At 37.0% G+C, this 144,179-nt stretch overlaps 5 protein-coding genes and 1 long non-coding RNA gene across 10 annotated transcripts; 5 read left to right on the top strand and 1 right to left on the bottom strand.

Moving 5' to 3' along the window:
- The first annotated feature begins 3,416 nt into the window (after positions 1-3,416).
- On the top strand, positions 3,417-20,645 carry LOC136252039 (uncharacterized). Of its 3 annotated transcripts, XM_066044380.1 has the most exons (11): positions 3,418-3,741; positions 3,784-3,852; positions 3,903-4,028; positions 5,334-5,374; positions 5,752-5,835; positions 5,895-5,954; positions 6,451-6,723; positions 8,415-8,633; positions 14,154-14,396; positions 18,703-18,768; positions 18,824-20,645. In XM_066044380.1, exons 5-11 carry the CDS (start codon positions 5,787-5,789, stop codon positions 19,600-19,602), a joined length of 1,689 nt encoding a protein of 562 aa, XP_065900452.1. In that variant the 5' UTR covers positions 3,418-3,741; positions 3,784-3,852; positions 3,903-4,028; positions 5,334-5,374; positions 5,752-5,786; the 3' UTR covers positions 19,603-20,645. The 3 variants fall into 3 exon arrangements, with proteins under 3 accessions (XP_065900453.1, XP_065900452.1, XP_065900451.1); XM_066044381.1 differs by having other exon boundaries at positions 3,417-3,852; positions 5,898-5,954; XM_066044379.1 differs by having other exon boundaries at positions 3,418-3,852.
- Positions 14,634-18,671, top strand: LOC136252040 (uncharacterized). Its single transcript, XR_010699325.1, has 4 exons — positions 14,634-16,047; positions 16,097-16,280; positions 16,330-16,420; positions 16,477-18,671. It is a non-coding gene; the product is annotated as an uncharacterized lncRNA (long non-coding RNA).
- A 6,915-nt stretch (positions 20,646-27,560) lies between the features above and the next one.
- On the top strand, positions 27,561-46,851 carry LOC136252036 (uncharacterized). Of its 2 annotated transcripts, none has more exons than XM_066044375.1 (18): positions 27,561-27,647; positions 30,580-30,648; positions 30,700-30,825; positions 31,283-31,337; positions 31,868-31,957; positions 32,027-32,086; positions 32,143-32,211; positions 32,600-32,872; positions 33,541-33,702; positions 35,978-36,052; positions 37,190-37,297; positions 38,943-39,005; positions 39,113-39,394; positions 42,413-42,466; positions 43,826-43,891; positions 44,186-44,275; positions 44,368-44,622; positions 44,686-46,851. In XM_066044375.1, exons 1-18 carry the CDS (start codon positions 27,585-27,587, stop codon positions 46,575-46,577), a joined length of 3,852 nt encoding a protein of 1,283 aa, XP_065900447.1. In that variant the 5' UTR covers positions 27,561-27,584; the 3' UTR covers positions 46,578-46,851. The 2 variants fall into 2 exon arrangements, with proteins under 2 accessions (XP_065900447.1, XP_065900446.1); XM_066044374.1 differs by having other exon boundaries at positions 32,024-32,086.
- A 23,013-nt stretch (positions 46,852-69,864) lies between these two features.
- On the bottom strand, positions 69,865-86,116 carry LOC136253430 (uncharacterized). Its single transcript, XM_066046099.1, has 4 exons — positions 85,776-86,116; positions 79,617-79,982; positions 73,232-73,675; positions 69,865-70,934 (listed from the first exon to the last, which is right to left on the bottom strand). The coding sequence occupies exons 1-4, from the start codon at positions 86,038-86,040 to the stop codon at positions 70,090-70,092; spliced, it is 1,920 nt and encodes a 639-aa protein (XP_065902171.1). The 5' UTR covers positions 86,041-86,116; the 3' UTR covers positions 69,865-70,089.
- Positions 86,117-87,144: 1,028 nt separating this feature from the next.
- LOC136252035 (uncharacterized) lies at positions 87,145-108,800 on the top strand. Its single transcript, XM_066044373.1, has 5 exons — positions 87,145-87,283; positions 89,523-89,796; positions 94,610-94,900; positions 106,733-106,807; positions 108,719-108,800. The coding sequence occupies exons 2-5, from the start codon at positions 89,778-89,780 to the stop codon at positions 108,721-108,723; spliced, it is 390 nt and encodes a 129-aa protein (XP_065900445.1). The 5' UTR covers positions 87,145-87,283; positions 89,523-89,777; the 3' UTR covers positions 108,724-108,800.
- A 2,684-nt stretch (positions 108,801-111,484) lies between these two features.
- LOC136252034 (ATP-dependent RNA helicase DHX58-like) lies at positions 111,485-141,100 on the top strand. Of its 2 annotated transcripts, none has more exons than XM_066044371.1 (7): positions 111,485-111,609; positions 117,519-117,784; positions 124,486-125,390; positions 133,456-133,638; positions 135,822-135,899; positions 137,066-137,135; positions 138,856-141,100. In XM_066044371.1, the coding sequence occupies exons 2-7, from the start codon at positions 117,592-117,594 to the stop codon at positions 140,886-140,888; spliced, it is 3,462 nt and encodes a 1,153-aa protein (XP_065900443.1). In that variant the 5' UTR covers positions 111,485-111,609; positions 117,519-117,591; the 3' UTR covers positions 140,889-141,100. The 2 variants fall into 2 exon arrangements, with proteins under 2 accessions (XP_065900443.1, XP_065900444.1); XM_066044372.1 differs by lacking the exon at positions 111,485-111,609 and adding an exon at positions 115,825-116,033.
- The last annotated feature ends 3,079 nt before the right edge of the window (positions 141,101-144,179 follow it).

The raw sequence follows: 144,179 nt of genomic DNA, 5'->3' as shown, positions 1-144,179 counted from the left end.
TAGTTCAGCTACAAACAAATCACCCTGTAGAAAGATCAGTTAGAAGAACTTACCTTGGAGAAAGTTCAGCTACAAAGAAACCATTTTGTAAAGAGCTCAGCTGCAAACAAATCACCTGTACAGAATTCAACTACGAACAAATCACCCTGTAGAGATCAGCTATAAGAAGTTACCTTGTAGATAGTTCAGCTACAAACAAATCTCCCTGTAGAGAGATCAGCTAGAAGAAATTACCTTGTAGAGAGTTCAGCTACAAAGAAACCACCATGTAGAGAGTTCAGCTGCAAAGAAATCACCCTGTAGAAAATTCTGCCAGAAACAAATTGCCCTGTAGAAAGATCAGTTAGAAGAAGTTACCTTTTAGAGAGTTCAGCTACAAAGAAACCATTCTGTAAAGAGCTCAGCTGCAAACAAATCACCTATACAAAATTCAGCTACAAACACATCACCTGTAGAGAGATCAGCTAGAAGAAGTTACCTTGTAGATCGTTCAGCTACAAACAATTCACCCTGTAGAGAGAGCAATTAGAAGAAGTCACCTTGTAGAGTGTTCAGTTACAAAGAAACCACCATGGAGATTTCTGTAATGAATATATGTGACCGGATTTGCGAAAAGGGGTCTTCCACACACATCCAATTCCGTAAATGTTGGAGACCATAACTCAGTGTTCAAGTAACATAATTATTAACCTGAACATTTCACCATGTATTCAGCTATAGTGGTGCTCACCACTGCCCAAATATCAAGGCAATAGCTCTTTCCAATCTGAAGTTATCAATTGTCAAAGTTGGCAAATTGGACCCCTTTTCGCAAATCCGGTCACATATGTATTATACAGTATATATAATTTGTACATTTACTGATAAAATATTTAAAGTACATCTACTTCATCTTTTCTTCTTCCTGTAGTAAAGAAAAAAACATAGGTTAAAAAAGTCCCAAAGCTGGCCATAGGCCGGCTTTGGGGTATACAAATACAAAAAGAAATGAAATCTAATCCAAAACAGCCAAGCTGTAAAAAAAGTGTGCGGCCCTCAGAAAGGCTATGGTGAAAAAAGATGTGAAATCCAAGGTGGCGGCCAAGAAATGGCTGTGATGGTAGGTTAGTGGTAAAAATTTTAATAACGACAATTCAGGTGAATTTTTGTGAAGCGGCACAAAAATTCACCTGAATTGTCATTATTAAAATTTTTACCACTAACCTACCATCACAGCCATTTCTTGGCCGCCACCTTGGATTTCACATCTTTTTTCACCATAGCCTTTCTGAGGGCCGCACACTTTTTTTACAGCTTGGCTGTTTTGGATTAGATAATATTATACTGGATAATGTTATAATAATAATAATAATATTATTATACTGGATAATGTTATAATAATAATAATAATAATATTATACTGGATAATGTTATAATAATAATAATAATAATATGATAATGTTATAATAATAATAATAATAATAATAATAATAATATTATACTGGATAATGTTATAATAATAATAATAATATTATTATACTGGATAATGTTATAATAATAATAATAATATTATTATACTGGATAATGTTATAATAATAATAATAATAATATTATACTGGATAATGTTATAATAATAATAATAATAATATTATACTGGATAATGTTATAATAATAATAATAATATTATTATACTGGATAATGTTATAATAATAATAATAATAATATTATACTGGATAATGTTATAATAATAATAATATTATTATACTGGATAATGTTATAATAATAATAATAATATTATTATACTGGATAATGTTATAATAATAATAATAATAATATTATTATACTGGATAATGTTATAATAATAATAATAATATTATTATACTGGATAATGTTATAATAATAATAATAATAATATTATACTGGATAATGTTATAATAATAATAATAATATTATTATACTGGATAATGCTGCTCATAAAGCCATCAGTTGCTCTCTCAGTGAATCTTTTTGGCATGATAGCACTGATTTGAGCACTTCGAGTATTTGGTTTGTCTTGTTCTTTTTTGTTTTTGCATGTGTGTTGTACTGATACAGTAGCTTATTTCATTTTTATAGCTTCCTTGCCATGCCTTTACTGTGCTTTTTGCATGTCAGTACAGTCACATGAGTCCAAGGTATATGTAATTGTATGTTATACTTTTGAATATCTTAATGATGGTTTACTCTCATAATATAAAACATTAAGTAGCTGCAATCACAATCAGAAGATCAGTATTGGGAGGTGTCTTGTAGCTGATCAGTAAAGTACGCACATACAAACATAAAGTGCTGGCCAAATAGCTATACTGTAACAGTGAAACCTCTGTAAACAAATTCCCAAATTATGGTCAAAAGACCTTGGGCAAACGGTTTGGTCCCAACATAACTCCATATTGTTTTCGCTCTGAAAGATCTAGATCTAGAGTCCATATTTTTTGCTCTGAAAGAGAGGCCTAAACTTCTATGTAAGCCCCAAAGTGTCTATTATAGAGAGGTTTCACTGTACTGATTTATGCATGCAGTTGATGGTAAAAATAAGGACCATAATTTATATACATTTTACTCTGGTTCCTTACAAGCGCAACAAGCTCAACAAGAATCTGTAAAACATAGCCTACGTATGTAGATATGCAAGAATTTGTTAGCTAGATATTATTCAGGGAACAAAAAAACAATTCAGTTATGTTTTAGCCGCAGGACCATATGTGGTAGAAATGGGGGTGCGTTAAAGGGTGACTATGGTCCACACTTTTATTGGAGCAAAAGATTGAGATACTCTAATAGAGCAGTCAACCACTCTAATAGAACAATCACATTTAAATCTGTAAGTGGCTATTTTAATTTTCCTGTAACTAAAGCGTAAAAACAGTCTACAAAATGCCATCTAAGCGCTGGAACATTTACTGGGGGCATACCCCAGACCCCTTAACGTGGCATTCTTGTCCATTGTATGGCTATGAAGCTATAATAATTGACAAAGCTGGCCCATGTCCATTGTGATTTACACTCCTTTGTACAAGTGCACATGCAGGCAGTGGAAGAGAAACAGGAAATCTGGGCTAGTATTGCTGCTGTTCTCGCAGATTATTTCACTAGTCTTATTCTACTGCATGACTGATACTGAAGCTAGAAACCACGTTATGTGACAACTGACTTATTACATTTCATTTTCTTTAAATACATCTGTGGTTGTATGCAGCTCTTTATACTCCAGCCTGATTCTTGAGATAATCATAATTAATTCAGCCACCGATTCATCTTGCACTGACTCCAAATAGTCTTGCCTGGCACAATTTTTCATCCATCACTTTAGGCAACTCATCCACAAAATATATATATATATATATATATATATATATATATATGTATATACAACCCGTGCTGTTACTCACAATTGAATAAATACACTTGATATATTATATCAAAACATGCTCATCTCAAAATTGCTTTTATTAGCACCTAAAAGTTTGATCACGTTTTGCTGTGGATTAAGGCTGACTACTTATGTATTTGATGAATGTTATTATCAGCTGTCACAATGAAATGTCACACTACAATGTATACATTTCTTGGATCTTGTTCATTACATTAGCACTGAAAATAATAATGTACGTAGCTACAAAGGTGACTTGGAACACCACAGCAATGGTGAAGAAGTACTTAATACAATTATGTATGTAATATGTTCAGTGAAGACATCTCACACCTTTACAAAAGCAAGAAGTCAGTCTCATATATTATAACTGAAGTGCACTGTATGTGTAGGGACCAATAGACTACCCTACTGTAACACAAGATCAGATGTTGAAGAATGATGTAGCTGCACTGCTTGAAGTGGGAAATGTTGTTGTGATTGTGAGCTATAATTGTAGCAATTATTTCAGGTTGAGAATCACAACATTTCTGAATTGAGATCCAAAGTGATGACACTAAGATATGATACTGGTGAATTGGAGAAGAAAGTAGTGCTGATATTACAAGAACTTGATAAGTACAGTAGAGAAGTAAAGGTATTATTGTATAACACTTATAGTCACTTGAAGTCATACACATTTGACGTGTTACCATATAGCCTAAATATTTCGAGGGGGGAAATTTTTGCTGATTTCACGGTTTTGAGGGTTATCAGCAAAAATCTTAGCCTTGAAACATTTAGGCCTCCATATAGTCTAATACATTGTTTACAAATCCACGAAAATTTTATTTTTAGCAACACTGGTCAACCTCGAAATATTTTCCCCTCAAAATATTTAGGCTATACGGTATATGCCGGACCTTAAGCAGTTTATAATAATAATTTTTAAAGTAACAGCAACATATATACCCATACTGTATTAGAGTACTGTATTCCTGACAGTCAAGCATTGTGCATTAAATTACATAACTCTACAGCCATTTCATGATGATACTGTACATCAGTTGAACTGGGTCAAGTGATCTTAATGAGTACTTAAGTCAACAGATTAGTATATGTAATCACACACATTTGAGTGCAATTAGGGAATACTTGTATGAGTAACAGTCAAAATTGCATGAGGTGAAGCTGAGTGCAATTTTGGCTGTCACGAGTACAATTATTCCATAATTGTACAAAAATGCGTGTGATTGCCTACTAATCACATAGTGACCACCCTTCATGGTTTGTAGTACACATCTATCCAGTTCTGTGTGGCCATTAACTTCTACCAGGTGATTGTATCATTCTTCTTTTTATTACATCATTTGTTGTTGCACTTAAAAGGCGAACATTTTGATTGGCTACTCAAAACGTCTACATTTATTGCATTTAAAAGGCTTCTGTTGTCAGCTTATTTGATTGGCTATTCATTATATCACTTTCTTGGTACACTTAAAAGGCTTCTGTGATTCTGCTATTTATTGGCTACTTTACAGTGCAATTACAGAAACAAGCCGTACGATTTGGGATTAATTGCATTCCTGCTATTGAGACTAATATATGGCAAACTAAATCACTATGTGATTATATGCAAAAATATGTAAGGTAGCTACCGTAGAGCTATACATACATGTACTTTATAATAGATAGGTTTACATTTAAATTGTCAGTCTCAATGCAGTTATTTCCCTGGGGGAGCATGCCCCTTGACCTCCTTAGTACATACATGCTTCACATGGTGATGAGTGTGCTTTACGCACTCACCTGCATGCCAATCCTTATATACATTTGAACTCCCTTTACAAATTACTAGATCTGCTACTGCCTCTACCAAGATACTGTACAATATAAGAACATGTGTGCATCACTAGCACTTTACTGCTGCACTTTACAGTCTTACATATTATTTTATCAACAGACAAAGAGCACTAGAGAATAAAGCAGCTCAATTTAAAGAAGGTATGCGTTCATACTATACTGAATGTTGGTAACGTGTAACACTAATAGTACACACAAATTCTAATAGAACAGTCATCTTGCCCTCAAAGTAAGGGGGTTAAATTTTTTTGCTGTAAACTTGTTAGTTGTTAATGTCAATGCATGTAGTATAGTTAGTGAAAGTTTTGTGGCTCTACGTAAGAGATTATGCTGAAATGCTTGTGAGAGTTCTTTTCGGAGGTTTTACATATGTGCACAGTTGTACACTTAATGTGTATGTAACTGCATTGGTTGGTATATGTATCACTTTAGTTCACAATTTTAATCTGTCCAGAAATACATCATGTACTCTTGTATATATGTAAAAGGTCTAATTCTCTATCAATATTATTTTTCAGAGAGAAAGGGACCACATCCCATTGGCAAAACAGATATGGGTGGTAGAGTACCTTTTACCATATCTAAACCTGTACTAGAACTAGGTAAGGATATGGACCTTTACTCTGTGTGTATGTGTACATACAATGTATATTACTTGCAGCAGCTAATGTTGATGATATTTCATCAAAGATATCCACAACTTCAGTGTCTAACCTTATAGGTATGTTATACTGTATTATGGTGTACATGATTTAAGATTATTGGTTGCATGCAGTGTATATCATATGGGTTAGTATGCCCTACTGTTGACAGTAGCCAGAGTTGAAACCAAGCTGGGTCATCCAGGTCATGAGTCACAGTTTGTCTTGGTCAACCAGATCTGACCTGGATTGGATCTTTAATATTAATTAGCTGGATGATATGAAAGTACATTATGGTCTAGCCTTGTAGCAGCCCAGCTTCTTTTGTGAGCCATGCTCACTAATCAGGGTTGCGCTCTGCATGGATTTAGTCGTAGCATTGCTTACAGTGAAAATAGAATAGTTTGGCAAAATATCTAGTGTAATACTTGCTCACTATCCTTGGTGAGTTACTTACGTACAATATAATGACTTGAAACTTGTAAAAGACTTTATGTACACTGAAGTGTAATTTGGATTGGTTTCTAAAATTTCAGTCATATGCTATTATAATGCACTGATAACAATCATCCACAGATTTGTCAGAGTTGAGGTCATGTTATGATGATATTATCAAGAACATGCCTGACAACTATTATGAGACTGTACAACTATTAGAAAGAGAATTGTGTGATACTCACATCTCATCAATATTTGAGTGTTCTCACTTTACTGCTGCTAATCAGATAATACTGGAGTGTCTTATGGAACAAGTGAATTGTAAAGAAGATATTTTAGATCTGTGTGAAAGATTATTGCGACTGAAAAATGCTTCCCAACTGACTACAATAACGGAAAATCTCAGGATGGGTGAGTGCAGCCTAGTGAATTTTTGTACATATATGCAACATGCATTCTACTGTTTACATGCCAGTTTTTGATTTACGTAAACTTAATTATCAGTGTAGGACTTTTTATAGTTTTGCGTTTAAGGATGTTATTATACTGGAGTGTCTTATGGAATGAGCGACTTGTAAAGGAGATATTGTACTTCAGATCTGTGACATTGTCACTATTCAAAAATGCTGTTCAGCTAGCTAGCATGGTAGATAGTCTTAATAAAATAAAGATCTTTTAAACCCGCACTATGCATACATGGTATGCAGTATGTAGTCTACTCTAAAACATCGCATCTATTTTTCTTAGACATAATATTTCTAAGAAGGTACCATAGAGTTGGGTTGCTAAGTGCATGCACTGATTTCCAGTACTTCCAGCTTTTCTTCCTATGTGTAGATTTGTGTCATGTTGAGCCCCATGTGCACTTATCATTGGACCATGTGCACTTATCAGCCATGGTTAATCATAAGAAATGTGTATGTACTTAAAATAATAGTAGACACATGCAAAACATATGAATAAATATACAGTATTTAATTTTTTTGCAATTTTAATTTTTAGTATGTAGTGTGTGCTGCATATGTGACCAGATTTTACAAAACCAATCTAAATCACACGTCAGGAAAAATCAAACTAATACCACCAGTGGATACGTAGCTACACCACCAGTCTATCGGTTTTGACCCTCAGCATTTCTCAAACTACTCAAGTTGGTTTTAACAGATGTGTTTTCTGGGTGGTGTAGCAAGCTTGAATAATGGCTTTTGGTCTTGTGAAGGACCTGGCTTCATGAGAACCTGTGGTGTACAGGTGGACGGATTCAAAGGATTGGACAAACATTTTCTGTGTGGTTTTTGCTGTATACGTACCAGCCAGGATCCAGCACAGCCCATGTATGGACTTCAATGGTGGTATACTTACCTCTATTTTGAAATCTAACATCTTGCTCACTGCTCTGCCCCCATCTCCCATCTCTTTGTGTGCACTTGTGACACTATACTTCGCTTGTACAAATGCTCAGATTTTCCCTTATTTGCTCTACAAGCAGCTATGACACTGTTCTTCCCAATTGCTTCATAGTTACAGTTACCATCTTCAAATTGATATATCAACTGCTGTTACATGTTGGTCTGACTCTCACTTGAATACAGCTGCAGTGGTAGTAAATTCCATTGCCTTGCCTTCTGGGGTAGAAATCAATCAAATGCAAAGCCCCATGTTGTGAAAAGTAGCCTTGGTCTCAATACTAGAGTTCAACCTTCCTCTCTGACCAAACCTTTACCTAAAAGTATTGGTGTTTGATCTTTACCTAAAAGTATTGGTAATTTGGTTGGTGAGGTGGGGTGGCTGTAACTGCATAGTCAAGTGAGAGCTAGACCAACATGTAACAGCACTTACAGTAGATGTCGTCAGGTATCCTTATCATACTCTACAGTTTCTTTGTCTAGTAGTTACCTCTTGCTGTTAATTTTCTGTACTTCTGTGTGAGTTCTCAGTTTGCTTTTGGTATGAATTTTGTCCTAAAAATTCTTAGGGTGCGTGTGTGAGTGTGAGGGGGTGCAGGATGCAAAAGAGAGGTTAATAGGATATAGAACAGAACAGTGTGTATGTCGGATAGTTGTATAGAAATGTGTGCACTTGCTCTTAACTTTCCTATGTAGCTGTAGTGCATAATCTGCAAACAGCACATCCACAACAGCAACAGCAGCAGCAGCACCACCACCACCACCACCACCACCACCACCACCAGAAACAACAGAAACAGCAGGAGAGCAAACCAAGTGGTCAAAATTCAGCAGGTCAAAGTCTGTTGTCTACCAGTAAAGATCTTGATAATAGAGTAAATACTATGAATCACAAGCTTAAAGGTGTTCACAGAGGTATGTATATGTATAGTATGTACATAAGTGTGTTATATTTGTGTGCATTACTATATGGTTCTTTGTTTTTATACATATCAGTAATGGACCCACAATAGTAGTACCAAAAAAACCAAGAACATGCATTTTTAGCTAGTTTTGGCCCTTTTTATAGCCCATGGTTTCGTGCTACTTATATGTAACAGCTTCAGTTTGAACATATCACCATGGTATCACCCTCACCTTTGAAGAAATAGTACTGTAGGTACTTCAAGCCTACAGTCAAAAAACAGTGCAGCTACTATTTAGGGGTACCGGTAGCCACTATTCTATGGCAACATTTATAGCATATACTCATCAAAATTGTGTCAACTATTCAGTAGCAATGTGTGAACAATTGAGTACATACGTAGCCTGAAATTATGGTCAAACATTTGCCATTTTCTGATCATTTCTGGCTAAATGTCTGACACATTAGAAAGTTTTTATACAGTACTATTGAATATGTCCGACCACATAACAGCATTTGTTGATCATTTCCAAAACATACTGTAATTTCAGGCCCTGCTAGTATGCATCCTTAAAGTTTGTCGGAATAGTGGTTTAAAGTATTGAGTAACTGTACCAGTAGTTTGTTACTGGTTTGTACTATATTATTACTGTATATTCCAACAAGATTTATGTCACACATAGAGCTATGTATGATGATATATACTAACTACAGAGTATAGCTAAGCATACTGTATGCAACAACTCACATTGCATTGCTCCTGCCATTTTAAGCAGTTTTATAAGTAGGCCAGGTTTGCTACAGTATATCACAAGCACTCCCATAGCGGTGAATGGGGGCGGTAGATGGGATATTGATAGCACACTAACATGTAGAAATAAAGTGGTGTATGATGTAACTGTCATAATGTGTCATTATCTCAGTTCAGTTGTGATGCAAAAATTACCAGGTTTTTGAGCCAGTCACATATTCAATAAGGACTGTTGTTATAAGAAAACTGTGTAGCTATTGTACTTACTTTGTATTTAGTAGCTCTAGTACATTTCACTATGATGTGTACTAAAAAAAACAGCAGATGAAAGGTATGGCTTCCATACGCATGTTGTAAAATTATTGCTTATTTTGTTACTGAGAATACTGTAACATACAGTCTATTTCATCTTTCTAGTGGTCTTCTACTAAGCGAGGGTTTTACTCTATACTAGGATACATTTATGTGATGATTTGACCATTCCTATTTTTCATTTCTGGCTTCCAATTCCACAGTTTCTGATTGCCCCTATGAGTTTGCCAATTTTGGCATTAAGTTAATGAAGACTATTCATCATTACATTACTTAGTAGAAGTAGTGTATGGCTGGCTCAATTGGTATCAATAAACCATGTGCACCTTGCCAAGTGCTCGTTCATATGAAACTGCCAACTAACCACAGTACATCTGCTCTTATACAATAACCTTGAGATACTCTAATAGAGCAGTCAGTCAAATACTCTAGTAGAACAGTTGTTAACCTATTATTGACTTATTAATGTATTTGTGACCCGGTCTGCGAAAAGGGCTCTTATAGCCTTTCCAATTGCATATATATGGTAACCCATAACTTGACTGGTGAATATGGTACAAGCCTACAATTTGGTCACTCAACAACCCTAACCTGGCAGTAGCTGTGGGTGTAATTACATGGTGATAGCTTTAGTAGATTAGGAGTTATGATTAGCCAAACATGGATAATTGAAAAGGCTATAAGAGCCCTTTTCGCAGACCGGGTCACATTTGTGCATAAAACTAAAATTTTTAGTCCTGAAACATATGAAATAGCTCTAGCTTCTGGGGGTACACCCCCAGACCCCCTGCTCCATATACCTACTACCTTGGTGCACCCCCTCTTTGCCAAACTCTGGATCTGCCCCTATAAGTACAGTACACAGCCTTCTTATAACAAAAGTCCTTGTGACTGGCTCCAAAACCTGGTTAGTTTTGCATCACAACTGAACTGAGATAATGACACATTCTGACAGCTACATCATACACCATTTTATCTCTACAGTCTGATTTATCCATCTTTACCTTCTAAGCCCAGTTCGTACAAGCCCATGGAAACCTGTAGTGCTGATCTGTTGACTTTGTATGACTGTTGACCAGTCCAGTGGGCACAACTGTCTGTGATTGTGTATTTTGAAACTAATTACCATATAGCCTAAATAATTCGAAGGGCAAATGTTTCGAGGTTGAGCAATGTTGCTAAAATAAAATTTTCGCGGATTTTCAAACACTCCCAAAATGTATTAGACTATATCTAAATATTTCAAGGCTAAAGTTTTTGCTGCTAGCCCCCAAAACCGTGAAATCAGTGAAAAGTTTCCCCCTCAAAATATTTAGGCTATTCGGTATACAGTGTACATGCATACCCTTGGGTCTTGTTACAGAGACCACTCTGTACAAAGACCACATTGTAATTTAATAATCCCAAAGATAGCTAAGACATATTTAGTGACCTTATTAATCAGATCATGTCATGGTCACCTCTTCACATAGACCACCTCTTTACATAGACCACCCCTTTTATTGTATATTTGTGATAAGTTCCAAACATGTATTTTATGACTCATAGAAAGATCAGTATCATCTCCCATATTTTGCTTCACACTTCACTTAAGTCATCTGTACCTTTATCACTTAGTTTGTACCAAAATATGTCATTTATTTATTATTTATTTATTTAAATGTTTTTCAACACACAGAAATTACAACAGTATGTAGCATTACGTGATTATTATATAGGTTGCACTATTTAGTGTGTTGAAGGTCAACCATACGTACACTGTAAATAGTGCATGGTTAAGGAGGTTTGCCCATGCAATGTATGTGTAGATATACTATAATAACCTACCTTATCAAAGAAAAATGAGGAGATGACCTTAAGAGGCTGACCTGGGTATTAATAATAAAGTTATGAAATACATGTTTGGAACTTAGGTATTATTACAATATGAAAAGTAGGGTTGGAACAAAACATTCAGAAGCTTCAAAACCTTTGTAACCTTTGAAGGTGATTTCACCCCTAAGCTTTGTAACCTTTGAAGGCGGTTTCACCCTTCCAAAGCTTTGTAACTATGGATACTGCCATGTCTAATCAGTCAAAAGTTATGTGCTTCTTGGAAGCACGCAAATACCAAATCATGGGATATTTGTAGTCTAAGCAGTTGTACTAGAACCTGTACTACAGCTGAAACAAAGTGTGAAATCATAATGGTGTACACACATCAATTATGATCATTACTTACTAACATGACATAAAGTATTGAAGATTCGGTGGCTTTCTTGCAAGAGGTTAAAATTTGGCCTTTTTTCCAGCCCTAGTGAAGAGGTAGACTTTGTACAAAGGTGGTCTTTAAAAGGTGACCACTAAGCAAGGATTTTACACTTACATGATGATTTGAATCATTTTCATTTGTTACCAATTTTTTTTTCGAAATCGTTGATCTACGCACACACCATTAAACTAGACTTTTCACTATGAATGGATAGCTACACCACCACACTACACATTCACATCATAGCCATGCCTCTGAGTTGCTTTGGCTGCTTTTTATGAGTGGATGTGTGCCAGTCACTGGGAATGCTCTGGCATCTTGGACTACCACTGGCCAGCTGGAACACATGGCTAGAGGCATGGACACCCTTTGACAGTTGCTTATCTGATTTCTATGTGTATTTTGTTCACTATGAGTAGCAGAGGTGGTCTTAACAGCCTGGTATTTAGGGTGAAGACTTCATACGTATGACTTGCTCAGCCATTTTCTGTTGTGTACCAATTGCTCATCCCTGTGTTGCAGATTCCACTGTGAAAAAGTTGCTGCTATATTAGTAGCTTGTTAAACAGTATGATTGGCTACATTTCAATTCACAGCTTTGGTCTTACTAAGCTATATATACTGGATTGAAATGTTTAAATTCACATATCTCACAATCTATTGATGTGCATAGATCAACGGTTTCCCAAAATTAGGTCACATTTTCTGTTTCCAGTTCCACTCTACTGTTTCTAATTGCCTTACTTTCATTATTCAGTACCATGTGCATTAACTAAATAATTTTACCAGATGAATTTTTTCCCCAAGATTGGAACAAATTGCCCTTGAAATCAATAGGTGTTTGCAATTAAGGCTGAACCTACATGACTGTACGTACAGTACATGATGTTATTATTTTTGTAGTTATAGTAACTACTGCAAATTACAATTAATTGTGTGGTATTTATAGTTTTCATTGGCACTGTGATGTTACGTACATCTATCTGGGATGATATCAGTAAAAAAATTTCTTTTCCAGTTACCACCAATCAATCAATCAAATAATCAATCAATCATTCATTCAATCAATCAATCAATCATTCTATCAATTTATTGCAACCATATGTGCCTCGGTATGTTTTCTCCTATTAATAATATGACAAAATAGGAATTGGAGTTGGAAGGTAAGATGAGAACAGCAATATCTTCACGGTGCCTTGGTAGTATTGGTTAGGTACATATCACCAAGCCCAATAATGCTTTTAGTGTGACCTGAAATGCTTCCAATAGGTTGCTACAAACTTTTAAAAGAAATTCTTCAGTGGAATTTTCTACTGACTGACTACCTGACCACTGACTGATGCCTTCAGACAGGGTATGGGCTTAAGCTTTCACTGTTTGATGTCGCTTCAGCCTGACAGGTGTCTTTTGGCATACCGCAGTACATACAATACATGCTTCATTAACTTACCAGTGTCCTTCTTTGTGTCCCATTTATCTTTACTGATAGCACAAGGTGTCGATTTGTAGTAGCGCCATATGATAACTTTCCAACTTTTGTAATGGGAATTATCAGAGTTTTCCATTGTGATTGGATTGATTGCAGAGATCCCTCTTGTAGTGTTCTTTGTTTGTACTGCTGTGTAATGGGCTGAACATAACAGAAAACAAAGCATAACAGCCACTTCGTTATTTCAGTAATTGATAATTGAGGCGTTTATTCATGACCATTCTTTTTTCTAGTGCGGTTTGTGCTGGTTCACCAATCATAATAACATTAAATAAAAATTTTAAGTTCAATTATGGGTCAAAGAAATAAAATTTAGTTAAACAAGGGCCACCTGATGATCTCAGTCATGTGTATATGGATTAAATGCCCACTAATAAATCTTCAGGTGTAGGTGACCTCCCTTGTTTCACTACTTTTTAATTCTTTGATCTAAATCAAACTTAAAATTCCTGATTTTCCTTGCACTTATAAAATTACTACCCTGCAATGCATTCATTCAAAAAATTTAATATTGGTATATGAGTACGGATTTTTCTTAATTTTAATGCTAGATTTGAGATTAGATACAATAAAACTTTTCCATGAGGATACTTCTCATATTGCATTGTTAAACAATGAGCATTTTTGAGGATGCCATTCACAATTTCTCTGGATTCCCTACTATACAGTACTATTATGGTATTTGCATTTATATAGTTTGTTTTCTGTGTGCATGTTTGTACCTGTAGGTCCTGAAGAAATAGTAACTCCTAAAGATTTGGTAAAATGTGCAAAGCAAATTGCAACTAAATGGAAAAACATTGGTTATGAGCTAGGTTTAGAGCCTCAAGATATTGATATTATAGCAGCTGATAATCCTACATCATGTGAAGAGGCCTGTAAATCTATGTTGTTCAAATGGTATAGAAAGAATGCTCAACCCACATTTGGAATGCTAGATAGGGCAATAAAAAGTTGCAAAAATATTTCAGGTACGTACGCAGCTGCAAATTGGGCATAGTGCAGTATGTATGTCTTATATGACTAGTATTATTAAAAATTATAAATTTAAAAATAAAGTAGGAATCCAAGTGATAAAAAGTAGTGAAACAAGAGAAGAACGATGGTAGCTATTAGTTTCGCGTGGCCAGACCCTTTCCGCGCAGCCGCTTATCGATTGGAAATTATAAGCGCCGCGCTACAAGGGTCTGGAATAGTTCACATACTTAAAAATATCTACAATCCCCAGTGGTTGGGGAGTGTAAATTGGCTCACGCGATCCCTTAATCGCCAAAGTAGTCTGATTACTGAAGTAAGAGCTGAAGAAGGTCCCTGGGGATGACGAGTATCGATCCGTGTGGGTTTTGCCTTCTACCTGCTACAGAATCTTCAAAAAGTACGGCTGAATAAAGACAAACAAGCTCAGTTCATCTCGAGGCCAGGAAAGTAGGCGAAAGGCTTTAAGCGGATTTGCCGATCAGAACAGACTAAAGATTCAAGGGAACACACGTTGTATTCTGTACCTTTGTATCTTAGGTGTTACCCAGTCAATCAATTGTCACCAATAACGTGTCGAAAAATTTCATGTTCACGAACTATTCCAGACCCTTGTAGCGCGGCGCTTATAATTTCCAATCGATAAGCGGCTGCGCGGAAAGGGTCTGGCCACGCGAGACTAGGTAGCTATTACAGCATAGCTTGGTGGGAAATCCCTACTTTGGCATGGTATAGCCATTAATTATTTTGTGTTGTTGTTGTTATTGTTATTATCTACTTTACCAGTTAGGCACTGGAGGGTGTACACAGAAGGCAGAGCCTGTTCGAGGTGTTCAATGCCAAAGTAGGAATTTCCCACCGAACTATGCTGTAATAGCTACCATCATTCTTCTCTTGTTTCACTACTTTTTATTGCTTGGATTCCTACTTTATTTTTAAATTTATAATTTTTAATATAGTAGTTTGTTTAGTTTTTTTGTTAAGGTATTATTATTATTATTATTGTTTACTGAGCAGTCAGCCCTGCTGGTGTGCTCAGGAATCACATAAACAAATACATTAGGTACAATAATATGATTGGAGTCTAGCTGTAAATAGATCAGTATCTGCAATTTCAATTGTGTCAGTTGGTAGTATGTTCCACTCGTTTATTGTTCTTGAGAAATAGCTGTTTTGGTATGCCGTGGTGGATGAGGTAGGTAAAATATAGTGAAGATGGTGGTATTGTCTTGTTGGTCGTGTTTTTGGTAAGTAATAATGAGGAATTTGGAGTGATAACTGTTGGTAGTGTATCTTATGCAATATTTGTAACCTAGATAATTTCCGACGAATTTGTAATGTAGGCCATTTCAGCTGATCCAACATTAGAGAAACTGAACTGAATCTGCCATAGTCATTCAACACCCAGCGCGCTGCTCTTCGTTGTACTTTCTCTAACTCTGAAATATCTCCAACGTGGTAGGGATCCCAGACAGCAGATGCATACTCTAGTTGTGGTCTCACCATTGTTAGGTAAGCTGATTCTTTAACTTGTTTTGAACATTTGTTTAGATTGCGTTTTAAGAAATTGAGTGTTCTAGATGCTTTATTGACAACATTTGATATGTGAGGTGACCAAGACAGTGATTTATGAATTAAGACTCCTAGGTACATATGTTGATCAGATATGTCTAGTATGTGACTGTGAAGTGTGTAGTCGTAAGTGAGTGGTGATAAGGATCTCATGCAACGTATAACTGTACATTTACTAATATTGAACTTAAGTTGCCAAGTATCGGCCCATTCTGACAGTTTATTTAAATCTTCTTGAAGTCTGTTGATGTCTTCTACACTATTGATAACTCTATAAAGCAAGCAATCATCAGCGAACAGGCGGAGTGGTGAGTTGATGTCTTTAGTTATGTCATTTATATACAATAAGAACATTAGAGGTCCAAGAACTGTGCCTTGTGGTACCCCAGACATTACCGACACTGGACTAGAGGATTCACTATTTAAAACAACACACTGAGTACGTTGGGTAAGCCAAGTTTGGATCCAGTTATAAGTACTGCCATTAATTCCATAATATCTTAGTTTGGTCATTAAGCGTTGGTGTGGTACTGTATCGAATGCTTTAGAAAAATCCAATAGGATGATATCTATTTGTTTCTGATGGTCTAGAGCAAAGGATATGTCTTCTGTAAGAGTAATTAGTTGAGTTATGCATGAATGATTAGATCTGAACCCATACAGCTAGCTATAAACATGTGACTGTTCTATTAGGATGACTGCTGTGTTAGAGTATCTCGAGGCAGCCTGCAAGATGTGTGCTTGCCCAAAAAGGGGCGTGGTTTCGATCGATTATAGAGTATGTCGAATCAGCCTTTCAAATTGAAGGTGTGTGGTCACTAAAATCCAGCTAGTGCCAAAAGGGGTGTGTCATCGTGGTTTCAATCGATAGATCGATAATGCGTACAATGAAGAATGGGCGTGACCTTGTGACCTATCGTGAAGCTATCTAGCTAGTACCAGTACCTCCATACAGTACCCTCCGTCATAGATCATATCAGTAAGGAATATAATCTATTCCTCTGTACAGTAACGTAGTCTATGCGCCTTAAATAATCTTGTGGCGTCTATTAGCTATGCTGCTTAAAGAAAGTGTTGATACGGAAAATTTACGCCTCGATATGGTTTCGTTGGATGAAGAAGACAAGCAGCCTGATTGAAGATAAAAGAAAAAGACAAGGCGCAGAGGGCACACACTCGTCGGAACCCCAAAAGGCACATCCCACTGGTGAGTTTGCTATTGTTGCGTAAAATGGTGGCCGTGCACTGCTTCGTTTGGCCTCTAGGCTTGCGACTGTGATCAGTCAGGCAGTCAGGCAGTCAGTCTAAAATTCAAAGTTTTGGCGATTTTTAAAATTCTGTATCCGGCCACCTGTAAGAGTTTTGTTTTATTTAATGCTGTTTTATGTATTATATGGACTAGTACTATTCTGTAAAGGTGATTTTCGTCTCGTAAGATATCTCTAGGATGATTTTTAAAGGCGCGATTTTGGGCGGCGCGCGAAAATTTCACATGGATTCCTACTTAAACGGTACGACCGTACCGTTTGATATTGAATAGTTTTGTGAATGACAGGTATACAGCTAAAAAATACAACAGCAGGTGTCTTATAGTCTGGAGCAGCTGCCCCTTCACTATTTGTGAAGGGGTGGCTGTACCAGACTAGGTGCCTTATTTGATTCCTTTGTACCGACTCAAGATACTCTAATACAGCAGTCACCCTAATAGAACATCCATGTGATATTCTGATAGAACAGTCATATGTGTAAAATAAATGTGTACCGATAATTGAATTGATTAAAATATCGGACACTGATATGGTAATTTTTACCAATATCGGTATCGGTACAGAACAGTAGGAGGACTGATATTGTTATACAGTAGCAATCTAAATGGATTATATAATTGTTTTCTACGTCATCCATATGGCTGTTTAGTGCCATATTATTTACTCTGTAACCAGCGCTATGCTATGAGAAGCCATACAAATACACACAATTCTCGTTTGCTGCTGGAAAGCTTATCACAGTCTTTTAGTAATATAACAAAGGAAACTTGTTGTACAAGCTTTCTCACAAGCCATTGAAATGCGGAATAATGCAGAAATATCTGTTTAAAACTTCAAGGAATTATACATAAAAATGTTTGTGGGCACCTAATTGTCTAAATTGCACAATAGAAACACAAGCTACCACCACAGGCAGAATATAGCAATGAATACATGCACATGTTACAGGTAAATGTGCATTTTTGTTTGCTTGAAACTGTGATGTAAATATCGAATCATTTATCAGTTATCGGCTTCTTTTGGTGGCATCAATATTGGATATCGGTACATGCCAAAATCCCATATCAGTACACCTCGAGTGTAAAGCTGTATGCTAGCCATAACAAAAAGAATTATTATACTTTAAAGTTAAAATAAACCAGGGATCCAAGCAATAAGTAGTAAAACAGGAGATGAACGGTGGTGGTATTACAGCATAGCTCAAAGGGAAAATCCCTACTTTGGCATTGGGCAAAATAATTGTTATAGCTAACATGTTAATGTAGGGATTTTCTCACAGAGCTATGTTGTGATACCATCATTCATCTTTTGTTTCATTACTCTTTATGGCCTGGATCCCTACTTCATTTTAAATTTAAATATATACAACAGATGCAGCATTAACTGATGATTGTATTGTTATTTATTTCAGCACTGCATGATTACATGTCAGTAATGCTGCATAATATATTCTATTTAAAAGGGTTTAATTTCCAACCACCTCCACTACTTCCACGGAATCATATTGAGCGACATGGACTTCTCAAACGTATGGTAGATGCACTTGTACAGAAGAAACATTAATGTGAACCTACTTATTACAGGAATGGCTGGTTATGGCAAATCAACCTTAGCAAAAGTTTTGTGTCATCAGTCGTCAATTAAGAATCACTTCTCTGGTAGAGTTGTATGGATTCAGTTAGGACCAATACCAAAAATGAGACCAGTTAGTATGTTGTTACTAATATATAGCAAGTTGACAGGAAAACAATGGACTCCCATTGCACCTAGTGTGCAAGCAACTCTGACAGATGAAGAAACTCTTGCTGGTTTATCAGAAGCATTGCAAACCCTTTGTAGCAGTGAAAATGTTTTAGTAATTGTAGATGATGTGTGGGAAGTAGAGGATGCATGTACATATATAGAGACTTTCTGTGGCTGCAAAATTGTGATTACTACACGTAGAAAAGATTTTACACAGTTTTTTGAATGCAAACATGAAATTCTTGTAGAAGGTATGACAACAACTGATGCTATTGACTTGTTAACTATAAAAGAATTTCAACCTGTAAATATTTCCATAATTGACCAACTCAGCCAGCTTGCAAAAAGGTTATATTACTGGCCACTACTATTAAATCTTGTGCATGGTCAATTTCAAATGCACTATCATAGAATTCCTAATATTTCCTCGGCTACTATCATAGAAAATACATCTCAAAAACTTTTTGATTATGGGCTGACAGCATTTGATCCAAGAGGAATACTGAAACATCAGAAGGAAATGGCGGCCACTGCATGTATTAAAGCAAGCCTGGATTGTTTAGAACAAACTGATTTGATTAGACTTGTCAAGCTAGTAACAAGCTATCACATTTGGTAATATTTTCCCAATATTACTTTTACGTGATCTATGGAATTTTAATTTAGAGTCAGTGAATGATTGTTGTGAAGCATTGTGGTCTGTGGGACTTTTGTCGTATGCTGAATTACCTTACATTACAGATGCAAAAAGCAATCATGGTATTGAAATTCATTCTATTATTATACAATACATATTTGACAATGAATCAGATAAAGCATTTACCAACCTTGATGATTTGGAGCATGCTATGAAACATGATGTATCATCATTTTACAAATACACAATGGATTATATGATACATTACATTATTGGTGATTCAAGTTTTAATGTTATGTCTTATATCAACTTCATTGATTCAATGACTATACTCAAAGGGATGGCACTGTATTTACAAATACTACCCAAAACTGTGGTAAAAGATTTTCCGTCAGAGAATTATACATATTTTATAAAGCTTAAGAGAAATACATTTATGAAGATTAGAGAAGTATACAAAAACATTGTTTCACTTTTAGACAGTGGCAAAACTGATGAGGCGACTGCAATAGTAAATAAAGAGGTAGATGATTTCCAGCAGCACATACAACAGTATGTCTCTGTTGCTTTTCACCAACCAATCAATTACAATTTTATGAAATCAGCTCTGAAAAACTATTTTAAACTCAGAAACAAATTGCTAGATTGTTTTATGGTCTACGAACAATACACAAGAACAAATAGTTAAATCGCTGGATGATTATTGCAGTCATATGATGTTAATTCCAGGTTGTAAAGAACTTGTTCAAGATATATCATGCTACATTGATGGAAATGCTGTTGTAAGAAGCCTGGATCAAAGACGAGATATTAGGGATGATGACTTAAGTACTGTGAGACAAAGTTTGAGAGAAGAGCGTAGTGCTGATTGCTGTATACTGTAAACAATGATATCACGTAATATGTTTTAAACAGTACTGTCAGTACTTTGTGTAATGTAGGCTATTTATGTACATTCTCTATACTGTACAGTGTAAAAAATCTTAATTAATCAACACATTAATAAATTAATAGTGATCATGAAAGCCTTCATTATCTGTCAGAAAATATTAACCGTTCATGACAATTTGGAAATATAAAGTCCAAAGATGTCTTCAGAGTGACCCAAAGCACTTTCAATGAGTTTCCTTGACCAAATTTTAGTTCAGCCAAGTTCAACTATGGCTAACATTATGCACTTTATTTCTTCAGTGTTGAAGGTCTGAAACATACCTATACACCTACTGCAGCTATGTACAGTGCATTCATTGTGGACTTACCTTCAGAGATGGAGGAAGCACATTATATAGTTCCAGTTCTAATCCTTTTATTAGTGCTCTATGTGAACTATTATTTATTTGGGATACCACACTACATAATCGGTTCTCATGCATTTGGAAAGGCTCTTCTTTTGTTAAGTTTTATACTTGCTGTAACCTATTTTTCTTTTGTCCCTTGCATTTATTTCTGTATGTATAATAACTTTGTGACTTTCTGCATTTGCACTCTTGTATATGCAAGCACAGCCTTTCAGGGAAACACTGTCTTCTTGACAAATTAGATGACAAATAAGGGAGATGAACTTGATGAAGCCTGAAAGTACAAAAATGTTTTGCTAGAGTGCACCACCAAGCAGTATAGACATGTGCTGAAGGAGCCACACAAGCTGAGATCTGGAATCCCAGACCTGTAGCTAGGAAGGTTCTGAAGAACACCTTCTTGGAAAAGAGGTCCACAGTTTCAGTAAAAAAGATCCACAATTTTAGTGTACAAGTCCAAATTTTCAGCAGCAAAAGTCCATTAGCTGCAGTTTACTATTACCAATAAGTAGCAATATCATGCTAAATTAAGTGCTTCAAGTAGCCTGTAACACAAGTTCGAGATACTCTAATAGAGCTAGCAGTCAACCACTCTAATAGAACAATCACTCTAATAGAACAGTCACAATTACATTTTCTTTTAAAAGCTGTATGTATAACCTATTATTAATTTACTAAAACATATCAAGGTCATCTAAACTAGAGCTTTCATTAAAATATAAAAAAAATGATTGGGTAAGCTCCCCCGATAGAGACCCCATGAATAGCATCCATGTTTCAACTCCATGAAATGTGTAAAATTTAAGGCACTCTTTGTTCTGCTCCACTGCCCCTGTTCATCATGAGAGAGCATTCAATCTTTCCCATTCTTATTCACTGTGACATTCCAATATTAGATACATGCATGTACAGATGGTATAGTTACAGTATACTCAGCAATAGAGATATTTTTCCAGATGACATTCATACAGCACATATCTAAAAAAATTGTTATTTATCTTCACTGAAATGCCACTAAATTCATCTTTTTAGTACCTATTTTTAAATAACTTCCTGGGGAGTGGCCATGCCCCCAGACCCCCCTAGTGTCAGCATGCTTCATATACTGGGTGTGCTTCACACATCATAATGTAATCTGCATCATACTATTGTGGTATTAAAAAGGTCCACTTTTGTTCTAAAAGAACCTACCATTATAAAAGTCTGGCTACGGCCTACGGCCCTGAATCCTCTTCTGCATTTAACCTGAAACAGTACAATGCAGGCAGTAACTGTGATGTTCAAAATGGACACCTGCAAATACATTGGAGAATGGAAGGTTTGGAGATTGAATATAGCACAATAGAAATCTTTTAGCTACATTAATATTCTCCTGCCACAGCTATATCATTACATGGTATAGGCACTACAAGAAGCCAGGAATAAATGCATGATATAGTGTTAACATTGTGTTATATAAATTCTCTTGATAATGACAAAATTCTTTGGAGTTGTTTAGTATTTAGTATGTGGCTAAGACAACAATGCAGTCCCACTATCATGTAACTATCGAATGTCAGCAAGTGTAAATGTTTGTCACTCCATTTGGTGAAATGGGAAGTGGCTAAGCAGTGGTCAAAAGCCTCATTCAGTATTCAGAAATTTGTAGGTAGCTAGATAGATTGTCAGTCATATAATTATATATAATATAGCTAATAGCTACATATATGCATAATCATTTCTGTATCTAAGTTAATATGGTATGGTGTTGATTTAGCTAGCTACATTCTACTCAGCAAAGTTATATATTACCAAACATGCTAGTGCCTGGGTTTGATCACATTGATCATTCCGAGTCTAGACCTGACATATAGGGGGAAGGCACATGCAGCATGAATGTTGTTGTATGGCTGTAGTGTAATAATTAAAGTAGTGGACCCTCAGAAGCTGCAGGATTTTTGTGATATAATGGCTGTAAAGTGGCTTAAAATTGATGTTTATACTAGCTAAAAAACATGAAATATGCAAGAACTATAACAATGCCACTCTATAATGCAACCTTTCCCCAATTGACAAATGTAATAGCTATACACATGCAATCAATGGAGGTCTAAATTTTGAGGCAAGGATAATCTTTTCACTGTTAGCCAAAAACCTTGAAATCAAACTCCCTTGAAATTTTAGGCCACTGGTACCACTTAATTTAGTCAAATTGACACAGGCTACTTTCACTTCCCTCGACCATCCTTATTGCTATAGCTATAATTATAGTACAATAGGGCACCAACTGAGATTTTTACCACCTCCCACCAGAATCAACTCCTACCACTACTCCTTTTTTCCTTCAACAATTCAATGATGGAACAATCTTCCGGAATCTTTAATTACAAGTGTAGAACCGGCATTTTAAAATCTTTAGCTACTATGAGTTGAGCAAGATAATATTTTCGAGGTTGAGAAATGTAGCTAATAGCGGAATTGCAAATGTAAATAGACTATCTAATCAAAAACAGCCAAGCTGTAAAAAAAGGTGCGGCCCCCATAAAGGCCATGGTGAAAAAAGATGTGAAATCCAAGGTGGTGGCCAAGAAATGGCTGTGATGGTAGGTTAATGGTTACATTTTAATAACAACAATTCAGGTGAATTTGGTGCCAAGACCAAGCGGCACAAAATTCACCTGAATTGCCGTTATTAAAATGTAACCATTAACCTACCATCACAGCCATTTCTTGGCCGCCACCTTGGATTTCACATCTTTTTTCACCATGGCCTTTATGGGGGCCGCACCTTTTTTTACAGCTTGGCTGTTGTTGATTAGATATCACTTCTTTTTGTATTAGTATACTGCAAAGCTGGCCTATGGCTGGCTTTGGGGCTTTTTTAACCCATGTGTTTTTTTTCTTTACTACAGGAAGAAGAAAAGAACTTAAAGAAGAATTTTAGTACTTCAATTATTTTTGATTTTATTAGTAATTATACAAATTATATACATATATTTATTACATGCTCATTATTCCCCACAGGATTTTTTTGCAGCTGATCTCTCTACTGGGTGACTTGAAATGTAGCTGAACTATATACAGGATAGTTTCTTTGTAGCTGAACTCTCTACAAGGTAACCTCTTCTAGCTGGTCTCTCTACAGGATATTTTGTTTCTAGCTGAACTCTCTACAGGTGATTTGTTTGCAGCTAAACTCTCTACATGGTGGTGTCTTTATAGCCGAACTCTCTACATGATGGTTTCTTTGTAGCTGAACTCTCTATAAGGTGACTTCGTCTAGCTGAACTCTCTATAGGGTGATTTTTTTGTAGCTGAACTCTCTGTAGGGTGATTTGTTTGCAGCTGAATTCTCTACATGATGGTTTCTTTGTAGCTGAACTCTCTACAAGGTGACTTCGTCCAGCTGATCTCTCTACGGGGTGATTTGTTTCTAGTTGAACTCTCTACAGGTGAATTGTTTGCAGCTAAACTCTCTACATGGTGGTTTCTTTGTAGCCAAACTCTCTACAAGGTAACTTATTCTCTACAGGGTTATTTGTTGTAGTTGAATTCTCTACAACATGGTTTGTATGAGGCTGAACTCTCCACATGGCGGTTTCTTTGTAGCTGAACTCTCTACAGAGTGATTTATTTGCAGCTGAACTCTCTACATGATGGTTTCTTTGTAACTGAACACTCTACAAGGTGACTTCTTCTAGCTGATCTTTCTACAGGGTGAATTGTTGTAGCTGAACTATCTACAAGGTAACTTCTTCTAGCTGATCTCTATACAGGGTGATTTGTTTGAAGTTGAATTCTGTACAGGTGGTTTCTTTGTAGCTGAACTCTGTACATGATGGTTTCTTTGTAGCTAAACTCTTTACAAGGTGACTTCTTCTAGCTGAACTCTCTACGGGGTAATTTCTTTGTAGCTGAACTCTCTATATGATGGTTTCTTTGTAACTGAACTCTGTACATGGTAACTTCTTCTAGCTGATCTTTCTACTGGGTGATTTGTTTGCAGCTGAACTCTCTACATGGTGGTTTCTTTGTTGCTGAACTCTCTACAAGGTGAATTCTTCTACCTGATCTCTCTACAGGGTGATTTGTTTGTAACTGAACTCTGTACAAGTGCGTTTTTGTGGGTGATCTCACTGCAGGTTGATTTATTTGTAGCTGAACTCACTAAAGGGTGATTCTGCTTGTAGCTGAACTCCTTGCATTGTATCTAGTTTCTAGCTGATCTCTCTACAGGGTGATTTGTTTGTAGCTGATCTCTCTACAAGTTGATTTGTGTGTAGCTGATCTCTCTGCAGGTTGATTAATTTGCAGCCGATCTCTCTACAAGGTAATTTGTTTGTAGCTGAACTGTCTATAAAGTGATTTATTTGTAGCTGATCTCTCCGCAGGTTGATTTGTTTTAGCTGAACTCTCTACAGGGTGATTTACTTGTAGCTGAACTCCTTACATTGTGACTAGTTTCTAGCTGATCTCTCTACAGGGTGATTTGTGTGTAGCTGATCTTTCTACTGGTTGATTTGTTTGTAGCTGATCTCTCTACAGGGTAATTTTTTTGTAGCTGAACTCTGTACAAGGTGCTTTTTTGTAGGTGATCTCACTGCAGGTTGATTTGTTTGTAGCTGAACTCACTAAAGGGTGATTTGCTTGTAGCTGAACTCCTTACATTGTGTCCAGTTTCTAACTGATCTCTCTACAGAGTGATTTGTTTGTAGCTGAACTCTCTATAAGGTGATTTATTTGTAGCTGAACTCCTTACATTGTGTGTAGTTTCTAGCTGATCTCTCTACAGGGTGATTTTTTGTAGCTTACCTCTCTTCAGGGTGATTTGTTTCTAGCTGATTGCTCTACAGGTTGATTTGTTTGTAGATGAACTCTCTACAGGGTAATTTGCTTGTAGCTGAACTCCTTACTTTGTGTCTAGTTTGTAGCTGATCTCTCTACAGGGTGATTTGTTTGTAGCTGAACTCCTTAAATTGTGTGTAGTTTGTAGCTGATCTCTCTACAGGGTGATTTGTTTGTAGTTGATCTCTGTAAAAGTTGATTTGTGTGTATATAGCTGATCTCTCTGCAGGTTGATTTGTTTGTAGCCGATCTCTCTACAGGTAATCTGTTTGTAGCTGAACTCTCTATAAGGTGATTTGTTTGTAGCTGATCTCTCTGCAGGTTGATTTGTTTTAGCTGAACTCTCTACAGGGTGATTGCTTGTAGCTGAACTCCTTACATTGTGTCTAGTTTCTAGCTGATGTCTCTATAGGGTGATTTTTTGTAGCTGAACTCTCTTCAGGGTGATTTGTTTCTAGCTGATCTCTCTACAGGTAGATTTGTGTTGATTTGTTCATTGCTGATCACTCTAAAGGTAATTGATTTGTTGCAGTTGAACACCCTGCAAAGTGTTTTGTTTGTAACTGATCACTCTAAAGGGTAATTTGTTTGTAGCTGAACTCTCTCCACAGTGACTTGTGTGTAGCTGAATTCTGTGTAACTGAATTCTCTAGAGAGTGACTTAATTGTAGCTGAATTCTCTACACAGTGCATGACTTGTTTATAGCTGAACTTTGTTCAGTGTGACTTGTAATGTTCTTAATCTCTATAGTGGTATATTTGCTTAACTCTCCACATGGTGACTGTCTTCTTGCTGAACTGTCTATAAGATTAACTGTTTGCAGCTGAACTCCCTACAGAATAACTTGTGATGTAATAAAATTCTATAATGGAGTAAATAAATTAGCCGAATGCTCTATTAGGGTGACTGTTCTATTAGAGTATCTCGATCTCGCATTTGCTACACGGAGTTGGCTTTCGAATCATAACTCAGTGGTTTGTAATCCGATTCTACTGTACTACTGCAAGGACTTTCTATGAAGATTATTCCAGCTATACACCGATTTTCAGCTCATTGCTCTAAGCGGTTTGCCTAGTAGGCGTGAAAACTAATACTTTTTTATTCATAAAAATCGATCGCGTAATTGTGACACAGGTTGGGTTTTGTGTCATATCTCCGTGGTCTTTATCTCGATTCCTTTCAAACCACCAAAAGGCACTCCTACGATGGTTACTCCATCTACATAGCAATTTTCAACTCATTCCATGAAGCGGTTTACCCTGTAGGCGTGACAACAAATCGATCTTGTTTTACGCGAATAATCGGTCATAACTCCTGAACCATTCATCGGATTTGTACCAAATTTGATGCTAGGATTCGCCTTTGGACTCCCTTACTGTGTGCCAAATTTCAAGGCGATCGGAGCACGCGTTTGCTTGTTACAGCAATTTTTGCAAGTGTGCGAAAAGACGAAGAAGAAAAAAAAACGAAGAAATAAAAACGAAACTTTGGCAGCTCGTATCTCGGAAATGGCTGGAGCGATTTCCTTCAAATTTGGAATGTAGACTCCCTTGGCTGGCGGGCAACTGTGTAGCAAATTTGGTCCCAATCAGATAAGTGATCACCGAGATACAAAGGTGTGAAAATGACGTTTTCGTTCTTCCTGTCAATATACTCACTGGTGTGGCGCGCCGGCTTCTTGGGCCGCACGACACACTACCGTGTGTCTTGATATATGGAGGTCAAAGATAAAATGTTTTTGCTGTTAACCCCCAAATCAGCGAAAAATTTCTCCTGCGGTAATCTTTTTTTCAGTAGGCGCTTATATAATTTAGGCGCCTAAAAAGTGTCAACTGCGCCAGATGGCCAGACCGATGGCGACTATGCAGAAAGTAGCTGTAATGGATTCAGATGTTACAGATAGTGTAAGCATACACACTTATGTTTCTAATGAATGGTCGCAGTTACGCAGCCACTACATTCCCATGATTGCTCGTCTCAGCAGTAATGGCCGGCGTAGCCTCGGACTAGTGATGAATCACAATATTCCGACTTAGGAACCAGAGAGTAGAGAATTTAGTGGTGTTCGAAATTTATTCTCACAAAAGTGATAATGATAAAGTGCTGAATAATGTTTTTGCTTCAAAGTTGCTGGGTGTGGCCACAATTAGAAAGATCATAGATATACGTATACTAACCCCAGGTACGTACTGTAGCGGATGCTCTCTACAGGATGCTCTACTGAATGAGCTACCTATTACTAAAGGAAACTTACAGGCCTTGTAATGTAAAGCAGACATGATTTGCAATACAGACAGTGAATGATATCACTGTTGATCAGACAAACAGCAGTGGTGAATATTCTGGATTCATGCTCGGCTCGGGTTCCATCCTTTGCATTACTAATTAATTTTCCCTTTTTTGTTTATCCAGTATGTATAGTTAATTACTGGCCGCGCAACTCGCTACTGTGAGTCTTGATGTTTTTTTCTACCAGCTTTATATCCTCTACCAGAGCCCGGAGTTTAGCAAGTTCCATCTTGCAAGACAGGAAGGTGTCATAGTGGCATATTAGCTATATGCTGAGTCAGGCCTTGTCAAAGATCCCAATTTTCGTTTTTGTGATTTTGCATTAACATTCAAATATGCCAAGAATCTGCTAAAGATACTTTATATAAGCAAGTCTAGTTGGAGGGGACATGATGTTGACCTGTAATGTACTTGTTTAAGAATGGTGTAATATAATGTCATGCAAGTTCTGTTTTTAGTTGACTTAGTTTATCTATTGGACTAAACATAGCTAACATCTGTGTTGATTTATTTCTGATGTATGGTGGTGTCCAAATGTCCTATGGCTATAAGTTACCGCTGTACATAATAAAGTGATCTTATTGAAGAAGTTTCACTATACATTAGTGCTGAAACGAATAACAATTTTTACTATTCAGTTAGTTGTGAACAAAACGACAGATTATTTGATTATTCCTTAAGCATAAATAAGCACTGATATCTTTGTTGGGCAGTAAGGTATAGCCTGAGAGCTATTTCTGTCTCTTCTAAAATGGTGATTTTTCAGTATGGGTATGTCACTTTGTTCATAATCTCAAACTTCTAGGTTGGCTTTATTCATCTGATTACAGCTTACTACAGTGCTAATGAATATTTGAATAGTGTGTTAACAAATCAGATAACGTCATGCCAACCGAATAGTCGAATATCCGAATAATCATTTTAGCACTACTGTATTATAGTTATAACACGGTTACGAGAGATATGACACACGAGGGCCTGAGTGCATATATTTTTGTCATATCCCAATTAATTGTGTTATAACTTATATTCTACACCCCAGTACATGAAACGTATAGATAACAATTTATAGTGAAACAGCACCTGTTGAAGATTTAGAAATTCTTGATGGATCAGACGTTTTAGACTCTTTAGCGGTGCCATGCCCATCTATCCGCGATTAGTGAAGGAGACAATAGTTCATTGAAAATCCTCCTTGCTCCGGTGAATGATTCTAGGTTGATTTAGGCACTTGTCATTAGAGACTTGAAATCTCAGATGTTTTAGACTCTTTAGTGGTGCACACCCATCTACTCGTGATTAGTAAAGGAGACAAGAGTTAGTGAAGGAGACAAGAGTTCATTGAAAATCCTTCTCCTTGCTCAGATGAATAATTCTTGGTTGATTTAGGTGCTTGTTATTAGAGACTTGTTTACCATTTAGATAAGGTTTCGTGGAATGTGTGAAGTTGCATCATATATGGTAAGCGTAGTCACAAAACGTGGTATATCACTTATATACCACAGTTTGCCATGGTATATCAGTTATATACCACAGTGCAGTGCTTTTGATCTCAACCACAGGTGTGATATATATCATTTATTGTGCTAATAATTAGCTACATAAGTGGAAGATGAATGGTGTATGTTTACCGAAGAAACTTTCACTGAGTGTTAACTATAATTATGTGACTGGATTTTGGATAATCCGTTGTAATGTCTATCAGTGTCACCATTACTGTATGCAAGGAAATTTTGACGTAAGAAAAATTTGACGAATTCAGAATTCAGCAGATTTGACGAATAAAATGTTGACGAAAATCAAGAAATTGTAGGCAAAACCTGTACTTTTAAGGGCGCTTATAAACATTGACGAATTTAAATTTGACAAATTAAACTGATTCGTCAAATTTTTTTGACGTTAAAATTTCCTTGTGTACGGTAAAGCACTTATATAACTGTTAAAATATTTCACATAATTTGTTGTAATTCAAGACTAGTGATTCTAATAATCACTGTAAAACTTATTGTTTAGTTTGGAATGTCTTATTTTGATCATAAAGAGTTGTAAAATGTGCTGATTTTCCAAAATCTGGTTATATATTGTCCTTGTTCAACAATTCTTTATCATCACTGAGATAATGAATAGACGTCTATGCCATTTGTACAGCACAATATAATAATCTGCCCTGCAAACATTTTCCTTGACAGTCCATTTGCTTGTCTGGCACATTTCCACTATCTTTCCCAGATGTAATGTACGTATATTAAAGAACTTTGGAGTGAAATATAGAATTTGCCATGCACAGCAGTTTATTATCAACCACATTTAAATCAGTTAAAGCAAGAGTGTATAATATAGTCTTGGTTAAAGCATTGCCTTGCTCATGTTATATGAATTATAGCACTCAAAGAGTGGTCTCAAGATGAAGTATAGCATTCTCCTCATGCTATATTTGTCTCTCTCCCACTCTTTTTCTGCTATGTTGTTTTGTATAGCACTCACAGCATTGCTTTAACTAATACGAAATATTTTTGTGTACTTGCATGCGTATCTCTTTTGTTTTAGGTGCCATCGAACTATCAAACTGTGGCACAACATCTGTCGTTGAAGAGTGACATAGCTGTAATGCTTGAAGTAAGAAATGTTGTGTGGCTTTGAATGCAGCCACGTATATGTATCTTATAGGTTGAGAACCACAACATTTCTGAACTAAGATCCAAGGTGATGATAATAAGACGTAACACAGATGAAGTGGAGAAGAAGTTGACATTAATACTTCAAGAACTGGATAAGTACAGCTCAGAAGTGAAGGTATTTTTGTGTACTGCATGCATAAGCTGCAATCTCACTAGAAAATTTCTCATACGTATGTCTGTTAAGGATTCTTATTTTTAGTCACGAAATTTTCTTAATTTCTCTGCAGGCTATATGAGTTAGACTGCTCTATATTGCTCAGTGGCATCTAAGTATACCACCATAATGTGTATACTTACCATATAGTAGTAATTCCCACGTAGCGGGGGCGGGGTGTACCGCAAGCTGGTTATTTGTAGATGTTTTACAGTTGGTCTTGTAGCCTACGTACGTACATATTCCTACCTTTATTTAACCTTACTCCTAATATTTTTGTGACTTTTTGTTGGTTACATTATGAAATACACTAAAATTATATACGTGATAAATGTAGCTGGCCATATACAGTATGTACGTATGTGTGTACATGACAACATAGTAGTTCTACACTTAACTGCTGTATAATTTTGTGTAGAGTTTTATCAGCAGAAAAAAAGCACTAGAAAACAAAGCAACTCAACTTAAAGAAGGTACAATACATATGCACTAGAGATGCAACAATATATCGATATATCGTGTATCGTATCATTTTAAGACAATATTGCTGTATTGATACAAAGTCAAACCGTATTGATATATCGCGTATCGTGATATATCGACATATTGTGGCTTGTTAACATGGCTTACAATCAAATAATTGTACATTGTGGTTGTATGTAGTGCTTTTCAAAGAAAAAAAACTCACTTATTTCCCTTAAAACAACATAGACCATTGTTTAGACTCCATTTTATATCGTGCAATATATTGCAGTATCGTGATACTTCAGAGGCAATATATCAATACATCTAAACACTGTATCGTTGCAACTCTAGTATGCACACATGCACTGTTCAATTGTTGTAATATTAGAATGTAAGCACCATGTACAGTTACACACTTAATGTATTGAATTGGTTGGTATCCTGGATGTAATATTTTTACATTTTCATTTTTGTGCAGAAGCACTTGTATACTCTTTGTAATTGGAAAGGAATTTAATTGTCTATCATTATTTTTTAGGGAAAAAGGTACTAGATCCTATTGGCAGAATAGATACTGCTGGTAGTGTACCTGTAACTACATCCACACCTATACAACTGAACAACCTATGTAAGGATAGTTTATGAATCTGAAATTGACTTGTAACTACTACATGTGTATTATACATGCATACAGCAGCTATTATTGACATTGCTCCATCGATGACTTCCACAACTTCAGTGTCGACTAGTCCTCGAGGTATGTACTAATACGTACCTCACCACAGTGTGTTCCCATGATGATACTCTGTTTAGTTACTAGTATTGGTGCTACATGTGGACCAGCTGGTATAAAAATGCCTCGAAAGTTACTTAACCATAAAGGTATGCATATGCATATTAATAGAGATTCACAACTAATAGATAGTTACATGGTGTAATTTTAATGTTAGCCACGCAACTGTTCACAGTAGTCATGTGTGTGTGTGTGTGTGTGTGTGTGTGTGTAGTGGTAATACAAATCTGATGAAGTCTGTTTGATGACTATGTACGAACATTCAGAACTTATAATTTTTGGTGGTACAGATTGTAACTTTGCTTCTTTCTCATACCTTCTTTATTGTCATTGTCTCATTCACATATTATTCAACCGCCTTTAGAGAACCAGGTGCATGTGTATAGTCAGTTCACTAGAGCATGTATATATCATACAGCAGTTTTGTTGATAATCATCTACTGTATACATACTACTGCTGTTAACAATCATCCACAGATCTGTCAGAGTTGAGATCATGTTACGATGATATTATCAAGAACATGCCTGACAACTATTATGAGACTGTACAACTATTAGAAAGAGAATTGTGTGATACTCACATCTCATCAATATTTGAGTGTTCTCACTTTACTGCTGCTAATCAGATAATAATGGAGTGTCTTATGGAACGAGTGAATTGTAAAGCAGATACTTTAGATCTTTGTGAAAGATTATCACTGCTGAAAAATGCTCCCCGGCTAACACAGATAATAGAAAACCTCAGGATGGGTGAGTACAATATGGCAAAGAGTTCTTGTGAATTCATACATACATATGGATGTGTGTATGTTAAGTTATACGTGTGTGTGTGTGCACTATCTGTACTGTGTGTGTGTGTGTGTTTGTGTGTGTGTGTGTGTGTGTGTGTGTGTGTGTGTGTGTGTGTGTGTGTGTGTGTGTGTGTGTGTGTGTGTGTGTGTGTGTGTGTGTACTGTGTGTGTGTACTGTGTACATGTACTGTGTGTTCACTTGTGTGCATACGTGCGTGCGTGTGTGTGTGTGTGGATGCCAGATTCACACACACGCACACGCAGATACACACACACACACACACACGCACACGCACACGCACACACACACCACACACACATCAAACTTTCTTTTTAACCTTAAATGGATTGCTGCGCTGATACATACAAAGCTTACCTATTGTTACCTTCAGCACTGACAGGCACTAAGTTTGTCAAGCCTCAGAGAGCTAGCTAGTCTCTTCATCTGTTGACAACGATTTAAGTTTTCATGTGGACCCCAAATTTCACTTCACTTGTTATTTTACTTGATTTTTCTCTTAGAAGTAGCATACATACCACCTTCCACTTATGAAGTGTTATATGTGTATGTGGATGCCTGGCTTTGTCATATTCAATCAGTTAAGTAGACTAGCTGTTGTTGTTTAGCTGTAGTGCAGAACCTACAAGAAGTACATCAACAAACCACTCCCCCATCAAGTGGACGTCAACATCCTCCACCTCAAGTTGTCACTAACACACGTTCTAGCCAACAGAGCAGTACCACTGTAACAAGTCCAGCTAGTCATTCCACTAAAAGTACTACTAGAGGTATGTGCACGTATATTGGAACTCAGCTATATTACGTACTGCTTCATAGTCTATTAGTCAAGAACAAAAGTCTGGTGCCGCCTGCCCCTTCACAAAAAGTAAGGGTCTGGTGAAATACAGATACCTAAATCATTTCTACCACCCAGATTTGGTGGTAGCCAATTAATGTATGCCAATGATGTTCACATATAAATCACCTTGGCAACACAATGCTTTTGTTCGAATTGAAGGGCAATTATCTGATGTAACAAGCAGTTATGTTGACCTGTCTAATTGAATTCCTTTTGAAATGATGTGGTATCTGTATTTCACCTGACCCTTATTTTTTTTCAAAGGGGCGGGTGGCGCCAGACTACAAGAACAGTTGAACATGTATGTTATTAAAGTGCCTTCATAATTCTTTAATATGTGCAATCTTATGCACAGCTGCTCCATTGTGTCATAAAATTATGTGTATAGTGTTTGCATAACTACACTTGTACTAGTACGGGTTCAAATTGCACATTCATTACAAAAGTGTTTTAAAACCATTCGCATTGCAAGCACATGCGGCTATGTACATAATATCATACGTACCTGTATTAAAGGTTCAAATACACGTACTTCTTCCCAAGATAAAATACATGCCTGGGTCTATTTAAACACCAGGGTGCTAAAATCAATCGTTCTAAAACATGCTGGACTTGCGTGCTGTACCAGAGTCTATATACCAATGCTTATTGTCCAAAGTAAAGAATCCGACGTGGGAGTCAAGTATATAATTGCTCTCACCACCACTTTAGCTATTATCATTTTGTGCCTGGTGCACATTAATCACCCAGGCCTGCATAAACAATGAGTACAAAATCACTCTTTGGAGATTAATATAATCAATACAATGTATTTCCATTGGTAGATCTATGAATTTCACTCTTTGGAAATAAATATAATCAATACAGTGAATTTCCATTGGTAGATCTATGAATTTCACTTTTTGGAAATAAATATAATCAATACAGTGTATTTCCATTGGTAGATCTATGAATTTATAAAATTTGTTCTATCAAACGGTACAGTAGTACTGAGGTGAAGTGCAGTGCATGTCTGAAAACCATCATATAAATATCACACTTGACAAAAACTACCTTTATGGAATAGTCTTACTCATTTCGATATCAAATACTACAGTAAAAACAAGAAAACATTTTACAAGCATCCGGATATAGAATTTAAAAAAAATCGTCAAATGGTCTGCCTGCATCACTGCCTACCTCATAGTTGCAAGGCTAGAGGCCAAACACGCAGCGCACGGCCACCATTTTACGCCACAACAACAAACTCACTGGTGGAATGTGCCTTTTGTGATTCTGACAAATGCCTACTTCTGCAGATTTATCTTCAATTAAATGGTCATCTCTTTCTTCATGCTAGGAAAGTGATAATTTTCTGTATCGACACTTATCTTGAAGGAGCATATTTAGATGCAACAAAACTATTTGAGGTGCTTAAGTAAGCAGACTGTAGTATCCCTGGTAGTATTGGGTAGCACCTAATATAAAAAATGACTGCAATGAGCCATGCCCCTTACTCTATCAAAACACTCCATGATGCCTCTTGCTGAGGCCATGCCCCTAAACGATCTACCTCTAGAAAACAAAGTATTGTACCACACCAACCAGCTTAATGTACTGCATAGCTAAGTAGCAAGATTGAGATACTCTAATACAGCAGTCACAACAGCAATGTGTTTTATAGCTATGTTGTAACAAAAAAGTTAACATAGCATAAATGAAGTAGGGTTCCAGCAATAAAAAGCAGTGAAACAAGAGATGATGGTAGTTAAATTTTTAATTTTCAGTAGTGGGTGTGCCACCACTACTGAAAATAAACTAGAACTCTTACAAGGTTAAATTCAGCAAAGGTCTTAGGTGTAAAGGTACCTGGTTCAAACCTTGGATGGCATTTTTTGACATTTTTAGTGCACTTTTTTCTCTGGTGAATGGTGACTGTTCTGTTAGAGTACAGTTTCTTGGTCCCGCAATTTTATTCTTGTTTCATTTTTGCCTTGTAACTATGTATGTACGTAGCTGTTAATTTCAAACCAAGTTATTCCCATAAGTAGTTTTCCATGTAGCTGTGACAAAAAATTAACACTGTGAATATTTATCAGATTTACGTATGTACCAGCTTTCTTACAGTAGAGTACTGTATGACTTGAATATCAATAGCCTTAAACGTACATGTATGTATGTACAATTTCAAGTTTTTATGTATACTACTCCATCTTATACTGTAGTTGACAGCCAGTCAAGTCAGGCCATGGAAACTTTGGTGTCTAGTGTTATGGGGAATCTGCCAGATATGTCAGGAGGTAAAATATGCTTTACTACATGGCCAATCTGAAATTTAATGTGTGCTTTAATAAAGCAAGTGAACATTACAAAACTTTCAAAATAATAATGCGTAGTAGAGCTGGGCGATATACCGGTATTGTTAGTAATCTATGGTATTTAAGTCATACCGGTTTTGATACCACCTGTTTTTTTTTTGTTTTTTTTTAATACCGCTATGCCGTCTGGGCACTATGGCCTCCCTGTAGGCTTGTTTCATCCCATATTTAGAAGGCAACCAGACATGTGACAATGTTTGTAGGCAGGTGCGGATGTAGTCAGCTAACCAAACTATGTAAACAAGTCTGTTTGTGGCAATTTGTACCTGAGGTTTGCTGAGGTACCATGGGTATTTGGTGCTTTTGTTGAGGTAAATGGCAGTTACTTTAATACTAATGGCTTTTACATTAATACCGTGATATTTAGTAATACTGTGATACTTTTTATGGAAGGTACACCGTTTGCTATTTTTCAATACTGCCCAGCACTAATGTGTAGTTTAAGGCTATGCTTTAATCATGGTCTATAATAAATAAATAAATTATTGCCTATCAGTGGTAAATAACACTGATAGGCAATAATTTTTTTTTGATTATAGACCATGTTTAAAGCATAGCCTTAAACTACACATTAGTGCAGGGTGGTATTGAAAAATAGTAAAAGCTGTAGACTCTATGGACATTTTTAAGGCCACCGATGCTGCATTCTATTTTTATGTAGGTTTCTTCATTCACATGGTAAAAATTAGGTAGCTAAAAGTGGCATAGCATGTAGTGGTATGGTTCCTGGTCACTCTTGGAGATCCCACGGTTGTCTGTTGGGTTTTTTTCATTCATTTAGCACTCTTGTTGTCTAAGTTTTATTTTTTTATTCTTGTGACTGATCATGATTGAATATCCATTACCTTTTAAATATGCCTTAAATATAGAACAAATTCATCAGATTAGAATTGTTAGAACTTGTTGACCAGTTGTTGATGTTTTGTACATATGTATATAGTGAATACCAACTTTTTGCACTAAATTCTATACCAGGGAAAGAGGTGCATGTGACATTGTGTGCAACAAATTCTGTGTACAGTATTTTATTTCTTACTCTATTTGTCTCTGTGATAACAGCTGATGAAAGTCAAGTGCGGTCAATGATAATGTCAGAGATGATGAAGCAGATAGGATCAGAGTCCATGTTATCTGCAGTTTCTAGTGATATGATGAAAGTAGTACAAGGTTGGCCTTTTGCTACAAGTTTCATGTACAGATATTTTATTAACTGGATCTTTGTATTGTATGTATGTGTATGCCGTGTGTTTATAGATTGCTTTTACAATTCCTCACTAGTTGTGCTTCAGTAAAGTTCCATGAAGTGTACTAGCTACTGTTCAATATGGTGCTTGATAAATGTTTTGTTTCCATTATGCACAGGAAGATTTTTTGGTAAGAGGACCAAAATGGATTTCAAGCAGATCTGAAAAGGGGCACAGGCAGCATGGGCACCAAAAATGCCAACAAATTTCATACAAATGATCAAGATACTCGAACAGCATTCAGTCAAATACTCTAATAGAACAGTCACTGTATGCAACACCATTAAGAATCCACCACAGTTATTACTGAGTATGAAAATTTCATTGAGAACGCTTTTATCATTTTTTGCATATTAAATGCACTTGGTTCTTTGTGTGTCATTTTGTATGACAGTTTACTTTTGACTCATAACTGAACTCATGGTGGTCACCATTCCCTACATGTACACGTAGCACTTGATCAATGCACACCGCATAGAAAATATAATTCATTTCTATTTTTGCGCATAAAATTAAAAAGATTAGTCTGAAGCATAAAATACTTTATACTATGACTACGTAGTACCCTGATCATGATGCATCCCATAGTACCCTGATCATGATGCATCCCATACTACCCTGATCATGATGCACCCCATACTACCCTGATCATGATGCACCCCATACTACCCTGATCATGATGCACCCCATACTACCCTGATCATGATGCACCCCATACTACCCTGATCATGATGCACCCCATACTACCCTGATCATGATGCACCCCATAGTACCCTGATCATGATGCACCCCATTGCCAAACTCTGGATCTGCCCCTTGTGCATTTCTTAAGGTTTACTCAGCATGCAAAGCCATACTCTTTCTTAGACAATGGTATTTGGAGAATGCTTTAATATTTGTAGGGTTCCTGTAGTAGCACCCTTGCTTCACCTGGGTGCCACAACTCAGGGCCTTCAGGCTACTTAATTCTGTTGTAAAGTCTATATATATATTATTTAGAGCAACCGATTTTCTCTATTAGAGTATCTTACTCTTGTGCTAGTGTCTCCTATCCTGTCAGGCTGCTATGCTGATATATGTCAAATTGGATATCACACAGTATTTTGCTGCCAAATATGAACACTGTACAGTGAAGTGAACTGCTGTTGAAGTGAGCAGTCCTGCTGATTCAGAAGAAAATTTGAAATAGCATGTCACTGAAAATTATAGAATCACTTTCAATGACTGTACATAGCAACTGTGCAACAGTATAGCATGTTCATTGTTTACATCTATAAAACAGTCAAAATTATGTTAGTTAAATGGTAAAATAAAACCTTACTTTTCATGACCATGCATATCTTTACAGGATCGCCTTTTTATAGTGGCCACCTCTTACGGATTCCATGAAATAGTTGCTAAGTTGTACTTCATGACCTCATTATTAAAGCTATCTGATTATTGAGGACAAAGTATTTGGTGGCCCTAGATGTTTCATTATACAATGACCTTACAAGAGTACTGTATATTAAAATACTTATGCTATTACATAATTATTATAAAACATTGGCACCTTTTTGTTTCCATAGTAAACCCTGAACTCCAACAAGTCTTGAGTACTAAAAAGTCAATCAATGCTCGAGGATTTTATGGTTAGTAGTTCTGTATGCTTTGATTGTATAGTAAATTTGTTACTTTGTATATTTATGTACATAATAACATATAATATAGTTACACTTTTCATCTACACTATCCATAGTTTATACTGAGGAAGACAAGAAAGCAGCAATGGCATCATTTGAAGAACACCATGATCTTATGATGATGATGGATGCTAGTGTAATAAGTGAAAAACTTGTTGAAATAAATTTCTTCCCTGGTAATGCTGGTGAACATAACTCTGAACAGGATACCCAAATAAGAGTAATATTGAAGGGAGCCAGAACTATTATATCAGCTAATGGAGCTGCTAAGTTTATTGACTTTGTTGAAGTTATCATCAAACAAGAACAATATGATGAGTTGGGGAATCATATGATAGGTAAGTAGTGTTTGAGCTGCATATATGATATTAGAAAATGGTATGTTAGCCTTGATCGAAGCCACAATGCTTTGAGGCTCAATTAAAATAGAAGTTTCTTGTTCACGAAGAAACTCAAACACAAGTATTTAGTACGAATTACTATGAGACTCGGTGGTTAACCACGCTAGTTAATTATTTATCACTATACACACAAGAATTTACTGTTAACCACTGAAATATTGTCAACAAAACAAAAGCACAACTAACGTATTAGCTATAGTGCATGTTCTTCACCACCTATAATGGTGAGTTAACTGGAGTGCCAAGGCAGGTATTGGTTGGTGTCTTACTTTCCTAGAAAATAGGCTGCTTTGCCACGACACGACAAATGCAATTACAGTAATGTTGCTAGCTATAAGACTCCACTTTCGCTTCTTTTATTTGAGGCATGGTAAAGCCAATCTATTGATTCTCGCTCGTGCATGGTAGCCACTTTTGACTTGCCTTGGGTAGTAGTTGCGGGGATACTTGTCTATATAGTCGAGCATCTGGTCCAACTTCCAAGGTACTGTCACTATTTTTGACACATCTTCCTCAAACTGATGCGATACTTATTGATAGCAGTGTATATCACTAGTAAAAGTGTCATCTAAGTGGCTGAACACTCAAGTGGAGTTTCCCATGTAGCATTTCATATACTATTCACTAGCAATGTCGCGAGGCATAGCTACAATGTCCTTTTCACTGCTGGCCAACTATTTTCTAAGACAGATAGACACCACATACCATCATCTTCAAGGCATAAATGCTTTGTAGGAGGTGTTAGAATCATGCAATAGAAACCTTGGCTACGCTTTGGTTTGTATGTTGCTTCATTCTAACAGCTCCTTTGAAGCATTTATGCCTCTAAGATGCTGGTATGTGGTGTTTAACTTAACTTAGATAGTCTAACTTAACTTAGACAATGGCATTAGGAGAATGCTGTGATATTTGCAAAGTATGCAGGATTTTTATTCTGGTAAGATACCTGTACAAGTAAGACACCTAGCCACAAACTTTGACAGGCATATTGCATACTTTGTGGTTTGTGGATTACAAGGGCCATTGTCTAAATAACTAAGACACTCATTGCATGTAAGTAGAATTTGCAGGAATTGGGAACGGGATGGGAACAGAAAGCAAGAACGGGATTGACTCACGGAAAATGCCTGATAAAGGTCATCATGCATGGATAGGTTGGATTTTACAGCACGATGTTTCTTTGCAGCATTGTGCGGATCCTTTTGCTAAAATGATTGAAATACTCTAATAGAGCAATCAAGAATGTTTTGTTAACTATCCCACCAGGGATCCACATTGATGTCCTGTGAATTGATGGGTTATAGCTGTCATAGAGTGGGTATATAGACTAGCTAAGTCATCAACATTTACAGTTAGCTACTCCCTTGAAACCATAAAATTTAAACCATTTTAGCGTAAATACGTAGGAAGGATTCCAATTAACTGAGAGTGCCTGCATATAGATGCGGAAAGTTGTACTTGCAACGTCAGAAAACGTCACATGATGGGTATGTGGTAGCTGGAGTATCTGTATAGGTGCATGGCTCCAATGAGGAGACTGAGGACAATATTAGCAGCCATGCATGGGAACTCCTCTTGGAGCCACTTTAACTTGACAAGCATACCAGGACTGCGCATGCATACATACTCCCATCATATCATATGACTTCTTATCTGGAAGCAGTATTCAAAGCATATAATAGGCACTGCCAGTTAACTAGAGTACTTTGTGAATCTCACTTTTCTTCAGTGTTTAATAGTTGAATATTTCAAAATGTTTATGGTTTCAATGGAGTGACTAACTTTCAATATTGATGATGACTTAGAGCTAGCTATCTATGATAGCTGTAGTCCATCAATTCACAGGCCATCAATATGGGTCCCTAATGGGATTGTTAACAAACCATTTTGACTGCTCTATTAGAGTATTTTAATGCAGCTGACAACTCTATTATAGTATATTCGCTTTGAGTTGAATCCTCAAAAACATTTAATAACTCATGGATGCAATTACGCACCATCTTGAAATTTGGCTCATTTGTAGTACTGCTTGATCCCCTGAAAATATTTGAAAATCCTTTTTGTTCAAATGTCTGGCATAACATCTACAGCCAATCAAAATTTTCACAATACATTTCCTATGGGAAGCCATATAAGTACAGTGTCCATTACAACCGTTTCCCGAACTTGTAATGGAGCCAAACCATACTTGTCTGTTGTTGACACCTTTGCTGTTACCACTAATCATCTGGTTGGCTGAAATGATAACTCTGCTGAGAAAAAAAATCCACTTTTAATTTTTAGCTGTTTTTCAGGATTCAGCTCAACTTGTAAATACTATAGAGTGTTTCAATCATTTAGTGAAAGGTCCAAACAATCCAACCTGTATATTGCATGATATCCTCATCTCCCAATCCCGTTTTCCTCAAATTTTACTTAACCATGAATTGCTAGGATTCTTCAGTGCCTCAGAAATGATATAATAATCACCTCGGGTCTGCTTTGCTGATTATTACATCATTCCCTTGGGTTTGTTTATCCACTGAAGAATCCTAGCACTGCATGTCTTACCTACTGTAATTAGCTTTTGTAAAATAATACTTCGTATGCAAAAACATGTATGAAAACGTCTTACATGAAATTTTTTTACATAAGACTGAACTACTCCAATAGAGCAGTCATTCACATAAATCATACAAAAATGTTTTTACTCGAAACTTTTTATCACAAAAATTTTAGCATGAAAATAAAGTGAATTATGATATACTATACTTTGAGATCATTCCATTTGGTATTTTGGATGAAGTCCATTGTAACAGTGTTCACTTTTGAGACTATCTACATGTATTTGTCCCATTTTTCATTAATTTGTTGAGGGAGTGTGTAAGCAATGGAATTGACTACTGGAATGGTGGAATGTTATCCATCACTGTGAATGTATATATAACTTATGTACATATGTTTGCTTTATTTCAGAATTTTACAAGTCTAGTGGTGCTCACACCATTCCAGAGGAACTCATTGATCATGGTATGTAACAATTTAATTAACTTAGTCAAGTGCCATTGCTACTATTAACGTAGTGCTGAAATTTAATGTAGCTATACTATTCAAGGGCACCACTATTTTAGGGTGGTGTTCATACTTAGGTTCAAAGGAAGAAAATCCGTCCCTCCTGGAGGAGACTGAGTGTGGTGCTCAACTAGACATTGGGTGGCCTGCAGTTTGAATCCTGGGGTAGGAGGGATTTGTTTCCTTTCTTTATCCTTTTTCTGTTTTCCTTATTGTTAGCTAGGTTAAGTAATCTTCTTTAAGTCTCCAGTTCTGGTTTGTTAGGTTAGGTAATCCAAAGGCTGCAGCATTGGTTGCTGTCCGTAGCCACTGTAAAGGTATAATACAGTAATAATGATGGTAATACTGTAGCATTTAAGTCCGTTACTATTTAATACAGATGGTTGTTAGAAGTAATCACTCACCTCCAATATACTTGTCAACAATAAGTTTTCAACGTAATGTATATGTTACTGATCGGTCTATCTACCACCATCAGCTGATAGTGGTAGGGTCAGTAGTTGGTCAAAATCCTTGCCCCCTGCTGAATAACACTGCACAATAGTCTACTTCACTATCCAATCCAAGGGAAAGCAGCTCATCCCTTAAAACAATACTCCTATACAAATTTATAACCATGGTGTTTAATCAAGGACAGCATTTATGTTCTATGTTTAAGGATGTAGTACGACCACTATATATTTAAATACAGTGACTATAAGATGTGGTTTAACATCCTATGTCTGCTTGCCTAGCTATATGGCATGCATTAGAGCTATGTATAGTTTGGGGATAAATGGGACAGCCCAGGACACTGCAAGATGCTGGCTGCTAAAAGCACCTGCATCTGCTCTAGTGAGGAAGTTAGCTGCTGTATATATATTGCTATAGTTGATACTCAGTCACATCAAGCAGCCTGACTGCGCCATGCCCTGGGTGCCCAAATGTGAAACAATGTATTTATACCAAGTGTGCTAGCATGCATGATTGCATCGGTTGAGTGAGGGTGGAAGTCAGTGATTAGTCTTTGGGTGGCTATTTGCAACAGCTTCAATCTTAAGACTGACTTCATTATAAGCAATTCCAATTAGTGCCCCTTTAGCCAGGAGTAGAGATCATGTGATTGCTGTTTGCACGTGCAGCAGTGTTGATTAACAAATGTGGGTCCCAGTTCTATCAACTGGGATTCAATACCAACTATACCCAAGGCTCCCTTGTCTGTTAACCTTATTTACAGTGATAAATTGTGTATTTAACCATGTAAATACACTAAAAATATGTGTACCTATACACAGTGTGTGGCGTACTTAAGCAAGTGCATGATGCTACTTTCTCTAGTGACATCACTATCACGAGCTGAACTGATAGAGCTAATGCAATTTCATCAGCGACAACTTAGTTCAGGTTTGTTTATAAACACAGGGCCATTTTTATTATGTGAAAAGAGTTCTTTTATGCATAATAATCTCTGTGTCAAGCCGTACATGCATTGTTATTGCCTTAATTGTAGAATCCTTGTGCAATATGCTCCTTATGTGCATGAATGTGAAATAATGTATTTGTGTACATTGTGAACATACTTTAAATGGTAGCTGTAGGCATAATAGGCATTTTATTAATAGTTTTCATAGCTCATCTGGCATGCCATTGGTATGTATTTCTTAGACACAATTTTATGCTTGCAGTGTGTTATTGCAGGAGGTGCTGCTACAATGAGTATTGCACAGAAAATGGTGAACAAGGAATGGGTGACTTTGGATGATATTGCATCTTGTGGGGAAGTTAGAGGTTAGACAGTATGTGGTATAATCTGTGTACTAATTTATTGTACTGCAAGAGTAAACAGCGTTGTCCATGAATGAGACTTTGTTCCTTTGTAGGAAAGAAACCAGAGAAAATGTACATTCAAAGATTGGTTGTGAAAACGTATGCTAGATATTGGAAACAGATTGGCAGGCAACTTGGAATAGATAGTGCAGTTCTGGATAGTATTGAAGTAGAGAATGCAACACATCAGAAGACAAGTCATTCTTGTTGTACCAACATGATGAATAAATGGCTTGAGAAGGAAACCAGTACTACCTGGGAGAAGTTATTAGATGCTATATTAGCAGTTATAAATAGCACACCTTCGGGTGAGACTTTCCCTGTACTTTAGTATACTCATTTATGTGTAATTTTTGTCTTTGTCACTTTAGAGATTGTTTTCCAACCTGCTCCACCTCTCCCATCACACTGTATTAAACGACAGAGCATTTTACAAGCAGTGCTGGACACATTATTGCACAATGAAGTTGACACTGCTGCCCAAGTAACTGTGGCTCTTACAGGAATGGGAGGAATCGGGAAGTCTACACTGGCTAAACTACTATGCCATCAACCTTGTGTTCAAAAGCAATTCCTTTCTGGCTTCCTTTGGATTAAAATTGGACCAGTACCAGTGAAGCCCTTTAATCTATTGTCACAACTTTACCTTAACCTGACCAGAGTGCCGTGGAGTCAACCCATTGCTAATGAAGGAAGGGAGGTTACTGAGGAAGAGTCAGTAGCTACCTTATCAGAAGAATTGAACATCCTTTGCAAGAACCACAGTGAGAAACTGTTGGTTATCATTGATGATGTGTGGGAAACAGAAGATGTTAGTATGTATGTCAAAACTTTTAGTGGCTGCAAAATCATTCTTACCACTCGCCGAAGTGATATTTCAGCTTCTATTCCATGTTCTTATGTAATTCCTGTGCAGGGCATGGATCAACCAGAAGCAGTTGAATTACTGACAATACCTGAATTTCAGCCACTTGATGCTGCATCAATTGAGCAGCTCAATGAACTTGCTCTGAGTGTACACAAATCTCCACTTTTACTAAATCTTGTGAGAGGACTGCTATGTCAGCAGTATAAAGCCATGCCAAACAGATCATCTGCTTCCATTATAAAACAAGCCTTTAAAAAGTTAAGTAACAATGGCTTGACTGTATTTGACCCACACAGTCCAAGAACAGATGATGCTGTTAATGCCTGCCTACAAGCAAATATTGCTAATCTTAGCAAAGATAATCTAGCCAGATTGAGTAGGGTAATAACGACCATTACATTTGACAATGTTATGCCAAAATCACTGCTATTTCTTATTTGGGAAATAGGTTTGGATGAAATCAATGATTGTTGCCAAATACTACAGTCCATGGGGTTGATTTCTTACACTCCACTACCCTGTTTTTCCAACAATGATGACACTCATGGTATTGAAATTCATTTCACAATCATGCAGTACCTTTTTGATAGCACTTTGCAAAACAAAGATGTTAGTGAGGTAATACAAGATTTTGTCACTGACGCAAACTTTACACAGAAATATATGATGAACAGCTTAATGTCAATTGACCACCGAGTGGATGCTAACAAGTACAATCTGTATTTGTATAACATGATGGATTTGGTGAACATACCATTATATATTAAAATAATTCCAATTATGATTCAAGCTATTGTCAAAAGTGGATTTCAAGATATCCCAGGTGTATCAAAAATGCTTCCACAAATTAAAAATGAAACATTCATGACATTGAGGGAAAAGTACCGAAAAACTATTTCTTTTCTGAATAATGGAAATACTGATCAAGCCATTGCCTACATAAACCAAATGCTGGATTACTACCTAAAATTTCTGAAGGGACTAATTGGCATAATAAGCAAATCAAAGGAAGTGCTTATTACTACTAGGTTTCAACTGAACTACTCATTTAACATTTTGAAAGCAATCCCGTGCCAAGTTAAGCTGTATATTACCATGAGATCAGAATTGCTTGCAGTGATGCTTTCAAATGATGCTACTGCACAAGAAGCTCAGGCAGTATTACAGACCTTCACTGATCGCTATAGTAAAGCAGTGATGCCCATTCTTCAAGATTCAGTAGAACTGTGTCAAAATTTTGTTCCTGAAATCATGGAGAGTGGTGACCCAACCTTATTTTCTAAACTAATAGCTCCATTTCAACCAAGCAATAGTCCATTTAGTATGTCCCCTGATGCATTGTTGAATTTGACAGGAGATCCAAATGCAATGGCATTGAATTGCACTATTATGTAGCTACAAAAGTCTGCAAGAACCTGAATACGCATATAATTTTCATTTGCACAGTTGAACGTTATTAAAATGTAAATGTTGTACATAATTACATACATATACATAGTACATAAATGCACATAGTATGCTAGCATACTGTAGTAGCTCTAGAATGATTTCAATACTGGTGTGTAAAATGTAACTATGTTTGCAGGAGTTTTTTAAAGTCACTAATTTTTCAATTGATTAAGCACTACCATTATTGATATAATGAAGAACTAACATTATTGATATAATGAAAAACTATCATTATTGACAATTATTATAATGAAAAACTATTATTGATATAATGAACTATCATTATTATTGATAGAATGAGACAATAAAACTAATTACATGAATGAGTCCTCGGTCACATGTGACTACTAATACAGAGTTGGTGATTAACACCTTTGTGCATGGGTATGGCAAGAAAGTGTTGAGTAGTACTAAAGCATGTGAGTATGTACTTAGATTAATTACAAAGAAAGTCACTCTGGGGAGGGGAACCACTCACGGCAATCCTGAGCCACAAATATATTCACCATAATACACTGCTGTGAAATTTCATCAAAAACTTGCCATAACGTTGTCTTTGATCCTAGTGGATAAAATGTAATTATTAAGTTATTTACACCGAAACAATACGTGAAAATAGCCCAAACCACTATCTACAAAGACTTCCAAACCACCAATCAAGAGTTTAAGTTACAAATCTTCTAGTGATTCAGTTCTGCTAACAGTTGCTGGTATTCCACCTTGTTCTGTTTTCATGATCTATATAATATTATGTAGCCGACTAAATGATGGTGGTCTGAATCCAATTACAATGGATCAAGCCAACTCAATTGACCAAGCAAAGCAATCGAATTATACTAGTGGCAGTGTTATTAATAACAAGAACTGTAGCTAAATAATGTATTGGAGTCACCATGCGTCATAGCTGATGGAATTATGGCTGGTGGTGACTCACTACTGGCTTGTAAGCTCAGAGGGCCCACAAAAATGCAGCAGGTATATATCAGTATGTTATTGAAAATATAATGGTATTGATATATTGTAAATCTGGATGCTAAACACTATTATAGCATTAAATGATGATGGTAGGTGTATCTATTCTGGGATAAAGCCACTGCATGGCCAGTCACTCAAAACATGAGCAGTAGATAGTGAGACATGGGGATTCACACAAAACATGCATTACCCTGCACATACCATCTATGTAAATTAACATTGGTTATATAGGTTGGTAGTGTGTCAGATGATACATACGTATACGCCCTGAAAAGAAAAGACAGCTACTCTGGTTGGAATTCTAATAACAAAGAATTCCTCTGTACGTATGTATACAGCTTCCAGTTTAGCTAAAATTTCAAATTTTCACTGAACTAAAATGTTTGGAAATGATCCTCACAGTCAGACACAGTGAGAGTTGGTATGTCACTTAATAATGTTTGGCTTTTAAGTATAATGAATTAATGATTGAGCTAATGGCAAAGTAGAAATTGGCAGCCATTATAATAAGATGGAGTATAATAATTAGATCTTGCACTTGCAGAAAATTATTCCCTAACTACAGATGCACACTCAGGTCAGAGGAAACACTGAAACAAAAAAACCAACAAAACTAGTAGATCAAGTTTGGCTTAATTATGATGCACAGGGGCAGCAATTAAACTCCCATTACTCAGGTGGCAATCCTCAGCAGATGTAGCCTTTTCCAGTTCAAGTAGTGAGTCACTTATCTTTGTAGATTACAAAACTATATTGACACTTTGGGTGGAAACACAATGGGGAAAAATATAGCTAGATTCAAAGTTTGTATGCTCTAAGGTCATGTGAAACGTGTTATCATTTGTTTATTCACTTTTTTATTGGCACTCAGTGAAGCATCAATAGCTATTATGAGTTTAATATCTCCAAAATTTTTCTGCCTCTTTCTGTAATATTGATCTAGTGGTGGCCTTTGATAAAGGCATACTTTGCGTAAATGCTTGATCAGATTCCATCAAACATGTACGTAGGATATACACTTTGTGGGTTAAAATAAAAGGACAATCCCAAGTCTCTGTCCGTCAACAGTTTGAAGAATAAAATTACTCTTGATAAATGTCTATAAACCAAATACATTGAGATTGATATTGTGACTGACTGGTTATAGGTACACCTAATACTACACAATAAATTGCAAATGTTTTCTCATGAATTAGAAAAGTACAGACCATTCACGATTGTTTTTTTCCGTGAATGCACAGAATTATCATGAGCAGCTGCAGTTTGCCTGTAGTGACCACATATTATAAATACAATTAGTTTTGTCTCACATGAATAGCTAATAGTTCAGTAATAACTCAGACTGTATTATTGTTTTCTTTTAATGCTTTACAGCACAAGTGCTGAAGGTATCCACACAAAAGCAGTCAAGCTGTGAAAAAGGGTACTGGAGCAGCCTATACAATATTCTGGCTTAACTATACAATTGTGAAATTAAAGGTGGCAGCCAAGAAATAGCTGAAATGATGATAAAATATTGCATGCAGGTATTATTAAAATTTATACTATTTCTTGGCTACCACATTCACATTTGATTTCACAACTTTTCAACCCAGGCTCTATTAAAGGTCTTTTCTTTGCAGCTTGACTGTTCAGTTTGTGTAGATTTTCTTACCATGAACTTAATGTAGCCTTTTGCATGACATGCAAAATTAATGAAGCAATGGCAATTTGTACAGGTTACAATTCAGTGAATTGACTAACAAGGAGACCACTACATGGCCGATCATATAAATCATTCAAGATCATAACAAAACTCCTGATAGACCTACCCTTGTCCAATGTATGTATATTACACTTAATGTGTATCGCTAGCATAATATGGACTCTTGATTATAGCTACCTTTGAGCTCCTGTATGCTCATGTTGAGTCAGTATTAGAGAATGGTATGCATAAAATTCTTTGATCTTTAGGAGATAATGAGATCTTTATCTGTCTCACTAACATCAATGTCATCAGTTACCAGAGGTCATTCACAACGTTTCAGAATCCCACAAGCAAGAATCAACTCTTACTTATTTTCCTTTTTACCATCCACTATTAAATTATGGAACACTTTGCCAGAAGATGTGGTCAATCAGCCATCTATAAACTGTTTTAAGGACATTTTGTTAAATCATCTGAATTTACTTTGATTTTGTTTTGTATCTGTGTGTTATACTCCTTGATGGAGCCCTACACAGTAATAAATAAATAAATAAATTTAAAGCCATTAAGAAATCAGGATAAGTTCTCTAAAATGGTTAAAGACCTCCTATATAGCAAATAGGTATCTGCATATCTCCTATTTTTCAGTAAACCTGCATTCACTGATGTTTTACTGAGAGTTTAAAACTTAGTAAAACAATTATGTTCCATATACTTAAAGTTACTGACACTTTACTATGGGTACAACTACAGTAAAGCAGCTTAGCAAATTAGTAAACTAAGAACCTTCAAGCAGTGTCCTATATAGCAGATAGGTATCTGCATATCTCCTGTTGAGGGAGTCACCACACAGCACACCTCACTGCTGGATGATCACTGATGTATTGCAGATCCCATATAGCTAGAAATGTGAAAAGTGATTGTGGGTTTACATTTTGTGCAAGATATGATGACATGATGATGTTGTATTCAAACCATTCTAAGTAGTACTATAAATACACTCCCACCGTTTTCCAAGTCAGTTAGAGACTGCCCATGCGGATCTTCATGGCTTTGACAATCCTTTGCTTTGCCTCAGATTTTTTAAATCGCAAAAATCCCTGTAGTGGGTCTCTTACTATAACTTAACATTGCAAAAATGCAAATCAATTGATTGCATCTAAAGTTTAAACTGATTTCTGTAAGAATTTGAGACAGTTGATGAGATAGCTGTAGGTTTACTGTGTGCATATATAGTAAGGAATTTACTCTCCATGTAGACTGCACTTTCCTAATGTACATCATTGCAGTAGCCATCAAAGCCAGAGTAATTTCCAGAGCAAGAGCAAACCAGACAGCAGGTGTGTGTCTAAAATTACGTATGCAGAGAGTTAATTAAACTAGCATGTATTGATTTTGAATAACACAATAATATGTTTTGTATGTAGCTAATTAAGTGGGGTTGTACTCCCTGAGTTTTTGTTTAAGCTGTATTTTTTCGGTACATCAAATCTTTGATATGTATGAGGAGCTGGAATACACAAGGGCTCAATACAGTGAAACTATGTGTGCATGGTGCAAGTGTTATGCATGTTATAATGATTCCCCGCAGAATTCAATATTTTATTGAAAGTTCTCCAATCAAGAACTTGTGATGCATTCCACCCAGCAGCCAAAACTTTGGAAGTAATGTTGCTACTTGTTACATCTACAGGTAGCAGAGGCTATGTGACTCAGTGATAATATGTAGTAAAATTAATTAGGAAATCATAGTATAGAAGAGTCTGACAAAATAGTGTTACAGAAATTAGTGGAGCTAAAATAGGGTGACCTATAAGTCATTCTGGAAACACATACGTATATGTGAATAGATTACACCATCTCAATAATCTTTATACATCATTTAAAGACATTGCTATTCAGCATAGCACTCTTTCCTGTAGTAATGAAATTATATAGCAGATTTGTTTAAGAGCACTTCAGGAACTAGTCTTCAATTCATAAGATAATCAGTCAGTCACATTCACAATTATTTATTTATTTATTCATTTATTATATCATTGATGGTGTACAAATAATAAGCCATGCTCTAGCAGTCATTTGCCACATATGAGAAGAGCAAATCAGTGTAGCCTAGATAGTCAAATTCACTCTCAGGTTGGTGGTGTAACATTAGACACTTTGCACCTACACTTCACAGTAAATTACTCCACCGCAATACCACAACTGCTTAGTGAACTGTGACAAGTGTGACTCCCATGTTCCACAACTTATATTAGCTATACATATTCTCTCTCCACTGCCCTCCATAACAATATTTGTATGGTCATAATTTATTGTATCTAGCTATGTTGTGTTGTGCTTTGTATGTAGTCTATAACTTGATCTTGTGCTTTAAATCTGTTATTAGCTCAATATTGCACTGCTTGAAGGTTCTTAGTTTACTAATTTGTTAAGCTCCTTTACTGTAGTTGTACCCAGTTATACTGATAGTAAAATGTCAGTAACTTTAAGTATATGGAACATAATTATTTTACTAAGCTTTAAACTCTCAGTAAAACATCAGTGAATGCGGGTTTACTGAAAAACTACTAAAATAACAAACAATTAACTGTTCCATATACTGGGGATATATCACTCTAGTAAACTAAGAAACTTCAAGCAGTGAATTGGTATGTGCGTCTCAGTATATAACTGAGTATATGGACATCTATGTGTAGCTATATGCGAAGAATGGCATTGGGTAAATACCCCAGAGTTTAAATCTCCTACTGGACGATTATTCTTTAATTAAGAAATACCTTTATATTCATTGGTAGCTAATATGTCTACACCTGGGATGTGGTAGCTATGATTATTATTAGCTACTAGCTCGTTACTATAGAAATGGAATATGGCTTCTTTAAAAGTGACCACATAGAAGCCAGCTATATAGATCACATGTAGGAAAATTGATAATTATAGGATAGGAAAATGACAGCAATACTAAAATTAATATGGTAGGATTATGAAAATATATGAGTATAGTACAATATCTACAACATAATTAGATATCTGAACTCATGAAGGCAATAGTAATGAATTGCTAACCACTAATATGTTTAATCTCAGTGTAGTCTTTGTATGCTATGATGTGAGATGTGTTTCACTTAATGCACACTACCATAATTTGTTTTATTTATTTATTATTATTATTACTGTGTCAACTTCGCAAGCGAAGACTTTACACGGGGGGGATTTATGCAATTACAATTGATTAATTTGATTCTTAAATTGTTCAATAGAGGTAATTTCTTTGATGTGATTAGGTAAGTTATTCCAGATATTACAAGCATTAGGTCCAAACGAGTGCTGACAAATCTCTGTTCTTGCAAATGGAACTAAAATAATTTATTATTATTTGCATGAGATCTTCTTGTGATGGTGGATTCTGCTGTTGTTGTGGTCTTAGATGAAATGATGTCACTGAGTGGGACACATGTCAAGTTATGAATGATCTTAAAAAGGAAGCACAAATGGAAGTTATGTCTATGAGTATCTAGTTGTTGCCACCCAAGTTGATGAATCATACTTGATACACTGCTAGTATGATAAAAATTGTTTGTAACAAACCTTGCAGCACTTCGATTAATCTTCTCTAACTTCTCTAGATCTATGTCTCTTCTTTGCCATGGCGACCAAATGATACTTGCATATTCTAATTGTGGTCGGACTAAGGAAAAATAGGCAGTTTCTTTGAGGTGTTGATTATTAATTTAAGATTTCTTCTTAGGAAGGACAAGGTATGGCTGGCTTTAACAGTAATATTTTGCGTATATGTTTGGACCACTTAAGATCTGATTGTATAGTAACGCTCATGCAGGTACTTACAATTCTCAACTATTTGTAACGGAGTGTTGTGCAGGTAATAGTCAGATATTATCTTGTGTTTTGTGGCTCTAGTTACTCTTAAGACATGACATTTAGGTATGCTAAATTTAAGTAGCCAGGTACTTTCCCATAATAACTTTGAAGTGGTTTATATGACCACAACTCCATCTGAGACTCCATTTTAGGTACTGTTGCGTCCCAACTCCAGCTGTTACTTGCTTCCTATCTTCACTGATAGACAATTGTTGCATTGTGGTCCTTGAGCCTGTATTAATTACAGGCTAAGTAACTGTGCACCTTAAAGAAATAGCTAACTTCTGTCTGACAAGCATGTTTAAATTTCAGATTGCTTTATTCTGCACCACCACAAGTTTACAAAATGACACAATAAGGCTGCTAAGAGAAATAAGGGTGGTTGGGGCAGGCTTATATCTTTTGGGCAAATTACTATTATTTATAAAACTTTGCGTGGGCGAGATCAAAGGAAAAGTGTACTTTAAATTTCATAAAGTACACTCTCAGCCGGCCAACTGCTTCATCGACCATAAAGAGTGCTTTATTCGTTCAATAAAGCACTGTTTGTGGGCAATAAAGCACAGTTGCCCACGTGCCTTAGTGTAGGCTAATAGCCTACGGGGCTCGCGCCAGTACAGAAGTTTTCAAGTCGCTTGCGAAAATGTAGAACAGAAACGTGATCGTACACGTGCCCTGTGATTCAAATATCTTGAACTAGCAAGGATTCTAGTTCAGTTCACCAGCAAAATTTGATGTGTACTGTATGATAATCTTTGAATGATAGGCGAAATACACAAACGTTTATCAAAAATCATTTTAAGTCCTCACGTGAAATACGCACGTGATCACGTTTGTGTTTACCTTTTCGCAAGTAACTTGAAAACTTCTGTACGACTAATCACCCAAGCCGGTGAAGGCTGATAGCCTCGCCGCGCTGAGTGATCAATCACCCCAGCCAATACGAGTTGCACCACTGGATTGCTTTTGTAGACATACCTAAATGCTTCGATGATGGGTGGGAGAAGGTAACGTTGCTGTTACGTTTGTTAATGTAAACGGACAAGTCCTGGAGATATCACGGAAATACTTCACCATGTGACTCACAATAGAATCGATTGTGGGTTGCGAGCAAAACCTGCCAAAAGACGCGATGAACGTCTACTATGCCAAACTATGGTGAAATACGCGTGAGTTACTTTGTTAAACTAGTTTGTGTGCGTTCAGGCTGCTAATAGTTCGTGCAGCGCTTGTTAATTACGAGTCCTAGTGTATGGTGAAGCTACACGACTAGAAAGTTCCATAAATCATTTAAAGCATAGCCTTGCTCGTGCTATATGAAAAATAAAGTACTCGGCCGCGCGCCTCGTACTTTATTTTTCATATAGCACTCGCGGCTATACTTTAACATATACGCAAATCTGTAGCTATGTACTGCTGGATAAACCAACCCAATAGTGTGTGAAGCATACTCATCAATTCTAGGGAATCTGGAGACATCACACGATAGCTACTCCTGGAAATTTCAGTACCAACATCTACAATCTAGAGAGACCTCAGTTTTGTGTTGATTTTACAGCAGTTGTCAATTAGTCTGGCGGCGCCCGCCCCTTTGCATGGAGTAAGGGTCTGGTTTGCTTAGTATCACCGAGTTGTTCTGGAGGAATTTAATTTGAACGTAATGACGTAACGAAAATGGTCTTAACGGAAGTGCCTCACTCAAAATTGTGGCAGTGATATTGAACTTCCTTCGCCTTTACACAGGCAAAAGTGGATTGGTCTACTTTTATAGAATAGACATGTCTCCCTACCTAGGAAATCAGAGCGTAACCCAGGTTTTTTGCGTATCAAACAAGGAGAAAAGCCCTTCCCGAAATAACACTTTCTTCTCTTTGTTCTTTATTAGCTAACTCCTTTTGTCACTGTTAGGGCATTTGATTCATTCTTCTGACGTAACATAAACAAAAATGCGCTGATTAAACGTGGAGCGTTCTGATTGGTTGCACCAGTTTTTGGTAATCCGGTACAACTCCACTATACTAAGCATACCAGACCCTTACTCTATGCGAAGGGGCGGGCACCGCCAGACTAGTTGTCAATCACATTGCTCAGAATTTACCAGACAATAATCATACAGTAGCTACGTCATAGCTAGAACAGATTTAATGCAGTCCACATAGCTAGTATCTTAAATGACCATGCAGTCACATAGTAATATAGGGAAAATAATCCCTACCAATACCCAGCAACATCTTTTGGCTGCTAGAGCTTGGAAGGAAGATCCAGCGGTATGGCTGTTTACAATATGACCTTCAGCTTTCTAACTTCATATCTAGCTACTAATCTCATTTTCATCGAGATTGGTTGTTTAGGCCAGTGGCCAATGCCTGTGACTGAAGCGACAAAGGAGACGGTAAAATCCCTGTTTGAGGAGGCTGTTTGCAGTTTGCATTGCTGTCTCCTGCTCATACAGGATTCTTAATTCTAGAGCCCCCCCCTCCTTGGCCTTCCCAGACTGGGATCTTCAGTTCGGTTTGCCTTGCGGTTTGCCTAAACTGAACTTTTTTGCATATTATTAAATAGTCTTGCCAGGGCTCCTGTCATGTCCGCCCAGTGTATGGTAGACCATAGTGATGGTAGTACCCTGAGTCTAGACCCCTGTACTTATCTTAGTTTAGTGGCCACCTCTTAAAAACCACCTTCTTATATAAAGACCATTTCCGCCACAGTATACAAAGACCACATTGTAATTAGATCTCAAAGATGGCTAAGGACCACTTTGTAGTTGCCTTTGATAAAAACTACCTCTTTTTTACATGGTATTTGGTAAGCTTCAAACATGTATTTCATGACTCGTATCAATGTCATCTCTTTGTCCACAAGTCATATACCATCATTGCTTAGTTTGTACCAGTATAGATAATACTATGGTGTCAGAATGTGTCATACAAAAATATATTCCATGCAAGTGAAATGTAGCTAATATTAATGAGTTCTCATAAGAGATGATTACCTTAAGAGCCTGGTCTTTTTAGTTGTTTAGACAAAGCGGTCTTGACATACGTAGGATGTTTGGAACCTAGCTATTATTGCAATGTGAAGTGGTGGTCTTTGTAAAGAGGTGGTCTTTGTAAAAAGTGACCATGAAGTGGTCAGTATGCCTTAGCCATCTTTGAGATCTAATTACAATGTGGTCTTTGTACAGAGGTGGTCTTTATAAGAGGGTGGTCTTTGAGAGGTGGCCACTAAACAAGGGTTTTACTCTAGGGTGCATTTATATGACAATTTGGCTGTTTCCGTTTTAAATTTCCATTTTCCGTTTCCGGTTTTCATTTCCACTGTTTCCAATTGCCCATATTTATGGCATGATTTCAGGGCATTAAAAATCTTAGATATCCGGAATAGTAGCATCATGTGATATGGATATAGGCAGAAATCTTTCCTCGAGTTCTCTGCTTGACGTAGCATACATGACACTGCAAATACGGAAGTATACAGGAAATATACGGAACTTTAGAGATTTCAAAGAGGGCTGTACAAGATTTCAAGATCCCTCGTGTGTTACTAAGCAAAAAACATTACCCCTATGCATTACTCCAGCCACCCAGTTGTTAAACCATAAACATATTGTACACTTGATTCAGTTCACAACTGAGGAGCAGCCTACTTGGCTGATGCTGTCATAGCTATAGTAGCTACCTGTTTGGCCACATAAACTTAATTATTAGTTTCTCATCCTCCATTACTCAAAATAGCAGTGCAGGAGGGCAGATTTTTATTTTATTTTTTACTAGTTGAATTTGATGACATTTTCATGCATTTTTACTCAATGGTGACTGTTCTATTAGAGTATCTCAGCTTTGCAATTTACAATTATTTGGTTTTGCTTTGTAACTCTGTAGCTGTAACATATGTGACCGAAAACGGGTCTTCCACACACAACCAAATTACCAACTTCAATAGTTCATCTTCAGAATAGAAAAAGCTATTGGCTTCAAATTTGGGCAGTACTGAGCACCAACCTAACTTAATGAATGGAGAAAATTTCAGGCTTGTATGTTCCTAGAACACAAAGTTATGGTCTTCCCACTCTTCTCCTCCACCGCCCGCATCTAGTTACTGTCAGCTCTAAATATTCCATTATTCCGTATTCTTCCATTATTTTCCGGTTATTCTTGCATACTGACAGGCTCAGTAAAAGCCTCTTTGAAACAGTGTCAGCTCACGTGTCAACAGTGCTATCACGTCGGCACAAACTTCACGTTTGTGCTGTTTTTGCAACTTAAAAAGACAGGAACAAGCTTAAGCATGCTTTTATGCAGCTTTTTATGGTTGTGCTAGGCAAATAATGGCTTGAAAAGCTGCTAATCTTATAATGAAATAATGGAAATGGACCGCCCGCCCGCATGCAAATATGCTTGAGTCCAGGATGGGAAACAGAATTTATTTGGAGTGGCCTTAGGCAGCTCTGCTTTGAGTTATATATATATTTATGATTGTAAAACTCACAAATTTGAGTATAAAAACAATGTCTTTAGATTATTAATTACTGTTTTTCATTGAATGTGTCAGTGCTGATTGAAGAATACTATCAAAATCAATTAGGGAAAAAAATATCATGAAGTCGCCTAGTGCTACTGTGTACACCCCGAAGAAAACAACTTTTCTCTACAAGCGTTTATAAGAGAGTTTTAAAAAGGTGTATGATGGAACTGTAAGTGAGGAGTGCACGGGTAATAATTTGTTTTCTATCCCCCCTCTCTATAATCTATGCCCAGATGAATCTTAGGGGCACGCGCTATTTCACAGATGGGTTTAAACCCCCTTAAAACCGCCCCTGATAATGCAGCCAAATTCTTAATGTACAACAAATACTTTTTACATTTAGCCAGTTGTTGATGTGCCAGGTTTATCATTATCCATAGAAAGTAACAAAACATGGGAACTGTGGCAAAAATTTCGAGCATAATTATGAGCATAATAGGCAAAATATTTGAGCATTGCAGCATAGCATAATAGGCTAAATTAAAAGCATAATAGGCTGGTGCCTATTCCTTGCAATTACACGTCAACATTATCCATAATTCTGTTTTTAAAAAACTTATTCTATGAATATTTAAAGATGTACATGTGCACTTTCACTACCATCTTAAGGAATTGCCATCTTCAATCCACCACGGTTAATTTCCATTGTGAATTTGAGCCGGGCTGCTGCAGATACTTGCAGTGAAATACTCGATCAGTTCCACACATATAAGGCATATATAGGTGTAGGCTGTGCAGTCAGTCAAGCAGTGAGAGAGCATGCATAGCAGACTTTAGTAACCATGCATAACTGAAGGAAATCTGCTGTGTATACCAGTCAGTATATATACTGTATTGCCTCGAATTATGGCCGGTCCCGTATAAACACCTGGTCTCGTTTAGTCGCCAGGTTGATAACAATGTGACCACCATGAATGCCAGTTTGTAGTATTCATAGCTTTAATAGACATCACTTAATATCAACTGAAACCTTTGTTGTGTCAACAGAAACCTTTTATAGTGATTAACCTCAGATTTAGTGCTACTTTTGGACTAGGTGCTTTAAAGAAATAAATGCTAGGGCCATAGTTCAAGGCAATACGGTACATCTACCATATGAGTTAGTCTTAGTGTTATACAGTACATGATTCCATCTAGAGTAAATATACATGCACTTGTACCCTTTAAGACACTGAAACCCACTAAACAGTGAGAAATTAAGGCTATGGCATGAATAACACATACTTGTAGTCTGTGACAATGAGCTGAATAATTGTCCAATTAACACAGTAATTGAATTGGAGTCACTGAATCATTGCAACATATGTTAGCTTGACTATATAATGCAGTGCATTAACTACTGAACACATTTTGATGGTTAGAACTATATAGCTCCTTGTCAGAACATGTGTTTTAACTATTTTATAACTGTCTGTGTTCTAGCTTTAGCTATGCTCCTAGCAAGTGAAGGTATGTCATTTATTATTGCAAAACTGTGCATGTCTTTACATACAGGAATGTATCATTATTACATATCACACATACATATTTTGGTTGTAATTATATCTAGGTACCTTGTACCAGCCAACAATTACCAATGCCTGTGTGTTTAATGGTGATGATGGAGCAATACTAAATGTGACCGGATTTCACATAACAAGGCTTCCACGCACACAAAATCAAACTTACGTTTTTACCAGAAATGGATTGCTGGCCTAATACACTATCACATTCCACACTGTACTTCCTTCAGGACTGGCAAGTCTGGTTTCTGTGGCAGCTTTCTTCCGACCCTGTCAAAGCCACGAGTGGGAGATTGGCGCCATTGAATGGCCATGGCTTTGTGATAATGGTGTGTAGTGAGCTGGGACTTCACAGAGAGCTCACCAATAGTGTTCTCGGTCAATTTGGAGTGATTTGAGGGCCATGGAGAGCCCAAACTTGGCCTCTGGATTCCAATCGTCTTCTTACTCCATTTTATACCCGTATATTAAGACCACCATACACCCCCACCCTCCCACCCTATTACTATCACCCTATTACTATCACCCTATTACTATCACCCTATTACTATCACCCTATTACTATCACCCTATTACTATCACCCTATTACTATCACCCTATTACTATCACCTGTGATGTTATTACCCACTCGAGAAAAGCTGCCCAAAACAGGGCTAATTTTGGGTATCAGAAATGTATACACCCACTCAGTGATAGCTAGTAAATAGATGCATACTTGGTGCAAATTTTGTTTGCACAGCTGTAGGCACTGGGAAGTTATTACACAATGATTACTTAAAATCGCCATATCTCCTAACGAAGTTTTGTGCGTCGAAGCCGGGTTTTGTCAAATTCAGTCACAAATGTAGAATGGGAGGTAGGATTAATTATGAGTATATAAATTTATTGGTGCCACCACATTTCGTATATTAAACTAAAACAGAACAGTTAGCAAGTATCTTCTCGAAGAATGATACAATTATGACGTCCATATATTATACGGTATACAAAATGAGTATAACCATGGTATATAATTAACTAAATATAACTAAACTAAAGTGACTAATCCAAAGATACCTCAAGGAGAACAATTTTAATAGCAGTAAAGGTGATTCTGAATAGTAAAATTTCTGAAAGTGATTTCTTTTGGGCAAAGTGGTGAGGTTCCTAGCAAAGTAAGTAATCAAAGTCAAATATATGCATGCACACATACTTGTCGGCACACACATAGCTACAACACATTGTAACAACATATATATCACAAATGCATGACTTCAAATACAGAAGATTCTGTACAAATATAGCTTTAGAAAAAAACTTATTCAGTTAGGCCACATAAGGCCACTCCAAATAAATTCTCTGTTTCCCGTCCTGGACTCAGGCATATTTGTATGCGGGCGGGTGGTCCATTTCTATTATTTCATTATAAGATTGGCTAGGCTTTTCAAGCCAGTATTTACCTGGCTCAGCCAAAAAGGCTGCATAAAAGCATGCTTATAAGTTTGTTCCTTCCTTTGTAGTTGCAAAAATAACAACACAAACGTGAAGTTTGTGCTGACTTGATAGCACTGCTGACACGTGAGCTGTCACTGTTTAAAGATAATTTTAACTGAGCCTATCAGTATGCAAGAATAACCGGAAAATAATGGAAGAATACGGAATAATGAAATATTTAGAGCTGGCAGTAACCATCCAATTACCTTACAGTACAGCATAGCGTTCGTACAGAAATGATTGTGGGTTCTACGTACAGTATCACGTGTGCTGACAGTTGGCATTTATCACGTGTAAAGCAGGTGCCTTCTTTGATTCTAAACCAGCACAATTCAATCTTCATAAAATAATCATTAACATTCCTTGGCTTGTCTCTCTTGGCTTGTCTCTCTTGGCTTCTTTTACTGGGCGAAGGGCTAGCAGTGACAAACCCGGCAGATGACTCATTCCGCGGCAAGAAGCTGTACACCCATACATTACATGGTGGCCATCTGGATGAGATGTTGAGTAGAAATCACTCCTCTTCAACTACCCACTCGTCCTGTCGAGATACTGAGCAAACTCTCAGTCTCACCCACATCGCGCCATTTTCGAATACTGATTGGTCTCGTGACTGTCCACCAGTATATTTACGTGATGATCCGTTCACTTCATACAAACCAGTATAGTAGTATACTGTATTTTTGTAGCTGTGTAGCTTTTTATTGTAGCTGTGTGAATTCACTGTATAGTAATTATATCCAAAGGGGGCCATGCTGCATGGGTTCCCTGTGAAATTTGGGGGGAAAGTTGCAAGTTGCTAGCTAGTTTACTTTAAAATTTAGCATCAATTTTAAATTTTAAGACATTTTCAAGCCTTTAAATTGCAAAAATTCTGCAGCTCCTGGGGGTTGCACCCCCAGACCCCCCTTGAACTTCTAATTGCTAGCTATAACTAAATGAACCATACAGCAAGTTTCATGCTGTGTCCCCTGTATGTCAGGTCTACAATTATACATAGTATAGAAAGTCTGAAGAACAACAGATAGGCTTGAGCATATTTATATAGCTAGCTAGCAGTGCAATATCACTAAAATTGCATACCTGAGTGTCAAAAATTTCCTATGGGGGCATGCCCCCAGACCCCCCTAGAATGCTCATGCTTCACACTTCGCAGAGTGTGCTTCGCACTTCGCAGAGTGTGCTTCGCACTTCGCAGAGTGTGCTTCACAAACTGGCATGTATATAGTAGCAATTTCAACATTATAGTCAATGGCCTGACCAACTCAATTTTCCCTCCTCCGGCCCTGCCGGGTCTTGATGATTGAGTCCTCCATTCCTTTCTCTGCTGCTCCAATCCTGCACTGTAAATTTAGAATTGTGAAGTTCATACTGATGTAAGCTAGCTATACCTGGGGTTACAGGGGCGGATCCAGGGGGGGCTTTGGGGGCTGAAGCCCCCCCCCCCCCCCCCCCCCCTTCATATTTAGGCTTTACTTGCTCAATATGCTGAGTAGTATAATGAAATTTTGTCTTAGCATAATTATATGATCACTAATAATACAAATACTCATAAAACCACCTTATAAACATCTTTCCAAGGTATTATCAGTGGATTTATGCTAAAGTTTATGCAACAAGGACCCGGATCAGCATTGGAGGTTTACAAGATCGAGATACTCTAATAGAGCAGTCAGCTAACTACTCTAATAGAACATTCACTGGAAACATGTAGTTGGCTCTGTTATGGAATTTTTCCAAATCTGCCTGCACCTATACATACAATGAAGTGCATTGGTCTGTTTAAAGTACTTCATTCATCTACTTGTGTGGTTAATATGTATTGCAAAACTTGATTCAGGTACACAATTTCCATTGAAAATGCTCTCAGATTCAATCTTGTATTGTTCAAATTTCAAAATTTTCCACTTTCAACATTATTATTCTAACATACACTTATTCAGTGTTGTGCAATTGTGAGAGGGGTGTATCATGTACTTGATTGTCTGTACCTACCCAAACTTTTCCATTAGCAAAATGCTTTTGCAGAGAGCCATACCTATAATCTAAAGGCAGTATCTAAAGGCAGAAAATATTATGAATTTTATGTGGAAATGTCTCCAAATTGCAGTATTTTAGCATCTATTTTTCTAAATTTTCCTGGGGGGCATGCCCCCAGACCCCCCTAGTTCCAGCATGCTTCGCATGCTGGGAAGTGTGCTTCACACATCTCTACCCAAGAGATTAGTACCTTGGGTTAGCCCCCCCCCTTTTATAAATCCTAGATCCGCCCCTGGGTTAGTTTAATCTTTAATCTATGGATGGTATGACTCCTGCGGTCGCTTAGTGTGATCATTATACTGACAGACTTCAGAAGTATGAACATCACACTTTGAAGTATAATATTGTTATGATCATCATACTAAGCAACCGCTGGAGTCATATCATTAATTTACAGTGTGGAGCTGTGACCACAATAAAAGTTTTAATAACAATTAGCTAAGAGTCCGTAATGGAGTCTTTATGTATGTTGTGTATCCAAGGTATATCTGCATGCATGCTTGGTATAAACTGCATGATGCTATTCCATATTATGAGGACTGGGAAACGTGAGGCTCTAGCTCAAAGAATCAGAATCTCTCTAGCAATGTGAATCTACCTAGATTTTGTGATTCTGTTCTGCACAATGATATATAAGATAATTGCCTGCAGAGCACATGCAGTTCAGGGTGAAAATAACCAGCATAATTATATCAGTATAATCATATAAATTTGGGATATTTTATTAGAGTGTATTTTGTCTTTTCCTATATATAAGAAATTAGACTCTTAATTTTTAATAGCTATCTTGTTTTATTGTTCAATTATCTGATGTCTTGTTGCTCCATATCCCTCGGGCTGATTCTATGTGACCTAGAAAGTCTGTACAAGTTATCTTAGAATGTCAATCCAGTTATCTAATACACAAAATAAGAACACTGCATATGAACTAATTACGTCCCACTTGCTAATTGTATGCCATTTTAATTTTGAGCATAAATTATAGTGTATAAGATATTGCAAAACCTTGTACCACAGTTTGCTTTATCTTCATGCAAAAATTTTCGTGATAAAAATTTTCATGTAAAAATATTTTCGAATGATTTTGTGAATGACTGCTCTATTAGAGTAGTTCAATCTTGTATAAAGACTTTCATGCAAGAAATTTTCGTACAAATTTTGCATACGAGAAGTATTTTGCAGTGAAATAAAAAGCAAATTATGGTAGCTAATTATAATCTAAACCAAAACAGCCAAGCTGTAAAAAAAGAGTGCGGCCCCAAGGTGAAAAAAGATGTGAAATCCAAGGTGGCGGCCAAGAAATGGCTGTGATGGTAGGTTAATGGCAAAAATTTTAATTACGACATATCAGGTGAATTTGATGCTGAATCCTAGTGGAGGAGGCAACGCAAATTCACCTGAATTGTTGTAATTAAAATTTTTGCCATTAACCTACCATCACAGCCATTTCTTAGCCGCCACCTTGGATTTCACATCTTTTTTCACCTTGGGGCCGCACTCTTTTTTTACAGCTTGGTTGTTTTGGTTTAGATATCACTTCTTTTTGCATTGCAAGCCACAAAGCTGGCCATATGGCTTTGATGCTTCTTTTTAACTTGTAAGGGATTGTGAAAGAAAGGAAGTAATTGTGTGTAAAGCTTTTGTCTGATGAAATATTTGTATATTTAACATTGAATGATGATTATCACATACTGTAGTTAATAAGGTGACTTCTTACATAACTGAACTGTAGCCGAAACTCTCACTGTTTGTAGCTGAACTCTTTTCAGGGTGATTTGTTTCTAGCTGAACTCTCTACAGGATGATTTGTTTCTAGCTAAACTCTCTACAGGGTGATTTGTTTGCAGCTGAACTCTCTACATGGTGATTTCTTTGTAGCTGAACTCTCTACAAGGTGATTTGTTCAAGCTGAACTCTCTACAGGGTGGCTGAATTCTCTACAGGGTGATTTGTTTGCAACTGAACTCTCTACAAGATGATTTGTTTCTAGCTGATCTCTCTATAGTGTAACTTAATTGTAGCTGAACTCTCTAAAGGATGGTTTCTTTGTAGCTGATCTCTCTGCGGGGTGACTTGTTTCTAGCTGATCTCTCTACAGGATGACTTCTTCCTAGCTGATTCCTGGATGACTTGTTTCTAGCTGATCTCTCTACACGGTGACTTGTTTCTAGTTGAACTCTCTATAGGGTTATCTGTTTGTAATTGAACTCTCTACAGGATGGTTTCTTTGTAGCTGATCTCTCTACACGGTGACTTGTTTCTAGCTGATCTCTCTACAGGGTGACTTGTTTCTAGCTGATCACTGGATGATTTGTTTCTAGCTGATCACTGGATGACTTGTTTCTAGCTGATCTCTCTACAAGGTGACTTGTTTCTAGCTGAACTCTCTATAGGGATTTCTGTTTGCAATTGAACTCTCCACAGGATGGTTTCTTTGTAGCTGATCTCTCTACAGGATGACTTGTTTCTAGCTGATCTCTCTACAGGATGACTTGTTTCTAGCTGATCTCTGGATGACTTGTTTCTAGCTGATCTCTCTACACGGTGACTTGTTCCTAGCTGAACTCTCTATAGGGTTTCTGTTTACAATTGAACTCTCTACAGGATGGTTTCTTTGTAGCTGATCTCTCTACAGGGTTACTTGTTTCTAGCTGATCTCTGGATGACTTGTTTCTAGCTGATCTCTCTACACGGTAACTTGTTTCTAGCTGAACGCTCTATAGGGTTATCTGTTTGTAATTGAACTCTCTACAGGATGGTTTCTTTGTAGCTGCTGCTGCTCTCTCTATGGTTGACTTGTTTCTAACTGATCTCTCTACAGGGTGAACTTGTTTCTGGTTGAACTCTCTACAGATGATTTGTTTGCAGCTGAACTCTCTACAAGGTGATTTCTTCTAGCCGATCTCTCTACAGGGTGATCTGTTCATAGCTGAACTTTCTACAGGGTGATTTGTTTGCAGCTGAACTCTTTATTTATATGATGGTTTCTTTGTATGTACAAGGTAACTTCTTCTAGCTGATCTCTCTATAGGGTGACTTGTTTGTAGCTGAACTCTCTACAATGTGATCCTTCTAGCTGATCTCTCTACAGGATGACTTTTTCTAGCTGAACTCTCTACAGGATGATCTGTTCATAGCTGCACTCTCTACAGGGTGATATGTTTGCAGCTGAACTCTCTACATGGTGGTTTCTTTGTAACTAAACTCTTTATAAGGTGATGTCTTGTAGCTGATCTCTCTACTGGATGACTAATTGTTTCTAGTTGATCTCTCTATAGAGTTATAACTTTCTCTGTAGAATTATAACATGTTTGTATAGCTGAACTCTTTACAGAGTGGTTTTTTTTGATTGGTTACTGAACTCTCCAGCTACACGGTGACTTGTTTGTACTACAGAGTGACTTGTTTGTAGCTGAACTCTCTACAGAGTGACTTAGATCTACTTGTAGCTGAACATTGCATAAAGTAACTTGTTTGTAGCTGATCTGAACTCTCTACTGGGTAGCTTTTTTGTAGCTGAACCCTTTACGCAGTGACTTGTTTGTAGCTGAATTCTCTACAGAGTGACTTGTTGTAGCTGAACTCTCTACAAGGTGACTTGTTTATAGCCGAATTCTCTTCAGTGTGACTTATAATGTTCCGAATCTCTACAGCAACATATTTGTAGCTGAACTCTCTACAGGGTGACTTGCTTGTAGCTGAATTGTCTATAAGATTAACTGATTGCAGCTGAACTCCCTACAGAATAACTTGCAGTGTCACATAATTCTATAATGGAGTAAGTTATAAGCGTAGCTGAATGCTCTATTAGGGTGACTGTTCTATTAGAGTATCTCGATCACGCATAATTATGCTACACGTAGTTGTCTTTGGAATCATAACTCAGTGGTTTGTAATCCGATTCTTCTGTACTACTGCAAGTACTTTCTATGATAATTATTCCAACTATACACCGATTTTTAGCTCACTGCTATAAGCGGTTTGCCTGGTAGGCGTGAAAACTAGTAGTTTTTTATTCATAAAAATCGATCGTGTAATTGTGACACAGGTTGGGTTTTGTGTCATATCTCGATGGCCTTCAACTGGATTCCTTTCAAACCACAAAAAGGTACTCCTACGACAGTTACTCCATCTGCATAGCAAATATCAGCTCATTCCTTCAAGCGGTCCCTGTGGGCGTGACAGACCTTCGACCTTACTTTACGCAAATAATCGGTCATAACTCCGTGACTGTTCATCGGATTCTTACCAAACGTGGTACTGAGATTCGCCTTAATGAGCCCTTTAAGCGTGCCAAATTGCAGTCCGATTGGAGCACGCATTCGTGTTTTATGGCGGATTTTGCAAAGCGTGCGAAAAGAAGAAGTAGAAGAAAAAAACGAAGAAAAAAACCCAGACTTTGGCCGCTCGTATCTTGGAAATGGCTGGAGCGATTTTCTTCAAATTTGGAATGTGGACTCCCCTACCTAGCCGGCACTTCTGTAGTAACTTTGGTTTCAATCGGATAAGGAATCACGGAGCTACAAAGGTGTGACAATCGTGTTTACTTTCTTCCTGTAAATATACTCACGGTGTGGCGCGCCGGCTTCTTGAGCCGCACGACACACTACCGTGTGTCTTGATATGAATGTCACAAATGAAGATAAATGTACTCTAATAGAACAGTCAATAGCTAGCTGTGTATATAGCAACTATGAACTAATTAGACACTTGCAATTGCAAGTTTAATTTTGAGCATACGATGTCTGGAACATTTACCACAGATAATATTATGAGATATTCTAACAGTAATTGTCACATGCAGTAAAGATAGATTTACTCTAATAGAACAGTCATACTACACTGTAAATTCATACTTCTGAATTTATGGTGTTATAAAACAGTCATTAGTATGTATGCCATTTTATAACACTGTAAGACAAGTGCATCTTTGACTCTCCAAGACAATATTCTACATTAAATTGCTCATTTCCAAATATCATTTTAAAATTACCTTTTAAAACCAATTTGTAGAGCCTTTCACTGACAAAAATGAGTCATATCCACCCCAAAAGCAGTAAAAAAGGTGCGCTTAAGAAACTGCAAGTACCTGAAACACAATATAAAAAACAACTCAGCTGAAGAGAAAAATAACTGGTAGCTTAAAGAACTGATATCTGGAGTGGCCAAGAATACAACTAACTACGATTGCTAAAGTTTTAATCCATGCAAGAATACTTTGGCTGTAAAACAGGTGCATACATGAAAGTAAAAGTAATGTTAACTGGCAACTGAAACAGCTACAATATGAAGAATGAATGTTCATACAACTATAGCTAATTCAAAGTTTAACATTGAAACTTTATTATTCAGCTGTGTTCTATATTCACTCTTGCTGCATCCTAAAATAATTTCTTTTAGCTCTAATTGGCTGTTAATTTGGCCGCCATTTTTCTTTTTGCTCTTTAAACTGACTATTATAAAAAGGCAGCCAAATTACCAGCCAATTATAGCTAAAAGAAATTACTTTATGATGCAGCAAGAGTGAATATAGAACACAGCTAAATGATAAAGGTTCAATGTTAAAATTTTGAATTAGTTGTACAATTACGAACATTCATTCTTGGCCACTTCAGATATCAGCTGCTTCAGTTTCCAGTTAGTTTTACTTTCACTTTCATGTATATATGCACCTATTTTAAGCCAAGGTGTTCTTGCATGGATTAAAACTTTAATAATTGTAGTTAGTTGTATTCTTGGCCACTCCAGATATCAGCCCTTTATAATTACCAGTTATTTTTCTCTTCAGCTGAGCTGAAGTTTTATTTTTAACATTGGGTTCCATGTACTTGTAGGCATACCTTTTTTAACAGTGAAGGTGTTTTTGGGGTGGATACTGTTGCTTTGTTGAGAAAGCTTATTATACGTATGTGACCTGGTCTGTGAAAAGGGGCCTTAAAGCCTTTTCAATTGTATATACTTGGCAACCCTGAAATTTAGTCCCCTGATACCCCTAACTTAGCACTATGACTTGGTGTAATATGAAGGTGATAGGTTGAAAACATGAGGAGTTATGATTAGCTAAACGTATCAATTTGGAAAGGCTATAAGACCCCTTTTCGCAGACCGGGTTACATATAAGAATTTCTACAGCTACAAAAAATAACTTATTTCTTCTTCCTGTAGTAAAGAAAAAAGACAGATGAAAAGAGGCCCCAAAGCTGGCCTATGGCCTGCTTTGGAGTACACGTACAAATACAAAAAGAAGTGATATCTAATCCAAAACAGCTGCAAGCTGTAAAAAAGGGCGCAACTCCCAAAAAACCATGGTGAAAAAAGATGTGAAATGCAAGTTGGCGGCCAAGAAATGGCTGTGATGGTAGGTAAATGGCAAAAATTTTAATAATGACAATTATTAACATTTGTCACTGAGTCCTAGTGAAACTTGGAGAAGGCAGTACAAATTTATCTGAATCGTCATTATTTAAATTTTTGCAATTTACCCACCATCACAGCCATTTCTTGGCCGCCAACTTGGATTTCACAGCTTTTTTCACCATGGCTTTTTGGGAGCCTCACCCTTTTTTATAGAATATTGTTGCTCTCTATTAGTTGCTAGTTAAGAACCTGCACAGCATACAATAAACAGTATGCATGATTATGAAAGCTACTTACAATTTAAAGCTGTTTATACAGAGAAGCAGTAGAAGTGTTTATCCAAGAAACAGACAAACAGTATGTAAGCAATTTCTGTTTACCTACAGGATTAAAGTATGTGACAAAATCAAGCATTTAACATACCCTAAAAGGTATCCCGCAGGTGTTTGCATCCATCAGATCCTTACATTAAGCAATACTTCATGTGTGTGCGCTGTTTTCAAGACAACGTCCTTTGTTTTCAAGACGTCATTTGTCGTCAAATCTAATACAGTTGTTATTATAAAAATTTACCACATGCAGTTGTCCATCCTAAGAGAGTAATTCCTTGCAGTACTTCTACTTTTATAGAGCAAATTTGTAAGCAATATAGTAGTAAATTTGTAGTTATGCATGCAACTGAGTAAAACATGTCAGTCTGTTACACTAGTACATAGTTATATAATTACACATTTTTTAACAGCTTTACAAAATATCCAGCATGCATTATTCTCAGTGCCAACAGACTATTAAGGAAAAATTGCACACTTTTAATCCATTACATGTAATTGCAATAAAACTACAACAGTATTGCCATACTATTCAAGTGTTTTGTCATGCATACATGTACGTATAAATGCTAAGGGTAAAACCACACAACAAAGTTTCTAAACCTCTACAAGTAACAAACTAAATGCTAATGCTAAGTGTTATGCATGTGTCCAGTTTTCAAGGGATCAGGTTCAAAGTACAGAAAAGTTAGAGATTAAAGATTTTCTGGATCCATTTTTGAATATTCTTAGATTGAACTTCAGAATTAGCAATAAAAGAGCCAGGCTGTCCACACTCATTGGTAGACTTGCTAATAACACCCCGCAGTAAAAGGGGCTTGTTATTATGAACAGATATAGCTACCACTCCAGATCCAATATTTCCAGCACAAGCATCAAACGTATTCGTCATTGTGCAAAAAAAGGTATTTGCAATGATTTCCTTTAAAAATGAAGATTTGCATCTTCTCTTATTTACAACTGTGCTTATTGACTTGTTGAGTATTGCATGATCAGGTGTTGCACTTGCAATGTTTCCCCAGCCAAAATATATTACTTGATCATTTGGTCGTACTTGTTCTCTTACCCTTCCACGCTGTATACATACCGGTCTGATGTTATGCAATTCTTTGGTAACATTAGTTGTGTTTAGCTTTATCAAAGCCAGGTCGAAATCTAAATCAGTAGACCTGAAATTAGAATAGCAGTAGATGTCTTTAATAGAATGTTCAGTTTCTTTGCTTTCTGATACACTGCATGTGTGCGCTTTTCCACTCCTCACAACCAAATCATTGTTGTTCTTTGCACTACACACACAACTGGCAGATGTCAGCACCCACTGATCATTTAGCAATGATCCACTGCACACAAGTGGCAAACTAAAATTACTTTTGTTGCATATAGCAACATTCCATGTAGGTGAAATGATACCATCCATGACAGAGGCACATTTGAGACAGCTGAATCCATCACTGGCAAGAATGTGGCCAGAGCGACATGCACATTTACCATTTTGGGATTTACAAAAATGTTCACATTTATTGTCACATGGATCTACAAATATACATACTTATGTGATTAACTAGCATATAAACATATTGAATATTGACAGCACTCACTAATACGCAATGTACTAATAATACAATCAAAATTAATAATAAATTATACATGTCATGATTATGACCATAGATGTAATTTCCACGTCATATTGTTACAATTGTGTTGGCCTCAAAATTTCTGCAGAGAATGTTACAATTTAATTACTTAAACATGATGGTACATTATACGATAAATAAAAGTGCATTCCACAACAATATGCTCAGCATCTGCCAACAATAATATTGTGCTGCTTTATGCATGGAGCATGCTAGCACATACAAAAGCAAACATCTTATTCATGCTATCTTCTAACCGAGGTCAGCATACCATGGTTTGAAATAAATTGCAAATTATGCTAAGCCGGGCCTAGCCCCACACAACAAGACGAGGGTTAGGATATACTCATTAGAGTTAAAAATAATTTGCTTTTATTGGAGGATTTTCTATATGCCCAAAGTATTCTACAATATAGCCATGTTATACTGTGTTTCCAGCATAGGGAAACCATTGGGTGCATGCTCCTTTTTCCTGCGCGGAAAAAGGAGCACCCAATGGTTTAAACACAGCAACTATAACATTGTACAGTTTTTTACAGCTGACTCTATGTTTTATTGCTACAATTTTAGTATCTTTTATTAAGTGTCTTGTATTATATCAAAAGTTTATTGAGCACTTGTTGTAGGAACATGGCATGTCTTGTACACTGTAGCTATGTTGTACAATATTTTTAGAGTGTAGAAAATACCCACTGTGACACTCATGTAACCACAGATGGCAAACCCAGAATGCATTCACATTGTACCCTCCCTCTTAACTTTCCCTTCCAGGTGGGCCTGGTATGACACTGTGAGGCTCAACCGATTAACACTACAATTTATTTCAAACTGTGCTGTGTTAGAAGGTAATGTAAACAAGGAGCTAGATACATTACAAAGAAGTGGAGACTCCAATACTCCCAGTACTTGTTTATTTTACATGCATAGTAAATGATGTGGATACTAACAGTTAGAATTTTAACTTTACAACAAAAGCTGTCTAATTATGTTCTTTGTAAACGGACCATCATGAGGTTTGAAGGCATAGACACATCATCACAAACTGACCTAAATTCCATCTACAAAGAAATTTTGGCTTGGCAACCTAAACAAACAGGTTTCACTATACTGGTACAAATTCAAAGCACTAAAACTGTTCTCCAGAAAGTATACCAATGCAGTGGCAGATACAGATGGGTTTCTGGGGTTTCGACAGAAACCCCCTTTTAAAATTAGCTCAGTGGCAGTCTAAATACATAAACATTGTTGTGCTGACAATTTGTAATATCAAAAAACTATGTACCACTGTATTTCAGTAGCATGCAAGCAGCTGCACTTAACTAACACCATATATAGCTATTAAACCCTTCACTTTTCATCCCTTACTGCATTGAACACGATCGAGAGCAATCAAAGCTACAGCTTATTTTGTGCTATAGTATTTGCAGTTTAAAGCATTGGATTTTAATTATTGTAATTGCTAACTAAAAGTAGCCTAAAATCTAGTCTCAGAGCTTCTAAAATCTCAAAATTTTCTGGAGAAATGTCATCAGGTGCCTTATTCAGCTATACCAACTTTCAGAAACCCCCTTTTAAAAATCCTAGATCCACCACTGCAATGTCCTCATTAACTCTGCTCATGTAGATAGTTTTTAAACCGAGATGGTGTTCAAAAATTGAAAAGGAAGGCCGAGGGATGAATTTGGCCAAGTTTTGAGCCATTGAAGTCTCAAAACTGGCTAAAATGAAAGGAAATTTACAGCTGAGGTACTTATTCAACTCCACAGAGCTGTACAGCCACATACAGTCATTCCCAGGCTGACCAGAGCTCCATGCATTAAGGCCCCACACCACACGTATGGATCGCCACTGGGCTCGGGAAAAGCAGCCAGCAAAACCAGACCACTCAAGTCTGGCTGATTTTAAGTGTGGAATTAGATAGTTTATTCATGTAGCTGTGTGTCCTGGGTGAAAAATCGAATCTGCTGACATGGGCGATAAGACCAGTTTCCTCAGACTGGGTCACAATTGAGAATTGAGCTTCACAACAGATATAGCAATTGGATAAACAAATCCATTGTTACTGCTAAATGTGTTACCACTGATTAGATGCCTTTGTTATTCCTTGGACATGCATGTAGCAGTAAACTATTATCCAAATGTGACTGACGTTTATATGTATATTATGTATGATACAGCATTCAGATTGTAGTATACCTTTCTGTAGCCCATTTCCTGTAGTCTCAACTGTATGGTTATCCATCACTGTTATATTGCTTGGCAGAGGTTGGAAAAAATTGGAAGAACTTGTGCCAGTTAGTTTATAGGTAAGTTTAAACAGGCCACTCTTGTTAACTGAAATAGTAAAACTATTCTCGTGTACAGCTTTATTAAATTTCAGTTTTAGGGGGTTTACCATAACGCAAGATCTGTCTTCAGGACTAAATATAAGTACAAGGTCCTCTTCAGGTTTAGCTTTTACAGAGAATATATACTGAGTGTTTATAGTAAATTGTGGATAGTTTGGTATGCTGATGATTCCATTGTCACAGGCTCCACCAGTGTACATAGTTCCTGAACAGTTGCAAGTAAAAGATCTGTTTTCATTGGTCACACAGGTTCCACCATGCTGACATGGATTAGGAGTACATGATTCTATTTCTGGAAGAAAAAAATACAAATAGTATTATTAGGTATCGTTTAATTAGTAGTAAGGCTACAGTTAGGATCCAACAAACTTCTTATAGTAACTGGCTAATAAGGTAAAGATGCCAGTAACAAGGAATTGTAAATCTGAGTAAAACTCATGGAATTAAACATTAATGAAACAAGAGGGTTGCCTACTCTACATTAAACTCCTACTTCAGTCATATGTGACTAGCTGAGCAAACCCACAATTTTTGCACATTACGTTTACTACTACCAATAGTAACAAATAAGTAGACAGCTAAAATTTTGTTGGGTTATAGCACTAGACAGTCAGGCCCGTAGCCAGGGATTTTGAAAGGGGGGTTCTTTTTGACCAAAAGTGGACCTTTACTTGCATGATGATTAATAAAGGTACTGAGACTGGGTGTGCTTTCTAGGGGGATCTGGGGGCATGCCCCCCCAGAAAATGTTTGAAAATTGGAGTCTGGAGATTGAAACTGGTGGCATTTTCTGACTATTTTCTATATATAACTTATACTGCATATGGCTAACTATATTACAATATATAGTCATAAAGGAGTAGTATATATTGAAATATCACAGTGAACAAGAATGGGAAAGATTGAGCACTCTGCCATGATCAACAGGGGCAGTGGAGCAGAACAAAGAGTGTCTTAAACAATGAAATTTACACATTGCATGGAGTTGAAGCATGGATGCTATTCGTGGGCTCTGCATGGAGGGACTTGTCCACTAAAATCTTATATTTTAATGAAAGCTCGGTTTAGACAATCTACATGTAACTTAAGTAGCTTTTAAAAGAAAATGTAATTGTGACTGCTCTATTAGAGTGATTGTTCTATTAGAGCGGTTGACTGCTCTATTAGAGTATCTCGATCTTGCAATGCATTTAATACAAGCACTGAATGAGTTACTCGGAGCACTTAATTTAGCTTTTTATTAGTAAACTGTAGCTAATGGACTTTTCCTCCTGAAAATTTGGACTTGTATACTAAAATTGTGAACCTTTTTGGTTAAATTATGAACCTTTTTACTGAAATTGTGGACCTTTTTTCCAAGAGGGCGGTTCTTCAGAACCCCCCGAACCCCCCCTGGCTACGGGCCTGACAGTTGGAACTGCAAGTGATTTGATTTGTACAACAACTATAATTATGTGACCCACTGAGTGAAAACCGGCTGTTTTCACAAAATTCTATTTTGCTATTTAATAAACGTATTGAAATAAACTGCGTAAAAATACACATGCTACATAAAAATTTTACACACATATTAATCGTTTTGTTATGTACTGAAACAAAGCTCAAATTAATAAAATCTATACACCACCAGATGCTCCTGTTCATTGGGAGTAAGAAATCTTTGTTTCGTGTTTGTACAGCTTAGATAGTTATGGGCACTTATGTATGATGTGGTAGAAATAAAGTTTACCATCATAATTTAATTGTTGAAATGGCCCTTTTCTTTGCCCACATGGAGATGTATAGGAAAAACACTACCTTAATCGATGCACCAGTTCATCTTGAACAGACTGAGCCAAATCCCATCTTTGCAGCTTGTTTCAGTCATGAGTTATAATTGATTATGTAAGCACCTATAATATATTTGCCGTATTGTTGCTGTACAAATCGGGTTTATGCCTGTCCCAACTGTCTATTGCTATAACTCCAAGACTATTCATCACAAAAGGCTGAAACTTTTGCTGTCCACTTCTTTGTTACTATAGATAACAGAGAAGCAATAAAATGGACATTGAGGAAATTGTGAAAATGGCCGGTTTTTACTCAGTAGGCCACATATGACAAATAAATTACAGGTGCTTAATGATTTGATCATAATTCACAACATCATATTCACAACTGAAATAAGCTACAAGTCGGTTCATTCTGCATGTGCACAAAGAAGCCCTGTAAAAATGACAATAGCAATTCAACTTCTGTTGCCACACAAATAAGTGCCCATTCGGCTTGCACCATTACATAAGCCAGTATAACTATTATGGGAATAATAGATACACAAAAGCATTAAGCATAATGCACATAACAAACACAAACTTTTGGGCATTCTGGATCAGAGAAGTTGCAATTCTGCACATTTTGGATCCAAAATAGTCTAATGAAACAGATAATTGCACTGTAACAGTTACCAATGAGATTTACAACTACAATTGAGGGAAAAATGGCCAAAGATTGAGATGCTCTAATAGAACTGTCATCACATAAATTGAAATACCCTAATAGAATATAAACATCTAACCTCTAACCTTATATAATAGGGCATCAAGATACAATTTTTAAAGAATATACTGTATTTGGGGCACTATGGGGAAAACTGAGCATAAGTACATAATTGGAGCACAATAACAGAAGTTTAGGAGTGTTGCTCAAAAGCATGAAAGGCAATTTCAAAAGCATAATAGACTCAGTCATACCTAGTGCCCACAATTCATGTACCCGTAACTGTATAATGAAACAAAAAAGATTTTCTTACATATGCTATACTCTCCATGAATCAATGGTGTATACTGTAGGTCTCTTGTTCTTGTTTCACTGCAAACTGAAGAGATTTTTATGTGAAGAGTTTGATTTTTATTCCATCATAGACTTTTATGTACAATACCTGTTTATAGAAAGATAATTTTGTGAAAAAGAGTGGATTTTCACTTAGCTGGTCACATACACCTTGTCAGTCATATAGCCATGACTGAAGTAGGGAATAAACATCCACTAGTATAGCTGCAGGCAGTACTTATTCTAGGATTGCTATGGGGGAAAATTACCCCCTAAATCTTTAAAATTGTGAGTAACAAGTACAATGTATACTTAAGTTAAATTTGCTTTTAAAATGCAGGGCCATAAAAGAGCTGGGGATTTAAGTACTTTGGATGAACCCCTCTTTGGCATTGTCAATTTCACCATAAACGTTTGGCAGGCTGACAAGTGAGAGCATGCTCATTTACAAAAAGAGGGACCATAGGGCACTGAAAGCTACTCTTACTTAGCTAGAGCCAAGCCCCACCCCTATATTGCCTTAAAATCTGAGTGGAGCTGGAAATACTGACATATAAAGTCATACAAATTTACTAATAGTACAATTCAACATTTCTTTATGTGATCCCAGCTTTAAGATAAGATCTTTTATTAATAATAGCATTTCAGCTGTGATTTAATCCTTTCGATTTTGTGGTTTATAAGGTGTTTATCTGTACACTGTTTCTTGTTTACGGAATCCAATTCCACTAACCCACTGACCTGTACATGTGTAGTTAGCCACTCTACCTTTATGCACAGTGTATATCTACAAAACTTTCTTAGTCCCTGGTCTAAGAAACATTATCAAACTTAAGATCCCAACCACAATTTCATATACAGTGTAATTTAAGTTCAGTTGCAATAATTAAATTCGTAGCCAGAAGTCACATGTGACCTTCAGTGTAAACTAACCATTGCTATATAAACTAACTTTTGCTATGTAAACTAAGTATTGCTCAACTGAATTGCATGCCATTGAAGCATGACAAAAAGTAATTACAGTATATAGTTTGTATTGAGCAGAGGAGTACTGAGTATGTAGCCACATGCATAATGCTATTAAAAGCATTGTGAATGGATATAATATGATTATTTGTGACTGGGCCTATGAAAACAGGGCATGTGGGCACAAACTACACCCCATCACATAACAGGTCATATCTCAGTAATGGTATAGAATACTTGCATTCTGTAATTTGTATTATACTATATAATAATTAGACATTGAAACACAGGGTTCTACGGAATTTAGAAACCTGAAAAGCCCTGTGTTGTGGCGCACGAGCAAAACAATCACTACTACAAGGCCTGAGGGGTTCTAAATTCTGTAGTACCCCGTGTTTTGATGTCTAACTAATTTAGACTACAGCTCATTGTTGTACCTTCACAGCTGCTTGTGACACAAGAAATGTAGCATTAACAAGCCTAATACACCTCCCTGTACTTGTAATGCATGTCGCGGCACTTGCTATCCAGTTAAATGCACATACGTTGCCAATGTTACAGGCATGTAATTGTCATGTTTTGTATTGCCCCAGAGACAGGGATCTATTGAGACATGAACAAGGGATCTACAGGATTTGGATACCTGTAAGTAGCCAATGAAATTAAAGTAATTCACCTTGTTGTGGTTTAAAGCTAATTAAATGTATTAAAAGAGTTGAAGATTACATGGCCATAGGTTGGTAACATAAAAAGATACGAGTCATGAAAGCTTGAAAACAATTAAGGCAAAATTTACATAATTATGTGCCCACATGCCCTGCTTTCGTAGGCCCAGTCACATTTTATAAATGTGCTCTTTTATCAATGCAAATTGAACTTATACTAATAATTGATGTTACATGTCAGATTTTAAGTGATAACTATGAGAGTCACAAATGAACAGTTCAGTAGGGGCTAGCCCACATGCTGTAACAGGCATGACAACTAAAAAATAATGTGTCTTGCCATGAAGCTACCAGGAATGGTGTAACTTTTCAAGTTGAAAGGAGATGTGTTTTTTCTGTTTGATTACAAATGAAAATTAAGAGCAACTATGACTCTTTGTGTAGAGAATTTGCATTTGAAAACATGATAGACTAAGACAATTTATAAAACAGTTAAGAAGACACTTCTCTGCATAATAATTTGTGGTTTAAAGTGGTTTGCTTGACGTAACGCTTCCTTAGCTAGAGTCCACAATCCAAAAATTTGAATTAATTTAATATCTAGAAAGAGCATGTGCACCTTATGCACAATTCCATTAGTAGTGCACTGCATAATTAATGTTGAATCTGTTTCATAAACAATATGTGTGGTATACATTCTATTCACTTGTATGATACTACAAGGCACTATGGATACAAAAGATCTGCATGGATGTCTTTCAAAAAACTGAAAATCAGACTATTTGAGATTGAATATTAAGGGGCATATATTAAAGATTAAATCTATGGATAATTTTGTTAGCTGTGGGGTTTGGGGTACAGCTCCTACTGTAGACGCTCATGGCATCTTAATAATTATTTCATCTTGTCTAACTGGCCTTACATTGAACGTACGCACAAATGACTCCAATGAGCTAGTTGGTTTCAGTGGCCAGCCTCACCCTTTTCAAGTAAGTAAGATGAAAATAGAAACCTAAACCTTAATAATTTATAGTATGCAAACAGCCTTTATTCATTGAATGAAATTGAAAAACCGCTTGTCTGCATGTTTGTGTATTTATCCAACACCCATGTGAGCTGTAGAAAATTTTTTCTGTAGCTCACATGGGTGTTGGAGAAACACACCAACACACAGACAAGAGGTTTTTTCAATTTCAGGAAATGAAGTGCGCACCCATAGATTGTCCCCATCTGTTTGTGGGCATGTGCCTGGTAAAGTAGGCAAAAAAGTGGAATTTAAAGTTGGATTAGGAATCAAATGAAAAGTTGCGATACAAAGGAACTTCTAAAAAATAGTGAAACTACAGTGATTGTGTATACAGTATTTCCTCCATTATCCATTGATTAACCGACACAATCTATTATTTAAACTGTGGAAGTGACTGTTCTATTAGATTATTTTTCCTAAATGGTATGCTCTAATAGAGTATTTTTAACCTATATATAAATTTACGGCCTTCATTTATCTGAACTTTTCCATTATCCAAACACACCTAAGGTCCAATGAGTTTGGGTAGTAGAGGGATCACTGTACCGACAGATAATTATATTGAATTTAATCCCTATTTCAATCATGGTTATAGACTGAAGTATAGAGATTAAATTGTCATTTGTATATCTGCAGGTAATACACAACTTCTCTTGTTTAGCTACTATTTAGCTATTCCCTTGTTTCACTACTTTTTCCTAATCCAACTTAAATTCCTAATTTTTCCTTTTACTTGTTTACATATGAAGCCAAATAAAGAAGCTAACCATTGCATATTGGTGGATCACTCCAGTGCACAGTATTGTCACTGCTTAATCTGCACACTTGAACAGCATTGGAAGAAATGGAATAGTATCCTTCAGAACACTGCACATTACAGATTGCTCCAGGTTGTGTGTCACATGGTGAGATTAGCAATCCATTTTTAGGAGCACTAAGTGGCTCACACAGCAAAATTTCACAACTAGTAGAACTTCCTGACCATTCGCTTGTGGGAAGGCATGTGCGTACAGTAGATCCAACAATCATGTAGCCAATATTGCACTCAAAATTACATGTAGTTCCTTTTGTTTGATTTCCATTACATCTAATATTTCCATTTGCTGGCATCATTAAAGTTGGACAGGGCAGATCTACAAAATATTTATTCAACATCTAAGTGTGGAGTATCAAGACACACGGTAGTGTGTCGTGCGGCCCAAGAAGCCGGCGTGCCACCCATGAGTATATTAACAGGAAGAAAGAAAACGCAATTTTCAAACCTATGTAGCTCTGTGATCCCTTATCCGATTGGAACCAAATTTGCTAGAGAAGTGCCGGCCAGCAAGGGGAGTCTACACACCAAATTTGAAGAAAATCGCTTCAGCCATTTCTGAGATACGAGCGAACAAAATTTCGTTTTAATTTCTTCGTTTTTTTCTTCTTCTACTTCTTTATTTCGCACACTTCACAAAATCCGCCATAAAACACGAATTCGTGCTCGGATCGGGCTGAACTTTGGCACACGTAAAGGGCTCATTAAGGCGGATCTCTGTACCAACTTTGGTAGGAATTCGATGAACATTCACGGAGTTATGACCGATTATTTACGTAAAATAAGGTCGAAGGTCTGTCACGTCTACAGAGTAAACTCCTTTGAGAAATCAGTTGAAAATCGCTATGTAGATGGAGCAACCATCGTAGGAGTGCCTTTTTGTGGTTTGAAAGGAATCGGGATAAAGACCACGGAGATATGACACAAAACCCGACCTGTGTCAAAATTACGCGATCGATTTTTATGAATAAAAATACTATTAGTTTTCGTGTCTATCAGGCAAACCGCTTTCTATCTGATCTCTCTACAGGGTGATTTGTTTGTAGCTGATCTCTCTACAAGTTGATTTGTGTGTAGCTGATCTCTCTGCAGGTTGATGTGTTTGTAGCCGATCTCTCTACATGGTAATTTGTTTGTAGCTGAACTCTCTATAAGGTCATTTGTTTGTAGCCGATCTCTCTACAGGTTGATTTGTTTGTAGCTGAACTCTCTACGGGTGATTTGTTTGTAGCCGATCTCTCTACAGGGTAATTTGTTTGTAGCTGAACTCTCTATAAGGTCATTTGTTTGTAGCTGATCTCTCTACAGGTTGATTTGTTTGTAGCTGAACTCTCTACAGGGTAATTTGTTCGTAGCTGAACTCTCTATAAGGTTATTTGTTTGTAGCTGATCTCTCTACAGGTTGATTTGTTTGTAGCTGAACTCTCTACAGGGTAATTTGTTTGTAGCTGAACTCTCTATAAGGTCATTTGTTTGTAGCTGATCTCTCTACAGGTTGATTTGTTTGTAGCTGAACTCTCTACAGAGTAATTTGTTTGTAGCTGAACTCTCTATAAGGTCATTTGTTTGTAGCTGATCTCTCTACAGGTTGAAGCTGAACTCTCTACAGGGTGATTTGTTTGTAGCCGATCTCTCTACAGGGTAATTTGTTTGTAGCTGAACTCTCTATAAGGTCATTTGTTTGTAGCTGATCTCTCTACAGGTTGATTTGTTTGTAGCTGAACTCTCTACAGGGTGATTTGTTTGTAGCCGATCTCTCTACAGGGTAATTTGTTTGTAGCTGAACTCTCTATAAGGTCATTTGTTTGTAGCTGATCTCTCTACAGGTTGAAGCTGAATTCTCTACAGGGTGATTTATTTGTAGCCAATCTCTCTACAGGGTAATTGAACTCTCTATAAGGTCATTTGTTTGTAGCTGATCTCTCTACAGGTTGATTTGTTTGTAGCTGAACTCTCTACAGGGTGATTTATTTGTAGCCGATCTCTCTACAGGGTAATTTGTTTGTAGCTGAACTCTCTATAAGGTGATTTGTTTGTAGCTGATCTCTCTACAGGATGATTTGCTTGTAGCTGAACTCCTTACATTGTGTCTAGTTTCTAGCTGATCTCTCTACAGGGTGATTTGTTTGTAGCTGATCTCTCTACAAGGTGATTTGTTAGCTGAACTCTCTACAGCAGGGGCGGATCCAGGACCTGACAAGGGGAGGGGCACAAACAGGAAAGTTGTGAGTGGCAGATCTTCTAGTTAGTTGCTCCATTTTTGAAGCAACAAATAATACACCTCTTAGTAGTATCTCACTGTTGGTTTTTACCATTTTGGCCTTTGCAGATGGCTGTGAAGTCTTTAAAGCTGGTTAAAAGGCTCTGAATGTCTCAAACACCTTGGCGTAACAATTTCAAGCAACCTTTCATGGAATGAACATGTCCAAAGGATTACCAACAAGGCCAAACAAGTAAACAACTTTTTGTATCGTAACTTATGCGAATGTCCTACTCACATTAAATGTAATTGTTTCAAGATTATGGTTCGTCCAATCATTGAATATGCTGCGTCTGCTTGGGATCCCCACACCTTGTTGAATATAAACAAGCTAGAATCAATCCAGAGAACTGCTGCTAGATTTTGCTTTAATGACTTTTCAAGATATTCAAGTGTTACTAACATGTTGTCTTCTCTTAATCTACCATTGTTACAGGCAAGAAGAACCCAAGCTAAATTAAGTACTTTTTACAAAATAATTAACGGATATTTGATTGTGCCTACAGATGATCTTACCCCTAAACTTTCAAGTTTAAGGAGTGGCTACTATCATCAACCAATGACTCTAATTGATGCATACAAATTTTCCTTTTCCCCATCAACCATCAAATTATGGAACCAACTCCCTGCCGAGGGGTCACCAACTCACAAAAAAGCGGTACGGATTTCAAAATCTTGAACAAATTTCACAAGATTTCACGGATTTCACAAAATCGAACGAGAGCTGCAAAATCTGATTTTAAATTACAGGTTGGTGTAGAGTGATAAGTTCTGAAATCACCAAAATATAGTGGGAGAAAGAAACAGAAGTTCAGCAGGCATGTAAGAGCAAAGCCTCACGAAATTGAGAGGAATTGCGAAGCCATATAAACCAGGAGTAAAGCCTATAGGCATAACTATTAAACGAAACCCTACAAAACCAGGAGCAACTCGCAGGTGAAGCCCTTATAAACCAGTAAACAAGGCCAATCATTCAGGGGAAATCCCGCGCGAAACCCCACAAAACCAGGAGCATCTCAGTGTATGCTTAAGTTGCTTTTGTAGTTGGTGTGTTGCTAAGTTTATGAAGTTTTGCTAAGTTTGTAGTTTGCTAAGTAAATCCGAAGCGGAGCGGAACATCGGATTTCATTCTCACTTTTGTGCAGGAGCAGTTTGCATGGATTCTCCAGGTTTTGTTTGGCTTCTTTCCCACAGCTCCTGGTTTTGTTTGGCTTCCACAACTCACTTAATATAAATCCGAAACGGAGCGTAACAACGGAATTTATTCTTACTTTTAAACAGTTTGCATGGATTCTCTCCTGGTTTGTTGGCTTCTTTCCCACAACTCCTGGTTTTGTTTGGCTTCCACAACTCGCTTAATATAAATCCGAAACGGAGCGGAACATCGGATTTCATTCTCTCCTGGTTTTGTGCGGCTTCTTTCCCACAGCTCCTGGTTTTGTGCGGCTTCCACAACTTGATTATACAAATCCGAAGCGGAGCGGAACATCGGATTTCATTCTTACTTTTGTGCAGGAGCAGTTGAGTGTAAGCTACGGTACCAGAACGAGTATAGAATCAGAATCACGATAACAACATAAGATTTCGTATTTCAGGCAGGATTTTACTGAAGGTGTACGAGATTTCGAAGCAGTTGGTGACCCCTCGCTCCCTGCTGATGTAATTAATTCCTCTACCCCTAATGAGTTTTGTAATAACTTAAGTAACTTTTATGATCACACCTGTGCGTTATAATCTTTTGATTGCTGCACAGTAATAAATATAATATAATATAATAATAACACAAACGCGATAATTATTTTTGGGGGCGCTTAGTACGTACGAAGGTGCTGGGTGACAGTTTCATAGTTAGTTTGACTTTGGTTCGCTTTAGTTTCAGGTGAGTCGTAATAAAATGTGCATATTTTCGTGAGTTAGTTTATAAGCTGATCTTGGCCTGGCATATTAAAAGTTTAGTATTTTAATCAGAAGTAGATCTATGGCTCCTCCACAAGGTGAGGGGGGGGGGGGCATTTGCCCCAAATGCCCCATCCTGGATCCGCCATTGTACAGGGTGATTTGTTTCTAGCTTATCTCTCTACAGGTTGATTTGTTTGTTGCTGATCACTCTAAAGGTTGATTGTTTGTAGCTGAACTCTCTGCAAAGTGTTATGTTTGTAGCTGATCTCTCTACAGGTTAAGCACTGTCCAACTAGTATTAAAGCAAAATGTTATAGTAGCATGATTAGGCCTATACTAGAATATGCCTCTGCCATCTGGTCTCCATATACTCAAAGGAATATTGACTTAGTTGAAGCTGTCCAAAGATGATCAGTGAGGTTTATATTTAATAATTAATCACCTTATGCTAATGTTACAGAAATGTTGGAAAGAATTGATTTTAAGACTTTTAGCAGAGAGAAGAAATGAATCAAAATTGATAATACTTGTACAAGATTGTTAATGATTTAGTAGAAATATACACAGATGATATCCTTTCCCCCCGACCATCTATTCATAATACAAGAGGGCACCAACTGCGATTTTTACTACCTCCCACCAGAATCAACTCCTACCACTACACCTTTTTTTCCTTCAGCAATTCGACAATGGAACAATCTTCCGGAATCTGTAATTAATTCATCAAGTGTAGAACATTTTAAATCCTTACTTAATTAATTTTATAACTATAGTGTGCTCTTATACTCTATTTTGAGGTCTTGCACAGTAATATAATATAATATAATAATTTGTTTGTAGCTGAACTCTCTCCACAGTGACTTGTGTGTAGCTGAATTCTCTAGAGAGTTACTTAATTGTAGGTGAACTCTCTACAGGGTGCATGACTTGTTTATAGCTGAACTCTCTTCAGTGTGACTTGTAATGTTCTGAATCTCTACGGTGATATATTTGTAGCTTAACTCTCCACAGGGTGATTTGTTTCTTGCTGAACTGTCTATAAGATTAACTGTTTGCAGCTGAACTCCCTACAGAATAACTTGCAATGTAATAGAATTCTATAATGAAGTAAATTAGCTGAATGCTCTATTAGGGTGACTGTTCTATTAGAGTATCTCGATCTCGCATTTGCTACACGGAGTTGGCTTTCGAATCATAACTCAGTGGTTTGTAATCCAATTCTTCTATACTACTGCAAGGACTTTCTATAAAGATTATTCCAGCTATACACCGATTTTCAGCTCATTGCTCTAAGCGGTTTGCCTAGTAGACGTAAAAACTAATACTTTTTGTTATTCATAAAAAGCGATCGCGTACTTGTGACATAGGTTGGGTTTTGTGTCATATCTCCGTAGTCTTTACATCGATTCCTTTCTAACCACCAAAAGGCACTCCTACGATGGTTACTCCATCTACATAGCAATTTTCAACTCATTCTATGGAGCGGTTTACCCTGTAGGCGTGACAACAAATCGATCTTGTTTTACGCGAATAATCGGTCATAACTCCTGAACCAATCATCAGATTTGTACCAAATTTGATACTAGAATTCGCCTTTGGACTCCCTTACTGTGTGCCAAATTTCAAGGCGATCGGAGCACGCGTTTGCGTTTTATAGCAATTTTTGCAAGTGTGTGAAAACACGAAGAAAAAAAAATAAACCAAGAGAAAAAATCGATACGTTGGCAGCTCGTACCTCGGAAATTGCTGGAGCGATTTCCTTCAAATGTGGAATGTAGACTCCCCTGGCTGGCGGGCAACTCTGTAGCAAATTTGGTTCCAATCGGATAAGGGATCACCGAGATACAAAGGTGTGAAAATGACGTTTTCTTTGTTCCTGTCAATATACTCACGGTGTGGCGCGCCGGCTTCTTGGGCCGCACGACACACTACCGTGTGTCTTGATATACTTACTTGTTGTAATAAGGCTGGTTCTTTCACTACATCGTACAACACTAAATGAATTACTCCATGGGTAGACAATGCCATTTGCTGTTATGAATACAGCAACATCTAGCACATTCACCGTATCTCTAGTCACAGGGAGAGGAATGTTTCTAGCATACGTTCTTCCATCAGTTTGCACTTCAGAATTAATCTCATTTGATTCAGTGTACTGATAAAGTACTAGAATTCTCCCATTAGTGCTTGTGTAAATGATTATGAATCCTTGGATCATTTCTATATTTGTGTCATCCCTGAACTATGCATGCAACAATATTATGACAATAACACAGTGCAGTTACTAGTGGATCATTTATACGTACAACCAAAAATATATGACTTTAGTTATGTGTTTTCTTGGCTCATAAAACTTCAGCCAAAGTTTCCTGCATAGTCAGTAAGCTGCTACAAGTATGGATGCAATACCGTAATTCGCTTTATTTCCGAGCAAAAATTTTTCGTGATTAAAATTTTCGTGTAAAAATATTTTTGCATGATTTACGTAAATGACTGCTCGATCTTGTATAAAAATTTTCGTGTCGTACTAATTTTCCATACGACAGTTATTTTACAACAGAAAAAAAAGCAAATTACGGTACTCATTTGAATAGACGGCTACCACAAAAACTGTTGAATAAGGCCACATAAACTTAATTATTACTTTCTCATCCTCCTGTGCTCAAAATAGCAGTGCGGGAGGGCGGGTTTTTATTTATTTTTTACTAACTAGATAGCTGAATTAGCTAGCTAAAATGACTGAAAATGCAATTTTCTTAGGCTATACTCTAGCAAGGTACCAACTATAAAAGGTACCAACTATAAAAGGTGCTAATTGGCCTCCCTTAGCCACCAGTGGTGTAAAAAATCCTTGATGAGGTAAGAAAACGGTGATGCAGGCGGGGATGAGAAACTAATAATTAAGCTTACGTTTAGGCCACTCCAAATAAATTCTCTGTTTCCAGTCCACCGCCCGCATAATTATGTAGTTCTGTGCTTTAGTTAGGCTGAGAAACTAGGTAACTACTCGTGTCATGCATTTTCAATAACATCTGTAAAATGTACGTAGCTACATGTAGATGTGATCGTCCAAAGATTGCATGAGAGTAATGTAGTTCGAGCTGGTCAGCTAGTTGGTTCAACTCCAGATTATTGGTCCGGCTCAGGCCTGACCAACCGGACCGTCTCCTCCGGCCTTGCCCGGACGTGACTTTTCCTCAGATAACTACCTGAACATAATTTTATTACGCTGAGAGTCGGGTGTGCCAGGCTACCTTGAATTAAGCTCATGCGCGCATACATGGTGCCGGAATGCTGGCAAAGAAGGCATGTTAGTTTCTACTGTTGACAAGTCGTCGTTTCTTCGGTTTGAAAATAAGTTACTAGTTCAGTAATACTCCCGACAGTTTCAGAAGTGAAGTCTCGAGTTTACCGGTGCACTCAACCTGTGCCTCTAGCAGTAACTAGCTACCCTTTTTGATGTGAGTTGAGATGTCGTATTAATTGGGTGGTTGACAGCTAACAAATTCTGAGGGTGGAGAATTGACTGATCCTGAAAATAACGCCGGCCTATAATGTGCTACGCCCCACTCTGGCGTAGCCAGACCACTTTTTTCCTTTTGTGTATGGTTGTTCCCCACCCATACACAAAAGGAAAAAACGCGGTCTGGTTACGCGCGACTAGTCCCACCCATGAACCTTAATTCTGTATGATTAATCACACCAGCATAATACGTATGTTTTTCTATCATGATTTGGTGTACAGGCTATTTTAGCCTCTGCATGCCAAAATAAAATGAATAGTATCGGCGGGTTTAGCATTCACCTTGGTGTATAACTAACATGTGCTGTGTTGTTTCTTGCAAAGAGAACATAAAATTGTGCAAGGGGTCAGCAAAGGGGCATAAATCTAGTACTAGGGGTGCAGCACCTTTGAAATCTGTACATGATTTGAAATCATTTTGTGATTTAAAACCTGATTTGTGATTTGAAACTTGATCTGAAACATCGCACAGTGTGATTTGTAAGGTTATTACGGGAGACCGCAACTCCTTTGAAGTCTCGTACAGCCTCTTTGAAATCTTGTTGAAATCTCGAATCTTAGCTGATTTTGAAATATGAAATGTTATAAACTTCAGTATATTTTACGTATACTTTCGTATATTCAGCATTATGTGTGCTATGTTTCACATCCATCCGGAACTCTTGCATGACTTCCTAGAAATTTGATATCTGAAATCTTGAGTCACTAAAGTTTCCGTACATTTGCAGATATTAAGTGTCTCGTGATCTAATTATTCAGTTACCATGAATTTGTTTTGCTCTGAATTCTTGAAATCTTGCCATAAAATCTTTGAAATCTAAAAAGTTAAAGATTTGAAATGTCGTACAGAGTTTTGACATGTTGCGGACTCCTTGGGTTATTACTGGGTTCTGAAGGATAATAGATCATAATTAAGAACTAGTATTGCATCACTGTGAGCTTGTATTGTTTACAAATATGTTTTCGGGACTAGTTTTCAAACAGTATTAGTTATTTGCGTGGGCGAAAATTGCTCAAGATTTGTTGATTTGTGATTTAGAGCTGAAGGATATACATGATTTGTAGAGGTGTCATATCTCCCGATCGCATAGGCCACTGAAGAGGATCTGTAAATTTTGAGTCACAAAATTGGCCCAAATTTATGTAAATTTCTGCTTTTATATTTGTACTAAGAGAGTTAAAAGGTTACTTTGCTTTATTGACAACATTATTGTGGCATAAATCTTTGCTATAAATCTCTGTGTAAATCATAAAACTTGTAAATCCCATAAATCTTGTGGGTAATTTTTTTGCTTGTTGTGGACCCCCAAAATTATGGTAAATGCATTGCAGAATAATCTTATGATTGGCATAAAACACCACACAAACATATTTGTAGCAGGAAACTAACAGCACCATCATATTCCTCATCCCAGAATCCCTAGATATGATTCAATTGTTTGTTCAATCACTTGTACGGCAACAGATCAATTGTACCAGCTATCCGATGGAAATTCACAGAGAAACTTTTTGGCTAGCACGCAGACAGACCAAAAATCAGGTTTGAAAATTCAATATTAGGGCATATACCAAGAGTAAATAATGAAAGATTTACTTTTGCTTATATGTATATGAGTTTTATAGCTTTAATGCTGTATTTGACGATACCTTAAGACTCTTCTGTAAAGGTACTTTTTATTCCTTAAGATGTTTCTATAATGGTTTTTAGGGACGGAATTTAGCAGTCACCATTGAGGCGATCCTATACTTAAACAGTACTACCATACTGTTTGATAGTTTTACATAACCAGACTGTCATGCTCAGTTCCACACAATTACATTACTGAACAGCATAACAGAGCTTGTTAAATTGTAGTGTAGTGTCAAGATGGTTACCACAACACCTACATACCTGATAAATGCCATGTATGTAACAACAGGACATGTTTAAGTGTCCAGCTTACCTAGTTTAACCCTTTAGACCCCTCAAGCACATTCACTGAAATCTATGCACCAATCAGAGAAAAGTTGCATGCATTAAACCAACATAGTTGGACCAGTTAGTCTACCTCATGGTAAACTTTATTTTAATCTATGTAAAAACAAACTAAACTACAAAATGGCACACATACAGTAACTGGTGTATAAGTACAGCTGTATGTAATTGCATACTTATAGGCTGTTTTTTTCCCACTCAGGTGGATTTGCAGGATTCCATTTTCTACTGATTGTCATTTTTATAGACTGTGCAACATCTGTGTGTGCATATGTAAAGCCATATTAAAGCATTTGGAAGTTTAATATAGATCCAGATTTATGTACTGGTGTTTGACAAGTGACAAACCATAAGCTCTGTAGTTTTTCTCATAACTTACAGTGAGGTGTTTGGGTGTGGCTCTGGTGGCACACCCAACAGATTGCTCTAGTGTACAGATCTGAACACTGAGTGGGAGATGGCATCTTCAGAAATAGGTACGTACACTACAGCTGCTTGTAACTTGCTAAATATATATGTATGGTTTATAACCAAGTAACCAACAACTTGTAGCAAGTATAAGTAAAGGAGAGAGTGCCTGCATGTATTTAGCCTCCAATAGAGCCTGTGTAAAAAATCACTGAGTCAAGTTTAATTTTGTCTAGTTAATACTTCAACTGGTGAATCAGATAGAGAACCATGCTTATTAATTTTAATGGTGTTGATATGGCAAGCCTTTATTGTATGCACTTAAGCATGGAGTTATTTGACTTCCTGGCTGTAGCTATAGTTAAGGTATTCCAGCCCAATTTTAAAATTTTGGGAAAATGGATATTATATGCTCAACAGATAGAGTATTGATTGCAGGTCTCAGAAAATATAGTTTGTTGATTGGAATTGGCTACTTTGGAATGCACAGTGCTTTATGTTAGAGTTAAAGCACCGCCGCACATGTGTACAGAAAATACAGTGCAAGGGTGTGTGTCGAGAGGCTAATACAGCACGAGGCGGAGCAGAGTGCTGTATTTGCCTCGAGACACCCCCTGAGTGCTGTATTTTTCGTACACACAAGCAAGGCGGTTCTTTAAGTGTTATATCAAGACACACGGTAGTGTGTCGTGCGGCCCAAGAAGCCGGCACGTAACACCTGTGAGTATATTGACAGGAAGAAAGAAAACGCAATTTTCGCACCTCCGTAGCTCTATGCTTCCTTGATGAAACAAAACGATTTTTGCTGTGGACATGCCCTCCAACTGCAGCACTCCACATTCCAAATTTGAGCGAAATCGCTTCACGCGTTCCCGAGATATGCGACTTCAAAAATTGGCTCAGTTTCTTCGTTTTCTTATTTTTCTTTTTCTTGTCGCACACTTACAAAAACTGCTATAAAATGCGAACGCCACATCCGATTGCCTTGAAATTTGGCACACAGAAGGGGGATATAAAGGCGCATCTCAGTACCAACTTTGGCTGGAATACGATAAACAGGCAAATAGTTATGAGCGATTATTCACGAAAAATAACACCAATATGTTGTCACTCCTACTGGGTAAACCGCGTATGGGAAGAAGCTGAAAATCGGTGGGTGAATAGGATAACTATTGAACCTCAAACCTTTTGTGGTTTGAAAGAAATCGAGCTAAAAAACAGGAAGATACAACGAAAAAACCAACAGTGTGTAACAATTATGCAATCGAGATTAGCTAATAAAAAAAACAACTGCTTGCCACCCCTACCAGATAAACCGCTTGGGGTAATGCTTTGAAAATCGTTGTACAGATGGAGTAATTATCTTAGAAAGGCTCATAAATGGTGTAGAAGAATCAGACTTAAAGCCACGGAGTTATAACACGAAATCCAACTTGGTGCAACAAGTGCGAGATCAAGATACTCTAATAGAGCAGTCATCCTAATAGAGCAGTCACCCTGAAGAAAATTCAAGAGATCAGCTAGAAACAAGAAACCTGTATAGAGATCAGCTACACACAAGCCACCCTGTAGAGAGATCAGCTAGAAGAAGTTACCTTGTAGGGAGTTTATGCAACTATGGAAAGAGATAGTTCAGCTAGAAGAAATCACCTTCTAGAGTTCAGCTACAAAGAAACCACCATGTAGAGAGTTCAGCTACAAACAAATCGCCCTGTGGAGAGATCAATAGAAGAAGTTACCTTGCAGAGAGTTCAGCTACAAAGAAACCATCATGTAGAGAGTTCAGCTACAAACAAATCTCCCTGTAGAGAGATCAGCTAGAAGAAGTTACCTTGTAGAGAGTTCAGCTTCAAACAAATCACCCTGTAGAAAGATCAGCTAGAAAAGTTACCTTGTAGAGAGTTCAGCTACAAAGAAACCATTCTGTAAAGAGCTCAGCTGCAAACAAATCACCTGTACAGAATTCAGCTACAAACAAATTATCCTGTAGAGAGGTCAGCTAGAAGAAATTACCTTGTATAAAGTTCAGCTACAAAGAAACCACCATGTAGAGAGTTCAGCTGCAAAGAAATCACCCTGTAGAAAATTCAGCCACTAACAAATTGCCCTGTAGAAAGATCAGTTAGAAGAAGTTACCTTTTAGAGAGTTCAGCTACAAAGAAACCATTCTGTAAAGAGCTCAGCTGCAAACAAATCACCTCTACAGAATTCAGCTACAAACAAACCACCCTATAGAGAGATCAGCTAGAAGAAGTTACCTTGTAGATCGTTCAGCTACAAACAAATCACCCTGTAGAGAGATCAGCTAGAAGAAGTTACCTTGTAGATAGTTCAGCTACAAAGAAACCACCATGTAGAGAGTTCAGCTGCAAAGAAATCACCCTGTAGAAAATTCAGCCACTAACAAATTGCCCTGTAGAAAGATCAGTTAGAAGAAGTTACCATTTAGAGAGTTCAGCTACAAAGAAACCATTCTTGAAAGCGCTCAGCTGCAAACAAATCACCTGTACAGAATTCAGCTACAAACAGATCACTCTGTAGAGAGATCAGCTAGAAGAAGTTACCTTGTAGATCGTTCAGCTACAAACAAATCACCCTGTAGAGAGATCAGCTAGAAGAAGTTACCTTGTAGAGAGTTCAGCTACAAAGAAACCACCATGTAGAGAGTTCAGCTGCAAAGAAATCATCCTGTATAAAATTCTGCCACAAACAAATTGCCCTGTAGAAAGATCAGTTAGAAGAAGTTTACCTTGTAGAGAGTTCAGCTACAAAGAAACCATTCTGTAAAGAGCTCAGCTGCAAACAAATCGCCTGTACAGAATTCAGCTACATACAAATCACCCTGTAGAGAGATCAGCTAGAAGAAGTTACCTTGTAGATTGTTCAGCTACAAACAATTCACCCTGTAGAGAGAGCATCTAGAAGAAGTCATCTTGTAGAGTGTTCAGTTACAAAGAAACCACCATGGAGATTTCTGTAATCAATATGTATTATATATATATATATATAATTTGTACATTTACTGATAAAATATTTAAAGTACATCTATTTCATCTTTTCTTCTTCCTGTGGTAAAAAAAAAGATAGGTTTAAAAAGTCCCAATGCCGGCCTATCGTATACAAATACAAAAAGAAATGAAATCTAATCCAAAACAGCCAAGCTGTAAAAAAAGTGTGCAGCCCTCAAAAAGGCTATGGTGAAAAAAGATGTGAAATCCAAGGTGGCAGCCAAGAAATGGCTGTGATGGTAGGTTAATGGTAAAAATTTTAATAATGACAATTCAGGTGAATTTTTGTGCCGCTTGGTATTGGCACAAAAATTCACCTGAATTGTCATTATTAAAATTTTTACCATTAACCTACCATCACAGCCATTTCTTGGCCGCCACCTTGGATTTCACATCTTTTTTCACCATAGCCTTTTTGAGGGCCGCACACTTTTTTTACAGCTTGGCTGTTTTGGATTAGATTGTACTTCCTGGTCGCATCTGGCTCGGAGCGATTTTTTCTAGTACTCAAACCGCTGCGATTTTCGGTGATAAGGATATTAGTATGTGTTCATATAATCTATTTCTAGTCGTAGAACTAACTAATAGGATTAGTTTGGCTAGTATTAGCGATTTACAATATCACGCACGTGATCAATTGTGCTGTCTTAGTGGAGTCGTGCTTAAAAGCTTTGTGATCAGACGATCAGTAAGTGTTTATACAACCTATTCCTGGCCGTAGAACGAACTCGTAGGATTAGTTTGGCTGGTTTTAGCAATTTACGGTGTGTTGTTTATGTAACATTCCCTGAATAAATTCTCTGCATAACTGTACTGTATTTGCCCAAGTGTACTGTATTTGCCCAATTAGCTGCATAACTGTACTGTATGACTCATACAGTACAGTTATGCAGTTGATTAGTACTGTATGGAGAATACGATACGTGGCATCGCTTTGATCCTCCCACGCAAAGTAAAATATAACTGGAAAAGGTACATTTTCTCTAGGTCTCTCCGTACATTTTAAAGGGAAAAATGTCACAATTGAATTAGGAAGGAGTCTAGCAACCTGGACTCTCTTGTAACTGCAGTTGCTTCTAGCTGCAAGTTTGTACATGTAATGAGAGTAACTTAAGATCACAGTGATCTTTGTATGCTTTGTGGAGAGCAGATATATATGTTTCACCTACTGGCACACTTGTCAATACAATGGTATTTGTATACTCATAGGCAAGTGGCTATCTCAAGTAAGTTAAAGTAGCTAACAACTTGTAAAGGTAAACTACTGAGGTAGAGGTGTCACAATGATGCAACAATGCCTAAGGTGGAGTTGTAGTTTCAATTATGGCATTGTTATGCCGACTTTGAAGTGGTTTATACTTTTGGGTTGGTGATACAACCATCAGAAAATTGTTGTGTAGCTGAAAATCGTTACTGAGTAAAGCACCATTCATCTGAAAGTATGTTTTTTGAAGTTTCAAAGTACTCTGCATGCATTACAGATTACATAACTTACTTAGACATAATATACATGTAATCATTAATGTTTAGACAAACACCATAGTGATTTTCATCCACATTGGAACTTGGGTGACAGAGCAATCCCAAGTTAAATACACGTGTTTTTAAGTAAAAAATCTTGGATACTGGAATGCCTACTACATTTAATTATTCCAATTATGTAGGTAGCGGTAGATACATACAGTACTTTCTCCCATATGAACTTTTGTTGTACTGTATGTGCGTAACTATCTGAGATAAATAGGGCATCCTTATATACACATGTAATGCATAATCATGATATGTACAAACAGCTGTAAAGATTAGAAGTGTAAACATTGGATTTCTGGCATGGTATACAGCTGTATTTATCTTTGGCCTTTCACGTATGTAGGTCAAACCTGCCCCAGTATGAAGCATCTCAATAGACATGTAATACCACTAGTTGATACTAAATGGTATGATCTTGGATTAGAGTTGCTGGACCCTGAAGACGAGAAATCATTAGACACCATTGAAGTTAATAACAAAAACGACGTTCACTCTTGTTGTAGAAAAATGTTTAGAAAATGGTTAGACACGTGTGAAGATGCTACTTGGAACAAGTTGATAGTAGTTCTACGCAAGATTCACCTTAATGATGCTGCTAGTAAAATTGAAATCTTGTTGCAAGGCGAGTTAATAGGTGAGTTTGTGAAACTTTTGGTGAGACTTTTGATGTGAACTGTGCTACGTATAGCTATAACTTATTGCGATAGCTAGTTATATGGAGTGATGTCAACCTAAACAGGTTGAACAAAAACCAGGTACCCAGTTAGTTAGTATCCCTTATGAATTAGCTTGCAAATAGCAATTTAGTTTGTCAAGCAGTTTCTTACTGTCTAGTTTCACTATTTCATTTGTGTACATCCATACATACACCATTAGTGTTATATTTACAGTAACTAAAAATCACTGAAGTTGAGATGGTACAAATCATTTCCCAATGTAATAATGGTGTAATGCATGTAATGCACTGCACAAGTAATCAGTGACGGGTCTAGGATTTTTTAAAAGGGGTTTCTGAAAGTTGGTATAGTTGAATAAGGCATCTGATGCAGGATATTTCTCCAGAAAATTAGTGAGATTTTAGAAGCTCTGCTTGAGATCAGATTTTAGGCTATTTTTAGTTTGCACTTACAATAAATCCATTGATTGAACTGTAAATACTATAGCTTATAATAGGGCAAAGATGGTGACTACAAGACATAGCTTTGATTGCTCTATTAGAGTAGTTACTTGACTGCTCTATTTTATAGAGTGTCTCGATCGTTTTTATGCAGTGGGAGATAAAAAGTGAAGTGTTGCTGAGGGTTTACTAGCTATAAATTGTGTTAGTTAAGTGCAACTGCATGCACATTATGCTACTGAAATACAGTGGTATGTATATAGTTGTTTGCTATGACAAATTGTCAATACAACAATAGTCATGTATTTATACTGCCACTGACCTAAATTTAAAAGGGGGTTTCTGTTGAAACCCCAGAAAAAAACCATCTAGATCTGCCACTGGTAATGACTTTATTTGTTCGTATATAGCATTGATTACAGAGTAACTCTTGTTCGCGGGGGGACTCTCCTATAGTCAGCTCACATTCACCTAGTGAGCCCTGGCCAAAAACAGTAATATCAAATAAATGAATGTGTCTTCGCTCCCAATAGTTTTGTACTGGAATGAACTTTCATGTTGTAAACATGTTTGTGCACCTGAGTTGTTCATACTAAATGTATGGGATATTTTTACAGCCTCATAACTCAGTAAATTACCCTTGCTCATATTAATTAAAGCACATTTTTGATAACCAGTTCCAGCATTTAAAGGGCCTCACAATTAGAGCTTGGCGGTTTTGAAATTTGAATACATGGTATTAGTAACAGGAAAATATCACGGTATATCGGTATTTAGTTAACTTAACTATTGTGTCATTTCTTGGGCCTAGTATGAAGTAGTATCATCCCAAAAGCCAATAACTATATAGTTCAGTACAAGTAAGCATGTGTTGTAATGTGACCCTCTCAAGTTTTTTAAAGACGTGTCTGCTATATCATCAACAAATTGGATAATTAAACACCAAAAGCTGGGTTAAAAGCAATCCTATACCGGTATTCATCGATATACCGGTATTTCGATATATTGGTTATCAAACACTGTCATGGTATAATTGGTTACAACAATTTATCACAATAAACGGTATTACCGATATATCGCAGAGCACTACTCACAATGCTACTAAATGTTTGGGCAGTAACAGTCATTAGCAAAAAACAAGGGCTCAGGTGAATGCAAACCAACTATAGCTGTAATGCCTGATATTCTGTGTACCACAGTTTTACATAATTCAAGGATCTCATTAATTTGTTGAGTGGTTTTAAAAGTAGAACAAGTACAAGAAAAGATTCCTAATTAGATATTAAATTATGGATTCAAAAAAAAACTTCTAGAAATCACTATTTGATAGTGACTCCCCTTGTGCCTTACATTACCTTTGCCCTTGCATCCATTGTGCCAGGACTCCTGTATCCCCAAACTATACTTTGTTGTAGTTGTGTTTGTTGTAATATATATATTATACTACAGAATCAGTGTAGACAACATGGTATTCAAAATATATACCAAAAAATATACAAACTTAGAAAACATGTTATAATGCAAGGCAAAGCCTTGCACTATACTACCCTTTCTGTTACTGGAAGTAATCTATCCTTGCATTGATTATGATACCAATAATAGCGAAATGTTGAACTTGATGACATAATAGCTACTACTATTGCTACTGTTAAAATATGTAGTGATTTTTTAATGCTGATGGTTGATATGCTATTATTTTGATACACATGCAAATATAGACTATCTAAGCCAGTCACCTTAGGGCCAAAATTCCATTGCCTCAATATATGTAGGTGGCTGCCTTATATAGTTGGATTAGTGTAGAGAGGGGGCATTTCTATACGGGTAGTGCTAAAAGCTGGAACGGAGCGGGGTGCACGCCAAGTTAATAAATCGTTTTTGCAGATTGTACACTGTTTCTTACCATTACATAGTGACTAGAATTGTGCTGAAGTTAGTTTTCTTCTACTTGTAGGCATGCCAGAAATCGCTCGCTCAAAGTTTCTATTTAATGTCCACTGCATGAATGCATTTTGCAATCACTTACGCTGAAAAAACTATTATTTAACCTGCTAAACTATTATTTTGTAACCACTGTAAGCATATGATTCACAGCCGCTAACATACACTGTGGTTAACTCTCGTAAATTATTGCCCATGATGGCAGGCTTCAGAAAACCATCTTCGCTGTCACTAAAGACTTGGACACGACTATAACATGAAAATACTACAGTAGTTTACCTTTTAGAATGATAAGGAAGCAATTCTACATCAGGATTAAACAGAATTTGATGGATTGGTAAGAGCACAACATGCCATGTGGCAGGCATTAAATAGAAACTCTGAGAGTGCGATTTCTAGCATGCATATAAGTAGAAGGAAATGAACTCTAGTCACTGTGTGGCAGTTGGAAACGATGCAAAATCCATCTCAAACGATTTTTCTACTTGGCGCGTCCCAATTGGTTCCATTCCGTTTCATTCCGTTTCATTCCGTTCTGGCTTTTAGCACTACCCTTTCTATACAGGTGGCCACTAAGGCAGCTTCAACTGTCATTTGGAATGCGTAAAATAAAACATAATGTTACATAGCTGTATTTTGCATTAAAACAGGCATGCATGAACGTTTACTTCAAAATATTGTAATGTATGCCTTAAAGCACTTGTTTGGGTGAAGATCAAATGCTATCATTTCCATATAGCACTGAAAAGAAAACGCAGCACTGCATATGGAAAATGTAGCTATGTTGATCATGTGCATAACATTTTAAATCACTAGAAGTAGCCAAAATGATGCTATCTGTTTGTTTTAAGACCACACTTGTAGTATATAGACATTTACTGATTGTCTGATGGTAGAAAACTGATGCAGTTTGAGTCTAAAAGATGAACACTCTGAACAAAGACAACCAGAAAGCACTTAGCACTGCCACGATTGTGCAATACAAAAAAGATAACACTTTGCTGTGGTCTCGAGCTGAATGCAACACTCAGCTTCATCTCGTGCTGTATTAGTCTCTCGCCCATTCCCTCATGCAATTTTTTCCATATTGCACTCATAGCAGTGCTTTAACTAGTATTTATTGGTCGGAACGATTGCCATTCAAAAGTCTAAAAATGAACACTCCGAACAAAGACAACCAGAAAGCACTTTAAACCAGTTAAAGCACCACCATGATTGTACAATGTGAAAAACATAACACTTTGGTGTGGTCTCAAGCACTTGGCTTCACCTCATGCTGTATTAGTCTCTAGCACACGACCTCGTACTATTTTTTCTATATTGCACTCACGGTGGTACTTTAACTAGTATGTAATGATCTGAATGATTGTCATTCAAAATAATTCACCTGTTTGACAAAAGTCACCAGCTGGTCAACATTCGTTCATATTAAATTGTTCTACTGTATAATGGCTGAACTGACTACATAGTGATATCTTCAATATTATCCATGATTATAGCCAAAAACCACTTTTTAGTATAATAGTGTATTAAAAATTACTTTAAAAATGAAGTAGGGATCCAATTGATAAAAGTAGTGAAACAAGAGATGAATGATGGTAGCTATTACAGCATAGCTCAGTAGGAAATCCCTACTTTGACATGGTATAACATATTTTGTGTTCAATACCAAAGTAGGGATTTCCCACCAAGCTATGCTATTGTAATAACTCAAGAACAACTACAACAAAAGATCACACTTACAACTCAAGCACATGGACGACAGAGGGAGGTCACGTGTGGATCACCAGATACAAGATTACGCATACATCAATAACATAATTAATTCTATTACACACCTCCCCCTTCAAACTAAAGTATGAGCAGTACTTACAAATTGGGTATGTGTGCAACAATGTTAAAAGTTTCCTGATACTCCATAATAGTCTGGAGGTCTAACAACTCGTCCACTTCTAGTCACTGTGTGATGGGTTTGGATTGAATTTCCATTGTCTTGAGAATGTGAAACTGGCTCAGTATTATGAGTGGTCTGATTGTCTTGGGTCAGGACTGGATTCTCATAGTGTGTAAATAAACGAGGTGACCAGTTCTCACAAGGGGAGGAATTGTCAGCTTCACTAGTTAACATTGGTCTCACTCGGTTCACATGTACTATGCGCTTTGTGGATCCCATCTATAATTCTAATGTGAGAGGTCCTTTGATACTGGTTATGTTCCATGGACCAGTCCAGCAGGGATCCAGCTTTCCTCTTGTTGGATTATCTAGGAATACTCTTTGTCCTACAGCGAATGTCACTTTCTTCTGTCCAGTGTAGTTGCTCTGCTGTGCCTCTGCAGATTTGGTTGTATTGGCCTCAACCATTTCCCACATCTCCATGAGCTTCCGCTGAAGTTGACAGCTGTAATCACCTGGATCAGGGAATACTGAGGTGGGTGGTAAGGGTAACTGGAGCAGGGGAGGATTTCGTCCAAATAACACTTCATAAGGTTACAGTCTTGTTGTCGAATGCCAGGAGGTTCGGTATGCAAAGAGAAGAAGCTGTAAATGGTCTTCCCAGTTGAGTTGCCTCTCCATCAGTGTTCTCAATAAGTTAAGCAAGGAGCGATTCATCCTCTCAACTAGTCCATCTCCCATTGGATGGTAGGGTGTTGTACGGGATTTCTCTACCCCAAATGCCTTGCATAACTCAGACAGGATGTGGTTCTCAAAGTTTCTCCCCTGGTCCGAGTGTAATCTTTGAGGAGGTCCAACCATGGTGAAAACTTGATCTTGAAGTGCTGTTACAATGGTAGCTGCTATTTGATCAGGTAGTGCAATTGCAAAGGGCCACTTGGAGAAATAATCTTGTGCCACAAGCAAATACTGATTCCCTCTACTTGACATGGGGACTTTGAGGATATCCACCGCTACCAATTCCCAGGGTCTGCTGGTCACAACCGGTTGTAGGGGAGCTGGTGGTCTTGCTGGGGCCTTCACCATCTGACAAGTTATACAGTTGGTGCTATAGTGGCTTGCATCTTTGGCGATTTCAACCCAATAAGTGAAGTCTAATAGTCTGGCTAGGGTCTTGTCAGTTCCTTGATGGCCAGCAGCATCGTGAGCTATGTGAAGGAATTTCTTGTGGAGAGTGGCAGGAGCCACAATAAGCAACTTTTCTTCTGCAGCTGAGTGATGTCTCATCTTGCGGTAGAGGACTGAATCTTGGAGAAACAATTGTTGCCACAATTGAAGGTACCGACGGAGAGGGAACTTTCTCCAGTTGCCAGCAACTTGTGGTGGTTGGTTGGCCTCCAGTTGGCTGATTAATTGGGACAAAACCGGATCTGATCTCTGGGCCTGGGCAATGGCAACATGGTCTAAAGAGCTTTCTATAGTCACAACTTGTAGGGGATGCCTTGACAGTGCATCTGCATGTGGGTTGTCTGCACCAGGTTGGTGTACTATGGAAAATTGAAAGACACGCAACTCTAGTGACCATCTTTCCAACCGCTGAGAGCGTGATTTGCTTGCCTTCTTAGTGGTTTCCAGCCATTCAAGAGGTTTGTGATCAGTCTCCAGTAAAAAATATGCTCCAATTAGATAATGACGAAATTTGTGGACAGCCCAAACAATGGTCAAGCATTCTTTCTCGGTTGTTGAGTAGTTCCCTTCAGCCTTGTTGAGGGTGCGGCTGGCATACTCAACAACAGTGCCTCGTTGAGTGGACAAGATTGCTCCTAGGCCAATCTCAGAAGCATCTGTGGCTAGCACAAACTGGTCATCTCTTTTTGGGTAGTCTAGCAATGGCTGTGTCAGTAAGGCTTGCTTCAAGGCTACAAATGCAGCCTGTTGCTCAGATTCCCAAACAAACTGGGTAGTCTTGCTTGTCAAGGAGGTCAATGGGTAAGCTACATCAGCAAAGTGGGGAATGAACCTCCTGAAAAAATTCACCAGGCCAAGAAAAGATCTTACATCCTTGCTGCAGGAAGGTGTTGGCCAATCTCGTACAGCCTTTGTCTTCTCTGGGGAGGGTGTCACACCTGCAGAAGAGTACTCAAAACCCAAATGTACAGCTTATGCATTGCCAAAAAAACACTTTGATCCACGGAGTGTGAAACCTGCTGCCTTCAATTTCTGCAACACTCGGTGAAGATCACTGATGTGTGATGTCATGTCATCTGAAAACACTATGAGGTCGTCAACATAATTGTCAACACAATCCTTACATGTTTTTAGAGTGTGATCCAAGGATCTCTGACATGTCTGTGTGGCCCCAGTCAGCCCATATGGCATAACAGTGAACTCCCAGAGACCATAGCCTGGTCCAGGACAAAAGGCTGTCTTCTCAATTGATTGTTTGTCCACTGGGAATTGCCAGTAGGCACTCCGCAGGTCCAATTTGGAGAACACTTTCTTCCCGGCCAGTCGTTGTTGAGGGCCCTCTTGTCGTGGCACTGGATAGGAGTCCTTCTTAGTCACCTGGTTGAGTTTTCCAAAATCCACACATATTCTTACCTCCCCAGAGCTCTTATGCACATATACGGCTGGGGCACACCATGGGCTTGTGCTCGGGCGAATAATGCCTTCCTTGGCCATGTCTTCTAGCTGGGCGTGTACCCGTTCTGCATAGTGAAAGGGGATCTGTCGAGGTGGAACTTTGATTGGTGTTACCTCTCCAGTATCTATGACATGCCTTGTCACAATGGTTTGTCCCAGCTGTTTGGAGAATAACTCCTCAAATTCTTGTAAGACTGCTTCCAGTTCAGGGTGAACATCTGTAGGCATCTCAAACTGAATACAATTCTTATCAGCGCACTTTACAGGAATGGCCTGGGGGCAGTCATCATCAATGGTAACTGCACCACATGATTTCAGCTCTGTCAGTTCTAATGGCAGTGCTTGATGTGGAGAATCTGCTCTGTGGAATGTACTGGATTTGAAGTTGAGCACAAATCCATGTTCTCTCAGAAAATCACATCCCAGTATGGCTGGTACAGACAGGTGATCAACAACAATGAAGGAATGTTCAATAGAAAATGGTCCCAGAGTCACAGTTACATTAGTTATGCCACATGGTGTGATGTTCCTCCCATCAGCATTCACTAATTTGGTGCGGGAAATTGGTTTGATGTTTAGTGGTGACAAGTGATCTTTGCTGAGGACTGAGCATGATCCTCCTGAATCTAACAATATAGTGAGTGGGTTGCTGTTCAAGTGTCCATGTGTAAAAGCAGTGTAATTGTTGTGTGCAAGTGCAGGAACATGTGCAACGGGTTGAGCATTATTTAAATCTAGGGAGTGCCCCCTGCTTGATGGTTCAGGACACCCCCCTGCCATTTCCCTGACTCCAACAATTCTGATAGCTATGTCCCCTTTTTCCACAATTATAGCAGATCAGCTCACTCCTTGAATGACAGTTGTTGGCTATGTGGCCCACCTTTCCACACTTAAAACAACATTTGGTGCAGGGGCTTGCCTTGTTGACACTTAATGCTGCCAACTGCTCTGTCATCACTTTCAGGGTTTCTTCCATTTTGTCTAGTTGGCTTGACTCTTCAGCTTCTTTCACATGGCTTACAGGGTGAGTTGTGTTTGTGTCTGCCCTCTGATATATCAGGATGACTTCTCTAGCCTTAGCAATTGTCTGTGCATATGTTCCCTTGGGTAACAACTTCAACTGAAGAGCGACTTTCTCAGGTAGGGCGCTCATTAAATGGAATCTCAGCTCTGAGTCGCGGATCTCTGCAGGAAGTCCAGGGGATGATCAATCTAACAGCGTTTCTATATCTCGAGCGAGTTCATCTAGGCTTTCAGTTCCTTCTTGAAGACGTCTGTGTGTTAGCTGCTCGCGGGCTGCGAGACAATCTTCATCAGTGTCAGGATTGAGTCTGCTGATTATGGCCTTCTTGAGAGCTTCATACGATACGTTGTCAGTCTCTCCCAAAGACTCGTAAATGGCCCAAGCATGTCCCCTGAGTAACGTAGGCAGTCTCACTAGTTTCTTGGCCGCTGTCCCACTCATTGGCTGCGGTGCACACATCGAATTGCCTGAACCATGACTTAGCGTGTCCATCTTCCAAAGGCTCTGGTAAACAGATCGTAGTTCCTGTAGTCATTGTCCCGGGTTTCAGCACCAATGTAATAACTCAAGAACAACTACAACAAAAGATCACACTTACAACTTAAGCACATTTTGTTGGATGAAGAAGAAGACGAGCAGCCTGATTGAAGATAAAAGAAAAGACAAGGTGCAGAGGGCACACACTCATCAGAACCCCAAAAAGCACATCCCACTGGTGAGTTTATTATTGTGACGTAAAATTGTGGCCATGTGCTGCTTTGTTTGACCTCTAGGCTTTCGACTGTGGTCAATGAGTTAGTGAGGCTCTAGCATTTATTAACGTTGGGTAGTCATTTTATAGTCTTACCAGCTTAGTTTTTTTGCGAGGTAGCTAGCTAACAATGCCTTTTAGGGGCAGATCCACCTTGGGATCTAGACTTATAAAGCGAGGGTTCCACTTTTAATGGTGGACCCTCCAGTGATCTTTTACTGTTAAATTATCAACATTTAGGCCATTAGAAATGCAGCTGAAGCTTTAACAGTTGCTGTAATAGCTTTTAAAGACAAAAAGCTATAATTGTTTTTAGAGGTGCTTATTGCATACGAAGGTAAAAGATAGTTACTTCAAGTGATATTTATAGTATGTAGAAAACAAAGAGTATAGCGCCAGCTAGCTAGCTAGACATAAAAAGTAAACAAATTAGCTATTAAAATTTTTTTTTAATTTTAAAGGGAAGTAGGGATTGATATAATATACAAGCTACAAAAAGTAAAGAAACAAGCTCAAAAATGTTACAGCTGAAATGAGAAATCATCCAGTAAGGAAACAAGATTAGACAACTGCTTGCTAAAACGAGACACACTTTAACTTTAATCCCTATTTTTGGCTAATTTGATGGTCTCATTTCAAGATTCTAGCCAAAAGTAGGGATTAAAGTTTGTCTCATTTTAGCAAGTAGTCATCTAATCTTGTTTCCTTACTTTTTATTGCTGGATTGTTTCTCATTTCAGCTGTAACATTTTTGAGCTTGTTTCCTTACCTTTTGTAGCATGAATATTATATCAATCCCTACTTCCTATTAAAATTTTTTTTAACAGTTAGTCAGATTTGCACCAAATTTGGTAGATGACTGTCCCTTAATTTATTCATAAAGTGTACCAAAGCTCAAGAAAATTGAGCTACACATTTGCATTATTGTAAACTGTGTGAAAAGAATAATCTAAGCCCCCCTGAGCTCCATAAACAAACAAACAAAAAAAACTAAGAAACTAAGCCAAATTTAGAGGGCTTGTATTTCATAATTGCATTAGGCTATCTTGTTCAAATTTGGTATGTGGGGTGCTGAAGGTGGAGGGAATTTGCAGTACAGAAATCATTCCAATTTGTGGCATTCAGACTCTTGACAGGCTACTAGTTTTCAACACCATGTGATTGACAGTAGCATCTGCTGTACATACCATTTCCTGCTGCTTTCCACTGACCACTTCAATATGAAAACATCAGGATATTTAGACTGCACTGAATGTGCATACTCAGAGACTCAAACTCTCATTATTTTTAAAATTAAGTTACATACGCACGTAATAGTGCTTTCAGGCTTCTACTTGCCAACAAATTAGCTTGCATTCCACCTGTAATGTAATTTAAATGCTAATCCAGAATTTAGAAACCAGTAATTACTTTTATTGTAACAGAAAAATTCAGATAACAATAGTTATAGATATTAATGTGAAACATTTTATAGTTGTAACATGGGCATTGGTGATTTGCCTGATATGTATGCCCAAAACCCAAGGACGCATTACAGCTAATGTGTAACACTTCTGTTTCAGGCTGATAGCCTTGATGCCAATACGAGTGTAACCACTGGATTCGTTTTATATGCATGACTAAAAGATTTGATTATGGTTAGGCAGCAAGTAACATTGTAACTACGATTGTTATAATAAACAGACGAGTACTACGAATATCATGGAAAAGTCAAGTAAGGAAATTTTGGGGAAATTACAAGTGTTTTAATGCTTTTGCATTGTTTAAAGACTAATCGCAATGTATACTAAAGACCTAAAAGAGTAAGCCTTGTTACAGAGAGGTTAACTCGTGTCGTCCATAATGTGGGTGTGTCTGCATTCAAAAACGTGCACCAAAATGCTTGTGAATGCACTGTAAGACCAGTTCTCACCTTTATGTAAATTTTCCCAACTTTTAGAATGGCAAGGACACTGAAACGCCTTCACTTGAGTGTTTCTTGTGGCAGAACTTCAATTTGTGGTAATCATCATGTAAGCATTAATTTATTCCACAGTTGATTTCTTGTATAAAACAAACAGAGGACGGTACCACTACCTCATCCACATCAAGGCCATGCTTGCTTTAATGAAAGTGGCTTACTCTTTTAGAAGTGCACCCACTTTCCTGGGATACATTTCAATGTATACCGGTTTATATTTAGATGTCTCCCTGTAAAGATCAGTATGCATGGCAAATGTATCCTCTGGAGTTCCTTTGATCTGAGGTGTCAAAGTGTTACATATAATTATGTAACATTTTCACACCTCAGATCAAAGGAGCCGCCCGGGCTACATTTCGTATGTAGCCCAGCTAACCGGGCAACATACAAAATGTAGCCGGTCTACAACTGGGCCGTGATTATATAGACGTAGATGCCGAAATCAATTGTGGGGATCGAATAATACTCACATGATTAGGATGCACAACTTGGATTTTGCCATGAAAACCACACAGATGGAGAGTGTTTTGTTACCCTTGTCATCCTACGAGTTGAAAAACATTGGGCTAAGGTGCAAACTAGTACTATAGCTTATTCATTCGATCGTTTCTGCACATTTTCGGATACGGACACACCCCCATCATGAAGCTACCACTCTGCACGGAGTAACCACTCTACAAGCAAGCTTACCTGTCTAGGCCTTTAGTGAACTGCATAGTTTTCCCATAAATAATTCAATAGCACTGATTAAAACATTAAACTCGTGTAATGGAAATTCTCCGTGATATCTCTAGGATATGTCCATTTATCATAACTGAATGTAACCAGAACGTTCTAGTTGCTGACCCTTAATTAAAAATTTTAGATGTGCATATATAATACATCCAGTGGCTGCACTTGTATTGGCTTGGGTGGTTGATCATCCTGCATAGGCTATCAGCCTGAAAAGTGTTACATGTTAGTTGTAACATGGGGCATTCGGGCTTTGCCTGATGTGTATGCCCTCTGCCCTTGGGCCTGCGGCCCTCGGGCAGTTGGGCGTACATATCAGGCAAAGTCCTCATGCCCGTGTTACAACTATTACATGTGTATATGTTTATCAAAGATAGACATTTTATTATATTGTATTTTTTTAGTGCCACAACAAAAGATGATAAACACAGTGGCATGTGTTAGTAGTGAAGTAATGCAAGGATGCAGTAGTCAACAAGGTGAGCATCAGCAATATTTAATTAGCATGATTTACATACATGTACATACTAGACGTACTTGTAAACTATAGGCTATAGTGTATACATGCAAGTACTGTAGTTTTTTACAGGAGTTCAGATACATATACTGTAATGTACACACGCACACACACACGCACACACACGCACACACACACACACACACACACACACACACACACACACACACACACACACACACTCACACACACACACACACACACACACACACACACACACACACACACACACACACACACACACACACACAACACACACACACACACACACACACACACACACACACACACGCACACACCATGTGCATACATACTGTACAAATGTTTTATGGAACATACATGTATAGGAAATCTGGGGCAACCCTACAAGTCAGCTGTACTGTAGTGTGTGCCTGGGTTGATAATCAATGTACTGTAATTCCTAATCTAATTTAATAGTGAAGGAATAATTTAAACAAGCGACAATGAAGTGCTCTAGCTAAAATGGAAATAATGTATATTTTACAGTGTACAACATATGTGCCATTGATGCCATATGCAGAGGCTATGGAAGACCTAAAAAGTAGATCTTGCGTTACGTATGTCTAAAAGCCAGGCAGCCAGTTTCATCTCTTAATGATACAGTGTAAATAGGAATTCAGTAGCACCATGCTATTGTTTTTTGTTGTAATAATTGAGGTTGGCAGTGAAAAAATTGCCCCTTTAGATTAACTTAACTCAGGGAATAATGGTCTAGCTTTAAAAGGTAGGTGTGATAAAGAGAAAATTCCTTCCATTTGCTGTGTATTACTACACAGCAAGTGAAAGGCTCATCTTCATAAAAATAGGCAGAAACATTTTAGCCATTGCTTTAATGGGTTATTAACAAAGGATTTCTACAAAATACACTTGGTTAAAAGGTAAATTGTTATAACTATTCCAGTTTTGACTAAAGCAGTGCTTGATGGGCCTACAATAAAATGTGACTGGCTGAGAAAAAATTTGTACATCCTCAAATTCCATTTTATTTCTTCTCTGCTATCTATGATAACAAAAGAGTGTACTGCTGAATTTTCAGTCGTTTATGTTGAATAGTGTTGGAATTATAGCGCTAGACAGTTGGAACAGCAAGAAAATCTATTTGTACCAAACAATATGGTGAAAAAATTACAGGCACTTCATTAATTGATGATAACTCATGACCGAAATGAGCTACGAAGATGGGACTTGGCTCAATCAGTTCACTGTGAACTGGCAATTTATGTAATGCTTTTTGTGTTCCTCCATTTGCACAAAGAAGAAGCACATTTCTACACTGGAATAGCGACAGCAAACTTAATTCCTACTGCATTTTAAATAAGCACCCATAACTCAAGTGCCTTTTGCTGTACGAACACAAAACAATGCTTTTCTTACTCTCCATGAACAGTCAAATATGTTGGTTAATAGGTTTTATTTATTTGAGCTTAGTTTCACTACATACTGAAGTGATTAAATATGTATAAAATTTTATGTGGTATGTGTATTTTATTTTAATAAGCTTTAACGGCATACAGAACTTTGTGAAAACAGCCTGATTTGCTCAGCCGGTCACAAATATAAACTTGCTTTAACTCATTTAATGACATGCAAGGGTGGGTTAGTCTCTCTCAGAAACCATTACGTGTAAATGCTATGATTTAGATACTCACAACATCCATTAACTCAATAAAGTATAACAGCTATACCATGTTCATGGAAGTATTTAAGTACGCTAAACAGTATTGCTCATACTGCTGCACATTTTTATCCAAAACACTGTGAAATTGTGGAAAATTTAAATGTACTACGTACAGTAAGGGGAATTGCCATACGTATTATTAACCTACGGTTTTGATGTACTTATGTGACTTAGATTGATCACCCAGATTAGATTGCTAAGTCAAGCAAAAGCAAAACAAAAGAAACACATTAAACTGTAAATTACAGACACACAGATATCTTCTCAATTATTTTGTAGTTTATGTATCATGTTTGTTTTTGTATAAATTATCTGAACAGAGCCTTAATGCTGTTCATTATTTTTTGTTGGCATACAAAGGGACCCACCCCCTTTCAGCCAAGTCAAAAGGATTGACTATTTCTGGTAGCTTAGACTGTCTGCTACATTGTTTTTGGTCATTAAACACCTGCTACAGAACACAGTAAAGCCCCATTAGGCCTGGCGAAGTAGATTGTTCTCATCAGCCACTTTCTCAGTTGTGATGTGGGTGGGTGGCCATTTTTCATTATAAAGGAAGCCACCCAAACTCATAGCAACAACAGGTTATCTGCTACTACAAGGATTATCAAAAGCCTACTTTACCACCTTTCTGGAGCAGAAAGAAACATTTCTTAGCAGAAAATGGTGGATAGTTTGTCTAGACATTGAAATACTGGTACACATGATCAGCGATTAATTATAGCAGTAACGAATTTGGAAGTAGTAGGGTGGAAGGTGATGCATAAGAAACAATGAATTGACTTGGCCTGGCCTGGCCTTAAGTAGTTTCGGTAATGCTTTAAAGTAAAAAAAAACCCATTTGTGACCGGATTTCATATAACAAGGCTTCCACACACACAAAATCAAACTTACGATTTTACCAGAAATGGATTGCTGGTCTAATACACTATCATATTTCACACTGTACTTCCTTCAGCACTGGCAAGTCTGGTTTCTGTAGCAGCTTTCTTCCGACCCTGTCAAAGCCACGAGTGTGAGATTGGCACCATTAAATGGCCATGGCTTTGTGATAATGGTGTGTAGTGAGCTGGGACTTCACAGAGAGCTCGCCAATAGTGTTCTCAGTCAATTTGGAGTAATTTGAGGGCCATGGAGGGCCATGGAGAGCCCAAACTTGGCCTCTGGACTCCAATCGTCTTCTTACTCCATTTTATACCCGTATATTAAGACCACCGTCCACCCCCACCCTCCCACCCTTAGTACTACCATCTGTGATATTATTACCCGCTCGAAAAAAGCTGCTCAAAACAGGGCAAATTTTGGGCATCAGAAATGTATACACCCACTCAGTGATAGCTAGTGAACAGATGAACAATTGGTGCAAATTTTGTTTGCACAGCTGTAGGCACTGGGAAGTTATTACACAATGATTCCTTAAAATCGCCATATCTCCTAACAAAGCTTTGTGCGTCGAAGCCTTGTTTTGTCAAATCCAGTCACATTTATATAAAAGCTATTTAGCTTTAATTCTTTGTTCAATAAAATTTATTGCTTTAGGTTGAGATTTGTTTGCTCACATGATTGTGTGGACAAACACACACATACGTATGCACATGCATTTTCCCATCAGTTAATAACAGGTACTTGCATCCACAACCATCCTTTGCTTAGGTGAGGGTGTGCACCTAGTTAAAAAGGTTGGGGAGCTCAAGTACACAAATCTATTTTACTGGAGTCCAACAGTTTTGATTTGATTGATTTGTTTTTATTTTAACTCAAATATTTGGCATAGCCGTTCTTCCATACAAGAGCGTACAAAGAACAAATGTACAACTATAATAAACACAAAAGTACAGAAGCAATAAGTACAACACAAGTACACAGATACAGGAACTATATATTTGTACACAACACAAATACACCACACAAAAAAATTACACATCACTACAATTATACACTGAAGAAGTAAAGGTGGAGGACAGAGCAACTTTATGGTATCATCTGACTGCTCTATTAGAATATGAGTATCTTGATCTTTTTTGTACATTTGTAAGAATTAGAGGTGGCCCAAGCCCATCTTCCACCACTTCTGATATGTGATATGTACATGCGGTACAAGTGTATGTATGTATGTATGTATGTATGTATGTATGTATGTATGTATGTATGTATGTATGTATGTATGTATGTATGTATGTATGTATGTATGTATGTATGTATGTATGTATGTATGTATGTATGTATGTATGTATGTATGTATGTATGTATGTATGTATGTATGTATGTATGTATGTATGTAAGTACTGTATAGTATTCTTATTGTTGTGATAATGTGTGTATGTATATAATTATGTCTGTGTGGGAGAAAGACTATACATGCAGTATTCATAATACAGCTGTTGTTCCATTAAATGTCTTTGAGGGTAAAGACATCCGCGAATCATTTGAGTTGCTTGAAGACACTTTTATGGAGCAATTTAAACAACATAATGTGGATGTTGCCACAGTAGGTGTTGCAGTTCAAGGATACTGTGAACGATATTTTGAGCCTTCTCCACCAAGTTTTTCTGTGTCTACAACTGCTGAATTGTTTACCTGCATTAAAAAATTACCATATCACAACTTCTTGAGTGTAGAGATTTTGATGCGGCTAGCAAATTCTTCTGGTATTCAATATTTAAATGGGCTAATTGAAGAATATAAAAGAACATTTTTCAATCAGAAGCTCTTTGAGTTATTTTTGGGTAGAAGTATCAGACAAATTCAAATAATAACACCAGATGACACATTTATTATCAAATCACGCAGATCAAACACTGTGCTAAAAGAAGATGTCACTATTAATGAGCTCAAAGGTTTTACCATCAGGTATGTTCAACAAATCCTCTACCTTGATGCTGGTATTGCCATACCACACTGCATTATAAAAGGATCGATTTGTATTAAATGGCTGATTCCTTCATGTCTGGCAGATTATGCTTATCATTCAGCTTGTCTCAATATTGAACTGTTTTCACAATTGAAGATAGTATCCATGACGATTGGAAATTATCAGATAAAACCAGTTGAAGGATCATTGGAAAGTATGTACAGTATTATAGTTATTCTTAAATACATCGTTCATGTATTTGCTAGGTCTTGTGTGTGTATATGTGTCTATTAGACTATTACTATATCCTGCAAGTTGTACACTAGCTGTTATATGAATACGTTTACAAGCACAGATGCTAATGTTTTTGCTATCTTCATTATGCTTTCTTTGTTTCAAAGCAACATACATTCATTATTGTCATAACAATTTATAAAGACACACATGCACTTTTTAAGGAATCGTATATGGGTCATTACAGGTAAAACAACTAAATCACATGTATTTTATATTCTTTCAGGAAATGACATCAATGCATAGACCAGTGAATTAACGTATGCATAAATACTTTTAAAGATGACAGCATGCTTTAGACCAGCATCCTTTTGTGCAGGGGACCAAGTTCTGTATTTTGATTCAATAACTTGTAGACCATTAACAAAATAGCTTTAACTACTGTACATATGTATATATATATATATATCTAATCAAAAACAGCCAAGCTGTAAAAAAAGGTGCGGCCCCCAAAAACGCCATGGTGAAAAAAGATGTGAAATCCAAGGTGGCGGCCAAGAAATGGCTGTGATGGTAGGTTAATGGTTACATTTTAATAACAACAATTCAGGTGAATTTGGTGCCAAGACCAAGCGGCACAAAATTCTCCTGAATTGTCGTTATTAAAATGTAACCATTAACCTACCATCACAGCCATTTCTTGGCCGCCACCTTGGATTTCACATCTTTTTTCACCATGGCCTTTTTGGGGGCCGCACCTTTTTTTACAGCTTGGCTGTTTTTGATTAGATATCACTTCTTTTTGTATTTGTATACTGCAAAGCCGGCCTATGGCTGGCTTTGGGGCTTTTTTAACCCATGTGTTTTTTTCTTTACTACAGGAAGAAGAAAAGAACTTAAAGAAGACTTTTAGTACTTCAATTATTTTTGATTTCATTAGTAATTATACAAATTATATACATATATTTATTAAATGCCCATTATTCCCCACAGGATATTTTTTTGCAGCTGATCTCTCTACTGGGTGACTTGAAATATAGCTGAACTATATACAGGATGGTTTCTTTGTAGCTGAACTCTCTACAAGGTAACCTCTTCTAGCTGGTCTCTCTACAGGGTATTTCGTTTCTAGCTGAACTCTCTACAGGTGATTTGTTTGCAGCTAAACTCTCTACATGGTGGTGTCTTTGTAGCCGAACTCTCTACATGATGGTTTCTTTGTAGCTGAACTCTCTATAAGGTGACTTCGTCTAGCTGAACTCTCTACAGGGTGATTTTTTGTAGCTGAACTCTCTGTAGGGTGATTTGTTTGCAGCTGAACTCTCTACATGATGGTTTCTTTGTAGCTGAACTCTCTACAAGGTGACTTCGTCCAGCTGATCTCTCTACGGGGTGATTTGTTTCCAGCTGAACTCTCTACAGGTGATTTGTTTGCAGCTAAACTCTCTACTAGGTGGTTTCTTTGTAGCTGAACTCTCTACATGATGGTTTCTTTGTAGCTGAACTCTCTACAAGGTAACTTCTTCTCTACAGGGTGATTTGTTGTAGTTGAATTCTCTACAAGGTAATTTGTATAAGGCTGAACTCTCTACATGGCGGTTTCTTTGTAGCTGAACTCTCTACAGAGTGATTTGTTTGCAGCTGAACTCTCTACATGATGGTTTCTTTGTAACTGAACACTCTACAAGGTGACTTCTTCTAGCTGATCTTTCTACAGGGTGAATTGTTGTAGGTGAACTATCTACAAGGTAACGTCTTCTAGCTGATCTCTATACAGGGTAATTTGTTTGTAGTTGAATTCTGTACAGGTAGTTTCTTTGTAGCTGAACTCTGTACATGATGGTTACTTTGTAGCTGAACTCTTTACAAGGTGACTTCTTCTAGCTGAACTCTCTACGGGGTAATTTCTTTGTAGCTGAACTCTCTATATGATGGTTTCTTTGTAACTGAACTCTCTACAAGGTAACTTCTTCTAGCTGATCTTTCTACTGGGTGATTTGTTTGCAGCTGAACTCTCTACATGGTGGTTTATTTGTTGCTGATCTCTCTACAGGGTGATTTGTTTGTAACTGAACTCTGTACAAGTGCGTTTTTGTGGGTGATCTCACTGCAGGTTGATTTGTTTGTAGCTGAACTCACTAAAGGGTGATTTTGCTTGTATATAGCTGAACTCCTTGCATTGTATCTAGTTTCTAGCTGATCTCTCTACAGGGTGATTTGTTTGTAGCTGATCTCTCTACAAGTTGATTTGTGTGTAGCTGATCTCTCTGCAGGTTGATTAATTTGCAGCCGATCTCTCTACAAGGTAATTTGTTTGTAGCTGAACTGTCTGTAAAGTGATTTATTTGTAGCTGATCTCTCTGCAGGTTGATTTGTTTTAGCTGAACTCTCTACAGGGTGATTTACTTGTAGCTGAACTCCTTACATTGTGTCTGGTTTCTAGCTGATCTTTCTACAGGGTGATTTGTTTGTAGCTGATCTCTCTACAAGTTGATTTGTGTGTAGCTGATCTTTCTACTGGTTGATTTGTTTGTAGCCGATCTCTCTACAGGGTAATTTGTTTGTAGCTGAACTCTGTACAAGGTGCTTTTTTGTAGGTGATTTCACTGCAGGTTGATTTGTTTGTAGCTGAACTTACTAAAAGGGTGATTTACTTGTAGCTGAACTCCTTACATTGTGTGTAGTTTCTAGCTGATCTCTCTACAGGGTGATTTGTTTGTAGCTGAACTCTCTATAAGGTGATTTGTTTGCAGCTGAACTCTCTACATGGTGGTTTCTTTGTTGCTGAACTCTCTACAGGGTGTTTTGCTTGTAGCTACTCTCTACAGGGTGATTTGTTTCTAGCTTATCTCTCTACAGGTTGATTTGTGTGTAACTGATCTCTCTACAAGCTGATTTGTTTGTAGCTGAATTCTCTGCAAAGTGTTTTGTTTGTAGCTGACCTCTCTTCAGGGTGATTTGTTTCTAGCTGATCTCTCTACAGGGTGATTTTTTTTGTAGCTGACCTCTCTTCAGGGTGATTTGTTTCTAGCTGATATCTCTACAGGGTGATTTTTTGTAGCTGACCTCTCTTCAGGGTGATTTGTTTCTAGCTGATCGCTCTACAGGTTGGTTTGTTTGTAGCTGAACTCTCTACACGGTGATTTGCTTGTAGCTGAACTCCTTACATTGCGTCTAGTTTCTAGCTGATCTCTCTACAGGGTGATTTGTTTGTAGCTGATCTCTCTACAAGTTGAATTGTGTGTAGCTAATCTCTCTGCAGGTTGATTTGTTTGTAGCCGATCTCTCTACAAGGTAATTTATTTGTAGCTGAACTGTCTAAAAGGTGATTTGTTTGTAGCTGATCTCTCTGCAGGTTGATTTATTTGTAGCTGAACTCCTTACATTGTGTGTAGTTTCTAGCTGATCTCTCTACAGGGTGATTTGTTTGTAGCTGATCTCTCTACAAGTTGAATTGTGTGTAGCTAATCTCTCTGCAGGTTGATTTGTTTGTAGCCGATCTCTCTACAAGGTAATTTATTTGTAGCTGAACTGTCTAAAAGGTGATTTGTTTGTAGCTGATCTCTCTGCAGGTTGATTTATTTGTAGCTGAACTCCTTACACTGTGTGTAGTTTCTAGCTGATCTCTCTACAGGGTGATTTGTTTGTAGTTGATCTCTCTATAAGTTGATTTGTGTGTAGCTGATCTCTCTGCAGGTTGATTTGTTTTAGCTGAACTCTCTACAGGCTGATTTGTTTGTAGCCGATCTCTCTACAGGGTAATTTGTTGGTAGCTGAACTCTCTACATGGTGGTTTCTTTGTTGCTGAACTCTCTACAGGGCAATTTGTTTGTAGCTGATCTCTCTACAGGGTGATTTTTTTGTAGCTGACCTCTCTTCAGGGTGATTTGTTTCTAGCTGATCTCTCTACAGGGTGATTTTTTGTAGCTGACCTCTCTTCAGGGTGATTTGTTTCTAGCTGATTGCTCTACAGGTTGATTTGTTTGTAGATGAACTCTCTACAGGGTAATTTACCTGTAGCTGAACTCCTTACTTTGTGTCTAGTTTGTAGCTGATCTCTCTACAGGGTGATTTGTTTGTAGCTGAACTCCTTACATTGTGTGTAGTTTCTAGCTGATCTCTCTACAGGGTGATTTGTGTGTAGCTGATCTCTCTGCAGGTTGATTTGTTTGTAGCCGATCTATCTACAGGTAATCTGTTTGTAGCTGAACTCTCTATAAGGTGATTTGTTTGTAGCTGATCTCTCTGCAGGTTGATTTGTTTTAGCTGAACTCTCTACAGGTTGATTGCTTGTAGCTGAACTCCTTACATTGTGTCTAGTTTCTAGCTGATGTCTCTACAGGGTGATTTTTTTGTAGCTGAACTCTCTTCAGGGTGATTTGTTTCTAGCTGATCTCTCTACAGGTAGATTTGTGTTGATTTGTTCATTGCTGATCGCTCTAAAGGTTGATTTGTTGCAGCTGAACATCCTGCAAAGTGTTTTGTTTGTAGCTGATCACTCTAAAAGGTAATTTGTTTGTAGCTGAACTCTCTCCACAGTGACTTGTGTGTAGCTGAATTCTGTGTAACTGAATTCTCTAGAGAGTGACTTAATTGTAGCTGAATTCTCTACACAGTGCATGACTTGTTTATAGCTGAACTTTCTTCAGTGTGACTTGTAATGTTCTGAATCTCTATAGTGATATATTTGCTTAACTCTCCACATGGTGACTGTCTTCTTGCTGAACTGTCTATAAGATTAACTGTTTGCAGCTGAACTCCCTACAGAATAACTTGTGATGTAATAAAATTCTATAATGGAGTAAATAAATTAGCCGAATGCTCTATTAGGGTGACTGTTCTATTAGAGTATCTCGATCTCGCATTTGCTACACGGAGTTGGCTTTCGAATCATAACTCAGTGGTTTGTAATCCGATTCTTCTGTACTACTGCAAGAACTTTCTATGAAGATTATTCCAGATATACACCGATTTTCAGCTCATTGCTCTAAGCGGTTTGCCTAGTAGGTGTGAAAACTAATACTTTTTTATTCATAAAAATCGATCGCGTAATTGTGACACAGGTTGGGTTTTGTGTCATATCTCCGTGGTCTTTATCTCGATTCCTTTCAAACCACCAAAAGGCACTCCTACGATGGTTACTCCATCTACATAGCAATTTTCAACTCATTCCATGAAGCGGTTTACCCTGTAGGCGTGACAACAAATCGATCTTGTTTTACGCGAATAATCGGTCATAACTCCTGAACCATTCATCGGATTTGTACCACATTTGATGCTAGGATTCGCCTTTGGACTCCCTTTCTGTGTGCCAAATTTCAAGGCGATCGGAGTACGCGTTTACTTGTTATAGCAATTTTTGCAAGTGTGCGAAAAGACGAAGAAGAAAAAAAAAACGAAGAAAAAAAAACGAAACTTTGGCAGCTCGTATCTCGGAAATGGCTGGAGCGATTTCCTTCAAATTTGGAATGTAGACTCCCTTGGCTGGCGGGCAACTGTGTAGCAAATTTGGTTCCAATCAGATAAGTGATGACCGAGATACAAAGGTGTGAAAATGACGTTTTCGTTCTACCTGTCAATATACTCACGGTGTGGCGCGCCGGCTTGTTGGGCCGCACGACACACTATCGTGTGTCTTGATATACGGTACGTTTTTGTGCATTCCTCCTCCTTATCTTGTTTTATGTGATAAGACTATTCCTTTGTGTACCTTACAATAAAATAATTATTCGATTATGCAGACGTAGTCTCTACAGTGATGATGTATAGTATATTACTATTAATATATATGATTACACATTCTAATACATCATTATACATACGTATGTATATACATTCCCCTTGACATACTGTCAATCTATGCACATACTGTAATTTTTACTGTTACAGAAAATCCTACTCAGATTTTGTGTGACCACTACCAGTTTTATTAGAAAGCTTGAATCCCGAAGAGATAACCAAAATGTTGTTTTTCAAGAATTTACTGACGTCTAATGAACTGGATGTATTGTTGTTGAATACACCTATTGGGTACATGAAGAATTCTTATATTTTGGAACATGTTCGAATTCTTGAGACACCAAATTTGTTTTCATTTTTTGCTGCTCTCCAAAGTATTGACAACCAGGAACATATTTGCAATACTCTGTTGAAAGGTACACTACTTGCAGGTTTGATGTGTTAGAAAAGATTGTTCCTTTGCATCACAATTGTTCATTACCTGGTTAGTGTACAAAAAGCATGTATAAAAGTTGTGGGCTCAGGTTTTCAATAACTTCTACTTTGGATATTTTAACCCCTTCTACAGATGTGACTAAAATCTGAAACTAAACAGACTAGTCACTAAAAAAATGTAACATATACGTGTTTTCCTTGACACATGGCTGGTAAAAAAATTTCCTCTGTTTTTAGCACCGCCATGGATTATTGATAACTAAAATCATCAGAAATCCAACTGTTTGTCTTCTTCCAGTTGTGTCTTGCTCCAAAACTTGTTCTACTGTAGTTAACATGTACTGTTTGCCATGCTTAGTCAGTCAACACTTGATTTATCATGGAATAATTATATATAAGTCAGATTTATGATGCTTGCTTGTTAGAATAGTGTTGCGCTGGCTACTGCAATGGCTGTAGCAAGGATTGTAGACTATGTGTATATAGTGAATTATGTTAGTAGAGGCTTTCTTGTAGTCACTAAACAAGCTATTATAGTACAGTCATTTTACCAAGAATATTGGGTCAACCTCACACTAATTGCAACAAAAGCAAACTCAATAGATGTTGTTTCCTTATTATGTCCTCAATGACAGAAAAAAAGTCCTAAGGAATCCTCATGGGGGAACAGTGTGAAAATCATTGAAATAAAAATCCACTTTTTGCTCCTTAACGGTTTGATGTTTTTTACAGTGTTTATAGTCATATCTCAGCTAGGGTACTACTTATATCAAAACTTTTATACTATTAAAAAGCTCTCGCAAAGACGAATCTTTTGGTACTAAAACTATCACCTTAGGAAAATGTGTTAATGAGTTATAATTAAATATATCCTGGATTTGCTTACTCTTTGTACATGTACATGTTTTGCAACTGTAACTATTGTAGTAATGTCTTTATGTATGTTTTTGCATGCATACAGAGTACTATAGTGAGCTTGAGAGTTTTCAACCAGCAGGAGAAAGTTATGTTGTGGATGCACAAAATATCACATCTACCAATGAGAATGATCAGGCCCAACATTGTGTGGTATATAAGGCAGAGTATCTGTAGTTGTTTTTTAATGCTGGTGATAGCATGAGAAGAGTACTTACTAACTAACTGAACAAGCCAGGGCAAACTTTGTTAATTTTGACATTAGGTGCTGAAACCCGGGAATGAACCAGGGACCTTTAGATAAATGTAGGTTGATCATTCTGTATTCCAGCTCACTCAAATATTCTCAATTCTTCTTCCAGCAATGGATGTACAACCTGTATTGTGCACCATCTACAAGATTTCTGCAGATACAGGTGTCCCATCTTCTACTCCAACAGTAAAGGGTAGTTCAACCATCAACCAGGTCAGTATTTCCAGGAATGACAGCATTTGTACTATGCCTGGGGAAGTAGTACATCAGCATTGTTGCTGCAAATACTGCAACCCACATCAAATAGCAAAAGACACCAACCAAGAGGAGCCAATGCCAAGCACATTAAACAATGGCAGGCTTGTACTTTTTCATCTGAGGAGAGATTTTTGGTCATCTTTGGTCATCTTCAGAGGAATTCAGGTTGATCCACTGCTCCTCTTTCAGATCAGAGACTTACTACTGTCATGCAATCATCAGATGATCTGGAGGTAGCCTTCAAACATGAACTGTGTAGCTATCCACCTGCTTTCTTTGATTCCTCTCTTTTGCTCCATGAAACAGACAAGCCAGCACTTGCTGATGCAATATAGAAGACTTGTGAAAGTGGTGTCCTAGCAGAAATCCCAGATGATGGCATTCAGTATGTCTTGGCGGGTGGAACACCTCTACAATGCATCCCATGCATGGTCTTGTGTACATATGGAGACATCTGCACCAGTACACAGAATGTGTAGCAATGCAGGAAAGTACAAGGATGATAGATGTATTCGATAGCTATGAAAATATGAACACAGAAGATATGACACATCAGAGGCAGTCAAAAGGAAAGGCTGATGCAACTGTGAAAGTTGCTGCTAACATGCATGACCATCACAACGAAGAAGGACCAGTTTTTGTCCAACCAAACAAATGAGCAGCAATTATTTTCATGCTGAGTACAAGAGTAACTGCAAAACTATGCACCAGGAGATGCTGATCTTTTGATTGTTCAGAAGGCTGTTCAATCTGCTATCACCAGTACCATTATACCAGTTGGTAAAGACACTGACCTCATTGTTCTGCTCTGTTACCACACACGTCTCAACTACCATGGCATCTTCTTTAGTCTTGAGCCAAAGAAAAACACAAAAAAGCTCGTGTCTGAAACATCAGAGCTGCAAAAGAAAAGCTTGGTCAAGACATCTGCAACAACATCCTCTTCATCCATGCCATTCTTGGGAACATCACATCTCTATGGGATTGGAAAAGGGACATCCCTTAGCAAGTTCAAAGCAAGTGGTATGTTCTGTGTGTAAGCAAAGGTGTTCCATTCTGATTCAGTCTTCACACATGATGTGATAGATGCAAGAGAGAAAGCTCTAGTACTAGTCTACAATGGAATGTTAACTGACACACTAGATTCCCTCTGACATAAATGGCTCTGTGAATACGTGGCTGCAAAAACATCCCACATAAAACCACAATCCTTACCACCAACTTCAGCAGCAGCAAAGTACCACATCCTGCACGTGTACCTTCAAGTTGAAGAATGGAAAGGATTAGCTGCAGAACTTTATCCCAGAGACTGGGGATGGCAAGAGTGTGAAGGGGGTTTGTGCCACTTCAAACATCGCTACCTCCTGGTCCTGAACATCTGCTATGGGTGATCAGATGCAACTGCCAGACTGACTGCAGTACACTAAGATGCTCATGCAAGAAGCACAATAATGAGTGCACTCCCGCTTGTAGTAACTGCAAGGGAACTGGCTGCACAAACATACCTCACAACAATGGTATTGACACACTTGCGTAGTCATACAAGGGCATTTGCTACAATCTCTTTGATAGTATTGTATATTATTAATTATATTTGATTATAACTCGTTAACACATTTTTGCTAAGGTGATAATTTTAGTACCAAAAGATTTGTCTTTGCGAGAGCTTTTTAATGGTATAATAAGTTTTGATATAAGTAGTATCCTAGCTGAGATATGACTGCAAACACTGTTAAAACATCAAAGCGAAAACTTGGATTTTTATTTTAGTGATTTCACACTGTTCCCCCACGGGGATTCCTTAGGAGTTTTTTTTCTATCATTGAGGACATAATAAGGAAACAAAATCTGTTGAGTTTGCTTTTGTTGCAATTAGTGTGAGGTTGACTCTCATAATGACTGTACTATTACCTTGTTACAATACTAATGTAATATTATTACAGTATTATGTTACACATTTATTATAGCGCATGAAATGTAACGTGTTGCTTTTATTGCAAAAGTGATTATTATTATTATTATTATTACACAAGCATTATATGTATTGGTAATGCATTACCCCCAACACTGTGAATGACTAGAAGCATTTTTCATGCTGTACTAAAATTAGTGATTTTTAAACAGTTATAATAGTACAAATTAATGCACGTATAAATAGATGATATTAATACACACTAATTGAACATTCAATACTGTAATGCATAGAGCAGTTTCATACGAACACTGCTCCCACCCTTACTTTTCTTCGTGATGCAATAGCCATCTTGAAGATATATGCTTCCTTTGCCATAGTCATGCAAGCCACTATATAGTCAATGCATGTGATGTGATGCACAATTCTGGATAGTTATTTTATAATCCAGCAGTTGATGTGGATGCAAAACATGACCTGGATGATCCAATTGACCAGACCCTGATATGTAGGTATATACACCTGTAAATACTAGTACAATCATGAAGTAGGGTTCTAGCATTAAAGAGTAGTGAAACAAGATATATGAATGATGGTAGCTATTACAACATAATAATGTGGGAAATTCCTACTTTGCAATTGATTCAAACCAATGTAGGGATTTCCCACATAGCTATGTTGTAATAGCAACTACCATCATTCACATATCTTGCTTCAATACTTTGTATTGTTGGAACCTTATTTCAGTTTTAAATAATAATTTTTATTTATAATTGTTTGTTAACCTATTTGTTATAGCATAGCTATGTTATATGCATGTGGCTGTGACTGCATCTCAATCTCCTGCTTGTCTTGAGTGAGCTATGCAATAGATTAAGGGGTGTGGTTTACCATGTTTAGTTTTTGTATAGCAAAACCACAGCTGATTGGATTAAAGGGCATGGTCACAGTGTTTTAGGGGCATGGAGATTGTTTTATAAGTTCAGCTACGTGTGTCTACTGTACTCCACTTACAGCAGTTTAAGTGCTAGTTTAATATGCTCCTCTAAGAAAAGTGTCAATGCAGAAAATAAATGCCTCATTATGGTTTCTTTGTATGAAAAGAAGACAACCACATAATTGAATATTAAAGGAAAGGCAAAGCGCAGAAGGGAGATACTTGTCAGAACCAGAAAAGGCACTGAATTTGCTATTGTGACAGGAAATGGTAGCTGCGTATTACTTTGTTTGGCCTCTAGCCTTGCAATTGTGGTAAGACTGGTATGCAGACCAAAAATCAGGTTTTAGCAATTCAATATTCGGTAGCTAAGTATTTTCTTGTTTTAGCACTTGATTTGAAGTTAGATAGATGCACTAATACCATAAGAGTGAGATTTGCTGCATATCACATTTTTAAACTAGGCACATGCCCACAGCTGGCCTTCAGTTCGGCCAAATGTGGACACTTGCCTGGTTTACTGAAATTGTTTTCATAAGTGTGCGTGTGGTTGTGTGTGTGTGCGTGCGTGTGTGTGCCTACCTACTGACCTATCTTTGTCTGTACGCACCCACGTGAACAAAATCATTAAATGGTAAAAGCAAGTTGCATGTAAGAAGTAAAAGCAAACTAAAGTCTGTAATAAACTTCCGCATGAGTAGAGCTAAACTTTGCTCTGAGGTGGTTTCTTTTTAGCAGTCTGAAATATGGGTGTGGCGACTCTCCTTAGATGTTGTGAATCACATTCCCATCAAGTTTTACAGGCATTTAAATAATGCAGCAGACCCTGTAGAGTACTACAAATAGCCTATCCCTTAGTGGTTGAGTCCCCTACATATGTGAACTAAAATGAAAAGCAGCCTTGCAGCTTTGTAGAGAGAATTTGTGAGAAAAAACATGATAGCTAAACTATAATAGAAAGAGTTTAGAAAATACTTCTGTAAGTAACATGCTGTTAAAAGTGGTTTGTTTACACAAACCGTGCTTCCTTAGCAATGCATAGCAACGTAATTGAAGAATAAAGAAAATTTCATGAATTGCTAAATCCGAAATTACATAATTTAATTAATTGATTTTTTATAGCTACATAGTTACACATAGTTTGTTAATTCCTAATGAAGTTAGCCAGCTGTATGGTGCCTGGTTTTAAGAAGTAGCACAATTTCAACTTGTTATATGTGACTGGATCTGCGCAAACTGGTCTTATTGCCCAAGACAGGAAGTTTGACTTTTTCACACAAGCACAAAGCTTATGAATGCACTATCAAATTTCACTGTCACAGTCAACCAGAGTAAAGTGATCTGCTTTTGCTGGCTGTTTTTTTCAAGCACAGTGGTGAGCCATACGAGTGGTTTGGGGTCTTGATGGGGCCCTGGCCAACCAGGAGATGGCTGTGTGTGGCTGTACAGCTCCATGGTATTGGACAATGACCTGTGCTGTAACTTTCCTTTCATTTTAGCCAGTTCTGAGCCCTGAATGGCCCATAATGTGACCTAATTCATCCCAACTCATTCCTTAAAATTTTTTGAACACCATCTCACCTGCCTTCCAGGACCCCACCTCCCACCCCTTCACCCAATACAGTCAACCTCAGCTTAAAAACTATTTAAAATGACAGAAAACTTAACTGTTGATTACTTCTTCAGTAGATGATCTGAAAGGTAAGAAATTGTAGTGAAACATGTGAAAATTTGATATGCGTAGCTACCACCATTGGCCAGCTACAACACTCTGAATATTTATTTCTCGATACTTTTAAATAGGCGATAAGACTGGTTTTCCCAGAAACAGTCACATATGGATTTTAATGGCAACATTTTGGGTGTCGTTCATCATTTCAGGGAAAACCCTAGCTTTTATACGGACATGTGAAGTTACATGTTATGCAAGCAATTTTGTGGGCTGAACTTACAGGTTATCATGAAAGTTTTTAGCTGTATATTATGTATATAGCCCGCTAGTAAAGTTCTTAAAATATGTAGCTCATGGGCTATGACACACTGTACTGATATATTCATGATCTCCTCCAACACATATATACATGTAGTGTACAATATGTATGTATGTATGTATGTATGCATGCATGCATGTATGTATGCATGAATGTATGTATGTATGTATGTATGTATGTATGTATGTATGTATATGTATGTATGTATGTATGTATGTATGTATGTATGTATGTATGTATGTATGTGTGTGTGTGTGTGTGTGTGTGTGTGTGTGTGTGTGTGTGTGTGTGTGTGTGTGTGTATGCATGCATGCATGTATGTATGTATGTATGTATGTATGTATGTACATATGTATGTACATACATACATTTTCAAGTACAGTAAATTATTATACTGTATATATATATTTAAACAGATTTGAGCTCTAAAGGTTTTGATATATTATCACAAGATCTGAATGATGGTTTTAATGATCCATCTGCTGATGAAATGAATGATGATTTAGTTGATGAAAGTAAAATGGAAAAATTTAAACTATTTGTCACTAAACGACAACGGCCACTTTTACCAACCTTTAATTCCATGGAAGCTTCTCAGTATACTCCTTCTACTATAATATTAAGATATCTTGACTTGTTTGATAGTTTGTTGGAGTTCTTGCAGATAATGGATCCTAAAGAAATCATTGAAGCATTGAAGAGTATTATGGCCAGTGATTCTAATGGGATTAGTTACTTCTCTATCGAATTCATAAGACTATTAAAACAATTCACCAACACTACCTCTCTACTGAGAATATTGTTCCCATACACCAACTGGTATGATCACTCCATTATTAGAGACTTGGTTGAAGCTTGTGATTTTCCTGAAGGGGTGAAGTTATTGGATGAGTTTGACTCTCGGATTGATGTCACCCTACCCATCACATCATATCCTATACCAGCTCCATCTGATCTCATGATACCAGATGAGTCCAGTACTCACACTGTGATGGCTATTAGATGTCAACAAAAATTGTCTTCTTTATCATTAGAACACATTGGAGGAATGAAGTCACTGATGATTGACAAGTTTGGTGTTACTAAGCATGCTTGCGTGTTGCTAGCTGTTGCTAATCACAGCTCTGCAATTTTCTTTTGGTTGATTCCAAGGAACATAGTTACGATTGTGGCCAAAGCAGCACAAGAGCATTCAACTGTTTTATATGATAAAGAAGTATTGGAAATAGCCATTTACCCCAATTTTTCATTTTCAACTGGCAATACCAATAGAATATGGAGAATGGCTTACTACAATGACACAGCTGCCATGTTAGAACTTGTGAGTTGATAATCTAAATTGGAAGTGTTCATAAACTATGTTATCTATTTAATATTGAATCTCTTCGTACTCCTTTATGCCCACACACTTATTCACTTTTGTTTCGACAATTGTTTGACAAATACATAAGTTAATTTGAAATGTGTAAATTTACAAGGTGCTAAATTATACAGTACGATAGTAACTGTATAGTAGGGACCACAAAGGAGTAGGCGTGGCCCACGAAAATAATATCACCTGAAAACCAGCCTCTATTTTCCCTTACAACGATGAGGCAGTATTGGTGAGGTAAAACTAAGCCTAAACAAGCTTTCAGATCAACCAGAAACGCTTTCAACAAGTTGCTACGGAATTTAAAAAAAATTTTATTCAACGGAATTTTCTACTGACTGAGCAACTGACTGACTGATGCCTTCAGACAAGCGTAACTCAATAATGGCTAAGGCTTGATTTTTTCACTGTTCGACGTCGCTTCAGCCCGACAGGTACCTTTTGGCATACCGAAGTACGTACAATGCATTCTTCATGGACTTACCATTATCCTCTTTTGTGTCCCTTTCATCTTTGCTGGCAGGGAAAGGTGTCGATTTGGTGCGAGCACATGATGGCTTCCCTTTGAAACAGAAATCGTTCGTATTTTTCATTGTGGCTATTTTGATTGCAGAGGTGCTTTTCAAACAGTTCTTGATTCGTACTGCTGTGTAATGAGTTGAACATAGCCTACTTCACTTTTCAGATGATAATTAATATGATTGGGGTGCGTGGCACAATTTCTTTCTTTTGGTATGCTTGTATTGTAGAGGTGCTTTTCAAACAGTTCTTGATTCAAAATGCTGTGTAACAGGTTGAAAATAGCTGACAATGAAGTGTAATGGATACTTCACTTTTCAGACGATAATTGATATAGCTGGGGCATGCGGTGCCTTTTCAGATGCGGTAAGCGTGGGTTCACCAATCATTTTAATTATTTACAAAAAAGTTAACAAACAAGTACATTAAAAAATTTGGAATTTTCGACTAGAGTAGGGACCATAGCAAATCGTAAAAAAAGCACTGAAACAAGTTAGAGTAGTCCATGATATTAATTTCACTGTAAAACAATCTAATCCAAAACAGCCAAGCTGTAAAAAAAGAGTGTGGCCTTCAAAAAGGCTATGGTGAAAAAGATGTGAAATCCAAGGTGGCGGCCAAGAAATGGCTGTGATGGTAGGTTAAATGTAAAAATTTTAATAACAACAATTCAGGTGAATTTTGGTGCCACTTGGTGTTGGCGCAAAATTCACCTGAATTGTCGTTATTAAAATTTTTACCACTAACCTACCATCACAGCCATTTCTTGGCCGCCACCTTGGATTTCACATCTTTTTCACCATAGCATTTTTGAGGGCTGCACTTTTTTTCACAGCTTAGCTGTTTTGGATTAGATTTCACTTCTTTTTGTATTTGTATATCCCAAAGCCGGCCTATGCCCAGCTTTGGGGCTTTTTTAATCTATCTTTTTTTCTTTTCCACAGGAAGAAGAAAAGATGAAGCAGATGAATACTTTAAATATTTCTGATTTAATCAATAAATGTACAAATTGTATATATATATATATATATAGATATATAATACATATATTTATTACAGAACTCTACATTGTGCATGGTCTCTTTGTAACTGAACACTCTACAAGGTGAGTCCTTTTAGCTGATCTCTCTACAGAGTGAATTGTTTGTAACTGAACTATCTACAAGGTAACTTCTTCTAGCTGATCTCTCTACAGGATGATTTGTTTGTAGCTGAACTCTCTACAAGGTAACTTCTTCTAGCTGATGTCTCTACAAGGTCACTAGTTAGTAGCTGAACTCTCTACAAGGTGACTTCTTCTAGCTGACCTTTTTACAGGGTAATTTGTTTGTAGCTGCACTCTCTACAGGTGATTTGTTTGCAGCTGAACTCTCTACATGATGATTTCTTTTTAGCTGAACTCTGTACAGGGTAATTTCTTCTAGCTGATCCTTCTACAGGGCGATTTTTTTGTAGCCGAACTCTCTACATGGTGGTTTCTTTGTAGCTGAAATCTCTACAAGGCGACTTCTTTTAGCTGAACTACGTAGTTGAACTCTCTACAAGGTAACTTCTTCTAGCTGATATCTATACAGGGTGAATTGTTTGTAGACAGGTTACTAGGGATCTTTTGAATTCTTTTCAGTGTGACTGCTCTATTAGGGTGACTGCTCTATTAGAGTATCTCGATCTCGCACTTGCTACACCAAGTTTGAGTCTGTGTTATAACTCCGTGGCTTTAAGTCTGATTCTTCTACACCATTGAAGATCCTTTCTAAGATGATTACTCCATCTGTACAGTAAATTTCAAAGCATTATCTCAAGCGGTTTTTCTGGTGGACGTGGAAAGTAGTCGTTTTTTTATTAGTTAATCTCGATTGCATAATTGTTACACATTATTGGTTTTTTCATTGTATCTTCCTGGTTGTTAGCTCAATTTCTTTCAAACCACAAAAGGTTTGAAGTTCAATAGTTAACCTATTCACCCACCGATTTTCAGCTTCTTCCCTTAAGCGGTTTACCCTGTAAGCATGACAACATATTGGTGTTATTTTTTGTGAATAATTGCTAATAACTCTTTGCCTGTTTATCATATTCCAGCCAAAGTTGGTACAGAGATGCGCCTTTATAACTACTTCTGTGTGCCAAATTTCAAGGCAATGGGATATTGGGTTCGTGTTTTATAGCGGTTTTTGTAAGTGTGCAAAAAGAGGAAGAAAAATAAGAAAGAAAAAACCAAGAAACTAAGCCAATTTGTGAAGTCGCATATCTCGGGAACGCTTGAAGCGATTTTGCTCAAATGTGGAATGTGGAGTACTGAGGTTGGAGGGAGTGTCCACAGCAAAAATCGTCTTGTTTCATCAAGGCAGCACAGAGCTACGGAGGTGCGAAAATTGCGTTTTCATTCTTCCTGTCAATATACTCACAGGTGTTGCGCGCCAGCTTCTTGGGCCGCACGACACACCACCGTGTGTCTTGATAAGAAGTGTTATATCCCTACTGTGCATTTCCATTATGGTATCTTGTGCACAGTAAGGATATAACACTTCTTATTGCTTTACAGTGATTTAATATCATGGACTACTCCAACTTGTTTCAGTACTTTTCATTGATGTGCTATGGTCCCTACTCTAGTTGAAAATTCCAAATTTTTCGTGTACTTGTAAATGTAAAATTAAGCACCTATGTATAAATGTTGTACTGATTAATCTGACAAGTGAATGTGTTACTCAAAAGCACCTTGATGTGTTATTTTGAAATATTCCAAGCAGCTAGCCAATAGAATAGAAAAATTTCATAATAATTATGGCTTTATAGTGCATAATAATATCCATTACTCCTAACAATCTGAATTTTCCATTATTTTTAAGTGATAACGTCTGAAGTAAATTCTCCAAATTTTGAAAGGATAGCATATATGCATCATAAGATATGACATTTGAAATTTGTGATTTTCCCATACATTATTATGTAAGGGGGCTACAGTTGCCCCTTCTGGGAAATCACATAAAATTAATGATGTATTTTAACATATGGAGAAAACAAAATTCCAAAGAATTCATATATCAATTTTACATAATTTGTAGGTGTGAATATCAACAATGATCTCTCCAAGTATTAAATGGATAGTGTATAAAATATAGATCTTAAGATATAACATTGTTTGAATCCCATGATTTGTGTGATTACTGAGAAGGGGCAACTGGTGTCCCTCTCATAGACAATGTATGGGAAAATTACAACTTCAAAATGTCATATCTCATGAGTCATGACTTACATACACTATCCTTTTAAAACTTGGAGAGATTACTTTAGACATTGACACCTACAAATAATGTAAAAATTAGGTTACTAGGGGCAACAGTTAATTATTTCTTTATTATGAAGTTTTTACACTTGTTTTTCAAGGTGCTTCAATCAAAAATCTGTTATACTAAATCTGATTGGCTAAAATAGTGTGGTATGTTTCTGTCAAAAGTACACTGTGATTTGACAACTAGTGTTACCATGGTGATAGATACCTCATAGCATAGCAACAATATGGTTGCTTAGCAATAGTTGCTAGGTAACCATTGCTAATCACTTTGGGACCATAGCAGTGGTTACTTACTTTAGGACCATATCAATGGTTATTAGTCAATAATTTCTAAGTGTGCTTAGTTTTTAACAGTGGTTATTTTTTGAATCTCTGTTGCTTAGTAACAGTTGTTCTGATTGTTGAATTAATTTGTAATAGAATGGATGGCTGTGATATTCGAAATTAATAGTTCTCACATTGTAAATACAAAGAAAATAATGCTTGGCTTTGCCTTGCACTATTTTACTCCTTCCTATGTACAATGCAGTGGTGGATACAGGGAGGTTGCAATGTTTTCAGCTGAAACCCCCTTGAAAATAGTGCACTCCCTAAAATCACCATGAGTTATACTTAGTGTGTTATAGTAGGACTTTCTATAGGCAAAATTTCTTTGAAATCACAATTACAGCATTCAACAGGAATTTGTGACTTTTTTTTTGGTCTTTGACTTACAGCTAGTATGGAATCTGAAACCCCCTCTGAAAATTTCTAGATCCGCCACTGCAATGCTGGCACTAGTAATCCCGAATACCACAGCCATCCATCACATCTGAAAAAATTCTGTTTTGAAACTACTATATGACAGAGGGCAAGAAAGGTAAATGTAGCACATTTGAAGTTATGGCCTGGTCAGCACAATACAGGGTTTGCTTAGAATGTAATTACATCTACTAAAGCTAGTAGCCACAAGTGTATAGCCTTTCAAGCACATTTGTGTACCTGTATAATGTATGTTTGTCAAATCCCTTTTTTGTTACACCTTATTAGCTATAAGTCATTGAAGTCTAAGTCCATGGTAGTCCTAGGGCTGCAGCACATGTTGCTGTCAGACCTTCAGTGCTGGTCACTTTAAAGTGTTGATAATAATAAAAATAATAAATTTATCTTCCAAAATCTGCATGGTATCACAAAGCAGAGACAGGAGAAACTTTCTATCTCAATTTTCTCGGGTGACTGTAATAAGTTTTCATCACTTTTTTGGAGCACACAGTTTCCGTAAAAAGGTCTTCCAAACAAAATGACCGGACTGATTAGACCCAAAAGGTCATATACATAATTTAGAAATATCATTCAGGACTTGCTATTTAATGTACAAACATTTACTTTAGCTTCCTTGACACTACCCATTGCAAAAAACGCTAAGGATTTATGAACAGTATTGTATACGTACTTCCCTATTCCAAGTTAGTCTAAATACCTTTACAATTTTTCCCTAAATTTTTCTCTGGCAAACAATTCAGAAAATGAAATTGACAAGGAGAAAACATTCTGACCGCCTGGCAAAACTCCTGTAAACGTTCGAGCATTAATCGGATGGCTGCAGGTTCGAGGCTGCCCTGGTCCAGTCATGGATTTTTTCTCCCTTCTCCATCTTTTTATTAAACATACTTTCTGTAACAACTTTAAATAGGCTGTAGGACCTGGTGTCCTATAGACCTTCAGCATTTCTGCTGTAAAGCCTTTGTAAATAAACAAACAAATAAAATCTGTCGACCAAAGCCAATGTTTGCAGCCATGTGTTAGCCACCAACTATGATTTCACATTTTTCACCCTGTTTTTAGATATCTCCTTTTTTGTAATTGCATGCCCTTCCAGCTTTTTTCTTTTCTACAGGTGTATATCTGACTACATGTGGTGTGCATTTCACTATGTGTTCATTTTAAATAGATTTTTTGTTGTGTGTATATGTTGTTTTGTAACTAGAGACTTGTAGCATAACTGAACTTCTCTACAGGGTGAGTTGTATTGTACATAGTTGAACTGGCTTGTAACATAAATGAACTCTCAATCGGGAAACTTATTTTTTTGTAGATGAAGTCTTTACAGAGTGACTTGTTTGTAGCTAATCTTTCTACAGAGCAACTTGTTTGTAGCTAACATGGGGTGATTAGTAACATATTATGTAGCTGATCTCTGTACTGGGTGACTTTCTGTTAGCTGTATGAACTCTCTTCAGTGTGACCCAACCAAGGTGAAACTTCTGCAGGATGACTTGTACCATGTGTAGCTGAACTCTATTCAAACAGACTTTTCATTTAATGTACAGGCCTACAGGGTGACTTGTAATGTAACTGAACTCTCTGCAGGATGATTTGTTTGTAGCGAAATTCTCTAAAAGGTGACTTGTGATTTAGCTCAACTATCTATAGGGTGACGTTTCATGTACGTAGTTGAACTCTCTACAAGATGACCTGTAATCAAGCTGAAACTTCTACAGGGTGAATTGTAGCCTAACTGAACTCTCTTAACACAGAAACTTGTTCTGTAGCTAAACTCTCTACAGGGTGATTATCACATATGTAATTAAACCATTTAACTGATTTGTTTGTTATTGAGCTTTCTAAAGGGTAATTTGTAACATATTTAACTGAACTCTCTACAGAGTAATTTGCAATGTAGCTGAATGTTCCACAAGGTGACATGTACCATGACAATTTCTTTGTAATTTAACTCTCTATACAGAATGACTTTCTTGTATTCTACATGTAACGTAGCTGAACTCTCTATGTAGACAGGTGACTTTTTGTAACACACTCTAATATTTCGTACTGTAGTTGACTGCTCCAATAGAGTGACAGCACTATTAGAGTATCTCAATCAAGCACTTGTTCCACGTACAGTAGTTGGTTTTTGCAATATAACTCAATGACTTGAATCCGATTCATGTAAACTACTGAAAAAGTCTGTCTATGATGATTACTCTACTTAAATTTATGGTTCATCCCTTCAAGTGATTTGCCCGGTAGGCATGCCAAGCAATTGTTTTTATTGCCAAATTCTGATCATGTACTATATATTCAAAGTCTTTGACTTGATTACTTTCAAACCACAAAGGTTTGAGGCTTGATAGTTATATGTACACACTGATTTTCAGTTTCTTTCCTTAAGTGATTTACCCTGTAGGTGTGACAACATAATATTATTGGTGTTATTTTTAATGAATAGTCATAAACAACTCCACGGTTGTTTATCTCATTGAAACCAAACTTGGTACCAAGCTTTGCCTTTAAAGACCCCCTTATGTGTGCCTAATTGTAAGGCGATTGAATAACCAAGTGTTCATATAATTATTTGTATGAGGGTCCCCATACAAATATTATGAATTCTTGGAATAATGTATTTGCGTTTTACTGCAGCTTTTGTAAGTATGAAAAAGGAAAGGAAGAAGAAAAATGAAGAAATTAAGCTGATTCATTTTGAAATCTTGGGAATGCCTGTGGTGATTATGTTCAAATTTAGTATGTGGAGTACTGAAGGTGGATGGCGTGTCCAGTGAAAAAATTGTCTCCCATTTTGTACAGGCAACATGGAGTTATGTTTGCCTAAAAGTTGCACTATTGTTTTCCTGTCAATAACACACTAGTGTGGCATGCCACCTTCTTGGGCTGCACTAAACACTACGTACCACATATCTTGATAACTAAATTATATGCTGTAATGACGCTTCATGTATTATTACAAAAGCAAAAACTTATTAATTAAATAAATAGTAATAGCATGTATTATTTTATGTAAATAAAATTTTGTACATGGTTGATGCAGTTTTCTATTTAACAAGAGATGGCACATCATAAACTGCCATATGTGACTGAAGTTTGAAAAATCACCCATATGGGCACGCGTGAAATAATTAGAATTTTCATGTTTAGTGGGTTGCTAACAACAGTAGGACACAGTTTTAAAAATATTTCAAGAATTTTCTTGTAATTTAAGGTATTGAGAATGTTTTACAACATTAACAAGTAGATTTGCACTATAAAGTTTGTTGTTAGATCATTAAATATTGTAGGTGTCAAATGCACCCATATGGGTAGTTTTCCAAAATTTGGTCACATATCATGTTGAATTTTTATGTTATATACACCTGTCATTAATCACTACTGTACTTAATGATTGTACACATCTGTGTATAACCTTGACTTTCATAATTGTCATAGGAGCAAATGAAAGTAAATGACTTAAAGGAAAATTTGTCTGGAACTACTGCTGAGCTTCAATTAACAAAGGGTAAACTAACATCACTTATGGAGGAGCACAAAGCATTAAAGGAAACGAAACTAGCCATACTTGAAAAGGAAAATAAGACCTTAGTACACAAACAAAGTGAAACAAAGCTTCAGGTAATTTATACTGTTATGTGTGTAACGCTGAAATTATACAGCGTAGTACTGTATTAGGATTGCCTATAATAAATATATTGCCTCCAAATGCTGTCCATAAATCCAATGCATCATATTAACAAAATATGTGGAAGAGTCTGAGTGTATTTAATAGTAAATCCAGCTTTGCAATTATTCACCAAGAACATCAATATTCGATTCTAAAATTTCCATAATATGTTTTAGGTCTGCAAGCCTGCTAGTCTCATAGCCATGATCCAACTAGCTAGAGCTAATAAATGTGTCTCACAACATCCATTTTATACAACTCATTTATAGAGCATACACCTTTTGGGGTCCTGACAATTTTCTGCTTTTAGGCTTGCGCCAATTATGCTGGCATATATTTTTGAGTAGGCTTGCGAAAGCATCAAGAATTCTGCCAGCATAACAGGAAGATTTTCAAGATATTTACTTAAAATGCGCAACACTTGCACTAATAATACAACATAACATGGACACACTACACATTACAAGTATTAGGACTTTAAGTTCAATTATATATCATAGAAAAGCAAGTTGATGTTGTGCTACTTCTAAAAGCCAGGCGCCATGCAGCTAGCTAACTCATCTGGAATTAACCAATAGGTTTTTGGTGTGTAATAATACTAATAATACATACTTAATTTATTGTAATACTTGGATTTCATAATTCATGAAATTTTTGTAATTCTTAAATTACGTCGTTATGCACTGCTAAGGAAGCACTTCTTAAACAAACCGCTTTTAACAACATATTATGCACCGAAGTATCTTCTAAACTGTTTTATAGTTTGACTATTGTTTATTTATTAATGCTTTACAGCACAAGTGCTGAAGGTCTGTAGGACACCTGGTCCTACAGCCTGCTCAAAGACTTTAGCTACTTAAGGTGTGTTTGTAAAGTTGGAGAAAGGAGAAAAAATCCATGACTGGACCTAGGTGGCCTCGAACCTGCAGCCATCCGATTTACGCTCGAACGCTTACAGGAGTCTACCAGGTGGTCAGGATGTTTTCTCCTTGTTATTTTTCATGTAATTATATCCATAGGAATTCTAGAGAGTAACTCATTATCTCTAAGTACCCCAAGTAGAACCAAATGGACACTAGCTTATTTATTAATGCTTTACAGCACAAGTGCTGAAGTATTGTGTTTTTTCCCACAAATTCTCTCGACAAAGCCTCAGAACTACTCTTCATTTTCGTTCGCATATGCCCCCCTCCCAATTAGAAGAGATAGGCTATTCCTGGTAGTCTACAAGGCTAGCGCTGTTGTTTCTCAATTGTTAAATACCTGTAAAAGCCGAAGGGAAGGCAATTCACAAAGTCTGAGGAGACACGCCACACCCGTATTTCAGACTGCCAAAAAGATACCACCTCAGAGCAAAGTTTACCTGTACGGAAGTTTAGTACAGCCTTCATTTTACTTTAATTTATTTCTTGTGTAAAAGCTGCTTTCACCATTTAACGGTTTTGCTCACATGGGTGCGTACGGACAAACATAGATACAGGTAGGTAGATAGGTAGATAGATAGGTACTGTAGATAGGTAGATAGATAGGTACTGTAGATAGGTACACATACACACTTTTACGAAAACAATTTCAGTAAACCAGGCGTGTGCCCACAGCCGGCTTTCAGCCAGCTGTGGGCGTGCACCTGGTTTAACAAAAGTAAGGAAACAAGGGACCGGTAATGTTCACTAGTATATCTGCAGGTGTAGGCAAACTCCCTTGTTTCCCTACTTTTGTTTTCTATGATCCTAAAATTCCTAATTTTTTCTTATACTTGTTTGTTTGCTTTTTTGGTATCAATATTATGCTGGTGAACCTGCACATACCGCATCAAAAGAAAAGATGTCGTCATAGTTAATGTTTTCATCTGAATGCACATCCCCAGCTATCAATTACTGACTTGAAAGTGAAGTGGCCATTACACCTCACTTTCAGCTATGTTAAGCCCATTGCACAGTGCACACAGGAGAAGCGCCTCTGCGATCAATCATTGATCTCTATTGAATTTTCAAATTGATTTGTTGACATTTTAAAATACACATTACTACTTGGATTACCATGGTACATATGTATATACATAGTTACAAGCTTTGAGCACTGTTGTTCCATCATAATTAGTGTATAACTGATTATGTACTTGTATCCACTGTAGGTTACAAAACTAGAGAATAGATTATTGGAGAGCCTACAAAAAATAAAACAGTTAGAGGAAGAAATTGATTTACAAAAGGTACTTATATAGCTATGTACATACTTATTTACATTTTATCATACGACATAATGATACTAGTTCTCAGCACCAGATTTTAAACATTAGTATACGTAAATGGATAATAAGAATTGCTGTGTATGTACTGTACATATGATATGCGTACTAATTTAAGGTGATAATAAAACTGACTTAATGCCATATTTGCATATAAATCCCTACTCCATGTCCATAAATCTAAACATTACAGGTTTTTGCAATCGAATTCATTGCTTTTCAATTGAATTTGTCACATTTACACAAGAATTTGTCTGTAACAAGATTGGCAGCTGCTTCATGATCTTGTTGATATAACTGTTGTAAACAACTCTTTATTAGGCAATAATTCTTCTGCTACAGCTTCTTCAGTGACATTCGCAATTGTGCTTTGCCATTGGGGATGGGGATGGGTGTGGTTACTCACGAGCAAGCTAATTAACTCGAATGGCTTCACATATAACTAACTTCAGTTTCTCTCTTGTGTCTCAAGTGGCATTCTCCATGGTGAAAATGATCCATAAGCAGCTGGTTTATTACAGTCAACGTAATTATGATAAATTCTTGTACAAACGCAACGAATTCAATTGCAAAAAAACCCGTAAAAGAGTCTAGCATTTTAAAACAAGCAATGCACAATTACATGTACTTACTTTATTATAAAGCAGACCATGCACCAATATTTGTACTACATGTGGACCCAGTGATACATTTATAGTTAGCTTTATCTAGTGACTGTAACCTTGTGACACAATGGTTGTTGTTTATACCTGTAAGTTATGACATCCATTTGTATGTACTGTAGCTGATAGGTATCAGTAATAGTGAAGAATGTAATGTGCACATTTTGCAAAATACAACCACAAATTTTCATTCTTTTCAATTTAAAATATAAGTCCTGACTTTGACTCTATTATGCAAGACTTTTCTTCATACAAAGAAATACAAAAATAATTTCATACAAGATTGAAATACTCTATTAAAACAGTCAAATACTCAAACAATCATTGCATGCAGTATTGTAACATCTCCATACCTAGTGTGCATTTACATAGCATGCATGGCACTATAGGTCACTTCCTGACCTAAAGACAAAAGCAGAAAAGTGGTCTGGCCTTGCACATGTAACTAGTTACATATAATTCATTTAGGGTAAAGGTGACTATGATGAAGGCAAACAAACTGACAAAGGCAAGCAAACTGATGATGAAGGGACTCAAGGTATGTAATATGGTGTATCTGTACGTATTGCTGTCACATGATTTGTTGTGTTTCATCATGAACCATACAAGGGACATATGCAACATAGCATGTGACTGACTTTTCTGAAAATCCTAAATGAGCGTGTGCATGCATGCATACAAGCAGAATAGTATAGTATAAATATTAATTCACATTGTGATTATGTATTTCCAATGTACAGAAGATAATGTGGAAACATAACATAAAAAATTTTTGTGCATAATTTGTAAAATTAAAAAGTGAAGTAGGGTTCCAGTGATAAAAAGTAGAAAAACAAGAAACATACATTGTAGCTATGTAAATATGTAGGAAAATCCCTACATTAGCACCATCTGTTCAGTGCCAAAATACATAGAACATACATGTAGCTACCATCATTCATACTCTCTTGTTCACTGGTTTTTATACAGTATTGTAGGCATGCGCCTGGTTTCCTGAAATTGGTTTGGCAAAAACCATGTGTCTACATGTATGTGTGTCTGTCTAACACCTATGTGAACAAACAGGCTTGAGTTACAGAAAATAGAGCTTCATTCAATGAATAAAGGTTGTTTACATACTGTATTAAGCTTAACTTTCTGTTTTCATCATGTTTACTTGAAGAGGGTGTGGCCAGTAAGGTGAAACGGTTCAGTAGAGGTAGTTTTTGTGCTGTAACAGGAATATAATGACTGAAAAATGACATAACAGGCCTTGTAAGCTACCAGGAATGGTGTATCTTCTTGAGTTGAAAGGGGCATATACCCTTTGTACGTGAATGAAAATTAAGAGCAACCAACCATGAGGCTTTGTGTAGGGAATTTGCATATGAAAACGTGATAGACAAACTATTAAGCAGTTATGAAGATGCTTCTGTGCATAATTTATGATTTAAAGTGGTTTTCTCGAGTTTCACTTTCTTAGTAATGCATAGCAACGTATTTTATGAATTACAAAATATGTTAAATTTTAATGTACTGCATGTATTGTTACAAAAAAAGGCAAGAAACAAAGCTATAGCATGCTGTGTGGTGATGTATGAAGAGTTGATTAATTCAAGGGATAATGTTTACTGTACACCTGGTTTTTAGAAGTAGCACAACATCAACTTGCTATCTCTGAACCCTACTTCATTCTTAAATTAATAATTTATGGTAATAGTTTGGACCATTTTTGTTATACATAGTATAGTTATGATATACATACGTATCTATACATGTGGCTGTTCTATTTTACTGTAGTCATTTTGAAGGGCTTAAATGTATGTACTGTACTTCCAAATTAGAGTGAAGAAATTTTTTGCTAACATTTTTTGTCTGAAAAGCAAATATTTGCATGTGATCCCTAGTATACTGTAGTTTAGTGCTACTACAGTCTGCTCAAATACAACTTCACAATACACACGGCTGTGTTGTATGATTGCCACATGCATGAACTGCAATAAGTTTAAGTGTCTAGGCCTCATTTACATGCAATGTGTTATGAAACATATGGTTTTGCCTAACAGTGGCTTCAAAACCACTATTAGTGGTAACCGCCACCTTATATGGAAAGTTTCTACTGAAATAATGAAAATCACTCAAAGTTGTATATAAGTATTCAGCACAGTTTTCAGCAAAAGCTATTATTGTACTTAGGGTTAGTTCATTCTTTTAGCTCTTTTCACACAGTATTTCGTGTATAGTGTAACAGTAGTTATAATTTGTATTTTTATTCCCAGAATTCCAAAAGCCTTCATTTACTTTAGTGCTGCCAGATGGAAAAAAGCTACGAGAGTATCAAAAGGAGTTAGCAGCACCAGGATTGGATGGACAGAACTATGTAGCATGCGCTCCTACTGGAACTGGTAAAACACTTGTTGCATCAATGGTAATATCAAATCACCTGGAGAAGAAACCGGGTGGTAGGGTGATGTTCTTAGTCAACAGAATAGCTTTAGCAGCACAGCAGTATAAAGAAGTGAAGAGTTATATTCCTGGTTTGCAAGCAGAATGTATAGTTATTCAGTCCAAATCTCCTCCTTTGCCTACGTTTGTTGATAATCAGATGATTGTCTGCACACCTGGAATTCTTCTCAATGAAATTGCTATGCAACCACTTAGTAGTCAAAAGAGAATGTCCCTGGCTGATTTTAGTTTACTTATTGTGGACGAATGTCATGATATAAAGGTGAATTCCCCTTATTATACTATAATGGAGATCTACATCAGGAGTAAGCTAGAAGGTTCAGGAAGTCTTCCACAAGTTGTAGGACTAACAGCATCACCAGGTGCAGGAGATAATCCATCAGGAGAAATGGAAAAGGCTTTGGATCATTTGCTAAGTTTGTGTGCTTTGTTGGATGCTTTTGGAGGCATTAAAACTGTTAAGGAAAATACAATAGAATTGTTGAATTACACTAGTCAGCCAGATTTTGAATTAATCAAGACTAGACCTCGTAGTGAGACTGATCCATTTTTGTTACTGCTGCATTCCACTATGGATTCATTTGAGCAACAGATGCAACAGAATTTTAGCATCAACAAATGTACATCATCACGTTACTCTGAAAATTATGAGGGCTGGATTATACAGCAGCTTCGTACTTTGGAGCGTCACACTGAACCATTGAATAAGGAGTTGCGGACCTACTTACAACACTTGCAGTATTATTATCATGCTTTGAGTGTATACCAAGACCTCACCCAAGATGATGCTGTTGCTCTACTACATAGTAAGATTGACATGGCAGCACAGCAACCAAGTGCACATGAGCAATCTGTGCATCTTATGTTTAATGAGTTTTGTCAACAAGCCCAGAGAATTATTCCAATAGATAACCCAAAATTGGCAGCATTAAAGCAATTGCTTATAAAGCATTTTCAAGCATCACCATCCTGTCGTGGGATCATATTTGTTTCCACAAAAGATAGAGCACATTGTGTGTGTCAATGGCTGAAGAACAGTACTGAGCTAATGGGTTTCGTTTATCCAGCTGTTGTGACTGGATGTGGCGACAAAGAAACTGGTGCAATGACTGCAATAAGAAAGCAAGATGTTATAAAACAATTTGCTGATGGTAGTTGTAACTTGCTGGTGTCTACAGCAGCATTAGTACAAGGAATAAATGTGCCAGACTGTAACTTCATGGTGAGATATAATTATGTAACAAATGAAATCACACATATTCAGACACAAGGTAAAGCCCGAGCTATAGGCAGTCATTGTTATGCCATCTTGGAAGAATCATCAATCAAAATACTAAAAGAAGAACTCAATAAAGAAAAAGGAGACCTTATGTTGAAGGCCATAGAATATTTACCAGAGGGTGCAAAGTTGAATCAAGAAATAGAAAAAAGACAGAAAGAACTTTTGTCAGCTAGGGATATTCAACGAAAGATGCAGAAGGAATCAAAAACATTAGAATTAAGTCAAGTTACAGTTATTTGTAAAGGCTGTGAGTCTCAGTTATGCCAGGGTGGAGATTTGCGAGTAATAATTGAGAAACACCATGTCGTGACTTCCAAAGAATTTTTTGAAAGATGTATACTTAAAAAGCATGACCACAGTCGCCAAGAAGGAGACTTTTACATATCACAAAAAGTGTATTGCAAACATTGCAATCAAGATTTAGGTGTGACAATGACATGGCCTGAGAAAGGTGCTGAGTTTCCAGCACTAAAGTGCCAAAGTTTAATATTCTCTTCTCCACGTGGCAGAGTTTCATTCAAGCAGTGGTCGAAAGTTCCATTTAGTGTTCAGAATTATGTGTAGCTTGTCTTGGCTGTATTTACTGGACAGTGTTTATTTTATTGCTTTTTTAGAGTAGTTACATATGTATACATTTATTTTTGAAAGCTTGTAATCTAAATAATAAACTATTTTTTGTCAAGTACATGATCTTACAGTGAGTCATCACCTTAATGCATTAGCCAACACAGTCCTCAGCTATCATGTTCATCAAAATTAATGCTAAAGGCTCAGTTTACAACCCATAAAATTTATTTGGTATTGTGTAAAGAATGAGACATACTCATTTATTTGTACCATGCACCCACAATGTCAACAGTAAACAGTCAAAACACCCACATGTCAGTATAAAAATGGAATCAAGGAAATGCCTAAGAATGCAAGATAATAATATTCATTACAAGAGGTTACACCATTATGATTTAAAACATACATACATGTCCAAAGGGTAATATGCAGTCTTAAGCTTGAAAGACCATTGTTTAACAAACTGTCTCCAATATAGTTTCCTTTGTTCTAGATCACTTCTAACCAAATATCAAACTACTGTAACAGTTTCCACCAATTTGTAGTTGTGATCATGAATTATTCATTCTATTTGGAAGACTAGTAGGTCCTCTGGCTACCTCTACAGATGCAGTTAACTTCATTTAAAATTGTGAGAAATGCTGTTGACCTAGGAGCATAATGCAAGCATAATAAGAACACTAGTCACTGCTTAAAGTTTCTTAGTTTACTAGAATGGTATATCCCCACTATAGGGAACAGTTTATAGTTTACTCTTTAGTAGCTTTTCAGTAAACCTACATTCACTGATTTTTTACTGAGAGTTTAAACTTAGTGAAACAATATGTTCCATAATATTATACTGATATTTTACTATTGGTATAACTGGGTACAACCACTGTAAAGTAGCATAGTAAACATAGTAACTAAAAACCTTCAAGCAGTGAGTACTAAAGAGCATAATAGGTGAAAAATGTAAGAAATTCAATTCCTGAAAGCATTTTGGGAAAAAATTTGAGCATATTTGACTCAGACCTAATATTATTATTATGTACACTTGTACAGTACACATCTGATCATATGATACTGCCATGCTGTATATAGTACTAAATAGTAGGGGTCATGAAAGTTGGGATATCCCTGCCTGATCATGAAATAATTATTATCTGCACCCTATAACCAGCCTCACCTTCCTTCACGACAGTTTTGCAATATTGGTTAGACTAAGACATTACAGTTGTACCAAAATGTGATGGCTTTATGAACATACATGCATGCAATTATTATGTATGTATAATATTATACTAGTGTAAAAGTAATTTCAAAAATCAAAACATGGGAATAGAGATAGCTGAAAAAAGTAAAGAAACAAGGGTCAAACAAGCCAACATGTTAAACACACAGAGATCTCTATTTGGACTCATTGGATATGGTAGAAACTAAGGTAAAAACAGTAGTTTCTCCATAAATCAGGGGCACATATGTACTGAGAATGCTTCTGCATAAATGTTTATTTGAGTCCAAATAGAGATCTCTGTGTGTTTAACATGCTGGCTTGTTTGACTCTTGTTTCTTTACTTTTTTCAGCTATCTCTATTCCCATGTTTTAATTTTTGAAATTACTTTTACACTAGTTTGTTTACTTTTTATAAATCCATTTATGGATAGCTACATGTAAGTTGTAACATGATAATAAATTGTGCTGGTGGTGCTTGATATTACACAGTACTAAACATGTATATCAAAGTCAGTCACGTACAGTAACTGTTAAGTAGTCAGTTAATATTATCAAAGTTAGCAAAAACCAGTGTATTGTTTCAAATTCCTTACTATTGAATGTACCTTGTACTATACAGCTCTGACATATCCAACTCTAGGCAGTGTACAGCATGCTGTAGTCAGCAATAGTATGGCTTCAGATTTATTATAATAAAAAAATTATAGGCATGCACATACTTGTGCAGTTATGTGATCACAGTAAGTCAAGTACGCAGTGCTACACAACAATGTTGCTCTGGTATGAACTCAATATACTGTGGTTAAACATAGGTAATGATATAGGGTTTTCAAATGAACGTGTTAACATGAATAGATTGGATACTTATTAACACAATTAACACGTTGGTTACCCTTGCAGAAATAAGTCAGAAGATCAATGGCAAAGTGAACCTACAAGAAGCAAAATTGCATTAAAAAATAGGTAATGAACGTGAAGAAAGACATAGGAAGGAAAGTTATGTAGTTTTTATCCCAAAAAAGTACTTACATTTTGCTCTAGCCCTGTGAGAAAAAAATAAGAATAATAAGATGAACAAAATGGATGAAAATGGCAGATTTCAGTTCTTTAAAAAAGTACTTTTATCAAGTCCTTTTGACTTCACCTTTGCTAGTGGACCTAAACGTCTTCCAAATTAACTTCTAAAGCTTCTTTTGAGGTTGGAAAAGATTTCTAAGGTGGTGTTTAGTTGAGTGTTCTATTAGGATTCTGGAAAAATATAGGTGATCTCTATTATGAACCACTACCGTGGTTCATGATACTATACAGGTTCTACTGTATATACATGCTGCAGATTTTTCCCTTGTATATATGATGTTCATCATGTTCAAATGTTTATAAAATTAAAAAAAATTAGTGGACAATTGCACGTTCTATTAGAATGAGTATCTTGGTTTTAAGCAAAATAAGTAAAGAGCTATATCTGACTATAATTTTCACCCTTGTTTTAAACTTTCCAGGTATACATTAATAGTCCGGAGACTAATTATTTTGATATGCATGTATGTCAAAGACTGCACAGTGAGCCACACAATGTTCTAGTGGCCTTAACCCTGAAGTTTAAAAAAAAGTTATAATGACCAGCTACAGTAAATAACAACAGCATAAATCCCAGAGGCAACTCTACGGGGGGGCACAGGGGGACACAGGCCCCCCTTGTTCAAAATGTAGCACATCATATAATACAGCTAACTAACACTCACTGATAGGCTACCACATTATTTAAAGTTTGTAAACATCTAATCATATCTTCATAATGTGCATACATTGATATCTCAGGGACGGATCCAGGGGGGTTCAAAGGGTTCCATGAAACCCCCTTTTGTGTCAGCTTCAGTGAAGCAGAATCGAAACTCTCTAATAGAGCAGTCACCCTAATAGAACATTCACTATAAAAAATATAGAAATCAACTTGAATAATGCAACCTACTGACCTGTATTGGTACTAAATTGAGCTGAACAGACGAAGAAGGGTACTAAAAATTGCTGAGACCTTTTTTTTTTTTGGTCTCAGCTTTAGAAATTGTGAAGTA

The sequence above is a fragment of the Dysidea avara genome, chromosome 4 (genome assembly GCF_963678975.1).
Source record: "Dysidea avara chromosome 4, odDysAvar1.4, whole genome shotgun sequence".
NCBI classification, from domain to species: domain Eukaryota; kingdom Metazoa; phylum Porifera; class Demospongiae; order Dictyoceratida; family Dysideidae; genus Dysidea; species Dysidea avara.
This window is presented reverse-complemented; position numbering and strand designations above follow the sequence as displayed.

What these genes read in the sequence shown, in the direction of transcription:
- LOC136252039 (XM_066044380.1), top strand. Translation starts at nt 5,787, where the DNA reads ATGGGTGGTAGAGTACCTTTTACCATATCTAAACCTGTACTAGAACTA. An exon ending in GCTTAAAGGTGTTCACAGAG is followed by an intron (nt 8,634 to 14,153) that starts GTATGTATATGT and finishes TTGTACCTGTAG; the next exon opens with GTCCTGAAGAAATAGTAACT. An exon ending in GCGACATGGACTTCTCAAAC is followed by an intron (nt 18,769 to 18,823) that starts GTATGGTAGATG and finishes TACTTATTACAG; the next exon opens with GAATGGCTGGTTATGGCAAA.
- LOC136253430 (XM_066046099.1), bottom strand. Translation starts at nt 86,040, where the DNA reads ATGATCCAAGGATTCATAATCATTTACACAAGCACTAATGGGAGAATT. An exon ending in TGATCCACCAATATGCAATG is followed by an intron (nt 73,676 to 79,616) that starts GTTAGCTTCTTT and finishes TTTTTCTTCCAG; the next exon opens with AAATAGAATCATGTACTCCT. An exon ending in AGGAAATGGGCTACAGAAAG is followed by an intron (nt 70,935 to 73,231) that starts GTATACTACAAT and finishes GTATATTTGTAG; the next exon opens with ATCCATGTGACAATAAATGT.
- LOC136252036 (XM_066044374.1), top strand. Translation starts at nt 27,585, where the DNA reads ATGGCCAGACCGATGGCGACTATGCAGAAAGTAGCTGTAATGGATTCA. An exon ending in AGTACAGCTCAGAAGTGAAG is followed by an intron (nt 30,826 to 31,282) that starts GTATTTTTGTGT and finishes AATTTTGTGTAG; the next exon opens with AGTTTTATCAGCAGAAAAAA. An exon ending in AATAGAAAACCTCAGGATGG is followed by an intron (nt 32,873 to 33,540) that starts GTGAGTACAATA and finishes GTTGTTGTTTAG; the next exon opens with CTGTAGTGCAGAACCTACAA.
- LOC136252034 (XM_066044371.1), top strand. Translation starts at nt 117,592, where the DNA reads ATGTTGTTTTTCAAGAATTTACTGACGTCTAATGAACTGGATGTATTG. An exon ending in TTGCAATACTCTGTTGAAAG is followed by an intron (nt 117,785 to 124,485) that starts GTACACTACTTG and finishes ATATTTAAACAG; the next exon opens with ATTTGAGCTCTAAAGGTTTT. An exon ending in TGATGATGAAGGGACTCAAG is followed by an intron (nt 137,136 to 138,855) that starts GTATGTAATATG and finishes TTTTATTCCCAG; the next exon opens with AATTCCAAAAGCCTTCATTT.
- LOC136252035 (XM_066044373.1), top strand. An exon ending in GTTGCAAGGCGAGTTAATAG is followed by an intron (nt 94,901 to 106,732) that starts GTGAGTTTGTGA and finishes GTATTTTTTTAG; the next exon opens with TGCCACAACAAAAGATGATA.